Here is a 144,179-nt window from a genome sequence, read left to right on the forward strand (position 1 = left end):
AACACATCTGTAATCATTGATCTGACTCTTTCATATAGGTCTTAATCTGGTTGATACTGTCGATTTGTATTGACTGCTATGACTGTATGTTTGTCCTTGCTGTCCATAATGACTATAATGCAATGTCTTTGTCAGGATTATATGATTGTATGTAGTGCAACTGCCTATTTGTTTTGTATTTAAATTATTGTTTAATGTGCTGCAGAACAGGAACCTGATGAAAAACTGTTTGTAACTGAGTCAGGACAGTTTAAATGTACATTGTGAAATGTTTTATTTTTTTTACCATTTCCTGTATAAATAAAGTAAAATAAAAAAATAAATGGAAAAATATTAAATTGTATGTGAATTTACCTCAAAACTATTTAAATACCTTTAATTGTCCACATAGGTAAATTGTCTTGCACTCAGTCCTGCAGTAAACATACTCTTATTCTAAATTTGGAATGTAAGAGATGGTCTTGTCACTATAGTCTTACATGTGAAGTGTTGATTAAAAATATATAATATATAAACTGTATGTTAGCAATGTACAATAACACTGTACACACCGTATACACTGTTTTTGGACTATATTACACGTATGTTAACAATACCGACCAGGTATTAGTGCCTCGCAAAGTGCAGATATGAAGTTTTCCCCTTTTTTGTATGCATTTAGGAGGTTTTGTTCTTCATCAACGATAAAGTTCTCTCCACGTTTGATATATTAGCCATTCAGACTGTAATTGTGATGGGGAATATATGCTTATATTTTTGGTATCATAACCGATTAGGCCAACAATGACTTGTGTTAATTATGCAATATCACAGCTATGGGGAGTATTTCGGCCCTGCGTCATGTGATATAATAACAGCATGTCACGAAGTGAGCTATTGCTTTTATAAAACAGTTACCAAGTAGCCTAATATGAAAGTAAGATTTACACTTACATTTAATTTGTTTTTATTAATACATAATAATGTTCAAAATAGAATTTACTTTGATTTACATTCATCTGTATGTTGCCATTTATTGTGCACCAACTGGCACAGGCAGAGATGGTATAAACAGCAGACTTATTTCTTGAAGAGGTGGCAAGATGGTACAAGGCAGAGCAGATTGCTTTGAGCTACCCCGTTTTATAATTATTGGCCATGGCCATGGTGAATATGTTATTTCTTAGCCAGCAGGTGTGCGTCAAAACTGTAATACACACGTAGTTTGGCTCAAGATGAATCACCATTCTAAATTATTCTGCTATCCAACACAACCCATATAGCTGGCTTGTTCGACAGACATCTCATGGACAACTGCATGAGACTTGGATTGCAAGTTGTAAAATTGTTTGTAAACAGATGTTTTGCTCCAAATCTCCATTAACTTCAATTCATCAAGTATTTTGACCATTTATGGGGATTATCACAGTGGAGATATGCGAGAAGAAACCAAAGTATTCATGAATTCAAGGCATCACAGTATGAGTTGATATGAAAAAGTTATACTTTTTGGGTTAAGTTCTCATTTAGCCAGTAGAGGGCAGAAGAGTTTCAGCCATGAGTTTGTTCTGCTTTACTCTCTTCTCGACACAGGGCTTTCATCGAATTACATTCCAAAACTCTGTTGTACTCCAAGATGTTAAACTATTTTATATTTTAGAATTCGAGGGATGATGATTATCAACCGATTTAGTCTAGTTCTACTGTACATGTGCCATTTAGGAGTTATATACTCACAACTATTAGTGAGGGCATGCATGTACCTTGTACACCAACTCATTGTATTACACTGATACAGGCATTTAGATCGCCATATATTTGTCCCTTTGAAATAAATCAAATAAACTAAAACCGCGTAAACATTGTATAATAACTAAACGATGAGTTTTGTAAAAAATAAAAATAAAATAATGCATAATATATATATAATTGAATAAGGAATATACTTTCATAGTTATTGAGGTGGCTCTTAAAAGAGCCTTTTTTGGTAGTGAATATACGAGGAGTCTTATTTAGGCACGCTCTCCACGGATGCGGCGGGCCAGCTGGATGTCTTTGGGCATGATGGTCACCCTCTTGGCGTGGATCGCGCACAGGTTGGTGTCCTCAAACAGGCCGACCAGATAAGCCTCTTTGAGTGCCACGCCGGGTTTTCCTTTTCACCCCCTGAATGCCACCATCGGCGCCAATGTTAACGTTAATATCGCCTAATCTATGTTTTAAATTATGGCTATGTGTCTAATCTGCCCATCGCATTATCAAAGACTATTCTCCAGTCAGTGCTGTCAAGGCAGATTGTTTTTTTATCACGTAATTTCCGTTTCAGAGCATTTAGAAAAGCACCCGTTTTGAGATAAAAAAAACAGCCCATTCTGGACCATTCTATGAAAATCGTCTTTTACTGGAATATTCCACAACGTTGATATTCGTCTGCCTTTTTATGAATCGTTTTCAAATAAACGCTAGATGATCAATATTATACGTGCACGCAAGCACATTCGGGCCGCGCACGGATAATCGCCGCGTTGATTTCCTCTTGGACTTTACAGTGAAACCGAAAGAGCCCATTTCACAAAACAGCTTATAATAACTTCATCAAAATTAGTCTGATTGTCCTAACACTGATAACATAGAGTCCTTACCTGACATCAGATGGTATCCAACTGGTATATTCCAATTCCTGATCACCATTCGAAAAAATCGATAAGTGTATAGATCCAACGCGATACAGTAGAACTCCATGATCAGCGGGGCTCAGAGGCTCCAGAATGAACTGTGGTAACCCCGGCTGGATCAGTGGACTGGAAAATGTGGAGTACCGGATTTTTTTCCCCATCCATTTTCATTGAGTCCATTCCAAAATCCCTTATGTCATCTGAAAGACGATAGGGGCGCTTTTTTTCTCCACATATGATCTCCGGCGGAGCTCGTGTATACTCGGGTAGGCTCGCGTGATGCAATATGATTTCAGATCGCTAAAAAAATAATAATAATAATAATTCCGAGAAATCTCGCGAGTGGCTTTCAACCACATAAAAATAAACCGAAGATATCTCGTGTGTGGCAGTTAAAGTGTTAAAACCTTTTTTTAAATCTGAGAGTGCTGGTCCGGCCTCCTGCTTTCTTCCTTAGATTTTTTTGTACACATGATCTCAAGAAGGTCCTGAATGTTTTTCATGTCATTATTAGCATGGTGTTATTCAATATCAAAGATGCAAAGAAAAATCATAATTCATATTCTCCTTTGTTTCATCACAATTTAAGAATATTGAATTGAATGAATATGGTATTTAGACACTAAAACACATTGATACGAACTCCTATTACTATAATACAATGCTAGAGACTGAAAAATTACATTTATAGTACATCCCAGATAGCAAAAAATGAGTGAATCAACGTTGAAATAGGGTTCAGCAGAAATATTGAATCTATGTTGAAGCCTGACATCTAAATTATATAGATCGTTGTCTATGACCCTAACGTTGAATCAACGTTAGGTGTCAACCATAGCTGATACTATATCAATGTTGATTCAACCATCATCTAAATGGTAATCTACATGCACATTTTAGTTGATTTTATATTGAATCAATGTTAGACATCAATGTTTATTCAACCATAATCTAAATGGTAATCTACATGCACATTTTAGTTTGATTTGATTTGATTTGAAGTCTTTATTTCGAACATGCAATGAATACAACAAACAATAACAAAAAAAGAAAGAAACAACTCAATCTGCATGTTCGAAAAGGAGTAGGAAGAAGTATACACTTATTTAATCCTACCCCTTTTCCACTACTCAAATGAGTGTACTATTTTAAACATAAAAAAGAAAAGAAAAGAAAAGAAAAAAAAATATATATATATATATATATATATATATATATGCAAAACAAAAAACAAAAACTATATATGTATAAAATAAAATAAAATAGAAAACAAAATAAAAATGTAAACACCCGTGAATATCAAGTCCCTTCTTCATCCCTGTACCTTGTGAACATAATTTCCTTATACATCAGTTTGAATTGTCTCATGTTTGGACATTGCTTTAGCACCACATTTAGACTGTTCCACAGTTTCACTCCACATATTGAGATGCAGTGTTTTCTCATGGTAGTGCGTACGTTTAGCACCTTTAAATTGTGTTCTCCCCTCAGATTATAACCCCCCTCCCTATCAAAGAACAATTCTTGAATGTTTCTTGGAAGTGCATGACTTTTTGCTTTATACATTAATTGTGCCGTTTTAAATTCCACAAGATCATTTAACTTCAATGTCTTTGACTCCAGAAACAATATGTTAGTGTGATCACGATAACCTGCTATGTGAACTATCCTTATGGCCCTTTTTTGGAGTATAAAAAGTGGTTGTAGTGTAGACTTATAATTGTTTCCCCAGACTTCAGCACAGTAATTTAAATATGGTAAAACTAGTGAACAGTAGAGAATGTAGAGTGATTTTCTATCCAGGATGTGCTTTACTTTACTCATGACTGAAATGCTTCATGAGAGTTTAGATTGGACATGTTTTATGTGAGGTTTCCAACAGATTTTATGGTCTATTATTACACCTAGGAATTTATTTTCATAAACTCTTTCAATAATCACATCATTTATTTTAACTTGTACCTGAGTATCCAATCTACAGTTTCCAAACAACATAATTTTAGTTTTGCTCAAGTTCAATGATAATTTGTTTCTATCAAACCATTCCTTCAATTTCTTCATTTCAGATGTGATGACCTCTAAAAGCTGCTGGACATTCTCACCAGAAAAAAAAAGATTAGTGTCATCCGCAAATAAAATACATTTAAATATATTGGATACTTTACATATCTCGTTAATGTACAAGATGAACAGTTTTGGACCCAACACTGACCCCTGGGGGACACCACAAGCAATGTCCAAACATTCAGATTTATAATCTCTCATTGTCACAAATTGTTGTCTTTTATTTAGATAGCTTCTTACCCAGTCCAATACTACCCCCCTGATCCCATATCTCTCCAATTTCCTGATTAATATATCATGATTAATAGTATCAAATGCTTTTTTTAGGTCAATGAATACTCCAGCTACATGTTTTTTTTTATCTATGGAATTTGTGATTTTTTCAATGAGTTCTATTAACGCTAGTGATGTTGACCGGTGTGTTCTGAATCCATACTGGCTATCGGTGAGTAAATTATGTTTATCAATGAATTTATCTAATCTGTTGTTGAAGAGTTTTTCTAATATTTTTGAAAACTGAGGAAGTAGAGAAACAGGCCTATAATTTGTGAAGTGGTGTTTATCTCCAGTCTTGAACAGAGGTATGACTTTTGCTATTTTCATTTTATTCGGAAATCAACCAGTTTTGAATGATAAATTGCAGATGTGCGTGAGTGGTTTTGAAATCCCAATAATGACATTTTTTACTATTTTCATATCTATTTCATTACTGTCTGTAGATGTCTTGTTTTTACATTTATTAGTAGTTTCTATAATTTCATTTTCATCTACCGCTTCCAGAAACATTGAACTAGGATTTCTTTCAATGTAATTGTCTTTTATGTCTTCAGGAGTCACTGGATCTGGGATTTTTCCTGCTAATTCTGGTCCAATATTTACAAAAAATTTATTAAAGTTGTTAACCACATCATCCATATTGCTAATAGTTTGATCCTTTTCCATAAAATACTGAGGATAGTTTATTTGTCTTGATCCATTCCTGATAATACCATTTAATATCTTCCAAACACCTTTAATATTATATTTGTTGTTATCTAATATTCTACTATAATGATCCTTCTTACATCTTCTCATAATATTAGTCAACTTGTTTTTATATTTCTTATATTTATTTTCTGCCTCTTTAGTTCTATGTTTTATAAATTCTCTATATAGTGTATTTTTCTTTTTACATGCATTCTGTAATCCCCTTGTGATCCATGGGCTGTCTGAGTGTTTATGTTTACTGCTATATTCTTTTATTGGACAATGTTTGTGATATAGTAAGTTAAATATAGATAAGAATGTTTCATATGCTTTATCAGTGTCATCCTCTTTATATACTATCTCCCAATTTTGTAGTAGCAAATCATTTTTGAAAGCGTTCATTGATTCTTCAGTCCTTACTCGTTTAAATTGTAGTTTATTGTCCTGCTTGTTTTCTGTGTAGTTGTTGTCATAAACTGTAAAAACTGGTAAATGGTCGCTGATGTCATTTATTAGTAATCCACTCACTGTATTGTTTTCTATAATGTTCGTAAATATATTGTCTATCAGAGTGGCACAATGGGATGTGATTCGGCTGGGTCTTGTGATTTTTGGATAAAGGCTCAAACTATACAATGTGTTGATGAATTCCTCAGTCATTTTATGTTTGTTTGGATTTAAAAGATCAATGTTAAAATCCCCACAGATGAAAATAGCCTTTTGATTATTGTTTATATACATTTCTTCCATCCAGTCCTTGAAAACTTCAATATTCGAACCTGGTGCTCTATATATACAGCTCACAATTATATTTTTCTTTTTTTCTACACATATTTCTATTGTTATACATTCTAATAAATTATCAATCACATTTGTCATTTTTTCTACAATCTTATAATTCAAGTTATTATCCACATACACAGCCACTCCTCCTCCACTCTTATTTTTTCTGTTCATATAGTTGAGTTCATATCCGACCATTTCAAAATCCATTCCCTTTTCCTCGTTCATCCAAGTTTCTGAAATGGCAATTATGTTAAATGGTTGTGTAAACTGGTTTAAGTATTCCTCCCCTGACCTCTGCAACTCGTTTCTCCTCTTCTTCAATAATAAAGTATCTTTAATCAACAGCTCACTGACTGCCCGCATCGCCAATTCCCCCACCCTCGCCCCCCCCACCAACATTTTCCCCCCACCTGACTCCATCCCTCCCACCCCTTTTACTGCCTTCGCCCCAGTTGACTCCTCCTTCATCATGGACCTCATGACTACCTCCAAGACCACTACCTGCTCCCTTGACCCCCTACCCACTACTCTCACCAAAGCCTGCCTCCCTGCTCTCATCCCCCACCTCACGCCCTTTTCAACCAGTCACTATCCCTAGGCCACGTCCCCTCCCCCTACAAACTCGCCGCTGTCACCCCTGTCCTCAAAAAACCCACTCTTGACCCATCCAGCCTCTCCAACTACCGCCCCATATCCAATCTTCCTTTTTTCTCAAAAACACTGGAACGTATTGCTGCCTCCCAACTCCACTCCCATCTCCAGTCCAACACCCTATATGAACCCCTTCAGTCTGGCTTCCGTCCCGCTCACAGCACTGAAACTGCACTGGTAAAGGTCATCAACGACCTCCTCATCTCCGCTGACTCCGGTGCCCTCAACATCCTGATCCTACTTGATCTCAGTGCAGCCTTTGACACAGTGTGTCACTCCATCCTCCTCCAAAGGCTGCACCAACTGGGTGTTGAGGGCACAGCACTTGACTGGTTCTCCTCCTACCTCACTGACAGACACCAATTCATCTCCCTCTCCGGCCACACCTCCTCCCCCTCCCCAGTCACACAGGGGGTCCCCCAAGGCTCAGTCCTCGGCCCCCTGCTCTTCATCTGCTACATTCTCCCCCTTGGTCACATCATCCGCAAATACCACCTCAACTTCCACTGTTACGCTGACGACACCCAAATATACATCAGTACACAATCCCCCCACAGCCCACCCCTCAGTCACATCGAATCATGCATCACCGAACTCCAAACTTGGATGACCCACAACTTCCTCAAACTGAACAGTGACAAGACTGAACTCCTCATCATTGGCACCAAAACCACCCTCACCAGATCCGGACCCATCACACTCACCATCAACGACTCCACCATCACCCCCTCCCCCCTAGTCCGCAACCTTGGTGTCCTCCTTGACCCCACCCTCTCATTTGACCCCCACGTCCGCTCCATCGTGAAAACATCCTACTTTCACCTCCGCAACATCGCAAAAATCCGTCACTGCCTCTCCCCCCCCGCTGCTGAATCCCTCATTCACGCCTTCATCTCCTCCCGCCTGGACTACTGCAACTCCCTCCTCACTGGTATCACCTCCCGCTCCCTCCATAAACTGCAAATGGTCCAAAATTCAGCCGCCCGCCTCCTCACTAACACCCGGTCCCGCGAACACATCACTCCTGTCCTCCACTCCCTCCACTGGCTCCCGATCAAACACCGCATTAACTTTAAAACACTACTCCTCACCTTCAAAGCCCTCCACAGCCTGGCCCCCCCCTACCTGACTGATCTCCTTCTCCCCTACCGCCCAACCCGTTCCCTCCGGTCCTCCTCCACTGCCTCCCTCACTGTCCCGACATCCAAGCTTAAAAACTTCGGAGATCGGGCCTTCTCTCGCACTGCACCCCGACTCTGGAACTCCCTCCCCCAGTCCATCAGAGACTCCCCTACACTCTCCACCTTCAAAGCTCGCCTCAAAACCCACCTGTTCTCCCTTGCCTTCAACCCCCCCCACCCCTAAACCCCCCCCTCCCCTCCAACCTGATCGATATGTCTCTAGTCTTTTTTTTTGTGCCATCAGGCTGTCTCCCCCGTTCCCCCCATGGTCTCATGTTCCTTTGTTTTTGTTTCCTTGTTGTTTTGTTTTGTTTCTTTGCTTTCGTCTCTTTGTTTGTACCCCTGCTCCCGACTACTGTCAGCGACTTCGGGTTATTGAGAAGCGCTATATAAATTAAATGAATTATTATTATTATTATTATTCCTTAATGCTGTTAAAGTTTGCGTACAGACTTCTTGAATTGAAGTGAATTATTGATAGTTTGTTAACTGTCTTAATTGTCCTGTTGTACTGATCTTCAGTATAGTAGCAGCAGTTGTCGTTGATGTTGAAGAATAGATTATTGTCTGGGTCAATATCATTTTCTATATCCTGTAGATTGTGCTCAGTGTATTCAAATGTTTTGAGTTTCATTTTTTCGTGTTCAAGAATCCACTGTGTCAAATCCACATCATCTCCAGATGTAGGTGAATTGGTTATTTCCGTAGGCCTATGCGTCATGGTTGTAAGTTGTGTAATTGTGTCCAGTGTGTCTCTATTACCTTACAGTCCCGTCATGATGTTTATTGGTATTTGTCCAGCTCCTCCATGTTTCTGATGAGTAGCACTTTGGCCTCCTCCGGTGGTCCATTCAGCTTGATGAATACTTTGCAGCTAGAGGTCCATGTAGATTGAATTAATTTCTGCTTCCTCATGTATCGTGCCTGTTTGGCGATGTCGCCGTTGCGCTTTGTAAGATGCTCATTCATAAAGACGTTTGATCCCCTCAATTTTTTTCCTTGTTTCAGTAGTGCAATTTTGTTCTTTCTGTTTACAAACCGCATTATGATGGCCTGTTTGTCATTGCCGTCTCTTCGGGGCAGTGGGTGGCAAGCCTCGATGTTATTGCAGTCCAGCTCAATCCCCTTGGACTGAAGGAAGGCAGCCACTTGTTGCTCCACAGAGTTTGAATCCAGCGCACTCGGCCCATCCCCATTGACAGCTGTCACCGCCCGAGCGTATGACCGGGGTTTGATTTGGAGCCCAGTGACAATAATGTCATAGTTGATTTTATATTGAATCAATGTTAGACATCAATGTTTATTCAACCATAATCTAAATGGTACTCTACTTGTACATTTGTAACTTGTACATCTACTTGTAACTTGTAAAGTTAAGGAATCAATACTGATTAATGTACATTTTACATTAAAATATTGCTGCTGATATGTATACATCATAACATTACATGTTTTTTTCCTGCTGTTAAACACACTATTGTTAAATAAATAATAATAAAATTCTTGTATGACCATATTTCCAAAAATGTGTGAACAAAAATGACAACATGGCTTTTAAAATGAAATTTTTTTTTTCTAGGGTATCAGAACTTCCAGTGACTAAAACTTTACAAAAAACAAATAACAGACCTTATAACAGGCTTTCATTAACAATATAGCCACTGCCAGAATAGTGACACACATATTGTGTGTGTGAGGTTTCTGTCCTTGCTCTCTCACTCGTTCTGTTCCTTTAACCACCCTCGCTCTGTTTTCATTTGTTTTTCTGTTCATTATTTCAATTCCCTCATTCACACGCTTCTCCCCAGTGACGTCATCAGAGACGTCGCTGATTGGTTCTCTCAGGACCGCACGCTTTTCAATCACATTCCCCAGCTGTCACTGCTTTTCAATCAATCGATCCCTTATTATTTATACCCCGTTTCTCCACTCTAAGTTTGTTGGATCGTCTTGATTTTTCTCTGGTTGCATTTCCCCGTGTTGCTGCTGCTGCTGCTTTTTGCTCCTTGTGCTATCTCCAGGAATTTCCAAGAAGCCTTCCCTTGGACACCTGTTCCCGTGGCGCGCCCTCACTCCGCTGTTTGTTCCAGCACCATTACGCATAACGTCTGGGTGAGTTTTTATTGACTGTCTTGATCTATTCCGTTTTTCGTGTGTAACTATTACACTGAAGACTACCACCTTTTGTCAGACAGTCACTCACCCAGCTTTTCTATTTTTGCTTGTTCCCTTATGGGATAATATTTTTGGGACCTTCCATCTCCCTCTGTGTGTTGCTCACACCGAAGATATTATTTCACTATTGGATTGTTTTGGACTTCACTAACTGTGTGTATATTACACGAAGATATTCACTGGGACTGTGTTTGGATTTTTGCTAACGGTGTGTACATTACACGAAGATATTCACTGGGACTGTGTTTGGAGTTTTGCTCACTGTGTGTATTACACGAAGAGATTCACTTGGGCTGTTTTGGAATTGTGCTCACTGTGTTTAAATTACACGAAGAATTGTTCACCCTGTTCTCCTGCTCGTTCAAACTGCACTGTGTTGACTCGTTCCCTCTCTCCCTCTCTCGGTCTCGCAACACATCTGAGATTCTGCCGAGAGAATTCTGCAGAGCGGTTCAGACGTCAACACCTGCTATCCCCAAGACTACCATCACGGGAGAAGCTGCAGAGCAGCAGAACTTTGCCCCTTGTCCTATGTACCTGTCTTGTTGACTTGCCTTTCCTGTACTCCTTATATTTAGTATCAAATAAACAAGCCCTCGTATTTGGCAACTCTGAATTCCTACTCTCTTGTGTCGTGCGTTTGGGGTCGGTATCAAACCATAACATTACGATCCAATCAATATGACGACCCCAGCCGACACAGAGAGGGTCAGAACCGCACTTGCAATTCAAGTCGAGTTGACCAGGGATCACGGTCTCCAATTAGAGCGGGCTGCGGCTGCGGTGCAGAACCTCAGGGATCAGGTCCTGCCTATGCAGGGTTCAATGGCCGCTATGGAGGGACAACAGTCCGAGATTCTCGCTCAGCTTCACTCGCTGGGCGACACCGTTAATACCTTTAATCTCTCACACCCTTCAGGAACATTCCCCGCAGCCCCAGCAGATCTCGCATCTCGGGAACCCCGTCTCTCCGTCCCACGGCTGTTCGACGGTAATCCCAAGGAGTGTGCCACATTGTTTATTGTTTATTGTTTAAAAAGGATCCCCATTAGCTGTCACCTAAGTGGCGAGCTAGTCTTCCTGGGGTCCACATAGAAAGACAACACAAAACACAAAACATAACAACATAAGATACATATGACAATCACAATTAACAATGATAATCTAAAAACAGTAGACATCATTATCTAAAAACATTGTAACATTGTCTAAAAACAGTAAAACATTGTAGACATCATTATCAACATTCATCATGCAATGTGAGTTGGTTTTCCGTCATCAACCAAGCCGTTTTTCTGCTCATGGGTCCCAAGTGGCTTATATAACAAACCTACTTTCAGGCCATGCTGCCCAGTGGGTCACTTCCTCCTGGGCAATGGAAGCAGATTTTTTGTTTTCCTACCCAGACTTCGTGGCGGAGCTCCGCAGAGTGTTCCACCATCCAGCCCGAGGTCTGGACCCTGGAGCCCGGTTGGGGACCTTCCGACAGGGGAGCGGCAGGGTGACGGACTATGTCATGGAGTTTCGACTGGCGGCGGTGGAGAGTGGATGGAACGAACCTGCTCTTCGCCTAACCTTCTTGAGGGGGCTCAGTGACGCAGTCCGGGACCAGCTCGCTACCCGGGAGTTGCCCGACTCCCTCGAGGAGCTGTTTAGCCTTGTCATCCGTATTGACGGACGCCTCCTGGAGAGAAGGCGCGAGAGGACCCGACTGTTACCTCCTGAAGCACCCCGGACTCCTGGACGCCCTGTCCCCAACACTACTGGTGGTAACAGGCTTCCCCGTCCGGTTCGCGAGGAGGAACCCATGCAGCTGGGACGCTCTCATCTGAGCCAGGCGGAGCGTGAGGCAAGGCTCAGGTCCGGTCTCTGCCTCTACTGCGGAGGTGCGGGACACCGTATCGCCGACTGCCCTACCCGGCCAAAAGATCAGGCTCACCGAGACCCCGGGAGATCCTGGTGAGCCGTTTTTCCCATTCCCAGCGCCGCGCACCACCTGACCATCTGATGAGCGTCACCCTGGCCTGGGGGGACCAACGTGCCACGGTGGAGGCCCTCATCGACTCTGGGGCAGACGAGAACTTCCTCGACTTCGAGTTTGCCACCCGAGCCAACATACCTCTTGAGGACCTTGTGAGGCCCTTGGAGATCTTTTCGTTGGACCAACACCGCCTGGCCGACATCTCTCAACGCACCGGCCCAGTCGTGCTGACCATCGCTGGGAACCACGTCGAGAGAATCCAGTTCCTCATTACCCAATCCCCCCTTGTCCCGGTGGTCCTGGGTAGGCCCTGGCTCGCGCTGCACGAGCCCCACATCGCCTGGTCCTCCGGTACCATCAGGGGCTGGAGCTCCTCCTGTCACGCCCGCTGTCTGCAGGCGGCGTCCTGTCCCCCGCCCCGGAGGCCGGCTGGTGAGTTGCCCCCGGACCCCTCGTCCATTCCTCCCGAGTACCACGACCTCATGGAGGTATTCAGTAAGACCAGGGCTCAGGCCCTTCCACCTCACCGCCCCTATGACTGCGCCATCGACCTCCGCCAAGGGGCTCCCCTTCCCGGCAGCCGCCTCTACAGTCTGACTGTCCCGGAGAAGAAGGCGATGGATCTCTACATCTCTGAGTCATTGGAAGCAGGACTCATTCGGCCTTCCTCCTCCCCGGTGGCGGCCGGGTTCTTCTTTGTTGGTAAGAAGGATGGGGACCTGCGACCCTGCATCGACTATCGTCAGCTCAACGAGATCACCATCAAGAACAAATACCCCCTACCTCTCATGAGCTCCACCTTCGAGCCACTGACCCAGGCCTCGTTCTTCACCAAGCTGGACCTCCGAAGTGCCTACCATCTTGTCCGTATCCGTGAGGGCGATGAATGGAAGACCGCCTTCAAGACCCCCAGGGGCCACTACGAGTACCTTGTAATGCCGTTCGGCCTCACCAACGCCCCGGCGGTATTCCAGGCACTCATGAACGACGTCCTCCGTGACATGCTGGAGGTGTTCGTGGTGGTGTACCTGGACGACATTCTCATCTTTTCCAGGACCCTCGAGGAACACATCCTGCATGTCCGCCGTGTGCTGGAGCGCCTCCTCCACAATCGGCTCTTCGTCAAGGCGGAGAAGTGCCGTTTTCACTCCAACTCCGTCGACTACCTGGGCTTCATCGTTGAGAAGGGCTTGACCCGAGCGGATCCTCGCAAGATCCAGGCTGTGGAGGATTGGCCAGAACCCACCACTCGGAAGGAGTTACAGAGTTTCCTCGGGTTCGCCAACTTCTACCGAAGGTTCATCCGGAACTACAGTCAAGTGGCGGAGCCACTTACCAAGCTGACCTCCCCCGCTCTGCCGTTCGACTGGTCCCCAGCGGCATGCGCTGCGTTCCGCTCCCTCAAGAGAAGGTTCACTTCCGCCCCTATCCTGCTCCACCCTGACCCCAAGAGACAGTTCATCGTGGAGGTGGACGCCTCGGATTCTGGCCTGGGCGCTGTCCTATCCCAACGTTCTCTTTCAGACCAGAAGGTGCATCCTTGCGCCTTCTACTCGCGTCGCTTCCTCCCCGCCGAGAGGAACTACGACACCGGCAATCGGGAGCTGCTGGCGGTCGTGGCTGCGCTGGAAGAGTGGCGTCATTGGCTAGAGGGTGCCGAGGAGCCTTTTACCATCTCGACGGACCACAAGAACCTGACGTTCATCCGCGCTTCCAGGCGCCTCAACGGTCGGCAGGCGAGATGGGCCAGTTTCCTCAGTCGGTTCGACTTCTCGCTGACCTTCCGCCCCGGTTCCCGCAACACGAAGGCCGACTCCCTGTCCCGGATGCACTCCAAGGGGGCTCCACCCTCTGAGGACCCTTCTCCCATCCTCCCGGAGGCCCGAGTGGTTGGAGCCATCACCTTGGGCATCGAGGGTGTGGTGAGGCGTGCCCTGCGCTTCCATCGTGCTCCAAGCAACGTCCCTAGGAATCGTCTCTTCGTCCCCGACTCTGTCCGGTCCCAGGTACTGCTGTGGGGCCATACCAGCCGGTTCGCCTGCCACCCAGGCGTCCATCGCACGTTCTCCTTCCTGGCTCGTCGTTTCTGGTGGCCCACCATGCGGAACGACGTCAAGGAGTTCGTATTGGCCTGCGCGGTCTGTGCCCGCAGCAAGGCCTCTCACCAGGCACCCTCCGGGCTCTTGCAGCCACTTCCCATTCCGAGCCGTCCATGGTCACATGTGGCGCTCGACTTCGTCACTGGTCTACCCTCCTCCCAGGGGAACACCTGCCTTCTGACCGTGGTGGATCGATTCAGCAAGGGGGTCCACCTCGTGGCCCTCTCCAAGCTTCCCTCAGCGGCCGAGACGGCGGACCTCCTGACGCACCACGTGTTCCGCCTTCATGGCTTTCCCCAGGACATCGTCTCTGACCGGGGGCCCCAGTTCACCTCCCAGGTATGGCGGGCTTTTTGCAAGGGGTTGGGGGCAACGGTCAGTCTCTCCTCTGGCTATCATCCCCAGACAAACGGGCAGACGGAGAGGATGAACCAGAGCGTAGAGTCAGCTCTTCGGTGTGTGGCAGCCGAGAGACCGACATCCTGGAGCCGTTTCCTTCCCTGGGTTGAATACTCCATCAATTCAATGGTCAGTTCCGCCACCGGCCTCTCCCTTTTTGAGGTCTCCCTGGGCTACCAGCCCCCTCTTTTCCCCGCACAGGAGACGGAAGTGGCAGTTCCCTCCGTGCAGGTCCACCTCGACCGCTGCCGACGAGTTTGGGAGATCACCAGGACCGCGCTGCTCCGAACATCTGAGCGCGCCTGTCGTGGTGCCGACCGGCGCCGGGTTCCTGCGCCGACTTACCGCCCTGGGCAGAGGGTGTGGCTCTCCGCGAAGGACCTCCCGTTACGGTCCTCGGCCAAGAAGCTCAACCCCCGCTTCGTCGGGCCTTTCGAGGTCCTAAAGGTACTCAGTCCGGCGGCCCTGCGCCTGAAGCTTCCTGCATCCATGCACATCCACCCCGTGTTCCATGTCTCCCGGGTTAAGCCCGTCTCCCTCAGTCCCCTTATGCCTCCAGCTCCTGATCCGCCGCCTCCCGTGTTGGTGGATGGTCACCCCCAGTGGCAGGTCCGCCGGTTGATGGGCGTTCGTCGGCTGGGCCGGGGGTTCCAATACCTGGTGGACTGGGAGGGTTACGGCCCTGAGGAGCGTAGCTGGGTCTCCCGGCAGCTCATCGTGGATCCCGGCTTGATCACCGACTTCCATCGAGCCCATCCTGACGAACCGGGTTGGCCTGGTCGCCGGGTGGCTCCCGTGGGGGGGGGTACTGTGAGGTTTCTGTCCTTGCTCTCTCACTCGTTCTGTTCCTTTAACCACCCTCGCTCTGTTTTCATTTGTTTTTCTGTTAATTATTTCAATTCCCTCATTCACACGCTTCTCCCCAGTGACGTCATCAGAGACGTCGCTGATTGGTTCTCTCAGGACCGCACGCTTTTCAATCACATTCCCCAGCTGTCACTGCTTTTCAATCAATCGATCCCTTATTATTTATACCCCGTTTCTCCACTCTAAGTTTGTTGGATCGTCTTGATTTTTCTCTGGTTGCATTTCCCCGTGTTGCTGCTGCTGCTGCTTTTTGCTCCTTGTGCTATCTCCAGGAATTTCCAAGAAGCCTTCCCTTGGACACCTGTTCCCGTGGCGCGCCCTCGCTCCGCTGTTTGTTCCAGCACCATTACGCATAACGTCTGGGTGAGTTTTTATTGACTGTCTTGATCTATTCCGTTTTTCGTGTGTAACTATTACACTGAAGACTACCACCTTTTGTCAGACAGTCACTCACCCAGCTTTTCTATTTTTGCTTGTTCCCTTATGGGATAATATTTTTGGGACCTTCCATCTCCCTCTGTGTGTTGCTCACACCGAAGATATTATTTCACTATTGGATTGTTTTGGACTTCACTAACTGTGTGTATATTACACGAAGATATTCACTGGGACTGTGTTTGGATTTTTGCTAACGGTGTGTACATTACACGAAGATATTCACTGGGACTGTGTTTGGAGTTTTGCTCACTGTGTGTATTACACGAAGAGATTCACTTGGGCTGTTTTGGAATTGTGCTCACTGTGTTTAAATTACACGAAGAATTGTTCACCCTGTTCTCCTGCTCGTTCAAACTGCACTGTGTTGACTCGTTCCCTCTCTCCCTCTCTCGGTCTCGCAACACATCTGAGATTCTGCCGAGAGAATTCTGCAGAGCGGTTCAGACGTCAACACCTGCTATCCCCAAGACTACCATCACGGGAGAAGCTGCAGAGCAGCAGAACTTTGCCCCTTGTCCGGCTATGTACCTGTCTTGTTTGACTTGCCTTTCCTGTACTCCTTATATTTAGTATCAAATAAACAAGCCCTCGTATTTGGCAACTCTGAATTCCTACTCTCTTGTGTCGTGCGTTTGGGGTCGGTATCAAACCATAACAGTGTGTGGTGAGCACACGCATTCATGCACAACGAAGACAAGATTGCAATCATTTTAACTATAAATTTATGAGCTCAAAGTATGAGCTCACTACTGACTGAAATGTCCAACAAAAAGCATCAATTGTCAAATAATATTGATCACATTAACTAGACTAGATGTTTGAGGAAATTAGAAAGGGAACAACAACTTAACCCTTGTGTCTGATCAGATTCGTATTTGTTTGATAACTTTGCAGTGATGAGCCAACATAATATGTGGCATAATCTTTTAATTATCTTGTATTTTTTTTTTACTCTTCATAAATTGTTTATTCCACTTCAGCCCGATCATAACCACCACATATTATTTTTTTTTTCATATTTAACAACTCTTTTCAGAAAAGTGGGAGTATTTCATTACAAAAATAATATAAAAAATGGTTATGATCAGGGCTGAAGTTGAATAAAATATTTATGGAAAAGAAAGTGGGAAATTATTTCAACATAATCTTTTTATGGAGTTTTTCAATTTAGTCCCCTAAAAAGAGTATAATACTTTAGTTTTCAGACACAAGGGTTAAATATAAACAATGGCATAGGATTTGAATTTAAACACAGTGGAGCTTAGATGATCTACAGTTGTCCACGACTTATCCTCCAAGGCATCTGCTATATAATAATCTTCAGATTTACTTAAGTGTTATTAGTAGGTTACAGCAGTAAGCATTAGTTTGCTCAGTCAATTATGGCCAATTCGTTTTATATTGTTTAATACAGTTAAATAAATAGATAAATGAAAATATACCGAACCGTGTCTTCAAAACCGAGGTACGTACCGAACCGTGGATTTTGTGTACCGTTACACCCCTAATGTTTCTATAACTCTCTCCCATATAACTCTCTCCCATACCCTTAACACCAACCGCTGAAGTGCCCTTGAGCAAGGCACTAAACCCCCAACTGCTCCAGTGGAGTTGCTCAGTGGCCAACAGTGTCAGACTGTGGTTGTACTGGGGCCTAACAAAATTAATAGTTGGTTTCAGGTTGGTTGTCAGTTTGGCCATGGGTAGGTAGGGAATTTATTTTATTTTATTTTTTTATTTTATTCTTTCCCACGGCGACTATGGATAGGGAATTTCTTTATTTAATTAAAATGTTCACAACAACATGGATGCATGTACTCTGCCAGCATGTTTAATATCCATAATACTAAATGTTTGACTAAGATTTCTATGAAACTTTATTAAAAAAAAAAAAAAAAAAAAACGTTTTTTTTTTTTTTTTATATAATTTTTTCTAAAAACTCATAAAATATATTGGGTCGCACCTAAATCGGCAGGGTCGGTCGGCAACCTGAAACCAACTATTAATTTTGTTAGGCCTGGGCAGCTCCCAGGTGTGAATGCAACTCTGTGAATGTGAAGCAGGGCGTAGCTGAAAAAGAGCATCTGTGCTCAGCGAACCTACCCTGGGTAAATAAAGGTTAAAATTAAAAATAAAAAAAATAAACACTGCAAGAACAGGCTGAAGCATAAGTCATTCAAGTAGATGCCGTCCATGGAAGAACAGTGTCCAGGGTAATTCCTTGTACTGTATGAACCAGGGAAACAGTGTGCTGGGGTACCCCAAGTTTGACTCTGGTTCGCTTGACAATTAAGTTTGGGTCACTTCGGTTCCAAGAACAGGCTGAAGCAGCATATTCAAGTAGATGCCGTCCATGGAAGAACAGTGTCCATCAGGGTAATTCCTTGTACTGTATGAACCAAGGAAACAGTGTGTGCTGTGCTGTGCTGGGGTAGCTGTGCTGTGCTGGGGTACCCTAAGTTTGACTCTGGTTCGCTTGACAATTAAGTTTGGGTCACTTCGGTTCCAAGAACAGGCTGAAGCAGCATAAGTCATTCAAGTAGATGCCAGGGTAATTCCTTGTACTGTATGAACCAGGGAAACAGTGTGTGGTGTGCTGTGCTGGGGTACCCTAAGTTTGACTCTGGTTCGCTTGACTTAAGTTTGGGTCACTTCGGTTCCTTGAGATGCCTCCCTCCCGGTCTGGCGCATAACGAAGCCACTTCTTGACAGTTTCGCTGTAGTCCTGGTCGGTCAGCTTGGGGTCAAACTGTCGAGCAGCAGCTGATAGACACAAAAATAAAAAAGGGAGGAAGAGAGGTGGGTGAGATGATGTACGATGATAAGAGCACCCGGCCCTCACTTCACACGAGTGCGATTTTTTTTAATCACTCAATTACTCACTCTGTAGGTCTACAGTAACAAGCTACAGTCAGCATCCAGTTAGACTGGACAGGAAAGAGAATTAAGCAATTGCCTAGCCTGACACCATCTAGGCAATACAATGTGTATCCATGCACTTCTAGATCTATCACAGTGTTTAGAGGGTCTATCACACCCTCTAAACACTGCTAGACCCTCTAAACACTGTGACAGACCCTCTAAACACTGATAGACCCTCTAAAGACTGTGATAGACCCGACAAACACTGTGATAGACCTGACAAACACTGCTAGACCCTCTAAACACTGTGATAGACCCTCTAAACACTGCTAGACCCTCTAAACACTGTGACAGACCCTCTAAACACTGATAGACCCTCTAAAGACTGTGTCTTATCACAGTGTTTGTCGGGTCTATCATAGTGTTTTGAGGGTCTATCACAGTGTTTAGAGGGTCTATCACAGTGTTTAGAGGGTCTATCACAGTGTTTAGAGGGTCTATCACAGTGTTTAGAGGGTCTGTCCCAGTGTTTAGAGGGTCTATCACAGTGTTTAGAGGGTCTATCACAGTGTTTGTAGGGTCTATTACAGTGTTTAGAGTACACTGATAGACCCTCTAAACACTGGGACAGACCCTCTAAACACTGTGATAGACCCTCTAAACACTGTGATAGACCCTCTAAACACTGTGATAGACCCGACAAACACTGTGATAGACCCTCTAAACACTGTGATAGACCCTCAAAACACTATGATAGACCCGACAAACACTGTGATAGATCTATCACAGTGTTTAGAGGGTCTATCACAGTGTTTGTCGGGTCTATCACAGTGTTTGTCGGGTCTATCACAGTGTTTAGAGGGTCTGTCAGTGTTTAGAGGGTCTGTCAGTGTTTAGAGGGTCTGTCCCAGTGTTTAGAGGGTCTATCAGTGTTTAGAGGGTGTGATAGACCCTCTAAACACTGTAATAGACCCTACAAACACTGTGATAGACCCTCTAAACACTGATAGACCCTCTAAACACTGTGATAGACCCTCTAAACACTGATAGATCTATCAGTGTTTACAGTGTTTGTCGGGTCTATCACAGTGTTTAGAGGGTCTGTCAGTGTTTAGAGGGTCTATCAGTGTTTAGAGGGTCTATCACAGTCTTTAGAGGGTCTATCAGTGTTTAGAGGGTCTATCACAGTGTTTAGAGGGTCTGTCACAGTGTTTAGACGGTCTGATACAGTGTTTAGAGGGTCTGTCACAGTGTTTAGAGGGTCTATCAGTGTTTAGAGGGTGTGATAGACCCGACAAACACTGTGATAGACCCGACAAACACTGTGATAGACCCTCTAAACACTGTGATAGACCCTCTAAACACTGTGATAGACCCTCAAAACACTGTGATAGACCCGACAAACACTGTGATAGATCTATCACAGTGTTTAGAGGGTCTATCACAGTGTTTGTCGGGTCTATCACAGTGTTTGTCGGGTCTATCACAGTGTTTAGAGGGTCTGTCAGTGTTTAGAGGGTCTGTCCCAGTGTTTAGAGGGTCTATCAGTGTTTAGAGGGTGTGATAGACCCTCTAAACACTGTAATAGACCCTACAAACACTGTGATAGACCCTCTAAACACTGATAGACCCTCTAAACACTGTGATAGACCCTCTAAACACTGATAGATCTATCAGTGTTTACAGTGTTTGTCGGGTCTATCACAGTGTTTAGAGGGTCTGTCAGTGTTTAGAGGGTCTATCAGTGTTTAGAGGGTCTATCACAGTCTTTAGAGGGTCTATCAGTGTTTAGAGGGTCTATCACAGTGTTTAGAGGGTCTGTCACAGTGTTTAGACGGTCTGATACAGTGTTTAGAGGGTCTGTCACAGTGTTTAGAGGGTCTATCATAGTGTTTAGAGGGTCTATCAGTGTTTAGAGGGTCTGTCACAGTGTTTAGAGGGTCTGTCCCAGTGTTTAGAGGGTCTGTCCCAGTGTTTAGAGGGTCTATCAGTGTTTAGAGGGTGTGATAGACCCTATAAACACTGTAATAGACCCTACAAACACTGTGATAGACCCTACAAACACTGTGATAGACCCTCTAAACACTGATAGACCCTCTAAACACTGTGATAGACCGTCTAAACACTGTGATAGATCTATCACAGTGTTTACAGTGTTTGTCGGGTCTATCACAGTGTTTAGAGGGTCTATCACAGTGTTTGTAGGGTTTGTAATCACTCGTTTAGCATTTCAAATATTTTAATATTTAAATAAATAAAACTTACATCAACTCCGAGCAGCAGTTTCTCCGTAGGCTCCTTGAAGTACACCATAAGGAGTGTTCTTCGAAGCCTCTGGATCATATCTGGCCAGAACTTCCCTGATCTCCGGGTTGTCCAGTTTCTGGCAGAACTGCAGGATGGTCCGTCCTCTCTGACCCAGGGCATCTTGGATCTTTTGAAGGGCATCGGTGTCTGTCAGGAGGCCAAAGTGGGAGAAACTATTAGATCTGAAATTAGTTTCAAAACGGTTGCACTGTGGGGAAAATTTTAAAGTACAGTAGATTACAGTAGATTATTATCTGTTCTTATGCATGCCTGGTGATACTAAATCCAAATTGAACTCAGGCATTTGAAAGATAATATATATATAAATGTGCGAATTGGCTATAATAAGGTCATTTATAAGCATCATATTCTATAATAATATTTCAAATTGCATTGGTCCGGATGGGAGAATTCAGTACTGCATCTACAGAACCTTCGGTTTAATCATCTTCCCTTTATTAATTTCCTTCGATTTTTTTTTACACATGTCCTCAAGAGGGGACTGAACGAGATCAGTGGCAGTTTTTAATGTTTGGTCATTATTAGCATGGTGTTATTCACTGTCAAAGATGCAAAGAAACATCATAATTCATATTCTCATTTGTTTCATCACAATTTAAGCAAGCCTAGTAATAGACACAATATTTCTGACAATGTGAATACATTCCCTGAGGTCCATAGATATCCCTAGATACCAATAATATGCAAATGGACCTTTCGATTTTGATTACTATTATTGTGAAATAATAATTAAATGTGAAATATTGCTATGTTATTGTGAGATTACAAAATCTGATGTGATATTACAGAGGATTTTGATTACAGTATTTTATTGTGAAATAATAATTAAATTATGTGAAATCAAAGGATACTGTATGAATGTCACTGTAATATGACACTCATAGCAGAATTAGTTATCAATAACCTACCTGTATAAATGTTAAAAGTTGTTGCAAATATTTTTTTCCCCTCATAAATATACCACTATATACATTAATTTCTTATATTAGTTTTAAAATGACCATTTAACAGTTTAACAGTGCTCTGAAAATGCTCTGAGAACATGCGGTCATCATTCACTGTTTTAAGCACAAACACATTAGGGAGGGAGGGAGAGAGACAGGCCCGGTTTACCATGACTTTTTAGCAAGCAAGGTAGCAGCAATGCTAAGCTAACTGATTGTGCCAGTGTATCCTGTTAAAGAATACATCATAAGCCACATTTTGAAACGTTACTGACGTTAGCCTACATAAAATGTATAACAGTATATACAACAGGTGGATATCACTAAACACCAAAATCAAGAAACATTCATCATAGCTAACTGCTAACGCTACTAGCTAAATTAGCTTCAGCTAGCAGGCATGAATAACGGTTAATATAATATTCTCTACCATGTAAAAACGAACACGGCACTACTCCGCTGGCGTTTGCAATCGAAAGCATACATACAACATACAACATACAACATACTCCCATAATCTAATCATCATACATTTCACATCTCTTCCCCTTGTTACACAAACATACAATATCAATATACAAATACAAACATTTGAACACAATGCCAAATATTTCCTCACCCGTTATCCATCCCCAGAGCGAATGAAAAGAAAAAACAGCGATCCGCGTTGTAACGTGCATGCGCAGAAGCGCAAACGCACAGCAAGCGATGTACACCGCGACAACGTACAACTATTATCACAAAACACTCAGTTTCGTCCTAATACAATGCCACGACATCCACCGCGTCCTCTAATACTTCCTAACCATCATTTTCAAAACTCTAATCATAACACATGTCGCCCGCAAACTCACAAAACAGTCGCACGCAAGCTAACAGCCTAGCCAGCCTCATGCTCCCCTTCTTAGGTCCCACAATATGACGTCATCAACCCGCGACTGCTTCTCCATAACAACATCGTCTTACACTTATTACCGCATTAAATATAACCATTAATACGGCCACAATCACACCAACGAACCACTCGACTCGCTTCTTAACAACAATATCTTCCACAGTGTTTCGTCAAATCTCTCACCTCGCCGCCTTAACGTCCCTAGATTTACCGCGGCTCTTCCACAGAGCTAAGCTAGTTAGCCCCAACTCCCAATATGACTCCTGTGCTTGCACATTGTATCTACCGCTTGTTACATTACTTCTTTCAATAGTTTCGCCGCACTCATTTTCACCGCGCTTAAGAGCGTTAGCCTACATAAAATGTATAACAGTATATACAACAGGTGGATATCACTAAACACCAAAATCAAGAAACATTCATCATAGCTAACTGCTAACGCTACTAGCTAAATTAGCTTCAGCTAGCAGGCATGAATAACGGTTAATATAATATTCTCTACCATGTAAAAACGAACACGGCACTACTCCGCTGGCGTTTGCAATCGAAAGCATACATACAACATACAACATACAACATACAACATAATCGACATTATTGCCATGCAGTACTCACCGATGCAGAGAGACATGAGGTAGCAGCCAGGAAGCTGCCGCACAGGTGCATTCTGGGAGGCGGGGCAGCACAAGTGCAGTGCAGTCTGGGTGATGAGACAATGACGACAGCATGTTGAGCAGCATCCGTTGATTCAACATTTATTAGATATTGGCATTTCAATCATTAAAATGCAACCACAAAACAATATTGATTCAATGATATGTTTTCAACATTAGTCAATTGCTTTAGCGGTTAATGGGTGATTCAACATCAATCGTCGACCTTAACCAAAAATCAAGCATTGTGACCGTAAATCAACATTGAATTAACACCTTTTGCTATCTGGGATGTCACCTTTAATAACATAGGGTCTCATTCTCCAATATTTTCCAAATACTTCTCTTATGGCAACCATCTTGGAACCGACTGAGACAGAATCGACAACAAGTTCACTGATTCCCCAACACGTGGGGAAGATGTCGTCTCAAACGATCACAGCTGGGATGCCGGCGTTGAGGAATGTCACCATTCTGAAACGTGAACGCGCGTCCCCGTCCAGGTCATTTGCATACAAACCACGCCTCCGAAGCTCCTTATAAGGCAGCCAATAGGGCAGTGTGCAAATAAAATCGCAAAAAGTCAATAGTTAGACACACCTGTCCAGCTCATAAGAATGCAACTGATGATGCAGCCGTGTGAAAATAGTGGCCGATAAGCGGAAGCGCTTTGCGACCGATCAAAATGAGATTAGATTAATGTATTGTCATCATATATAATACAGCTCGTGGTGCACCTGCGGCAGCGCGCGCACACACACACTAACCTAATACTGTATAGCCTATGTGCGTAATGAATGAATGCAGTATAGGCTTATATTATTCTAATGACTTGTTTTATTAGGAGAGCAGCACAGATACTGCGCTGCCCGTAGTACAGTCCACCATGCAGTCCGCTCATGGTACGCCCGACTCTGGCGGCCTAAATATGTGTACTGTACTTACTGTACGTATAGGGCAGAGCATATATATAGTATCTACTAAATCCTAATGAAACAAGTAATTAGAATAATATAAGCCTACTGTTCATTCATTAGACACCTAGGCTATACTGTGTGCATGTGTGTGGCACACACAACAAGACTATTTCCACGCGATTAGCTTTAGTTCTTATTTATTTATTTATCCACTGTAATTTGCAGTGTTGGTGTAGTAGGCTACATAGTGTATTTCAATATCTGTTTTATTGATAATGATATATTTGAAGGAATGCAGGTTATAGCTATATCAAACAAATGTCTGTCCCATTGTGTCCGTAGCCGCCATTTTGTCCGTGGCCGCCGTCTCGTCCATGACCGCCGTCTCGTCTATGGCCGTCATCTTGTCCATGCGCGTATCGCACGCTCTGGTCGTGTTTCTTCATGCACGCTCTGTCTGTGTGCCCCGTGGATTTGCAGAATCTACACCAGACAGTCTTTGTGCAGTCGCTTCTCCGATGGCCTTTCTCTCCGCATCGCCAACACGCCAGTTCCGCCGTGGTCCTGGTCCTCTCCCTTGGCGTCGCTCGGGCCTTTAGCACCCTCTCTCCCGCCTCTGCGGCTGGGTGGGTATCTTCTGAGGCCTCGAAGTTTCTTAACTTGGCCTTGAACTGTCCCACCGTCATGTCCGTTGAACCGTGTGTTACCAGGAGTGTGAACGGTTTGTACAGCTCCGGTAGTCCTCTCATCATCATCGCCATCATTAGCCCATCGCTTGGTGCTTCTCCCGCACTCCTCAATGGCGTCGTGATCTGCTCCGCTCTGTTGACGTATTCGGTCACAGTCTCTGTGTGCCCTTTCCTCAAAGCCATTAGTGCTATGTAGAGGGCCACGACTCGGGGTTTTCCTCGCCCGATGTAATGCTCTCTCAACACCTCCAGGCTTTCTCGGCCTTTGTCTTTAGTGTCGCGGAATATCAGCCCCAAGCTGGTGTAGTCACAGTACGTGTCTGCGTTACGCTGGTCGTCCAGGGCTTGCTCTTCCGCCGTCAGGTCTCCCGTGGGGGCTGCCAGGATCGTCTCCTTCAGTCCCGCACCGTGCATGCAGCATAGCATGCGCTCTTCCCAGAGCTTGTAGTCCTCTGCTTTTCCATTGAATGAGGGCCATTTGCCCCTTCCCTTGTTTTCCATCCTCTTCGTTGATGGTAGGTGTAGCTTTAGCTCTTGTTGGCCTAGCGTCTAGCCACACGGTGCTCCCGGCGATAACCTAGCCTATACTTTAGCTAAGCTTGCTACCCTTATTATTTCGCCCCGGCGTTATCTGGCAATAACCTGTTGACAGAATCCGGCTATAGGGTGACAATAATGTGGTCAAGAGGCATGGTTTCTATCTTTAGCCTTTAACTGGCGTGGTTTATTTATTCACATGGCATGAGCAGCAGTTCTCGAGTTCTCCTCTCACTGAGAGGCTGGGGGGAAAGAGGTAGAGTAGGAGGAGACATATCTATTTATACTCGCCACCTGGTGGTGTTCCTGAGTGGCTCCGCCTAGAGCGCCCTCTAGTGGAAACAGTTATATATGCAGTTAGACAGTTACTAACAATCCTACATAGAACCTCTGACTTCAACAACATATATGACATACATGACAGATAGACAGTGTAGAAGCCAAAACTGACATTATTAGAGGTTGTATTGCCATATGTTGTATTTTATGTATTTGTTTGGATTTATGTATTTATGTTGAGTTCTGCCTGTATACATTGTGCCTGCCAGCCTGCCAAATTGGGTTTGTGGCATCAGTTCGCGTTGCTCACCAGTAGGTGACATACTTTTAAGCATTACATCACGCGCAGGAGTGGTTTGTGACCAATAAACCATGCCTAGGGGTGGTCGTTAGGCCCGAGGCGCAGCCGAGGGTCGTTAGACCCCCCTAGGCATGGTTTATTGGTCACAAATCACGACTACAAGTGGTGTAAAGCTTTTATACAACTGCCAGATTCATCCAACCTTATTTCTATACAATAAACACACATTAATCGAAGATTTATTGAAAAAACCATCCGCCAGAAAAAGTAGTTCCCACAACTACAAAAAAGACAAGTTGCCTCCATGTGGAAGCAGCTTGAAGTGCATCCAACCAAACTAACACATCCAACTGTGTATTATTGGAATGATTGAGAGAAGTTGCCTCATGTGGAAGCAGCTTGAAGTGCATCCAACCAACTAACACATCCAACTGTGTATTATTGGAATGATTGATTGAAAATTTTATTACCAGATGCAGAATGGGTACAATACAGTACGGCTCAATACACACAATTGTTAAGGGAATGCAGACCTACTTTCCATAGAACTTCATTCTTAGATGCTTCTATATAAAGTAGGTAAAACAAATTAAAACGTTTTCTTTGCCCTATAGGAAAAAAACGTTTTCTTCGCCCTATTTTTTTATTTATTTCTTTTAGCCTAAACTTAACCAGTTGGAAACCAGGGGTACAGTAATAAAATTAGCAATCAACCAATCAATCAATTCAATAGACCATGCTCACTTAAAACAGCGCTGCTTCTCTCTCAGTCTGACTCCCCCGCTGTTGCAGACAGGAGTGTGTGTGTGTGTGTGTGTGTGTGTGTGTGCGTGTGTGTGTGTGTGTGTCACAGTGTGTGCGTGTGTGCGTGCGTGTGTGTGTGTGTATGTGTGTGTGTGTGTGTGTGTGTATGTGTGTGTGTGTGTTTGTGGGTACGCCAGCGTCGGACAGTGTGAGAGAGAACGCTGCAGTCAGTAGAAAGTAGGAAGGAAGAAATTTAAATCAATCAATTAATCAATCAATCAATCCGCGATTTTTCTTTTGTTCTAGATTGACTCAAGACCCATCAATTACATCATCCAACATTGTTTAAAGGACTAACACATTCCCCTTGACAGAATCGCTTCATATTTAGTCGTTATGGTGCTTTCAACATAACCATTTGTTGTCCGCGATCTTGTTTTCTCCCGGAGTGAGCCGGGGAGTGATATGTGATTCGGTTGTGGGCGGGTCCTGAGCCCAGGACCGTGGATTGTTGCCAATAAAGACGTGTAAATGGCCAATCAGAATCGAGAAATTTGCATGCCGTTGTATAAAGCTACATAATGGGTAACAGGACTGATGACAGCAGGTGTGTTTGGTTACCGGCAGAGCCTAACAGTTTTAGACCGTCACGGCACGTTGTTTGGTTATCGTTCTGTTTGTAGTGTATAGTGTTTGTTTGTTCATTTGAAGGTATTAGCATTTACTCATATCACATGCAAATTGTGCATTCGGTAATCATGTGGTAAATAAACCCAGTTGGGGTGTTATTGGAACGGACCTTGTGGAAATTCATCCTTTCACCAGACGAGTACCCAGCACGAGCAACAGACGCATCAACTATATGTTTTAGCCGGTATCAGCCTCCTCAGGGCTTTATAGATTTATTGTTTTTGTTTAGTCAAGTTAGGCCCTTACACTTTATTTACCCAGGCAAGCAAGTAAGAACAAATTCTGATTTTATTTATTGTCAAAAGTATGCATAATGTTGTGTTAATTCCACGACAAGATATATGTAATGTTAATTACCTGAAATTATTCTGTTTTTTTTGGGGGGGGGGGGGGGGGGGCCCTGCATATATCGGTATCGGTTGATATCGGTATCGGAAATTAAGAGTTGGACAATATCGGTATAGGTAAAAAAGCCAATATCGAACATCCCTAATATAGACAGATGCACTGCTATAGTTCTGATCTAAGTTATGCACAAGGCCAAAAGTAAAGCATTACCAGCCAATCTACAAAACCGGTTTGTCCTCATATCACAAAATGGAGAGCATAGAAGGGAAGGTCATTTTAAACATCCGTGTGCACGGACAACCTTAAAACAGATGTGTATATCAGTGGTGGGAGTCAAACTCTGGAATTCTCTCTATAATGAGTTGAAGTACTGTACAAATATTTTCCAACTAAAAAAGACTTTTAAAGACAGAACAATGAGAACATATGAACAGCAGGTATACATTTCTCTGTATATGATTTTTTTTTTTTTTTTTTTATTCATGCATCTGAGGCTCGTGACACAGCTTTTTTTGTTTGTTTGTTTGTTTATTGGTATCTAGCAATATTATTGTTATTACCATTATTATTGTTATTATTCATGGCCATATTATCATTATTATTATTATTGTTGTCATAATTATGGTAATGATTATTATTATATTATTATTATATGGTATGAAGCTGTAAGGTGCACTTGAGCTGACCATTATGTTAAAATAAATATGAAATTTGGAAGGGGGCAGGAAAAAGTTTTCTTCATCCCGCTCCTTTTCGGCCATGGGTGTATCATGTTAAAAAAAAAAAAAAAAATATGTTGGTGATATTGTGCAAAGATGAACTGTACCCCCATGTACGAAACAAAATAAAATGAATGAAAAAATTAATGAATGAATGAATCTATGAACATACGCCTATGATATTGCATTTCATTTGATCCAAAACATCCAATTGGTTATTGGTGCAGGCAGCTGTTGTTTTTGGCCGATCAGATGTTTTTGTCTTCCAAGTGGTGTGTAGGGTCGCATTAGACAAACTAAGACCACGTCCTCATCAGAAAGTACACTAAATTAAATGAAAATACAACTAAATGCAATATCGTGGACATCTACAGAAGATTGAAAAACAATTGTTTGGTAAACTGCAAATAATACAACTTTACCATGGACTCCTAAGCCAAGCTAAACTAGGATAATGTACGTCAGACAGATGAGAAACACTGCTAAGCTAACGTTAGTTCTGGATTTTGCTAATGAAGGGCTAATATCTGAGGCTGTCGTGGCTAATAATAATAAAAATAATAATAATAAAATAAAAGAACAGCCATGGATGGTCACCACAGATAATTCAACAATTGGATAACAGATTTCTACCACTACTGAACAAGCCCGGATGAATGAATGAATGAATGAATGAATGAATGAAAACTTTATTTAACAGATTGCAGAATGGGTACAATACAGTACGGCTCAATACATACAATTGTTAAGGGGATGCAGACCTGAGAAAGACATTTGTCTTGTTTCCATCAGGGTCCCCCATTTTCAATTCATATAGACATTTATGACATACACAACATACATGACATTTATGGCATAGGGACATATAGGTATTTAGTACTGATACATTTGTGACATAAGCGGTATTCAAATATACAGTACTGTTACCCCTAGATCCTAGACAGAGTATATACATATGATGGGGAGGGGACTGTACATTAGGAGGGGGTGGGTGGGTGGGAGGGAAATATACATACGGCGGGGAGGGAATATATACATGCGGTGGGGAGGAGACTGTCTATTAGGAGGTGGTGGGGGTTTTGGGCATTTACGGTGGCCAGTTTCTAACGGTGGCCGTTAGATCCTCCACACGGCTCAGTAAGGATTGGAGCGCTTTCAAAACACCAGGCCAAAGCAACAGCAAGCAAGCTGGCACTAACGTTACTAGGTCAACAACATGTGTGTCTGTGTGCCCGTCTGCCAGTTCTTCAAGCCAGTGGCCATCAGGCTCCACAACCGGGGGCACGGACTGCTGCCAGCAGCTGGATAACTAACGGCTGCAGAACTTGAGAACTATTAGGAATGTCTGACTCTTAACCACTAAACCCTGCATGGACTTATAACGCATATTATGAGCGATAGGTACAGACCATCATCTGCACCTTTGTGTATACCGTTTATTTTATATTTAGATTACATTTGTTTATTGCCTATATATATTGCTCTCCTATTACCCTGAGCATTATCTGTACCCGCCCTGCTACTATGACGACTGAATCTCCCCAAGGGGATCACTAAAGGAATATCCTGTCCAGTCCAGACTAGAATGTTTTCCCCTCTGCGTGGGCGAAATCTGTTTGCTGCAATCTCCTCCATCCCAACCTCATCCTAGAAGCATTAGCATAGCATAGTAGCATAGCCTCTCAAGTATAGCCTATATAGCGCCACGGATAGAGACTGAGAACTGTCTGTTCTGTACTATTTGAATTCCTGAAAGAATTCTGTGATGTGATTATATGTGCCCTGGGTTTTGTATTGAGTTTTCCAAAATAAACAAATATGTTTCTGAAAACCAATAAGAAATATATCATTGTATAGGTCTAACTGAGCTGAAAACATTGATAGGTCACATGGCATGAAGTTCTGTGGCCCATAATGAATGTTGAATATGCATTGCATATTAGGGGTGGGGGGGGGGAATCGATACATAGTAGTATCGCGATACTTTGCGTGGCGATACTGTATCGATACAGGGATGCCAAGTATCGATATTTAATTAATTGTTCATAAAAAAAAATGTATTAAAGGTTTTAGCCAATTTTTGTAATTTCTTTTGTATAAGGAAGTTGCATTGTTCATTTCAATACCTGTAATAGTACAGTAGTCCACACACACATGTGCATTCAGTTAAATTGGAATATGACTGTAATACAAACAGTTCAGTTTGTCAGGTATATGCAACACAGATTACAGTGTTTACATCTGTCTGCTTGAGAAAATACCATGTTCTGCAATAAAAATGATTGAAGTGAGATGAACAGACTGAACTTTATTTCATTAGATAAAACATGTTGAAAAAAGGTAATAAATCGCAATATTAATATCGCAATACTCAGGATATCGCAATATTTTTTGTATCGCAATACTATCGTATCGTGAGGCCTCTGGTGATTCCCATCCCTATTGCATATTGATCAATATTCATTGTTTTTTATTACGATTTCAATGTTTTGGGGAGATTTATGTTTTTGTAACATGGCTGTATTGAAAGAAAGTGTTTGAGTAAAATTACCAGTAAACAGTCAACATAAACGGTAACCATGGCCAAAACATTTACTTCATCTGAGTATACCTTTTTAAAAACGGTATCATAAACGGTATCATTAAACGGTATCATCACATTTACAGTTACATTTGTAGTCAAGGAGTAGGAGAACACATTCAGTTGCATTATTATCCATGGGATATTGGTTATAATGGTCATATTGCCTTTTAAATTAAGATTATGTACCAGGCGAGGGTAAAAATATGATGTTTTCCTTCATTGTATCTCCATTTACTCTGGATGGTAATAGATGTGGGTTTACTTACACTGGATTCATATGTCCTACCTTGTTACCTATCAAAGGAGACCAGAAACATGCATATAGGCCTTATGGTTCAGGAGCTATCATGATTAATTTGGGGCATGGAATTTCAGACAGGAGACCTGAAAAATATGCTTGGTAGTGTTATAAAAGATGTGATGGCACACATTTGGAGGCAACTGCTGCATTGCTATCACATATTTTCCAGCAGTAGGGGTGTATACCTTCCCAAAAATCACTATGAAAGTTAGTCCCCCAAGATGGTACCCGTGGTCCAAATGTGGGGCCCTGGCTGATTGATTGAAAAGTTTGCAGAATGGGTACAGTACAGTACAGCTCAATACATACAATTGTTAAGGGGATGCAGACCAGAGAAAGACTTTCGTATTGTTTACATCAAGGTCCCCCATTTTCAATTCATCATAACATATATGACACACACGACATACAGATAGACAGTACTGCTACATCTATACATTTATGACATACCAGATTTTCAAATACAGTACTGTTTGTGATACAAAAAGTGTCCAGAAAAGAGTGTATATACATTTGACGTAGAAACTGTACATTGGAGGAGGTTGGGTAGGTGGGGTAGGTGGGGGGACTGTACATTGGAGGTGTGTATGTGTGGGGGGGGGGGGGTTGGGTAGGGGGTGGGTGGGGGACACTGTACATTGGAATACTGACAAAGCCATACTTGGTCATTTACTGTACAACTGGGTTAGGACATTTGTAGGGGCCAATTTCGAATTGCAGTCTCCCGTAGGTGTTCTTTGAGAGTGCTTTTGAAAGTGGGTAGTGATTCACATTCCTTTACAGCTTTGGGTAGGGCGTTCCACATTGATGTGGCATAATTGCGAAACGTGTTTAGTCCCTTGTTTGAGCCGAATCTGGGTTTAACATGATTTGTGGAGCTCCCTCTGGTGTTGTGATCGTGGTATTCACTGACCTTTGGGAAGTATTTTGACATGTACATGGGTACCTTGGTCGTGTAGTGTATCTTGTAGACCAGGCCCATTGCAAGTTGCTGTACTCTGTCGTCTACTCTAAGCCATCCTAGGTTGTCAAAGTGGGCAGGGGTGAGGTGGGTTCTAGGAGTCAGGTCAAGTAGTAGTCTGACCAGTTTGTTTTAAGATGTTTGTAATTTGGTTTTTAGTGCCTTTGAGGTGCTTTGGTACCATGAGGTGCAAGCATAGTCGTAGAACCCTTGAATGAGTGCTCCTGCCAGAGTCTTCAGGGTATTCTTGTTTACCAGAGAGGAGATCTCTCATGGCCTAAGAAGCATTTTAGCAGCATAGCTTCTCAAGTAAAGCCGAAACAGTGGCTGAATCGCTCAACAGTTGAGATGTTCGGTCATTATTAGTAAGGAGCTGAATAAACACATGTCTCTCTATACATAGAGTTGCACCAGTTTCTGACCTAACGTCACATGTTCAGTTTAGCAGCTTAGCTTGTTAGCTGCTCCAGCTACCTCTGGCTCATCAACAGCTGTGCTGGCGACTTAAAGATGTCGACTTGGGTGTTACGGTATTCAAGGAGACTTAGGTAAGGGTCTCTTAGACAGACAAGCAGGCAGGCAGGCAGGCAGGCAGGCAGGCAGGCAGGCAGAGCAGACAGACAGACAGACAGACAGACAGACAGACAGACAGACAGACAGACAGACAGACAGACAGACAGACAGACAGACAGACAGACAGACAGACAGACAGACAGACAGACAGACAGACAGACAGACAGACAGACAGACAGACAGACAGACAGACAGACAGACAGACAGACAGACAGACTAGGCTAGGGTCTGATTTACACTGTAATGCCTCCTCGAGTGTCAATTTGAGGAGTTGTGTCAATAAAATGCATCACTCTTAACTAGGGCTGCAACGATTAGTCGACATAATTTTTTTTTTTTTTTTTTTTTTTTTTTTTGTGCACTACCTATCTTTGTGAGAGTGGCTTCTCAGGGTTCCAGACAACATCATAACATGATGATCCCATAGCAAATTTTGGACATTGAAAACATTGTTCCCCTGCAGGAGATGATGATCAGACTAGACACACAATACATTACACACACACTCCTCTCACTCACACACAGCGATCAGAGTAAGACACACAAATACACACTCCTCTCACTCACACACAGTGATCAGAGTAAGACACACACACATACACACTCCTCTCACTCACACACAGCGATCAGAGTAAGACACACACACATTCACACTCCTCTCTCTCACACACAGCGATCAGAGTAAGACACACACACATTCACACTCCTCTCACTCACACACAGCGATCAGAGTAAGACACACACACATACACAAATTACACAGTACACACCTCTCACTCACACAGCGATCAGAGTAAGACACACACACAAATTACACAGTACACACACTCCTCTCACTCACACAGCGATCAGAGTAAGACACACACACATACACACACACACGGACTCCTCTCACACACAGCAAACAAAAGACCTAGAAGTCTGTCTGATCTGACTCATCACCCTCTCCCCTTACAGCTGTTCCACGTCACCCTCCTGGTCCTGGACCAAGTTACAGCCCCATCAGCCGCGGTGCTGGGGGCAGATGCTGCTAGTTATTTATTTTTTATTATTATTTCTTTAGTTATTTAAAGTACACTTCCACTTTAATTTGTATTATTTAATGTATTTATCTTGTTATGAGTGATTGCTGTATTGTTCTTCAAATACATTTTCATTTAAAGTGGCTTAAGATCCAAATTCAAATGTTTCATGAGTCATTATTTTAATTTGCTATGGGATCATCATGTTATGATGTTGTTGTTTGGTCCTGACAAGAGTCTCAAAGTCTGGGGTGATGGTAGACAAGCAACTCTGAGGTCATGCTCAATGTCCAATCTGTTCCTCTGCTCTGTCTTCAGCTGGACCAGAGCTGAGAAGCCACTTTCACAAAGATAAGTAGTTTAAAAAAATATATATATATATATATATATATATATATATATATATATATATATATATATATATATATATATCCCCTTTTTTTTTTTTTTTTTTTGTACATAATTGGTTTTCGATTAGTCGACTAATCGAAAAAATAATCGACAGATTAGTCGACTACCAAATTAGTCATTAGTTGCAGCCCTACTCTTAACCCATTCTCTGCCACGCTTATATCCATCGCTGTTTGATCTCTGCCAGCACTGTAAGTCTATGGAGATGTTCACCTTCTTTGCAGGGCTATAACTTTTTAAATTGTATTGCTAAATTGACATTACTATGGCCCATTCAACATCAATTATCTATCGTTCAGGATGTAGGAACGTTTTACTTTTTCATTCATACGAAAATACTGTCTAGAGTATAAATGTTTTTATCGTTTTCTGCAGTATTTCCCAGAACGTGAGATATAGGCACAAATGCATATAAGATAAGATAAGATATTCCTTTATTGATCCCCTTGGGGAAATTCAGGCATCATAGCAGCATGGGGGAAGGGGGGGGGGTGGTACAGGTAGTAAAAACAACACAGGCAGTGTAAACAATTAGATCATCAAATGCAGTTTGATACCGATCGACGCTATATTAAAAATTTCAACTGTACATGGTCCTAAACGTTATGACTGATCATGTGCGGGTGAACGGAGGGGGGGGGGGGGGGTCGTTTATAATTCCGTGATAGTCGTTAGATGCTTCATGTAGTATGGGTGATATATTGATCAGAGCAGTTTGTATCGAAAATGATAAACAAAAACGCTGAAACTCACGTCAGCTTCCTCGTAGCGTTGGGCGATGAGAGTGGAGCAAACAGATCCCAGTTATGTGATGTGGATCGAGGCGATCCAGTTCCGGTTTGTATAATACTAATATATGCCCAAATCATGTGGATTATTGAGTTATGGCAACGGATCCATATCAACGGTGTGTATTGAGTCCCGCGACGATAAACGAGTGGCCGGACGGAATTAGGGGACGGACCGAGCTGCAACGGGCATTTCCGGTTTGGCAACTCGCGATCAGCCACCAGGTGGCAGTATTGAAGCGTTGCAGAGTTGTGCTGAGTCCTACAGCATCAGCCAAGACGCCGTGGGTGAAATATGAATACCATGGCGAAAATATGAGATATGAACTTGAAACACCTCGTACGCCGTTATTGGCAGAATTCGCATGAACTTGAAACCCGTCGTATGACGTTATTGGCGAAAAAAGGGTTAAATGAGCAGGCAACACCCTAATGTTACAACCCCCCCCCCCCTCCCCCCCTCTGGATGGCAATTAATTAAACATAATAACATTCCAGCACCCTTATGACTATACACAATATATCCCAAACAGATTACATAGACTTTTTTCTTTTCTTTTTGAACACCCCTTGAGTCTCTGGATTATTTTGAGCGCGGGCCTTGACATAGGGGCCTTCCTCAAAATGGTCGGACCAACTCTAATTTTGCCAACAGATGGCACTTGAAGTGGAGTAAGTGTAAAATGAAGTGCAGTAAATGGGAGGTTTGCACAAAACACTGACTAACTGAAGTAATTTTTGGAGCATAATGCTTTATTTTCTCTAAACAGACACACTGACTCAAACAACAAACGTCCTAGATCAGATTAGATTATGTCATCATACCGCACAAGTTCAGTAGAATGAAATTAAGTTCTAACCAGAGTGCAAATGTAACAGATAAAGTATATACAGTGTGTACAGAATTGTACTATACAGGTATATATGCAGATATATCCATACTGATATAGATAAATATATATACGTATACAGTGTTGCAGTCTCTGGGCAGAGGTCCCACCTCTTCTCTGCCAGCGGGATCGACTGTAGAGAGAAACATGCAGGAGCTCCACAGCAGTCTGGAGCTGATGGACAAACTTCAACATCCATCCAGCCAGTCTCCTACAAGCTGGAGAAAGAGGGATAGAGCTTTGCCCTGGACACTAAAGACTTCTCCCCAGAGGAGCTGTCTGTCAAGCAGGTGGGCAGGAAGCTGATAGTCAGTGGGAAGACAGAGAAGAAGCAGGGGGAGGGGAAAGCTCCTACTCTTAGAGACGGCAGGAGTTCAGACAGGAGTTTGATCTGCCTGAAGGGGTGGATCCTGAGGCCGTCACCTGCTCCCTGGCTCAGGACGGGAGGCTCCACATCCAGGCAGCAAAGCATCCATCTGCTGAGGAGGCTGAGAGAGGTTGCCATCAGATGTTGCCTGGAGAAGAAGACACCAACACCACAGTTCCTCAGCACACAGACAGAGGGAAGCACCACACAGACTGACTCTGGTCACCTTTTGTTATTAACCGGGTCCGTGGGACAACCAGGAGATTTTGGTGGGAGGACCTAAGTGCACGACTGGGGGAGTAGGGGCGCAGTAAATAAAACATGTACACAGGGTATTTACCTTGGAGGGCTTTAAAAGTTCAAACAAGAATTTTAAAATGGACACGATAATTAATGGAGAGCCAATGTAGAGTGGATAAAATGGGGGTGATGTGGGCACACCTACTTGTCCCAGTTAAAAGCCTTGCCGCTGCATTTTGAATGATTTGCAAGCGGTTTAGCACAGATTTATCCAGACAGGTAAACATTTTATTACAATATTCCAGGCGTGATGAAATAAAAGCATGGATGATCATTTGCATTTCAGCTCTAGAAACAACAAATCTTAATTTGGCAATGTTTCTGAGCTCATAAAAACATGACCGTGTGAGCTGGTTGACATGGCTGTTAAAAGACAGAGTCATCAAAAATTACACATGAGGTTTGACACACTGACCTAAAGGTGTCAAAGGCTGCGCTGAGGTCCAATAAAACCAATCGTGTGTGTTTACCATCATCTGCAGCCATTACAATGTCATTGGTAACCTTAACACTAGAACAGCCATGGAGAAAATGTCACTGATTCCCGCCGGAAGGGGTCAGATGACCCCACAGCTTATATGAGAAATATAAGAAAAATAAACAGTGTAAACTATATAATTACCTCTTAATATAAAAATATGAGGTTTACCACAGGTTTGAGTGACAAAAAAATAAAAATAAATAATAATAATAATAAATAAAAATATTATAATTATAAATTTTTTTTTTTTGTATGGAAGAGCCACACATTGACGGGCAAAGAGCCACATGTGGCTCGCGAGCCATGGGTTGGCCACCCCTGCGCTAGACGCTCGCAAAGTGCTGAAGTCATTTAGAAATTTCAGAAACTGTGCCAGATAAAACGGGTACTTTTAGGAAAAGTCATTGAGTGACAGAGCTGGAGCTCGACCGAGTTACGAGGATACATTTATTGAAAATGCCTAGGGGTCATTTGACCCCTTGTCGGCTGTGCTAGTGTTAAGAAGGGCTGTTTCGGTGGAATGAAATTTTCAAAAGCCAGATTGAAATGGGTCATGCAGATTATGGGTTTCTAGAACCATGAGAAGCTGCTCATCCACAATTTTCTCCAGCACCTTGGACAGGAGAGGCAGTTTGGAGATTGGTCTATAATTCTCAGGAAGAGAGGGGTCTAGGTTAGCCTTTTTTAAAAGAGGTTGAACTATGGCATGTTTAAAATGGCTAGGGACAGTACCTGATGCCAGAGAGCGGTTCATTATTGACAGAATTGTGGGACCAATTGAGTCAAGGACCTCTAAAATCAGGGATGAGGGAACAGCATCAAGGGGATTAAAAGAGGGTTTCGTTTTGTGCAGCACTATAGAAACCTGCTCTAAGGTGACTGGAGAGAACGAGTCTAGCAGCGTGAGAGGAGGAGAGACAGTGGTAGGAAGGCTGGCAGAAAGGGATGAGGGGCAGATGCCTGCTCTAACACCACTGACCTTATCCACAAAATAATTCAAAAAGTTATTACAGTCAGTATAAGAATATACAGGTACACATGGAGGCACAGGAACAACAATATTATTGATTATTTCAAACAAAACCCTTGAGTTTCCCTTGTTGGATGATATTAGATTAGCAAAATATGCAGTTCTTGCATCCCTTATCATGTCATTAAACTGGATCAAAAGCTCTTTGAGATGTAACCTGTGGACTTCAAGCTTGGAGGCTTTCCATAAACGCTCTGTCTTTCTACACTGACATCGAAAACTGCGGATAGACTCTGACTCATTGAACCAGGGAGTAGAATTGGTACGGGAGGCAGGTCAGGATTTAAAAGGAGCAACTATGTCCAAAATAGTGGAACATTGGTCATGAAAAGACTGCACAAGGGACTCTAACTCATTGCAATTGGACAGAACATCAGAGTCAAATAATGTTGAAAATGTATCTGCAGAGTTCTGCTTAATTATACGTCTGTGCGTCATCTGGTTATGAGGGAGCACATCAGAGTTAAAACAAACATGAAAAATTATACACTTATGGTCACTCAGATGGAAATCCTGGAGGTTGACATTCTTAATGTTTAACACATGTGAGAAAACGAAATCTAAAGTATGCCCAGCTACATGAGTAGGACCCGAAATATGCTGAACAAAATTAAAAGAGTCAGTAGTCGTGAGAAAATCTGATGCAGCCTTTGATGTGACGTCATCAACATGACAATTTAAATCACTGGTGACCAGCACGTTGTCCAGCTTAATCACTGATGTGAGTAACTCAGTAAACTCGGTTAAAAAAAGACTAGTGGAGCCAGGAGGGCGATAAATTAAAATACAATAAAATGGATGCGCTCTGCCAACTATGGTGATTTGTAGTTCAAAGGATTGAAAGGACTCAGAGTTCACTGTCCGACATGCAACACAAGTTTTATGGACGAACGCAAGGCCACCACCACGACCAGATAGCCGTGGAGTGTTAATGGAGCTACAGTTCGGCGGACAGAGTTCATTGAGATGGGTCTGTTCCAGATCTCTTTGCCAAGTCTCTACAAGAAATAGACAGCTTAACTCTTCCCGGACAAAAAGGTAATTTATAATAAAAGACTTGTTGGTTATGGATAGAGGATTGAGGAGGGCCATTTTAATAGTGGAGCTATTCTCTGAGTTAGCTGGAGTACCTATGGATAGTGTGCGCAGGTGACCCCCTCTACATCACCTGCCCACCGGCAGTTTACTTGGCCTGTAGCCCACAATTGTTGGAATGGGAGCGGGAGGCGGGGAGGAGAGGGCACAATGATCATTAATGTACATCAAATTGTCTCTTTGAAATGTATGTAGGCCTACAGGTAGCCATGTGATAGGCTCTTCGTAAGTTACAGCTTGGAGGGGCTGCACTTGTGGCATGTCATGGTGGAGGGAGGGGTGCTGGGAAGACCTATAGTCCTGACATCACTTTTAGGCAGACCTGACATAGCAGTGGATATTGCTAGCTAGGACTTTTCTTCCCTTGGTGTTGGGATGTAATCTGTCATGGTACAGGCTAGGTTTTTCCAAAATGCATCAAAGTTGCTGACGTAACCAAAACCACGAGCATAGAAAATCAGCACTGTATGTCCGGCTAACATTTTCTGAGCCTCGGTCAAGAGTGGGGAGTAAACCAGAGAATATACAGTTTCTTCCCAGGCATTCTATAATCATTCCCAGTGACTTGTAATCATTGCCTAGCTTGATTGACCCCCCCCTTACCCCGGATGTCATTTGTGCCAACATGGACAATCACTGTGTGTGCTGACTTGTTGCGTTCAACAATACGTGGGAGGAATTGAATTAAATCCAGAATTTTAGCCCCGGAGTAAGAGTATGAGATGGCATTTGGGATGTTAACATATCTGACAATAGAGTCACCCAGAACGATATACTCTGGAGGGGGGATGTGAAAGCTAGTGGGCTTGGGGCCAGCTGTGCTAGCCTTAGCTAAGTTGCTAGCACCAGGGGAAAGACTAGCTATGGTAGCAGCATTAACCACGGAGGGGGTAGCGATAGCTAAGCTTGTAGCATCAGCACCAGAGAGGAGGGAAAGGCTAACGTTGGCTATGCTATCCAACGCTAGCAGTCCTGTGCTAGCAGGTGTGTCCATAGACTCTGCAACCGATCCATTCAGAGTAGGAGACTCCGGCACAGGATCCTGCAGGCGACCACGCTTGGCCACTGGAGAGCAAGAGCCAGGAGGATGCTGTAGCGAGTGGGGAGAGAGAGCAGGACTCCGGGAGGGAGCCCGCTTCCTGCTGCGGGGCACCTGGCAGCCGTTCCCATCAGGCTGCCACGAGGCAGAGCAGGCACTGTCAATGGATGAATGTAGTACTGGGAAATCACCCAGTGGAGCAAGCAACATAGCCAGCCTGGCGACGTCTCCCAGGCACTGCCACGGCCCGGGGGAACACAGGCATAGAGGATAAGGGCGAAGCAGTCCCACCAGAACGCTCAGCCAGTGGGGAGAAACAGCCAGATGAAAGCTGAGGAGAGGCAGGGTCGAAGAGTGGAAGAGATCATCTCCTCACAGGGCGCGTATTGCCCCCCGTAGCCACCTTCACCCATGATGGACAGCCAACGGGAGAATCCTCAGCCTCCGGCAGCTCCAGGCAGGCTAGCCGAGAGGAAAGTTCAGTCTGTCATGCTAGGAGATCAACAATGAGTTGTTCAATAGATTTCAACTCTAATATAATTGAAGTAACATCAGCAGACGGAGCCATACTCCCTAGATGGATAATAAGCTTCCTGAAACTTTCTGAACCTGTTTAAAATTGGAATACACAGTAGAATATACAGTAGGTCTGATTCACTCCAGTGTTTGCAAATCTTAACAATGTAAGCACACCTTGTACAGCCACAGAACAGAACACAGCAAATACAATTAAAATGTCTATCTATTGTCTAGTATTAGTCCTTGTATCGGGGTCATCCCTATGTTCCCCGGGTCCTATGTTCCCCGGGTCATATGTTCCCTGATTGATTGATTGAACATTTTATACATTTTTATTATTTTATTAATTATTAATGTCCGCCTTGTTTCAAACTGGTTAAGCTTAGGCCATCTTTCGAAGTTGGTTAAGGTTAGAGTTTGGAATCACGGCTGGTGGTCTGACTATCTATCGCAGGGGTCTCAAACTCAATTTACCTGGGGGCCGCTGGGGGTAGAGTCTGGTGAGGCTGGGCCGCATCTAATATTATATGATTTTTTTTATTTATAAATTTTGTTTTGCTAAATCTACTCTGCCTCTCTTTGTTAACTACAACAAGCAATGCTGTTTGTTATTTAGGATGAGGTCGGACTCGGCACTTACAGATTTGTGTTCATTGTGCTGCTTTTATAAAGCCTCAAATGACGGCTTACAATATTTCATGAAAGCAAAGTGTTTTGTTTGTTTAAGATTTAAAAAGGTTTAAACTGTACAGCACTGACAAAGTTGAACAAAGTGCTGTACAAGTCCCACAACATTAAAAAAATATATATATATATATATATATATATATATATATATATATATATATATATATATATATATATATATATATATATAGGTAGCCTGGGGCTGGCCTGGTGGTGGCTGGTAGCAGGTAGCCTGGGGCTGGCCTGGCCTGGTGGTATATATATATATATATATTAGTGCTGTCAAACGATTAAAATATTTAACTCGATTAATCGCATGATTGTCCATAGTTAACTCGCGATTAATCGCAAATTAATCGCATTTTTATTTTTTTTATTTTTTTTACCTAAAAACAGATATTTTTCAAGTTCCAAGTTTTAATACTCTTATCAACATGCGAGTCAACAAATGCTTGCTTTGTGCAGCCATTTAACACAAAAGGATGACCCTCATGCATTGCAAATTTGCATCAAATTCAAAACAGAGTGATGCACAAAATAACTTAAAAGAAAATAATAATTTAAAACAATGAATAAAGTGTGCATGAAATAATAGGGGAAAGAAAACGTTAGGAACTTGTTACATTCACACACACAAGGGCTGATTAATCACACACACCCCTCTCTCCCTCACACACACACTCTCCCAGCTCTTTTTCTCTTTTGCCCCTTCCTCATCTCTCTCACCCCCCTCTCTCTCTATATCTCACACACACACACACACACACACACACACACACACACACACACACACACACACACACACACACACACACACACACACACACACACACACACACACACACACACACACACACACACACACACACACACACACACACACACACACACACACACACACACACACACACACTTCAGAAACAAACATAGTATCAATGAGAGCATCAATAATACACCTGAGTGAAGTCTAGTAAAAAAAAATATATATATATATATAGGTAGCCTGGGGCTGGCCTGGTGGTGGCCTGGTGGTGGCTATATATTATATATTATATAATATATATATATATATATATATATATATATATATATATATATATATATATATATATATATATATATATATATATATATATATATATATATATATATATATATATATATATATATATATATATATATATATATATATATATATATATATGTGTAGCCTGGGGCTGGCCTGGTGGTGGCTGGTAGCAGGTAGCCTGGGGCTGGCCTGGCCTGGTGGTATATATATATATATATATATATATATATATATATATATATATATATATATATATATATATATATATATATATATATATATATATATATATATATATATATATATATATATATATATATATATATATATATATATATATATATATATATATATATATATATATATATATATATATATATATATATATATATATATATACATATAATATGACACCCATATATATATCAACTCAGTTATTAAAATATCGCAACCCTTTTTGTTTATTTTATTTGTAAATTTGATTTGATTATTTTCATTGTTTGCAGGTCTGGTCAATTTTAGCATGGTGTTATTCACAGTAAAAAAAATCTTTTTTATTGTTATTCTCATTTGGTTCATTACAATTTACTCAAGCCTAGTCACAGACACAGTATTTCTGACACTGGGAATACATTCCCTGAGATCCATAGATGTCCCTAGAATCAGATACCAAGAACATGCAAATGGACCATTTAAAAAAAAAGTCTGTAAATGTTTATTCTACGTTATTATGGAATGAATGAGATTTAAAAAAAAATATTATAAAATGTATTATTATTATATATATTTTTTTAATTCATTTTGAGTTCATTTTCAATTTTCATAACGCGATAATTTTCTGTGTAATTAATTAATTGAATTAACGTGATAAACTGACAGCCCTAGTTATATTACGATACAGTAGGAGGCAAATGTCCTCTTGAAGTAAACAGAGATATTGTTGACATCAATCTCATCCACAGCTGGCTCTGTTGCCTCCTCTCCTCGCTATAATGAATATTGAATATTGTAGCAGCCAATGGGATCTTGGACTCTGATGATACTGACAGGCATGCAGTGGCAGGTAACATACTGTACCAAGAATATACTGTTCTAGGGCTGTCCCCGACTAAGGATTTGGATGGTCGACTATGATTGGCCAAAATTTGCCGTTAGTCGACTATTGGTCGACTAAAAAAAAACTGTTCACTATGTGTGTGAGGTACATTTGGCAATAAGGTCCTGGATCGTGCTACATTCTATTCTGTAGGGGTGGGGGAAACATTTGATACAGTGATATTTTGCATGCCGATATTATATCGATATCCCATTGTGCTGCAATAAGAATGATTGGAGTGAGGTGAACAGACTAACAACCTTACTGTATCATATTAGATAAAACAGATGTATATTTTCATTGCAGTTGTTGAATTTGCAGTTGAAAAAAGGTAAAACATCGTGATATTACAGTATCATGAGTCTAGTATTGTGATCGTGGGGACTGGTGATTCCCACCCCTACTATTCTGCATTATTGTTCTTCTATATGCAGTGCATGCATACACAATGAAGTTGAATGTTATTGTTGCACAATGTCTATTTAGTTTGGAAGGCTAAGGAAGTGAGAGACAAGAGTAGGCAGAAACACAGACACAACGTTCTGACAGGACTCCATGCCAGCCCAGCAGGGCTGTACTTATGGTTCCAGAGATAGGGGGTCTTAACCACTACACCCTAATTAGTATACATTATATTATTAGTGTTCTTGAAGCTACTAGGGACAAACTATAATAATAATGCAGGACCTGTTGCAGAGGTCTTTATTCGGCATGCAACGACACTCAATGTTTTTTTAGTGGTACACACAGCGGTTAGTTTAGCACACACACCGGAACACACACGCATGCATTGTCTCTTAGGATCGCAGATGCGATTTGTCTCTGCGATTAACCCATCCCGTCGTCCTTCCCCCCCAAGGGCAGCCGGGAGCAGACAGGCGTCAACGTGAGCCGCGCCAGGGGACCAATCCAAGTGCTCCTGTCCGTCTTCGTCAAGGACGCCACAGCGTTAGCGATCTGTTGTTGTGCATGTTTTTCCATTGGGTTTATCTTATCGGGGGGGAAACCCTTGCGAGCACGGGGAGAACATGCAAACTCCACACAGAAAGGCCTGGGAGATATCCCACCTGGGTACCTGGCATCATGGAAACCTGGTCCCCAAGCGGGAATCGAACCCTGGACCTTCTTGCTGTGAGGCGACAGTGTTAACCACTACACCACCGTGCCGCACAGCAATGCATTTTACATTAGACATGGTCTGTGTGTACTTGTGGCTACACTGGTCACACTTACAGCATTTGTAGAGTTTGTTGAGCTTGAGAATGTCGAGGTCAAACAAGCTCCTCCTCTGTCCAATGAGAACGGTGGTGGGATGGACGTTATGGTTTCCTCTCTGTGCTTGTTGGTGAAGGCGGTCCTGCAGAGATGGAGACCAAGATGATTGGAGAAGAACAGGCATTCCTTTCTTATGTGAATTGAGATTGAGAAACATGTAGATTGTTCTTTAGCCTAGCGGTAGGCTTTTCTCTACCTTTCTCCTCATCTTACCATCCATAGTGCATGATGGAGGAGTAGTCATACGGAAAGTCCAGGTTATTAGTGTCCTGCTTCTGGAAGTTATTATCTGTTGAATGAAAATAACACGTGAGTATGTACTATAAAGCGATAGACAGCAACAGATGTTGCCTGATTGGCTTTCCCTTATGATATAGATATTATAGACCATTTCTAGGCAGCAGCTGTATGACTGCATCTAATTTCCTCGGGTTTGCTGTTAATATCAAAACATGGTGACAGTGGCTCAAGAGGTAGAGCGGTTGTCTGGTAATCAGAAGGTTCCTGGTTTTACTCAATTAAAGTAAGTCATTTTACACAATTGATGTGGAGACACACATACAGAAATAAACATGGGGTTACATTATCTGCTTAAATCTTTTCGACAAATATCAAGAAAGGTTGCCAAATTGCATAAAATCTCAAAACAGACCCTTCTGTATCTTCTGTAGCTTGATATATTGCATAATCTCTTTAATCCAGTGTATTGCTCTATTTCATTAGACTTTGATCTGAGAAGATCTTTGTTGTTGGATGTGATTTAGTCCAGAGATTAGCTTCTATAGCTGAGATAACAGTAGACAGTGAAACCTATGATCAGGATAATCAGAATATACTGTATTCTCTCATTGGACTATTGGCCCCATTTTTCTGGGGACCCTCTGGAACTACCGGAAGGACTCCTGGTTTAAGAACCACTGGCTTAATACATGACAGCTGCTTCAAATCCTCTGAGTCTGGCTCTGGTGATAGTTACCTCATAATCGTCCTGTGCCCAGCAGTGGCGTGGAGCGACTTAAAACAAAGTACATGGGGATCCTATTGAGTATATGATTTAGTATGAGTACATGGGGATCCTATTGAGTATACTGTTTAGTATGAGTACATGGGGATCCTATTGAGTATACGGTTTAGTATAAGTACATGGGGATCCTATTGAGTATACTGTTTAGTATGAGTACATGGGGATCCTATTGAGTATACGGTTTAGTATAAGTACATGGGGATCCTATTGAGTAACGGAACATAAGCCAATCAGCAATCAGTCACTCTCTTTGTCTGGGAACACCCATAGCCGAATTTGGCCACTCCCCATTTTGCATGACATCCGGGGGTTTTGACTCTAAACCGTTGGGATTTTGACGTCGAAAGGTACGTGATGTGAAATTATTATTTTAGAATATATCAAATTTCATGAGTATTCATCTATATATTTAGTCATCTAAAGACTATTAGATATGAACGTATGTACCAGTAAGAAGTGGGAATCTTTAGAATGTGTTTTGGGCGACAGTGTTTCCAAGTACGGGTAGCCTCTCTAATCATTCTGTTAACTCCCTACTTGCCCCAAGATAACGTCAAATAGTTTGGCTATGTTGCTAGCCATATAGCCAGTGTTATGTCAGACAAAAAGGGGTAAAATACATTGTAATCTTAAGCAGAGATCTAACTTGTCTGACGTGATGAACGAGGGGGCGCAGAAATATAAGAAAAAAAGATGCCCTGTGAAAAATAGTGAACTGTGATTTTGAGTGGTTTTTAACTTGACACACAGAGATCTAACGTTATCCTTTTATATGTGATTGTATCGTTTCAATTTCCCTTGTTATAAAACCAAGCATTATTCAGCGTTATGAAACTTCGTGTTTCCTTTCGATTATCATTTAATAAGGTGTATCTCCTCTGTCCCTCTTTCTTTCTTTGTGAGGGGAGGGGGTAACATTTGTTGTTTGTGGCTACTGATTCAGATTATGAGTAGTTAGGGGCATCCATAGAGATAGATAATATGCAGAAGTTTTACAAATGTTCTCTCTCTCTAAAAATCTGAAACATAGACAGACAGACAGACAGACAGACAGTCAGAGCTCAGTCAGGGACAGCAGACAGTGTGTGTGTGTGTGTGTGTGTGTGTGTGTGTGTGTGTGTGTGTGTGTGTGTGTGTGTGTGTGTGTGTGTGTGTGTGTGTGTGTGTGTGTGTGTGTGTGTGTGTGTGTGTGTGTGTGTGTGTGTGTGTGTGTGTGTGTGTGTGTGTGTGTGTGTGTGAGGCTGCCATGCTGAACTGGGTGAAGGTAAGGTTGTGCGTGTGTCGCTGGCTGTCTCCACATGTATCGGAGGAAGCATGTGATAGACCTCAGGGCTCCCTAGAACGACCAGTAGGCGGCACATGCGCGCAACAACCAGGTAGGGGAGAGGGGAATTGGGATCGGAGGAAAATACAGAAAAATCAGGAGGAGAAAAAGAGGATTAAAAAAATATATTAAAAAAATGTGTGTGTTTGCAGATCATGCCTAATATCCGCCAAATGCGGAAAAGGGAGAGAAGGTGCGTCTGTGGCCCCCGGAGGCCATGGATCAGGCTGTCGCAGAGGTCAGAGCAGGCAGGTGTGGTGTGAGGCGGGCAGCCACGGTGTTCGGGGTCAGAGGTCAGAGCAAGCAGGTGTAGTGTGAGGCGGGCAGCCACGGTGTTCGGGGGCCCTGAGTCCAGCCTGACCGACCGACTCAGCGGAAGGGTGGCTCTGGCTTGTAACATCGGCCGGAGCACCTATCTGACCCCTGCAGATGAGAGTTCCCTGGTGGAGTACTGCTTGTACTCTGCCAGTTATGGGTTTCCGCTGACGAGGTCGCAGGTCCTGGTCCACGCTCTGGCCATCTACAACCTCCGCCACCCAGGGAACCAAAAAATATCCCTTGGCCAGGCGTGGTGGATCAATTTCCATAGAAGATACTTCAAGAGGGGGCCATAGAAGATACTTCAAGAGGGGGGCCATAGAAGATACTTCAAGAGGGGGGCCATAGAAGATACTTCAAGAGGGGGGCCATAGAAGATACTTCAAGAGGGGGGCCATAGAAGATACTTCAAGAGGGGGGCCATAGAAGATACTTCAACAGGGGGGCCATAGAAGATACTTCAAGAGGGGGGCCATAGAAGATACTTCAAGAGGGGGGCCATAGAAGATACTTCAAGAGGGGGGCCATAGAAGATACTTCAAGAGGGGGGCCATAGAAGATACTTCAAGAGGGGGGCCATAGAAGATACTTCAACAGGGGGGCCATAGAAGATACTTCAAGAGGGGGGCCATAGAAGATACTTCAAGAGGGGGGCCATAGAAGATACTTCAAGAGGGGGGCCATAGAAGATACTTCAACAGGGGGGCCATAGAAGATACTTCAAGAGGGGGGCCATAGAAGATACTTCAAGAGGGGGGCCATAGAAGATACTTCAAGAGGGGGGCCATAGAAGATACTTCAAGCTCCTCACCAGCACCAGGGAGCATAACTGAGATATAACTGAGACGAGACAGGGTTTCAGCTGGACTCCAACACATTTATAACTGAGACGAGACAGGGTTTCAGCTGGACTCCAACACATTTATAACTGAGACGAGACAGGGTTTCAGCTGGACTCCAACCTTTATAACTGAGACAAGACAGGGTTTCAGCTGGACTCCAACACATTTATAACTGAGACGAGACAGGGTTTCAGCTGGACTCCAACACATTTATAACTGAGACGAGACAGGGTTTCAGCTGGACTCCAACACATTTATAACTGAGACGAGACAGGGTTTCAGCTGGACTCCAACACATTTATAACTGAGACGAGACAGGGTTTCAGCTGGACTCCAACAAATTTTTTTTTTTGTCTTTTTCCCCCTCCATTTTCCTCCGATTTTCTCCCATCCCAATGTTAGTCGTATGCCAATTCCCAGTCCCTTCCTGGTCGCTGCGCACTTACCCCCCACAGTCAGATCATCTGGGAGAGTGGAGGCTACCACGTGCTTCCTCCGACACACGTCCAGCCAATCACCGCTTCTTTTCACCTGGCAGCGCGGATTCTTATCGAGGGGGCGTAGCGTGTGGGAGGACCACACTATCCCCCTCGAGTCCTATCCGCGCTTAGCAGGCGCCCCGACCGAACTGTAGGAGTCGCTGTTTACAACGACCCGGACCCACCCCGCCAGCTTCTCCCACCCTCCAATACAGCCAATTGTATTAGTGCAGACGGCCAGCCAAGCTGGTGACAACCCCGGAGCTGTGAGCTGGATTCGAACAGGCGAATCCAGCTCACAGCTCCGGGGTTGGTGACGAACGCAATCTCCGCTCGGCCACCTAACCGCCCGACTCCAACACATTTATAACTGAGACGAGACAGGGTTTTAGCTAGACTCCAACCTTTATAACTGAGACAGGGTTTCAGCTGGACTCCAACACATTTATAACTGAGACAAGACAGGGTTTCAGCTGGACTCCAACACATTTATAACTGAGACGAGACAGGGTTTCAGCTGGACTCCAACACATTTATAACTGAGACGAGACAGGGTTTCAGCTGGACTCCAACACATTTATAACTGAGACGAGACAGGGTTTCAGCTGGACTCCAACACATTTATAACTGAGACGAGACAGGGTTTCAGCTGGACTCCAACACATTTATAACTGAGACGAGACAGGGTTTCAGCTGGACTCCAACACATTTATAACTGAGATGAGACAGGGTTTCAGCTGGACTCCAGCCTGAGGAAGTTCGTCGTGCCCCACGGGACAAAGCGCGCATATAGGCAGGCCCAGGGAGTACATCGCGGTCCTGGCCTGCCTCAACGCGGCTGGGGAGTACGTCCCCCCTTTTATTATTTATAAGGGGGGCTACCCGGGAGGGCCCTACAATAGGGAGGGAGTCCCCAATGCCCTCTACGGGAAGTCGCTTCCTGAAAAAGCATAAAAAAAGGAGCCTTAAAGGGGTATCTTAAGTACACACAGATCGTGATAGCCTGACTATAATCAGATCTTGACATAGGCCTATTCCCATCAATAACGATACTGTATAGTGTGGGATTAAATGTATAATTCACTTTAAATGTTAATTTAGTTTATAATGTTGTTCTGTTTAATAGGTTGTTTATAAAACTCTAAGTGGTTCCTTATCTCATTGTGGTGTCCTTTATGTCCTGTATATGTATGATAAAGACAGACCACTCTGTGACATTATCCTAGTGGCTGTGCTGTACATAGTTTAATAGGAGCCTAGTACTGCTCTTCTAATTTAAGGCTCACAATCACCCGTGACAAGAAATAGTATTGGCATATTATGCATTTCCTGAATCCTTATGGTCCTGAGTGTTGTAGATTTTGTATTCTGTGTCCCTGTTGCTCCTAGATGACAGTAGGCTAAAATATAGTATATAATTTAGGCGGAAATCGTGTAAAGATGTGTTGTTGACTGTTCAAAGAGCTCCAGTCTAATAGATCTAATAGCATCCCCCAGCCATTAAGTGCCGCAGCCAAAGTAGTAAGGGATGGTATGTCTGAAATGGGTTTGGTCGATGTTTGGAGAATACTTAACCCACTGGAGAGGGAATACTCATTTCATTCTGCGGTACATGACACTTATTCCAGATTAGACTTGTTTTTAACAACTAAATCACTACTTCACAATGTAATTGAATGTAAATATCTAGCCTCTACAATATCGGATCACTGTCCTTTGAAATTGAAGGTGAAACAATATTTGGACAAACCTAAAACTAAGCGTTGGAGATTCAAGCCATATCTCCTTAACAACCCAGATTTTGTTAACTTCCTAGAAAATCAAATCGATTACTTTTTGTTTTTAATAATTAATGTAAACTCTGCCTCCCCAAGCATAATCTGGGAGACACTGAAAGCTTACCTAAGAGGTCAGATAACGTCTTTTGGAGCTTCTAAACAAAGAAAAAGTAGACAGTATCTAAACACACTAGACAAAGAAATTCATGAACTAGAGAAAAAACACGCAGAATCCAATAGAACAGAAACTCTGCACATACTAGTAAAAAAGCGGCTTGAATATAGCAACTTAACTACTAGCCAAGTAGAAGCAGACATGGCCAGAACTAAATACCACTACTATGAAAAGGGGGACAAAACCGGCAAGCTACTCAGCTGGCAAATAAGAAAAGAAGAGATGGCAAAAACAATAGACTCAATCAAATCTAAGGATGGTGATGTATTACATAAACCTGAAGAGATAAACCAGCGTTTTGAAATGTTCTACCACAATCTATATAAGTCTGAAAACCAAGACTCAACTGCTACAAAATGCGAGGAATTCTTGGGAAACTTACCGATTACTAAGCTTCCTGTAGAAGTGAGAACTACTCTTGAAACAGAAATATCAAAGGAAGAAATCACCAAGGCTATTAACTCATTGCAAACGGGCAAAGCACCCGGTCCCGACGGCCTACCTGCTGAATTTTACAAACTGTTCATAAATAAATTAATCCGCCCTTATATGGACATGCTCAAAGACAGTCTCAATAATGGTAAATTACCACCAAGTCTAGAATTAGCAACAATCAATGTACTTCCTAAGCCCTCTAAGGATAAACAACTTTGTGACTCCTATAGGCCCCTGTCAATGTTAAATGTGGATTATAAAATATTTTCTAAAGCACTCGCACTAAGAATGGACCCTGTGATGTCTCTCTTAATCCACGAGGATCAGACAGGTTTTATTCAGCAGCGACAGGGATCTGACAATATCAGAAAACTTTTTCATATCATTGAGCTCTCTAAACAAACGAATGACTCAAGACTTGTAATCTCGATGGATGCTCGAAAAGCTTTTGATACAATAGAATTTGAATATCTTTTTTATACTCTGAAACAGATGAATTTTGGTGATGTTTTCATTAATTATATTAAGATGCTTTATTGCTCTCCGAAGGCACAAGTGTTGACAAATGGTATACTTTCCAAACCCTTCCAATTGGGACGTGGAGTACGACAGGGCTGCCCACTCTCCGTATATCTGTTCGCCGCAGCCATTGAACCGTTGGCGGTGGCAATACGGAACAACAACAATGTATGTGGCATAAAGACTGGAGCAAACGAATCCAAACTCTCACTATATTGTGATGATTTACTAATTTATATTACCCAACCAGATAAATCCTTGCCGCAATTACTCAGCATACTAGAGGCATACAGTGCCATATCTGGTTACACGATAAATTATGACAAGAGTGAAATAATGCCACTAAATAGTGTTACCACCCACAATACCCACCCAATGATTTCCCATTTTAAATGGGCACCAAAAAGCTTCAAATACCTGGGAATCCAAATATCTAACGACCTGAACCAAACATACCAAAATAACTATCTACCTATTATGGAAAAAATCAAAACAGACCTATACAAATGGAAAGATCTACCAATTTCTTTAATTGGACGTGTTAATGTGGTCAAGATGAATGTTCTGCCTAAATTAATTAATTTGTTCCAGTCAATCCCACTCAGCTGTCCACCAAGCTTGTTTACATCACTGAATAAAATCATTTCAATGTTTTTGTGGTCCCAGAAACGGGCTAGGATCAGATTAAAAGCACTACAGGCTCCCCTGAATAAAGGGGGCTTAAACCTCCCCAACTTCAGACTGTACTACCTAGCCTGTCAATCATGTGTTATTTGGTGTTGGCTCAACAGTGAGAGGCTGCCCACACCAGCATGGGTTAAACTGGAAGAGAACATAATCCATCCTACTCCACTACAGGTAATCCCCTATATAGACACGCAAAAAAAAACTTAACTCTATCACTAAAAACCAGATTATACATCATACCTTTGCATGTTGGAAAGAAACTATTAAACTAATGGGAAATCAAAATACCTTGTTAATGAGCATGCCCCTGTGGAACAACCCTTGTGTCCCCAAAATTATTAGTGATGGAATATCTGAAAATTGGAGAACCAAGGGAATCAGCGAAATAAGAGACTTGTATAACCAAAGCATCTTTTCTGATTTTAATTCCCTGAGAGCGAAATATAATTTACCTTCATCCATCTTTTTTAAATACCTACAGATACGGAACTGGGTAAAAAATAACAGTTATAGCTATCCCCATATGTCTGAAACACCAATAGAGAAACTGTTTAACACTACAAAAACATCAAAGGGCCTGATATCTAAAATCTACACACTGATGAACACTGAACAGAAAGATGATAGGATGCTACAACAAAAAGATAAATGGGAAAGATATTAAACACAAATATACCATGAAAGAATGGCAGTCATTGCTCCAGAACTCCCAAACAACTTTAACAAATACCAACCATAGGTTAACACAATTTAATATACTACACAGAATTTATTATACACCTCACAGATTATATCAATTTAGCCACGAGACATCACCCAATTGTCTTCGATGTCAACATCCTAAAGGGGACCTAATCCACACGTTCTGGAATTGCCGGAAATTAAATTATTACTGGAAATTTATATTTGAACAACTTTCAAAAATTATTGGAAAGACGATGACTCCTGACGCACGAATAGCTATTTTGGGTGATATCTCTATGCTGAGTAACTTTGACAACTTTGAAAAGAAATGTATCCTGTTAGCAATGTCTGCTGCAAAAAAATGTATTCTTTGTCATTGGAAATCTGAACCCCCTCCCCCGACTAAACAATGGTGGGCAGAACTCCTATCCTATTGCACACCTGAAAAAATCATGTATAATGTGAAAGGAAAAATAATACACTTTCAGAAGATCTGGGGTCGGGCAAATATGGGTATAGAACTGGAGAGAGCCAATTGAAGCATAGAGATTGTGGATGTTGTCTTTTTATATTCTATATTTGTCTGCCTGTTTTTCTTTTTGTTGTCATGTTTATTATTTTATTCAGGTAGTAGCACAGACAATCATGGTCTTAAAGTAAATCATGCATTCGATAGTTTTTTTTTTTTGTACTAGGAAGGGTTAGTAATTGTTTAGTTAGGAAATGTAATTTATATATTTATAACTTGCATTTTACAACTGTATGTAAATGAAATGTTAAAAGCAAATAAAAGATAATAATTGAAGAAAAAAAAAGAGCTCCAGTGACCTCTATATTGGTAAAAAAGAGTCACACATTAGCTTGAATGAAACATGAATTATACCAAAGACAATATTGTGAAACATTGACAGATGTCCTCTACATGAGTCTAAAGCAGGGGTGGGCAATACATTTTTAGAAGGGGCCACATAAGAAACCTGAACTGTGTTGGAGGGCCGAACCAATGATAACTTGAACTTAATTATGCTCAATATTCATTATCTCCCATTGTAAAAAGTAGTAAATTATATATTTTGATTAGCTGCTACTGGTAATCGAAGAATAAACATAGAAATATAGAAGTAATAAACAGTAAAAACTAAAACAATCATTACATCAGTGTTCCATTTTATTTTCAACTTGTTAATCTTCACAAACACTGAAGAGATGTTTTGCAGCATGTTAAAAGACATGCAATTGATCAACTTTATACAAAAAGCAATACATGCGTATTAGATTTGTTTGTTATTTTTACTTGTATGAGTAACTACAGTAGGAGGGATATGAGGACGGTGTATGTGTAACTATAGGAGGGATTGTATATTTTGACGAGCTGCTACTGGCAGTGGTAATCAGAATAATAAACATATAGAAATAATAAACAGTAAAAACAAAAAAAAAATCAGTACATCAGTGTTCCATATTATTTTCAACTTGTTGATCTTCACAAACACTGAAGAGATGTTTTGCAGTATGTTAAAAGACATGCAATTGAACAACTTTATACAAAAAGCAATACAGTAGTTGTGTGTTGTCTTGGGCTTTATCACTTTAGCCTAGCTTAGCACAATGAATGGAAGCGGATAGTGCCGGTTAGCTAGGCTAATAACGTGCAACCAGATAGCACTGAATGCAGACACACACACACACACAGCCAGCATGTAGGCGTTATTTATTTCTATCGTGATTCATTCATTGACTCGTTCTGTAGAAAGCCATCTCCAAAGTCCAGTTATTATTATTAGCCTAGCTTAGCATAATGTGCTGTGCGGGTTAGCTAGGCAAAGTCATCATTGGATTCACTCTCACTCGCCGGCTCAGTCTTCATTGAGACAGAGACAAAATAATAATAATAATAATAATGGCCTAATATCCGTCCTCTTCGCCGTGAACACAGAATTCTCCAATACGATTGATAGCTGCTGCCAATGCTGTGTTGTGTTGTGTGCTGTGTTGTCTGTTCAGAGCTACGATAGAGAGAGAAACACTGAGCTGACAGACGCTCGCGCACGCAGACCACACCCCTCAGAGGCTCCAACGCTTGTTGTTATGCAAAGTAGCCAGGTGTCGAGCGGAACGCATTCCGGTGATTTCCGGAGTGCGGACTTGCGGTGTGCTCCTGCTCAAAGAAGTTTGGTACGCCGTTCTGATTGACCGTGGGCCGGACATGGATGCCCAAAGGGCCGGACGTGGCCTGCGGGCCGTAAATAGCCCAGGTCTGGTCAATAGCACCAAGACTTTTGGTGCTATTGGTGTTTGGATGAATGAGAATGAATGAATAAATGTATGTATGGTGTATTGTGTTGTAAATTGTTTATATTGTTTTCAATTGTTTATATGTTTGTTTATAAAATGTGCTGACTGTTGTGTCAAGTGTCATATTTTTCAAAACAAGTGACAAGTGATTGTGATTAGTATTTGTTTGTTAGAAAATATAAATGACAGTACTGTTGTTGTTGTAGTTCATTCAGTGTTAGCAGTGATGAATATAAAACATTTACCATTACATTTTTTTTATTGAAACCAAAATAAGTAATTAAAAAACATATACATTTGGGTTTTGAACTGAAAATGGCCTGCGGGTGCCTTTATTTACAAATCAACTTACATACAGTACTTTTCTGTAGTCCAGTAGATGGCAGCATTGGTTTAAAAGGTGAAACGTTATGTCAGAAAAGGTCATGTATGTCAGAACTACAAATCCTACAAATCCCAAGTCCAGGGGTCAGCACCGGATTAAAGGTGAGGAGACGCCACCTGAATACAGTGGCCGAGATTGGCTAACAAATTAGCATAACAAAGGTGCAACACTAGCGTTAGGTCTGTTGTCTAAAGGGGGACATATGGTACAATTTAAAGGAGACATGCATTGTTATTCCTAGCACTATTTGGGCAACTTTACACAATTCCTGTGAGTCTATTGAACACATCTGTACGTTTTTTTTTTTAATCATTGTTTGATATTTCTAATCAAGTACTCAAAAGCCAAATTGTTCTCCCTTTGGAGTTCAGGCTGTGTTGGCCTGGCTCCGCCCATAAGCACTTTGAGTGACAGTCATCCACACAGTCTGCGACTGGCACAGAGAGAGAGATAGAGCGAGGGAGGGAGGAAGAGAGGGACACGGAGCATAAAGTTATCTCTCCACTGCTTCCCCGCGAGGTCCAGGTTGTGTGTAAATGAGTGTGTGCTACTGCTGCTTCCCTGCGAGGTCCAGGTTGTGTGTAAATGGGTATGTGCTACTGCTGCATCCCCGCGAGGTCCAGGTTGTGTGTAAATGAGTGTGTGCTACTGCTGCTTCCCCGCGAGGTCCAGGTTGTGTGTAAATGGGTATGTGCTACTGCTGCTTCCCCGCGAGGTCCAGGTTGTGTGTAAATGAGTATGTGCTACTGCTGCTTCCCTGCGAGGTCCAGGTTGTGTGTAAATGAGTGTGTGCTACTGCTGCTTCCCCGCGAGGTCCAGGTTGTGTGTAAATGGGTATGTGCTACTGCTGCTTCCCCGCGAGGTCCAGGTTGTGTGTAAATGGGTATGTGCTACTGCTGCTTCCCCGCGCACGGTTTTGTTTCCCCAACAGAAGCTCCCCGCTCCCTCCCCATCTTTCTCCCCCTCGCTCGTTGTCTGCCTCGCTCTGTTTGAGGAGGCAAACTCGCTCTGCTGTCGCTGTCAACCATAGAGTTAGTTATGCAAATCAGTGCTATATTCTTCACGTCAGCAAAACCGTCAAATCATAAACAGCTTAGTTGAATGAGGGAAGATCTCGTGAACTCGAGACTAGACTGATGAGTCAATATGGTAATTAGAGACAGACCCATTGATACTAACCCCTATTACTATAAAACCATGCTAAACACAAAGCCATTTATAATGCATGTCCCTTTTAAGATTTTAATGATAGTATGAGACAGTACATGGGGATCCTATTGAGTATACTGCTTAAAATAAGTACATGGGGATCCTATTGAGTATACTGCTTAAAATAAGTACATGGGGATCATATTAAGTATACTGCTTAGAATAGGTACATGGGGATCCTATTGAGTATACTGCTTAGAATAGGTTACCATTATGTAAACTGCAGACTGTGTTTTTGGACCTGTTCTCTCTTCTTTTCAAGTCTAATCCCAGCTTAAATTTAACAGAATGTTTCTTTTTTCAGTATTTATTTCTTCAGTTATCATGTGTGTCTTCAGATCTCCCTTCATATTGAACCCTTTCCCACAAACTGAACAACTAAATAGTTTCTCTCCTGTATGAGTCATCATGTGTCTCTTCAGATATCCCTTCATATTGAACCCTTTCCCACAAACTGAACAACTAAATGGTTTCTCTACAGTATGAGTTATTGCATGTATCTTCAGAGAGTCTTTCCTATTGAACGCTTTTCCACAAACTGAACAACTAAATGGTTTCTCTCCTGTATGAATTCTCATGTGTGTCTTAAGATTTGCTTTCATAATGAACCCTTTCCCACAAACTGAACAACTAAATGGGTTCTCTCCAGTATGAGTCATTGCGTGCATCTTCAGATATTGTTTTGAAGTGCACCATTTCCCACAAACTGAACAACTAAATGGTTTCTCTCCTGTATGAGTTATCATGTGTGTCTTAAGATTTCCTTTCATACTGAACCCTTTCCCACAAACCGAACAACTAAATGGTTTCTCTCCAATATGCTTATTTATGTGTATCTTCAGATGTCCCTTCTTTCTGAACCAAGGACTGATGTTAGACAAACTTTGTATTTTCTGTGTCTTCTTTGGTTTCAGAGTCATGAAATCTGGCCCTGCAGTCTCCTTCCATTCATCACCGCCATTGGTCTCAGTTTCAGGACTGTCATCGCCGTCATTGGTCTCATTTCCTGAACAGTCTGAAGAGAGGAGCTGGCCATCTCTAGTTGGTTCTAAATCACCAGCTGGATCTAGGTTACTGGCTGGTTCTGATACTCCACAGTCCTCAGCATCAGGTTCTGTTTTTATCTGTTCAGTTGAAGTGCTGGGTAAAGAGTATGCTTCTCCGTTTCTCTCCCTTTGGGTTTGAAGAGGCTGATCATTCTTGTCACCATCTTCACATTTCACTGGGTCTACTGTGATCTTGGAGCGATCAGCTTCTTCCAGCCCTTGATGTATTTCAACTTTAATCTGTAGGAGCTCTGGGTCCTGGGTTTGGCTGAGTTGTGAGGACAGAGTATTCTCATTATATTCTTCATATTTCACAGGGTGTAAGATCATCTTGCACCTATCAGCCTCCTCTAGATCTTGACATAGTTCCTCCTGTTCCTCTTTAATCTGTAGGGGATCTGGGTCCTGGATTTGATTAAACCACAAGGACTGAGGTTTCTCTTCATCATGTTCACTCTTCACAGAGACAGGATTGAATGTGACCTTCATGATATCAGCCTCCTGCAGACCTTGGAGTTGCTCTCCCTCCTGACTGGTCCAGAGTTCCTCCTGTTCCTCTTTCATCTGTAGGGGCACTGGCTCCTCCTGGTCCAGACTGGGGCTCCTCTCCTGCTGCTCAGGGGGAACCTCCTCTTCACAGATAAACAGTTGTAAGGCAACGGAGTCTAGAAAGAAGAATGCATGTTAAAGGTAATTTGTTGTAACCATTACTTTTGAAAGTAACAAACACTACACTCTTGCCAGGAAAGTAACATGTTGAACGAATAGGCCTATACAGGGATGCAAAGATAATATACCCAATATCGCTATCAGGGTGATAGATTTGATTGATCTGTATCGACTACAGTTGGTCAGATCTATTACCAAGTTGTCATAAAGCTTCCTCCTCCAGTAACATCAGAGGAGAAGGAAAAGGTTCCCAGGTTTCCTCCAGAATGGATCTGATTCCACTTGATGAGATATTGGCCAAAGGTTTGACATTTCTATTACATAAGGCTATAAAGTAAGACATGTACATGAGTATCTCATCTTTTACAGTCTATGCTTGTTATGTTTACAGTCTTTGCTAGCTCGCCAGCAGTCTGAGCTGACCAGAGATTCTTCTTCTTAACTTTTTAAGTTAATGTGGAAAGTCTGTTTTTATCTCTGGTCCCATTCCCACACTGGCCTGTTGGGGCACCGGTTGAGAGAGTGAACAGTTTTAAGTACCTCGGAGTAGGGGTGGACGGTATGGTCTAAAATTTATATCACGGTATAATTTGAAGCATAGACGGTAACGGTATATATCACGGTATCAGTGTTTCTGTTAGAATAATTTTTTTTGCCCGATAGGCAGGCTATATAAAGAATGACATCCTCAAGGCATGTAGATTTATAATATTTTAACTTAAAACTAGGCTACTTTTGCGTATAAAGTCATTATATTCCAAATAAAATAAGTCCCGAGTCGAGACTCCTGCTCCCATTGCAAACAGCGGGGCTGGATTTTGCTAGAAGCATAGGTAGCTGCAGAGCCGCAGAGCCAGGGGCTCTTTCAGGTCATTCATTTCAGCCATTGGCAATTCAGCCGTTGGGTGGGGGGGCGCTGTTTGACAGGCCTGTGACCAGACCTGAAAGAGCCCCTGGCTCTGCGGCTCTGCAGCTGCATGCTATTCGCAAATCCACTGCTGCAGCCTTCCTCCCGGCTACCGCTGCTGCCGTCGTTATCATAACACTACACACATATCGTAATGTTTACAGCAAACTGTAGTTGATCACCAGGTATGTTTTATTAACGTAGAATAATTCATATAAGAAAAACGATAGGGAAATATCTTACCTTTCTCCACTGGTTAAAAATGCCAGGAACTGAAATTGAAACTTGCTGTGCGCCGCTGTGATATGCGTTTATTATGAAATGACAATTGCGTGTTGACATGCCCACTGCGCGAAGCCTCCTAAATAACTTTTTCCAGTTTGCACATATCTATTATCTATGACTAATTCTATCTATTTTTAGGGGCAAATGCGATTGAAATAGTTGCGCTGTGGTTACATGACGTCATTGCTATTTTAGAGCTGCCCTACCGGTTACACGGTATAGTCAAAATCCATACCGTAGAGCAAATTAATACCGTTTATACCGTATACCGTTTATACCGTCCACCCCTACCTCGGAGCCCACATATCCGAGGACTTGACATGGACCACACACATTGACAGTGTTGTGAAGAAGGCACGACAACGCCTCTACTTCCTCAGGCACCTAAGGAAGTTCCAAGTCAGTCAGAAGATCCTTAAGAACTTCTACTCATGTACAATAGAGAGCATCCTGACTGGCAACATCACCTCCTGGTTTGGGAATAGCCACCTCCTGGTTTGGGAATAGCACTGCACAAGACCGAAGCAGACTACAGAGAGTGACATGTTCAGCCGAACGCACAATTGGAGGGGGGCTTCCCACCCTCCAGAACATTTACAACAAGCGGTGCAGGGGTAAGGCTAAGAGAATCATCAAGGACTCCAGCCACCCAAACAACTGCCTCTTTGAACTGCTGCGGTCAGGCAAGCGATACCGGAGTCTCATGGCGAGTACAGAAAGACTCAGAAGAAGCTTCTATCCCCAGGCCATCAGGCTGCTCAACGAACAATAAACACTATGCAACAACCATCAAATGCACACACATCCACACGCACACACTCACTTTAAACAAACAACACACTGCAGCACCCACTCTCCACACTTTAGATCACCTAAACACACTTTATATTTATTGGTAAAGGATTTGCACTACAACTCGTACACCTTACTGTAAATTATACCTAAATTGTACCTCATCCCATTTCTGCTCTGCACTATATAGTATTGTATATTAGTACATTGCATAGTATATTGTATATTGTATGGTAACTCAGTTACTTCTATTCTGCATCGAACATTGTACATATGTCTATACTGAACACTGTGCCTTCTATTTTTACTTCTATTTTACATGCTATACTATTTTATTTCATACTTATCTTGTCTAGCACAGTCTCTGGAGCGTAACAGTAAGAATTTTGTATAAAAGTATTCTGTACTTCTGTATGACAACTATTAAAGAAACTTGAACTTGAGTAGAATCCTCAGTCTTCACACCTGGCTCCAGTGCTCAGAACATGGCTGGGTAGTGTGAGACTTTGGCAATTCTATTTGTGCTCACATAGGGAATGTCATCAAATTCATATGGACTCACAACAGCCACCTGTTGTGGCAGGAGATGAGTCTGTGTTCTAAAACGAAGAACTGTTGAAATTCTAGAGCCTCTTTTAAGTCTGCTATAAAAAAAAAGAAAAAAAAAGAAAAACTGTCCTTGTTTGGTCTGATACTATTTTCTGAAAATCCATTTAATTGGCTTAGTGACGATAAGACGCTTGTTTTCTCTGTTCTGGGCAGAACGTCTTGGCGTCTCCACGCTACTGTATATTCTGCTCGTTGCAATGTATAATTTTCCCATTTCAACGTATTATTTTCCTGTTTGTTGTTCACTTTTGAATAAACCTCTGAAAGATTAATTCTACCTTTTATTATTGAAGATGATCAGATAAACGCAACAGCAGCCATATGCTAGCGGCTAACTTACAGCACGATGTCAAGTCACGTGATGGACTGTTTACATCCCACACCCTACTCGCGGACCGCTCCCCCTCCTTCATGCCACTGTGTTATCACCTGAATCAGCGTTATTAGTCCACTCTTTTAAACATAGGAAAGGCCTGGGACTAATTAATTTAAATGTAAGGAGTCTGGTAAAACAACTAAATATGGATCATCTGAAGATTCTGGTCCCTCAGATTGATTCTGATATTTTAGTGTTAACTGAATCACGTGACATCAGCTCCATTGATAAACTAGCAGAGTTACCATTATTCAGACCTTGAGATGATTGTCTTTGGTGATTTTAATGTTAATTGGTTAAGTAATGCCTCCAACTACTTTAAGGAGGTTAGTGGTAATTTATATCTTCCCCAGCTGGTTACTGAACCCACCAGGCCAAACCTGAAAAACATGGCTAAATCCACCTCAATTGATTTGATTTTCTAAACTAGATGTAATAATAATTCAGCTTGCAGAGTATTTGAGTTGGGAATCAGAGATCACTGCCCCACAGCATGTATCAAAAACTACAGAAAACAAAATCTCACACTATTTCCAAAAGACACCCCTGATGTTGTTCTCGCTCCCTGTCATCAATAAACATGCTCCCTTTAAATGAATTAGGATAAAAGATAGATTAACCCTGTGGTTCTCACCTGATGTGATTTATTTAGAGAAAGGAACACAGACACTCTGGAGACCCTTCCCATCTGTTATTATTTAGGCAATTTAGAAATAAATGTGCATCTGAGGTGGTGAATGCCAAATCAAACTACTATTTGAATTTCATCACCAGCTCATATTTTGAAGTGGTGAATTCAATTGAATCGTCTTTATATCTGAGCAGAAAGAGATGTGTCTGGCCTTTAACACTTTGAATGCCCAGCAGGGGGCGCACATTTAGTGCTTGAACACCCACTTCAATGTTAGCATTAATATCGCCTAAATCTATGTTTTAAATTATGGCTATGTGTCTAATCTGCCCGTCGCATTATCAATGACCTATTTCCAGTCAACATTGTCGAAGCAGATTGTTTTTTTATCGGTTCATTTCCGTTTCATAGCATTTAGAAAACCCCTAGTTTTCACGAAAAAAAGAGGATTCCATGATAATCGCCCCGTACTGTAATATTCTAGAACGATGTCATTTGTCGGCCTATTTATGAATCGTTTTCAAATAAATGCTAGATTATCGATAGTATATGTGTACGTGTGCACGCTAGTGCCGCGCGCTGAAAATCGATTCTGTCAGTTCTTGATCGCTCTTAGAGTCAAACAGTCATATCACAAAAAAAGAAAAAGCTTATATCTCCGTGAAAACGGGTCTGATTAACCTAATACTGGTCAAATAGATTCCTTACCAGAGATCAGATGGTATCCAAATGGATTATTCCAATTCCTGATCGCCATTCCGAAAATCGATCCTTTTATTGATCCACCGCGTATACTGTACAACACATAATCCCCGCTGCTCTGAGGGTCCAGAATGAAGCTGATCGACTCCGGTCACATGCGTGAGAAGTAAAATGTGGAATCCGTTTTTTTTTTCTCATGCCTTTTCATTGAGTCCAATCCAAAAGGGTGAATTACCATCTGGGAGATGATAGGGGGCGCTTTTTTCACATCCGAGCGCCTGGAGTGGCTGATTTACCAACGGTAGACTCGGTTGATGAAATATAGAAAAAACGAATATTCTCGTTATGGGCATTCAACCCGTGGGGGGTAAACCCGAGAAAACTCGGGTTGGGCATCCAAAGTGTTAATAGGCTTTTTTTGTATCCACTTTTTCTCCTTATTTTCTATTTTTTCTCCCATCCCAATTTCGTATCGCCAATTCTCCTTCAATTCTCCCCTCCCCTGTCTTGAACGTTGCTAGACTATGCCTCCCACTGGTCGGCTGTAGTGAGGATAGAAGCCTTGCATCACGTGTCCCCTCCGGTACACGAGGAGGCAGCCTGTCGCATCGTTTCATCAAACAGCACGGTCTCTCAGTGGCGAGGAGTAACGCGTGGGAGGCTCACGCTGCCCCCGATACTTCCTGACTCTTCCAACGTCCAATCCCCACCCATCGACTTTCCACCCGCTACCTCTGCCAATTGAGATAGTATGACGACTGGCCTAAGCCGCAGGCAATGCTGACTCTGGGAGTCGAGACCGCAGCCTCTTGCAATCTCCGCTACACCACCCAGCCGCCAATAGGCACATTTTCTGAAGCCATTCATTTGTTTGATAATAATTTTATGGAGCCACCTCTTGGTGATCATGAGCTGGTGCATGCTATGAGGCATGTCTCACAGTACCTTGCAGCCCTACTACTGTGTTGTTTTTAAGTATTAGACCATTGATACCAGGAAATCAACTGGAGAGGTTTAGCTAGACTCTTTATTTCTCCTCAGGTTAGCTGCTCCAGTAATTACAGAACTAACATATATAAACATTTTCATTGCCATCATGTATAGTTCCTAGTATCTGGAAAATAGCTCATGTTGTTCCATTACATAAAGGTGGAGATAGAAGTAATCTGAATAGCTATTGACCAATATCCAAGCTATCCTGTCTTGCAAAGATATGTTTCTCTCAGAACACTCTATATCAGACCTGGGCATTGTCTGACCGGCCTGCGAAAGATTACATGATAATTTTATTTATTTTTTTATTAAAAAAATCTTTAATTTTTTTTTTACTTTTTTCTTTTCATGTCAATGTTCACACGCACAATATACGCTTAGGAGACATGCTCAGACGATGTTGGTTCTCTTTGGATCCACCTACATATGTGAACAGACACTCAGTCATGACGTTTACCAAGTCCAGGTACAGATCCTCTCTCACTGATGAACATCTGGCAGCTGTGCTTCGCATCTCCACCTCAGACATGCAACCTGACTTTGATGGACTTGATAAAGCTCAACAGAGACTGGATTTCTCACACTGAATGAAAAAAAAAGAACTGAAGAACACTAAAATGTGGAAATATAACAGTGAAATGGGACACTTGATATATTTTTTCTTTTTTTTGCACAGTTCTGAAAACATTAAATGTTTAATATAGGCATGTAAAGTAAAAAAGGCTACAAAACTGGGACACTTTTCTTCACACAGTTCAGTGACATGTCTTGTTTATTTTTGCTATAAGATGATGTGATGTCTTTAGAAAGCTAAGAAAATCCTTGTTCAATAGTATATGAAACTCAAAATGCCCTTTGTTATTAATGTTTCACATTTTGTTTATCATTTTGGAAATAAATTCTATTTGAATAAATTATATTTTTGAAAGCTAACCTCACCTTTTAATTGCCAAATAATAACATACACTCTTACCAGGGGTCAAAACAATGCCATTTACTGCTTTTTATATAGAAATAAAAATGTATATTATGCATAATTGAGTTTGGAATTTTGGCCCGGCCCCCCAACATATTTTCAGTTGCTCATTCGGCCCCCTGGGAAAAATAATTGCCCACCCCTGACGCTTTCAATTCTTGTAATATATTGGAATGTGCAGCGTCAATTTCATCCACCAAACGTTCCATTTTCCTTGTTGTTCCTTTAATGTTTGATTTGGTTCCGACAAATAACTGAAATGGTGGACTTATTGCACATGCTTTTCAATTTAATTCAAACATTGTCGTCGACTGATACTTCGACTTGATTCCATACAATTTGTTTCTTGATTATTATCGGATGACGGATAACACTTTATCAATGAAATGACGTCAGTGCTTCACAGACGCGCATCAAATGAGCGGCGCGTATTCCATTCAGGAACTCCGTCCATAGTAGTATTATTAGTATTAGTATTATTTCCAGCAATCAATTCCAGTGATGTTCCTTAAACAAAGGCGCAAGTATTGCATGCCTGGTTTTTGACAATGTGGATTCCACAGCCTTGGTTGACGCACGCTGCGCTTTTCCGTAAGAAAACAGCAGAGATGAATTGTTTGGTTTATAGAAAAGAGTATTTATTGCCATTTACTTGAAGCTTTGTTTAGCGTGGATGGGTTCTTACCAGACGACGTGGAGGTGTGCTGGCTTATTCCCGTTGCATGGTGTCCTGTAGGCTGTTTCCAATTTCTAAAGTTCCAAATCCATAGCGCTTGCGACAGTCAAAAACCGTCTGGGCTGCGTGCCTTGCATTCCAGTGTTGTGTTTTTTACTAGCGCACCAGTCCATTGATAAAGTGAGTTCACACACTCAGGTGTTGTAATCACCGGTTCAAAATGGGCTGGACCAGACACGCCTCCACGTTGTCGAAGCAACACGCATCCAAGTCATAGCAAATAAAAGATGTTATCAATCAAGTTAATTTCAAATAGTTTTCCAAACAATATTGCTTCATATATTTAACTAAATAAATAAATAAATATTAAGGACTGAATCTGGCTCCAACAGTTACAGTGTTTACAGCCTTAAATAATGTTTGGCACACAAAGACCGAACTGACTGAAAAATATAGGCTACATTTGTCACATTATTAACTTAGTGCAAACAAACAATATGCTCAGCCAGCACTAGACTTTCCTTTCTTTAATATAAACACAAAAAAACAATGTCAACCATGTTTAAATTCCCCGATTGTCAGTTCTTAATGGAAAGATTAGTTTTCTGCTTGAAATTAAAGTGTAGTATTTGAAATACAATGAAAGGAATATGGCTGGATTTCTTATCAAAGGGAAAAGTGTCACTGTTATTTAAAATAAATAAATAAACAAATTTGAAGGCCATCAATATAAATTGCAGCATACATCAAACTAACACACACACTGTACTGTTTCAAAACAACACTGCTCTGTTCATTCAATTTTTAAAATACGTACATTATCTGTCTACATTTATTTAGACTAACATTATTTAAATATTGAGTGCAACTGTGGTTGATTACGTAATTCAGTGAGTTGGAACTATCTATGGGTTGGCGGGTCCCCACGGACATTTTAGTGTCACGGACCTTCAGCTCCAGTAACGTTAGGAGGTGATAGCATGCAGTGGAAAAGCGGCAATAATCCCGGTTGGAGTTAGTAAAACAGTTGTATGTTAGCCTTCTTGGATGTTGAATAAATGCCTATCATTAGGGATGCCCCGATCACGTTTTTTTGCCACCGATACCGATCCATATCGGCCGATACAGATAGTTTTTTGTTTTATAAAAACAAAAATTAAATATATAATTTTTTTTATTATAAAATATATATATTATATAATCATACTTGTAGTTGTATTATCTGCGAGACATCGCCACCACGCAACAAGTCAAAATGCTCGCTATCTGCAAACAGCTCCACTGTCTGTGTGTATACTCGAGTAACCTCCAGCTGCAGCCAGGATTCTCCGGCACTGCAGCTGGACCCCATTGGTATACTCTGCTTTGGTCAAATCACATTCAGCATGCCCTCAGCTAGCCCCTTTCGTGACTGCGATGCAAGCCAGGGGCTCGAATACGCATCGAATCAATGTTATACTTATAAGACATTGATATCAGGAGCTATCTGTAGCTACTGCTAGCCGGCTAGATAACGTTAAGACAACGCCTCAGTGAACTATTTAGTTTACTGGGACATTTCATATAGAGCTAATGTGAGCTAACGTTGGCTACCGAGCTAACGGAGGTATCATGCACTCGACTATTTGTGAGGGTTCGCCTGTCCCTGGACCCTTTTTCCCTGTCTCCTCTCCTCAACAGCCCCCACCCTTGCAAGGATTTTTCTCCTCTACTCTTCACCAGCCCCCACCTTTGGACATTCTTGTACTCTTGGCGTTTGTATTGTCTCCCGTGTGTTTTAGCGTTGTTTTGTCTTTAGTCTTGTTCCCTTTGTAATTGTTTTATTTGTCCCTTGTATGGTGTTCTCTCTGTAATTGTAATTTTGATTCTAGTCTAGTTTATTCCCCAGTGTGTGTTTGGCCTTTTGTTTTCCTTACCCCTGTGTGTTAGTTCAGCTTTCCCCATCAGGTGTGTCTCGTTCCCAATTACCCTCTTGTGTCAGTGTGTGTATATCTGCCTCGTTTGCCATTCTCTCTTTGTCGGTTCATTGTTTGGATTCCCTACTAGTGTTTGCTGTCTAGTTCCTCTGTTCCTGTGATCCTGTTACTCCTTCCAGTATTTTTGTAGTAAGTGTTCCTAGTGTTTATTTAGTTTGTTCCTCCCTTCGTTGTTTTTTGTGGAATGTTCATTGTTTGTTAGGGTTTTGATTTGTAGTCAGTTGTTCATGTTTTTCCTAGCCTGCCTTGCAGTGTTTTGTTTGTGCCTTTTGGACTTGCTCTCTTTATGAGATTATTATTTGTTTTTTCGTATTTAGCCCTCTGCCAGTTCTTCAGCTGTGCTATTCTTTGTTTTTGTATTTTTGCTGCTGCCTTTGGACATATTTTTGTAAATATCTTTGTTGCTGCCCTCTGTTTAAATTAGATTATTTTGTCACACTTCACCCCTGGCTTGAAGTGTTCAAGATTAAAAGGAGCAGTGCTCACTTTTTGACAATCCATATCTACCTCTCCCTCGTATCTGTTTGCGCCTGGGCCCTCTGCTAACACATCCGTAACACTATTGCTGGAGCATTTGTTGATATCAGGAGCTATCAGTAGCTAGCCGGCTAGATAACGTTAGACAATGCCTCATGTATTAAACTAAAAGTGAATAGTTGACTGGGTCATTTTGTTTAAACAGTAACGTTAGCTAGGTAGCTAACGTTAGCTCACAGAGGTCCCATGCACTAGAGTAGAGCAGACTGTTGCCGGAGACAATAGGAGCCTCTGTTGACACAGGTCTGGGAGGGGCAGGGGGAGGAGGAGGGGCCGTGCGCTGCAGCTCTGTGTGCTTGAGAGAGAAGTCAGCGAGTGAGAACTCCGCTAAGAATTGGATCATGTTTTTCGATCGTTTTCACGATCGGCGAAAATAAAGCATTATCGGAATTCACCGATCTCATATTTATACTGAATATCGGCCGATACCGATCGCTGGCCGATCGATCGGGGCATCCCTACCTATCATTGTCTTTAAACACCCCGCCTCTCAGACTCCCATTTTCTCCTCTGCTAGCTAGTAGCTACGATAACATTGCATTGACTATTAGCTGGCGGGCTACCATAGTTAAACATGCGTTGTACAAACTGCTAACGCTATGGCAAGATGTGTGTAGGCCTATGTAATGTTAATGGCTGTTTTTAAAGTCGTAATGAAGATTGATTTATATTGTGCTTGCCATTTTTACACAAACTGACTAGCACCTGGCTGCAGTGCTGCTGCTGAAAGCGCTCACCTCTCCCGGCTCCGCCAAATGAATTTTTTTTTATTTGCGCCTCATCTGAACCGTACGATACACAGACGCCCCGAACCGTGGGGGTCGTACAGTACGGTACACGGTTCAAATGCGTATCGTTCCACCCCTAGTAACTGGTTATAATTGAATTTCATATACATAATAAATAAGTTAATACGTTAAAAGGTTAAACATTGTGAATTGAATAAATAAGTTAAAAATTAAACTATGCATTTGTATTTTTTCTTATCTCCATCATGTAGGGACGACTATGCCTATGGAGCAATGGAGAGGACCCCATGCGTTGTGCACACCGTTCAGCTTGTAGTAAACATGCTGCTGAACAAGGAAGCCTCAATCCGAAGACTGCTGGACAAAACAAGGCACCTGGTCAACCAGTTCCGCAAATCATCTGTCGCCACAGAGCGCTTGCTGCAGAGGTCTGGTCTCATCCTCCTCAAAGTCTGTCCCACCAGATAGTCCAGTTGTCACGCCATGATGGCGCGTTGTCTTCAACTCAAGGACCACGTCACAGCAGTAGCGGAATCCATAAGCTGGGACAGCCTGCAGCCCAGTGAGTGGCAGAAGATTGGCATGCTGCGAGACCTTCTACTGCCATTTGCTGAGCACACAAAGATGCTGCAAAGTGACACCCAATCCCTTTCCCTCGTTGTGCCTGCTCTTTTGGATCTCAGAAGTCATCTGTCTAAATTCAATGTAGCTCATGCTAGAACCTACAGAGAGGCAGCTTCACTGGCACAGAAGATGCTTTTTAACATGCACAATCATTTCAGCGTTTTCCTTGACGTCACAGCCGTCAAGTTCTCTCCTCTTGCTGCAGCAGCATGTTTTGTTGACCCCCATGTATCAACTGAGACCCTTATTGAGAATGAAGACGAGGGAATGCAGGATCTTCTACGAAAGGCAGAAGACTACATTGCTCACAGCATGCTACGAAGAGTGGAAGTGCGAGTGGAGCAGGTGACCGATGATGAGGAACTGGAAAACGTGGCTTAAGCAGAGACACCCTCGGCAAAGCGGCCTAGGTTCAAGTTTTTCAGTGCCAGTCATCCAGCAAGGGCAAAGACGCCCAAGACCACTAACATTAGACAGGAGATTCTGAAATACAAAGAAGGGCTGTCCAACCACCAGGCTGCTAGTGCTAACACCGTTGAGGAATCTGCTATAGAGTTCTGGATTCCTCAGAGTCCTATGGTGTTTCCACATCTGAAACCTCTGGCCTTGGATCTCCTGGCGATGCCAGCATCCCAAGCCTTTGCCGAACGTGTCTTCAGTGTAACTGGTTACCTCTCAAATGGCCGCCGCAACAGAGCAAGAGACATATTGGAAAAAAATGCTTTTCTCAAGATGAACAAGTCTAAATAGTAGGGCTGTCCCAGACTAAGGATTTGGATGGTCGACTAGGATTGGCCAACATGTGCCGTTAGTCGACTATTGGTCGACTTAAAAAAAATAATATTATTATTTTTTTAGCATTCCATTTGGGCTGTGGGGGTGCTTAATGTCTGAAGGAGTCGACTGAAGGCTTCTTGTCCTCTGCAAAAGCATGCAATTGGTCCACTGATGGATACATCTTGATATTTGTTTAGTCTAGTGTGTTCATGGGTGAAATCCTCTTTCAGTGCCTCTGTGCCTGTTTTCGTAGGCAGTTAGCCTCTGGTATGCGTGCCATTAGCGTTAGCCACGCTTCTAGGCCTCTTTTCTTTTGGAAAGAATGATAAAATAAAAAAAATAAAAAAATTATTATTATTTTTTTTATTATTATATTCGACTAAGAGGTTGGCCAGTAGACTACGGCTCCTTTCAACCGATTAGTCGACTAATCGATTAATAGGGGTTAGTGTTGTCAAAAATATCGAAGTATCGATACATATCGATACTGAATATTTAAAACGGTTTCGATACTCATTTCCCGAAATGCCGATACTTTCTGCAGTATCGGTACCAGCTGGCGAGTGTTCTACCGCAAGTTGTTGACACGCTGTTCAGAGCACGCTTGCCCCTCCGCCTCCTCCAGCCCTCCCCCTCACAGAGCCGTCTTCAGTTTGTAAACAAACATTTTAGCTGAAGATGGCAAATGCAGAGCCTCCACAACTTGCGCTTGCGGATAAAGAAAAGAGCAGAAGTGCTGTTTGGAGGTACTTCGGGTTTGAAGTAAACAACGAAGGACAAGCTAAAGATGCCACGATGCCCATTTGCAAGCGGTGTTACAGAGCAGTGCCAACGCGGATCTCCATAAAGAAATGAAAGAGGTTCGTGACAGCTGCTCTTTCAACGTCACTGTGACTGAAGCATTAAACTATTAACTCTAGTTTAATACATGATACGTTGTCTACTGATGGCGCATAATATCAACAGTTGATTCGTTGTTAGTAACGTTACAGCTATTAGCTAACGTTAGCTACTGCTAGTCGTTCCTCCGTTAGCTCCGTTAGCTTAGCTTAGCTGGCCACCTTTATAATTACTGCATGGAAACGGAGTAACGTTAACGTTTAAATGTTATGTCGAGGTCATACAATACTACAGTCGACATAAGGTTAACATTACCCCGTTTCCATGAAGTGTTTAAATAGCAGCAATCTTGTTGAAAATGTAACATTACTAAATGCTCCGAGCATAGCTTCTCTCTCTCTCTCTCTCTCTCGTTATCTTTAAATAAAAATCGAAACTGTTACTAACTGTAATACAAACAGTTCAGTTTGTCAGGTACATGCAACACAGATTACAGTGTTTACATCTGTCTGCTTGAGAAAATACCATGTTCTGCAATAAAAATTATTGAAGTGAGATGAACAGTTATTTTTAAATGTGTGATCTAAAGATAAACAAAGGGTTTTAAAAGTGTTATATTTATCTTATCTTATAGTACTACTTATAGTATCTTCTCTTATAGAGAATCAACCAGCAACAAAAGCTAAATTTGTTTATAAAAAAAAATATATATATATATATATATATATAATTCTTATTTTTTTTGGTATCGAAATGGTATCGAAGAATCGATACTTTTCAAGGTATCGTATAGAAGTCGAAATTCCAGTATCGTGACAACACTAATAGGGGTCAGCCCTACTAAATAGTAAATTGTGAATGCGGTAATGGTTACCACTTTCCAGTTACTGGTAATTCTGACATTTTCTTTTCCAGATATCAAAGACGGTGTTTCGTGTTTGAGACATTTGGGAGGAGGAGGACACACAGGACAGTAAGGTTCAGATTGCTTTCATCCATTGACTGGTCAAAATATGTTCATTATATTTTGGAGGAGTAAGGTTCAGATTGCTTTTATTCATTGACTGGTCAAAATATGTTCATTACGTTTTCAGTTCAGTTTCACAGACAGACTGACACAAACTTAACATTTTAATTTAGGTTGTTATTGTAGCATTCATTATAATTTATTATTATTTAGATAGATGGATGTAAAGGGCTAGACCAACTCTTAACCCCTATCCGGACATAGACCACCTCTAAGTCACAACCCTAACTTAGGGGTTAGAGTCAGAGGTGGTGTAGGTCTGGTTAATAGGGGCCATAACCAGACCTAGATCACCTCTAACTCTAACCCCTAACCAGACCTAGACCACCTCTAACTCTAACCACTATCCAGACTCTTCCATGTGGCACTTTAACACTGACCTCAGAATGTGATTTTATATAATGTTTTTATGCAAGCAGATTGCAATCAGTGTGTACTACTACTAGTACTACTGTGGGTTCTGTTTACTTAGTTTACAGTATCCTGTTATAGAATAAACCGATGTCAGCAGGCAGCAGCCCAGCACTGACCATCACCAACCCTAACTTAGGGGTTAGAGTTAGAGGTGGTCTAGGTCTGGTTAGGGGTTAGAGTCAGAGGTGGTCTAGGTCTGGTTAATAGAGGCCATAACCAGACCTAAACCACCTCTAACTCCTAACCAGACCTAGACCACCTCTAACTCTAACCCCTAAGTTACCCTAACCAGACCTAGACCACCTCTAACTCTAACCACTAACCACTAACCAGACCTCTTCCATGTGGCACTTTAACACTGACCTCAGAATGTGATTTTATATAATGTTTTTATGCAAGCAGATTGCAATCAGTGTGTACTAGTACTACTGTGTGTTCTGTTTACTTAGTTTACAGTATCCTGTCGTTATAGAATAAACCACTGCCAGCAGGCAGCAGCCCAGCACTGACCATCACCAACCCCTAACTTAGAGTTAGAGGTGGTCTAGGTCTGGTTAGGGGTTAGAGTCAGGTGGTCTAGGTCTGGTTAATAGAGGCCATAACCAGACCTAGACCACCTCTAACCAGACCTAGACCACCTCTAACTAACCCCTAAGTTACCCTAACCAGACCACCTCTAACTAACCACTAACCAGACCTCTTCCATGTGGCACTTTAACACTGACAGAATGTGATTTTATATAATGTTTTTATGCAAGCAGATTGCAATCAGTGTGTACTACTAGTACTACTGTGTTTAGTTTACAGTATCCTGTTGTTATAGAATAAACCGCTGCCAGCAACAGCCCAGCACTGACCAATGACCATCACCAAACCTAACGTAGGGGTTAGAGTCAGAGCCTAGGTGGTCTAGGTCTGGTTAGGGGTTAGAGTCAGAGGTGGTCTAGGTCTGGTTAATAGGGGCCATAACCAGACCTAGACCACCTCTAATTCTAACCCCTAACCAGACCTAGACCACCTCTAAAGGTTCAGCACTCCCTGCACGTACAGTGGAAGATGAGGATTTCATAATGATGTTGCGAACATTTGATAAAAGGTTCAGAGTGCCAAAAAAGACTAAAGTATCCAACCTGGTGGACAAAGTGTATGTGGATTGTGGAACAACAAGAGAAATGCAGGCACAGCTTGTCCATGGCACGCAAAGTAACCTTAGGTTTAGACATATGGTCCAAAAAGGGTCTCTTCATTGCAATCAGTGCTTGTTATTTCCAGAAGATAATAAGGCTGATTATACTCCTGGGGTCTGGTTAGGGGTTAGAGTTAGAGAGGTGGACGGTCTAGGTCTGGTTAGGGGTTAGTCAGAGGTGGTCTAGGTCTGGTTAATAGAGGCCATAACCAGACCTCTAGACCATCTCTAACTCCTAACCAAACCTAGACCACCTCTAAATCTAACCCCTAACCAGACCTCTTCCATCACCATGTGGCACTTTACACACCAACCTCAAAATGTGATTTATCATTTTATATGTTTATGCAAGCAGATTGCAATCAGATTGCTACTGTGTGTACTATACACACTACTATTATCTACTCAAGTTCAACTACTACTGTACTGTGTGTTTGTTTACAACACAGACAGTATCCTGTTAGTTAGTGTTGTTGACACTGTTACTGGCTGCTGTTAGTTATTTAATATTTATCATTCAAATAAATCGCTGCCAGGTGAGCAAGGCAAGAGATAATGTGACTGTCTTAAGTTATTTCTCCATTCACAGATCGACTGAGTGCACCCGTCCTGTGTATTACTTGTGCCGCCGACTCAGATTCCCCTAGGTTAAAAAATAAATATGCAATTTAAATCAGAATATGTTCCATGTTGACTATTTGACTATATGTTCCATAGACTAAAAATAGACAAAAAAAACTGACTAAGACTAAAATGCTCAGACATTTAGTTGACTAAAACTGACTAAACGAAAAATAAATGAAAATGACTAAATATGATAAATGAAAAAGGAGCACTTGAGACATGACTAAGACTAAAACTAAAATGAAAATAGCTGCCAAAATTAACACTGCTCAAGAGGAGGTTTCAAGGGGCAACGTCTAATCCACTGTCCGTGGTGCTGAACTGGACAGTGGAGAGGTGCTAAACTGAAAAGTCTCATTTCTCTCTCTCCAACATTCAATTATACAAAAACAAAGACTGAAACTGATATTTATCTAACAGAGAACGTTTAATTCTCGTATCATAGAATTGTTATGCACGGATACTAACTAGAACTAGAAAATTTGATCACATCACACCAGTTTTGTCCGCCCTACACTGGCTTCCTATTCAAGCCCGATCTGACTTTAAAGTGCTACTCCTCACCTACAAAATTTTAAATGGGCTTGCACCGCTCTATCTATCCGATCTCATCTCCCGATACTCGCCCGCTCGTGCTCTGCACTCACAAAATGCGGGGCTTCTATCGTTTCCTAGGGTTAAAAAGAAATCCGCCGGCCACAGAGCCTTTGTCTAACTAGTTTAGTTAGGATGTCTATTTTCTCCCATGTCTGCTTTTCTGCAGCGCTACAAACATGGGAATTCTCGAACCCCCCCCCCATCTCTCTGAGTGCTTGTCTCGTAGTGCTGACCGAGGTGATGGATGTCTCGGGGTCTTGGCCAAGATTGCAGTGACTGCTCTACGTGCACCACCGAGGCCATGGATCAGCTCCTTACAGTCTTCTGTCCGTGGTCTGTCAACATGGTTTGTGGTCTGTCAACGTGGTTTCATTGCTGGGTTAAGTACTTCTATTCTATTCACATAATATGCTTACCACTTGTATCTATTGCTATGTCCGCCCACTACAATCACGCGAGCTGTCTAACGCCTGTCCTGTCTGCGTGTATGCTTTTACCAACGCGTGTTTCCGGGTTCCCGTTTTGTGCTCTGATTGGCCGCTGACCTACGCTAGTACACGCCCCTCGCTATGAGCGTGTGTCTGTGCGCTATTGTTTATTATTATCCGGCCACAGTGTGGGTTCCCTGGTCGGTGATAATGAGCTTAAATAAGATTACAAAACAGCTCCGCTGTTATAGTCCCACATTACACAAGGCGCATAAACGTCCAATCACAGTAGCGCTGGAAAAAAAAGTCGCGGTACCGGCATAGGCAAGTTATACATTCAGAATCAGACAACGCAATGAAGCCCATTCATTTACATTTTCAGCAAAAGAGAGACGAGGAGAAAGAGGAATCCGGCTGACATGGCTTTTGAAGTGATATTCGCACGTGTTTTTGCGGGTCCAGTCCCCACGGTATGTTGACAGAATTTGCAAAACACCTTATCGACTGAAGCATAAAAGTCATTAGGATACTGCTCTGCTCTGAATTTAGGGCTTAGTGGGGAATTTCTTCCGACGTTAAAAGTTAACGACGCACCGAAGCAGCTAGACGCTTGGACATTTCTCTGTGTTGTGTGTAACATGCAGCGGTCCCCGCCTCCCTCCCTCCTTGCAACAAACGTTCCACCCAAAAACGGAATTTCAATTTCATAATGAATTAAAGAATTGTATAAAGAATTTTCCAAGTTCTGTCATCTAATAATATATTCCATTACCTTTCCTGTATCTGTATCAAAGTCAAAATGTTGGTATCATAACAACACTACAACATACAAAAGCAGCTTGACAACCGATATCATTTGCGTCTAGTAGGCATGGGCCAATTTGTGATTTTGGTGGTATGTGCTATTTGCACAATGTTTGGCCCTTGAATGAATGAATTAATGAAAACTTTATTAACAGATTGCAGAATGGGTACAGTACAGTACGGCTCAATACACACAATTGTTAAGGGGATGCAGACCAGAGAAAGACTTTCGTCTTGTTTACATCAGGGTCCATAGTGTGCACACGCACAGTATAATATGCATGTGATAAATAGTTAATAAACTCTGTGTTACTTGAACAATTTTCACTGTGCTCCTAAATTTCTTTGTGTGCTCCTAAATTTTTATTTAGATTTTATTTAGGAGCACATGTGCTCCTTGGGAAAAAGGTTAGCGTAGAGCCCTATATATAGAAATTAACATTACGTTATCAAACATAGGGACGAAGACTGTAAAAAGAAGTGTCAACAATGTTTTATAATCTTTGTTAATTCATCATAAAAATGCTGTGCCCCCGAAATACAAAAAAAGCCCCCGAAAATCAATTAAGGGGGGCAAAAAAAGCCCTGGATTTTTTTTTTTTAATTTCGAACCCTGGTACTTGTTGTCAGCGATGAGATTGTCTTCTTTATAGATAAATAAGCCATTGTTGTTGTAGAGCCGCCCGTGTTGTTGTGATGATGCATCTCTAGAGCAAGACTCGCTATAAATGTTTCAAAGTGTAACTCAACTGAAGAAGACCGTATAGCCTGCTGTCTAACTAACAACAAGGCTATATTGCTCCATTCAGTGTTTATTATAATAACCTATTTGAGCTCATCATCACCGACCAGGGAACCCACACTGTGGCCGGATAATAATAAACAATAGCGCACAGACACACGCTCATAGCGAGGGGCGTGTACTAGCGTAGGTCAGTGGCCAATCAGAGCGCAAAACGGGAACCCGGAAACACGAACGAGTTGGTAAAAGCATACACGCATCCCGTCTCCCTGTGAGTTGCTGTCCCGGAGTGTTGACCGGAGTGTCGGACGTCCCGTGATGAAGACCGGGAGGATGCGACCCTCTCTGCATGCCCTCCTGTCTCCCTGTCTCCGGCTGTCTCGTAGTGATGACCGGAGTGCTGGACGTCCCGCGATTTCAAAATGTTCAGTTGCTATTGCATGCACTAATCTGTGTTTCACTACACACATGAGTGCATGCTTACCAACTGTCAGTCTGCAACACTACTATCACCGACATCTAAGAAGGGAGATCCCCCCTTGAATGGCCCTTCTAAGGTTTCTCTCCTACACACTGCCTGTGGTGCATCTTTTTCCTACTGTTAGGTTTTAGTGAGTTTTTCCATACCTTCGCGTGGGGTATGTCTGAGAGTGTTTGCATTCATTCATTTATTTTGCAATTTTAAATTTGTTGGACCTTATGGTGTTCTTGTTTTGTTCTTAAATTATTGTTATGTTTCTTCTTGACTTGTTTAAAGAAGACGTGTCCGGCCCATGGGGACATTAACGTGTGTTGTCGGACCTTACAAATAAATTTGATTTGATTTTACTAAATTTACTTGCCAATTGGCAATATATTAATATTGTGTGGGCCAGATGGTAAGCTTTGCCGCAGGCTGCCAGTTGACATTGCATGACCTAATAGATCCACAGTCACTCACTCACTCAGTTTCCCCTCATGAAAATCTGTCCTCATGCTCTGTCCCCTCTATAACACTATGGGTCCTTGATGAAAGAGTAACACAACCGTCCATGTGGAGGGTCTAACAAACTTTGAAGCGGACAGGTATGGAAGCAAATGAGTGACAGAAGTATTTGAATTTGATCAGACACCGAATTTATAGCATTGAAAATAATTACTTTGAAAATCATGTATCTGAATTTTTTTGCTCCGAATTTACCTATGTGAAATACAAATTCAGTGTTTAAAATTCAATGTAAAAAATTCGAATGCATAATAAAATTCAATGTAAAAAATTCGATGCATAATTGCGGTGTATAAAATTCAATGTAAAAAATTCGATGCATAATTGCGGTGTATAAAATTCGATGAAAAAAACCATCATCCGGGCTACCCAGACAGGATAAGCAATCGAGCCTGGATGCAATCGAACTGACTTCTGGCCTATCACTGCACGGCTTTGTCAGTCATGTGATCACACCAACCCGGGAGAAAGATGGCGGTATATATACATACGGTGGGGAGAGAATATATACATACGGTGGGGAGGAGACTGTACATTAGGAGGGGGTAGGTGGGTAGGAGAGAAATATACATATGGTGGGGAGAGAATATATACATACGGTGGGGAGGAGACTGTACATTAGAAGGGGGTGGGTGGGTGGGAGAGAAATATACATACAGTGGGGAATATATACATACGGTGGGGAGGAGACTGTACATTAGGAGGGGGTGGGTGGGTGGGAGAGAAATGTATACACCGCAATTATGCATCGAATTTTATTATGCATTCGAATTTTTTACATTGAATTTTACATAGGTAAATTCGGAGCAAAAAAATTCAGATACATGATTTTCAAAGTAATTATTTTCAATGCTATAAATTCGGTGTCTGAAAAAATTCAGATACATGTTTTCAAAGTAATTATTTTCAATGCTATAAATTCCGTGTCTGATCAAATTCAAATACTTCTGTCACTCATTTGTTTCCACAGGAGTTCAATGGCGTGTGTCAAGCTAGCAACAACAACAAAAAGAGTTCCGGTCAGAATCTTTCAAAATAAAAGCTGCAACAAATATGTATTTTCCGCTTTTTCTGGATGATAATATAATTCATTGTTGTTTTTCTTAAAGCAATGTCGTCAGTAGAGTAATTTAAATCAATAAACCTACATTTTCTCACAGCGGGTACAGCGGAAATTCTTTTTAAGAAAGTAAGCATGCTAAGTTGTTGCATGAGAACACAGTTTGATACAAAAAAGATTATAGGAGAGAGTTTTTTTTTTAGTTTTTTTATCCACTTTTTCTCCCATTTTTCTATATTTTCTCTCCCACCCCAATTTTCATATCGTCCAATTCAACCCTCCCGTCTTCGAACGTTGTTTCTTGCCTCCCACAAGCCGGCTGCAATGTGGACTAAGTCATACATAGCACGAGTCCCCTCCGATACTCAAGGTAACAGCCGTCGCATCTTTTCACCTGCGCGGCTCGATCTTTCAGCGTCGGGGGTCTGGGCTTGGAGGGGCCCCGCCCCCGTCGCTTCTTGATTCTACTGCGCAGGCGCACCAACCGACCTGTAGGAGTCGCTGTCCACAACGCCCGATCCCCACCCTTCAGTTTCCCTCCCCGTAATACGGCCAATGTGTATTACTGTGGACGACCAGCTAAACTGAAAGCAATGTGGAGAGCGGGGCTCGAACAGGAGGCATCCTGTTCGAGCCCAGTCTCCAGCATTCGTTGCGAGCGCCTTGCCCACTGCGCCACGTAGCCCTATAGGAGAGAAAGTTATATACAAATATACTGGAGCAAAGGAAGGAGAACGAGAGAAAAGAAAGATATGAAAAAGAAAGTAACATACTGATATCCTGATGGTCTGTGGGCTCCTCCTTCAGCACAGTGGACATATCCTGATGGTCTGTGGGCTCCTCCTTCAGCACAGTGGAAATATCCTGATGGTCTGTGGGCTCCTCCTTCAGCACAGTGGAAATATCCTGATGGTCTGTGGGCTCCTCCTTCAGCACAGTGGAAATATCCTGATGGTCTGTGGGCTCCTCCTTGAGTGGGTCTAGCGGGTCCTGAGCCTCTTCCTTTTTAATCATCAGTAGGTCGCTGGGTGGATCTGGGACAGAGGAAGACAGACACTAAGTATTTATATTGTGCCAGGATTATTAACTACGTATATTCAGTGGTCCAGGTTTTTTCCTGCATAGATAAATTCCCAGGCAGCCTCCATACAAATAAAATAAAATAAAGTGTAATCCTTACTATCAGAAAAGCCCAGTCCTCAGTACCTGAGAGCAACGGTCTAATGTACATTCATGAAAGACAATGTAGTTGCTTTGATGAAAAATATACAAAAGAAAATTATAAGAAATAAATAAAACTTCAAATGGAGGCAAGTTTATATATATATCATGTTAAAACTTGCATTTTGTGGAGATTTACACAATACTTTCTCTCTCTCTCTTTCTAACACACATGCACGAACACACCATTTGTCCCTCTCCTTCACTCTTGCTATCACACACACACATGCATAATTGCATACACATAGCCTTCACTATGTACACACACTACCCCCCCTCGCTCTCTCTACACACATGCACACACAAAGCTGTCTCATAAGTACATCATTATCAGTGATGCCACAGATTACTTGTAAAAAATAATCTGATTACTGATTACCGATTACTCCTTTAAAAAGTAATCTAGTTACTTTACTGATTACTTGATTATCAAAGTTACTTTGAAAGTAACTAGGTTACGAAGTCATCGTCCCCCCTGCTGCTGCCACAACATAAGAATGACAACAGTTTTTTTGCTGGTCAATTGCCCTTATGCGTGTCGTAGTACAGTGGTTCCCAAAGTCGGGGTCGCAACCCAAAAGGTGGGCCACGAGCAGCCACGGGAGGGCCGCGAGATGATTTCAAAAAAAAAGAAAAAAAAATCCATTTTCTTTTTTTTTGTCAGGCCACTGAACTTAGAAGCAGGCCAGACAGTGTTTCTAGTTGTATTCTAAAATTATATTCCATTGTATTCTAAAATGTGACTATATGGTTTTATATTAACTTAATAAATAAACAAAAACGAAAAATCTACTTATTTCAACGAACATTTCAAACAAAATAACAGATTATGCACATAAAACGCTGAAAACAACCGAAGCAACAATAGTATTTTAATGAGGCTATTATTATTATCATTATTATTTTGCAACAAGTTAGCCCTCTCATAAATAGCACATATAAATGAATAACTAAATTGAACTAACTTAATAGGATTGAAGTGATATTTGGCTTAAAAAAATCGGTCGCCTGGCAAAAAAAACAAAAAAAAAAAGCCTGACGATGTGCATTGGGCCGCGGCTCTCTGACGCCTTATTTTCTGGGTCCCGGCCTGAAAAGTTTGGGAACCCCTGTCGTAGTAGACCATCTGCCCCAAATGGCCTAATAATAATAATAATAAACTTTATTTGTGCTTCACAACAGAAAAAAGACAGGCATAAAATGAGCACATAAAGTGCAGACATATTAAGTCACAGTTTTTCACATTAGGATCTAACATCCAAACAGGCCACCTTGTTCAGTTTTAAATAGACAATAAAAAGAGTAAGATAGAATAGACCGAGTAAAATAGTGCACATAAAGTGCAGACATATAAAGTCAGTTTTTTACAGTCAAGTGCAATAAAATAGTTCTGGATTACTGTTTAAAGTCGTCTTTACCTTCTCTGTTTGGTATCCACAGTTTAAAACGTCCCTCCTGTTTGATACCCACTTTGACCCTTCGAATCTCCCACTCAGGGCAAAGCTCCCTCTCAGGGCGCAGTTCCCTCTCTCAGGATGCAGTTCTAGGTCTGGGGGTCCTACACAGTTCTAAAACCTGACAGTCTTTCTTGTTTGATACCCACACAGTTTAATACCAGACAGTTTTGAACCTGTAATAAAAAGAGTAAAATAGTACAATGCAATAAAATCGTAGAATAGAGTAGATAGTAAAATTATGCAACAGTGCAGTGCAATAAAAAGTTAAGTAAAATGATGCAAAGTAAAGTGCAATAAAAATAGAATGGACAGAGTAAAATAGTGCTACAGTACAATCAACAGCAGAGTGTATTAAAAAGCTATGGTGAAGAGGTACGTTTTTAACTTATTTTTGAAAATATTAAGAGATCTAGCTTCCCTAATGTCCATAGGTAGTGTGTTCCATAACTTTGGTGTATAGTTTGCAAAGGCTGCATCCCCGATTCTCTTTAGGCTGTGGTTTGGAACCTTCAATAGACCAGTCGTAGATGATCGCAATGTTCTAGGAGGCACATAGTCGACTAGAGAATTAGCAATGTAGCTTGGTCCTGTTCCATTTAGTGCTTTGTACATAAGGAGGAGGACCTTGAAATTGATTCTAAATGTTACCGGAAGCCAGTCTAGGTTCGCTAATACTGGACTGATGTGGTCTCTCCTCTTGGTTCTAGTTAGTAGCCTAGCTGCCGAGTTTTGAATGAGTTGGAGTCGTTCTGTGGTTTTCTTTGGGAGGCCGGTGAGGAGTGCATTACAGTAGTCAAGACGGCTTGAGATAAAGGCATGGATCTGTTTTTCCAGCGTATTTTTTATTAATAAACTGCCCTACCGTAGCTGTGTTTCTAAGGTGGAAAGTATATTTTTGTCACCTTGTTGATGTGTGATTTAAAGCTTAGGTCTGAGTCGATTATAACACCAACTCACCAAGACTTGTAACTTCGGGTTTGATCCAATTCTGTAATATTTCGCTATTATTTAGGAATACTGTATGCCCAGCCTCAGGCAGTGCTATTTTTAAAGAATACGTTGACTGTATGCAAAAAAAAAATTATGAATTAAAAAAATATATATATATATTACATTTTTTATTTTATTATTTTAACCTTTAGGGGGGGGCCTCACGTTTAAATCCCACACAGGGCCTAGGATTTCTCCCAGACGGCACTGATCATACCATCGATTCTGTAAAAGATTGTGTTGAGGTTCTATCGGTTCTCATGTTGCCTGCAACTTCCTGGATGGAAATTTATTCCAACAGTATAACAATAAAAAAAATAACGAAATCTCAAAATTGCCCAAGCCAAGAAAAATGTATAAATGATTATCATTATTTGTATTTATTTATAATATGTTTTTGGTAACATTCTTTGTTTGCCTCATTGGATTGAATTGCAGGGTGGAGAGCTGTAATCATCCTGAGCACCCAGAAAAACCAAACTCACCAACTTGTGGTTCAGCTGACTAGATTTTATTCAGAATTGATTGGTAAAATACAGAGATGGGGACTTGAGTTTAAGTTTCATTCAAATCAACTTGACATGACTTGAAACTCATACCCTGGTGACTTCAGACAAGACTCGAGATTAAGGACTTGTTCATTAGTGAACAATGTAAGAGACTGGCACAGCCTAAATAAAACATTTGATTTTAATTTCATTTTCAAGGTAATATTCTGTGAATTTTGCCTGCATTGACCAAAAAGAGCAGTCATCCAAACATATGTGTGCCTGTCAACCGGAGCCTTGATGCACACAGAGACATGTGTCTGCTACAGATATGAATGCACACAGAGAGACATGCGTCCGTTAGATATTAATGCACAGAGACATGCGTCCTGTTACAGATATGAATGCACACAGAGAGACGCGTCTGTTACACATATTAATGCACAGAGAGACATGCGTCTGTTACAGATATGAATGCACACAGAGACATGCGTCTGTTACAGATATTAATGCACACAGTTCAAGTTCAAGTTTCTTTAATAGTTGTCATACAGAAGTACAGAATACTTTTATACAAAATGCTTCTTACTGTTACGCTCCAGAGACTGTGCAAGACAAGATAAGTATGAAATAAAATAACATAGTATAGCATGTAAATTAGAAGTAAAAAAAAATTAGGTCAGTGTTCAGTATAGACATATGTACAATGTTCGATGCAGAATAGACGTAACTGAGTTACCATATAATATACAATACTATGCAGTGTACTAATATACAATACTATATAGTGCAAGGCAGAAATGGGATGAGGTGCAATTTAGGTACAATTTACAGTAGGTGTACGAGTTGTAGTGCAAATCCTTTATCAATAAATATAAAGTGTGTTTGTGTGATCTAAAGTGTGGAGAGTGGGTGCTGCAGTGTGTTGTTTGTTTAAGTGAGTGTGTGCGTGTGGGTGTGTGTGCTGTGTGCATTTGATGGTTGTTGCATAGTGTTTATTGTTCGTTTAGCAGCCCGATGGCCTGGGGATAGAAGCTTCTTCTGAGTCTTTCTGTGCTCGCCTTAAGACTCCGGTATCGCTTGCCTGACCGCAGCAGTTCAAAGAGGCAGTTGAGAGAGACATGCGTCTGTTACAGATAGTAATGCACAGAGAGACATGCGTCTGTTACAGATATTAATGAGCTGGATGAATGTAAAAATCTAGAGAATTAGGCAAATATCTTTTTAATTTAAGGTTTTGTTATTCTTCTAATATAACTCAAGTCCAGTAACCACACAATATACCCCTGGTGGTCGTGTTGGAAAGGAGCCACGCTTTCTCAGCCCGCAGGAATACTTTCACTTTCACTTAACAGTGTATTGAAGTTATTTAGTCTATGAAGAATGAATGTAGGTCACAAACTGCGTAAACATCTGCGTCATGATCCGACACTGGATTGACTTATATATTGTTAGAATCAGCTTGTTGATGTAACAGCTGTCCGTTTCTCTAATGCACACTGGTTGCCATTTGTTTTATTCTATCAAGGTTTATCATTTTTCTTCACATCTTACAGATAAAGCCTTGTATACAATGATGAACAAAACAATTATACAAGATAGCAGAAAGAGATGTTATCGAAAAAGAAGGAATGTGAACTTACATATATCCTGATCATCTGTGGGCTCCTCCTTCAATCTAGTATAAATGTCCATAGGTGGGTCTGCAGAGTCTAAAGTCTCTTCTTTCTTGATGTTCAGTAGGACGTCTTGGTCCCTGGGTTCTAAAGAAGTCATCTTCTACTGGAGCTGGAGTCCAGAGTGTCTTCCTGTAGGACGTCCTGCCCCCGGTCAGAGTGAGTTACACCAGGTGAGTTCAGGTAGAGAACTATGGAGAGAGAATACTAAGGTCAACTTTTGTACCTTTTTTATTATATTGTATTTGTATGATTATCTATGCTTTAAGTGTATAGTGTATATAGGACTGTGAAGCTATGCATCCCCCACCCTGTATCACCCAAGGGGATCAATAAAGGATAATCTTATCTTAAACCAACAGGCTATCCAGTCTAGTTGTCAGACTGAAAACAAAATGTGGAGATTCTGACAGCTTGGAAATGATTATCAGGAGAACAGACGTTATGAATATATAACTGTATGTATGTAACTAACTATGAGACCATGAATGACATGCTCTTGCTGTTTGGATTACCTCATGTCCCCAATGTCTCAAGATTGTAGTTAAAATATGTAGGGCTGCCTGCAACCATTATTCAAATTAATTGATTACTTTGATTGTAATGGAGCTTAAAATCCTGCTGAAGAGAACGCTGTAGCCAGGCAAGCATTAGAAAACATATAGCATTATATATTTATGTTAAAGTAAAAGAAAATACAAATAAAGTTACTAAACTAAAATAAATTGAATGTGAAAGAATGTCGTGGAAGCTGGATGGTGGTAGCGCCACATTCACCCTGACGCCTTGGAAATAATCAAGAGAAAGCCTTTGTTAGGACACTGGGAGGCCCGGTTTCTTGGTAACAAAGCACAGTCACAAGCCTCTGATCTTTGCTTACCAACTCAACGGCAACACTCGAGAAGGGCCACGTGGTGTAGAATCTCAAAACAATATCAGTAACATAACTATTCTCCGTGATATCTGGTACTAGGCCAGTGTGTTTTTCTGCAGCAATCCCGCAAGTAAAAGTAGCTGGGAAACAAAAACATCGATCGGTGAAAATCAAAATGCCTCGAATATAGTGGACTTCCTGGTTACTTGATCGGCATTTGTTTTCCACCAATGAGCAACAAGGAATATAGAGAGGAGGTGGGTTCACGGAAGTATTTTGCACCAATCAATAACTGCGTTATTTGGTCGTGACCAGAGCCGTATAAAGCATAGGCTCTGGTCGTGACAAGGCAGCAACACTTGGCCTCGGGATCACTTCCGGTTTAACGATTTAGCCTTAAAAACAAAGGCACGATAAACGTTTTGAATAACAACTGATTTTTAGTGGTTATGTAACTTTGCAGTCAGCAAAAATGCACACCAGAGCACTAAGAGAAACTTGGACTTAAATACTTGCATGGAAAATGCAACAACAGAATCTATATGTCCCCTCCACAACAAGTTACAATCTAAATAACACCAAGAAGCTTTGTTTCTCCTTTTTGCTCAACAGCTTTATTGTTTAGCATCAGGTTCAGCTGAGATTTAAAGCTCAAGACAAGAGATCATTTGAACCAAATACAATGCTTTTAGTTGTTGGTATGTTTAAGACTAGTTTATTGCTGGTAACCCATTCTACTGTTTGCAATTCTTTGCAATTCAAATCATCAATCAAGGTTCATTAATGGTGTGTGCTTTCAGAATACATAGACACATGTGCTTTTTTAAGAGCAAATGGAAAATAATTAGTAAAATAGAGATAAGTGTAAAGGGCCAAGCAAAACTTCCGTGTGGAATTTCACTCTCAACATGTCTAGCATCTGAAAAGCTGCCAATAAAGAAAACTCTTTGAGTCCTATTGGATGGACAGCATTCTGTCCATGATAAAGCAGTCGGTGCAAAGCCATAACATGAGTTTATTCAATAGTAGTTTGTGGTCAAACCACATCGAATGAAGCACTAAAATCTAACAATACCGCTACTGCAATGTCCTTTTTATCAATTTCTTTCAGTCATTTGTGTAGGTGAGGTAGCTGATTGATTGATTGATTGATTGAAAACTTTATTAACAGATTGCAGAATGGGTACAATACAGTACAGCTCAATACACACAATTGTTAAGGGGATGCAGACCAGAGAAAGACTTTCGTCTTGTTTACATCAGGGTCCCCCATGACATACAGATATTCAGTACTGCTACATCTATACATTTATGACATACCAGATGTGCAAATACAGTACTGTTTGTGATTCAGAAGGAGTTAAGAAAAGGGAGTATATACATTTGACGTAGAAACTGTACATTGGAGGAGGTTGTGTGGGGGGGGTTGGGTACATTGGGATATTGTCAACCATACTGGGTAATTTACATTGGAGGTGGTTGGGGGGGGGGGGGGGGGGGGGGGGAGAAACACTGTATAAACAAGCAAAACTGTACATTGAGGGGGGGGGGGAGACACTGTACAAACAAGCAAAATTGTACATTGGACTGTTGACAACCATACTAGGTAAGTGACTGTACATTGGAGGGGGTTGGGTTAGGACATTTACAGGGGCCAGTTTTGAATTGCAGTCTCCCGTAGGTGTCCCTTGAGAGTGGTTTTGAAAGTGGGTAGTGATCCACATTCCTTTACAGCTTTGGGTAGGGCGTTCCACATTGATGTGGCATAATTGCGAAACGTGTTTAGTCCCTTATTTGAGCCGAATCTGGGTTTAACATGATTTGTGGCGCTCCCTCTGGTGTTGTGATCGTGGTATTCACTGACCTTTGGGAAGTATTTTGACATGTACATGGGTACCTTGGTCGTGTAGTGTATCTTGTAGACCAGGCCCATTGCAAGTTGCTGTACTCTGTCGTCTACTCTAAGCCATCCTAGGTTGTCAAAGTGGGCAGGGGTGAGGTGGGTTCTAGGAGTAAGGTCAAGCAGTAGTCTGACCAGTTTGTTTTGAGATGTTTGTAATTTTGTTTTTAGCGCCTTTGAGGTGCTTTGGTACCATGAGGTGCAAGCATAGTCGTAGTACCCTTGAATGAGTACTCCAGCCAGAGTCTTCAGGGTATTCTTGTTTACCAGAGAGGAGATCCGGTACAAGAATCGAGTTCGTTGGTTGACTTTTTTTATTACATTGGATGCCATTTTGTCACAGGAGAGATTAGCCTCTAGGATGGAACCCAGGTAGGTAATTTCATCTTTCCTTGTGACAATATTGTCACCCACTGTAACTGAGAAGTCGTTGGTCTTGCTGAGTTTGTTATTTGAACCGAAGAGAATGGACTCTGTTTTGCCCATGTGTAATGATAGTTTGTTATCAGCGAGCCATATGCAGATTTTGCCTAGTTCCGAGCTGAGGGTTTTTTCAACCTGTAACTTGTTCTTGTCAGAGACCAGCAGGGCTGAGTCGTCCGCAAACAGGAACAAGTTGCAGTCACAAGCTGACGACATGTCATTTGCATAAATTAGGAACAGTAGCGGTCCTAGTATGCTTCCTTGTGGAACACCACAGCTCACTGTGAGGGGGGGGATAGGGTACCGTTTACCTCCACCATCTGTTCCCTCCCCTCAAGGTAGGATTGCATCCAGCTCACTGATAGCCTATCAAAACCAATTGCTTTTAGCTTGTCAATCAGAATGGAGTGATTGACAGTGTCGAAGGCCTTTTGTAGGTCCAGCATGACCATGCCGCAGTATTTGCCTGCGTCCACCTCTTGTTTGATGTGGTCATTCAAATAGAAAAGGCATGTGTCAGTGGAGTGGGATGTTCTGAAGCCAGATTGGAATTCGTAGATTAGATTTTTTTCCGCTAGGTACTTTTCGACCTGTTCGTAGACAATTTTTTCCATGACTTTCGAGATGGAGGTGAGAATAGAAACAGGGCGGTAGTTGCCTGGGTCTAATTTGCTGCCCTTTTTGTGCAGAGGGGTTACCCTCGCAATTTTGAAGTACTTGGGGACGTGTCCCTGTTTTATGGAGAGGTTTATTATGTGTGTGATGACTGGGGTGATGGCGGCTGCTGAGTCTCTGAGGAATTTGAAGGGGATGTTGTCATGGCCAGTGGCCTTGTTAGGTTGGAGGGCGCTCAGTTTATTGAGTACCTCATCTGTTGTTACCATTTCCAGCTTGAAGTCGTCCTTGCGGACCCCTAGGTTTTTGTAGTAAGCTACTATGTGTTCTACCCCATAAAGCCCTGAGTGGGAGGGTAGTTTGTTTACCAGTGTTGTGGCTATGTTTGTGAAGAAAATGTTTAAGTAATTGGCTACATCCAGCTTGTCTGTGATGAGCGTGTTGTCCGTTTTTATGTTTATGTTTGAGAATCTGGTTTTAAGTTTTTTACTGCATCCTAGTTGATTATTGAGTAATTTCTGTTATGGTTTGTAACCGACCCCAATCGCACAACACAAGACAGGTATGAGAGTAAGCCAAGAACTGGGCATTTATTGAAACACACAGAAAACGGCACTGTCCCTTTAAGGGAGAACACAAATTACTGGAAAACAAGAAATGGGAAAAAGGCACAGTGCCTTTAAGAGGCGAGCTGGCTAAGGGGAAGGCTAAGGGAAACAGGACAGGGCAAGGGACAAGGGCAGGAAACGGGAGGACTAGGAGGACTGGACAGGGATGACTAGGAGGACTAGGAGGACTGGACAGGGAGGACTAGGATGACTAGGAAGACTGGGATACAAGCATTAGAAGAATGTTGCTGCTCTGCAGCTTCTCCCGGGAAGGTTCGTCTGAGGAATCTGACACTGACGTCAGAGCCGCTCTGCAGAATCCTCTCGGCAGCTCTCCGAGGTGGAAACGGGACAGAGAGGGAGATAGAGAGCGGGTTAGCTCAGAGTACAGTTGGGAACAGAGCAGGTGACAGGAGAAGTGACTTGTCCCAAAACAGAGTAATCCAAGTGACTGAATCTTCGGTGTAAATACACACTGTGAGCGAAGTCCCAATTATAATCCAAGTGAAAATATCTTCGGTGTGAATACACACAGTAAGCGATGTCCCAATAATAATCCAGGTGAAAATATCTTCGGTGTGAAATCACACAGTGAGCAAAGTTCAAGCAAATATTATCCCAAATGAACAATCCAAAAAGCAGGCACAAGGTGAGTGACAGTCTGAACAAAGCAGGATCTCTTCAGTGTTTAACACACACGAAAAATGATAGGGTCAAAAGACAGTCTTGCAAAACTCACCCAGGCGCTGTGCGTAAAGAGAGCAGGATCAAACAGGGCGAGCGCGTCACTACGGGGAACGGGTTGTCCAAGCGGAATACTGAGTGGTGCGCGGCTGTTTGGAGTACGCGCCGGTACGGAGAGCGCGTCTGGCTCGGAGGTCTGGATGCGCGTCAGGATGCGCGTCTGGAGTGAAGAGGGCGTCTGCTGCGCGGAGGTCTGGATGCACGTCTGGATGCGCGTCTGGAGTGAAGAGCGCGTCTGCTGCGCGGAGGTCTGGATGCGCGTCTGGATGCGCGTCTGGAGTGAAGAGCGCGTCTGCTGCGCGGAGGTCTGGATGCGCATCTGGATGCGCGTCTGGAGTGAAGAGCGCGTCTGCTGCGCGGAGGTCTGGATGCGCGTCTGGGCGTCTGCTGTGCGGAGGTCTGGATGCGCGTCTGGACGTCTGCTGCGCGGAGGTCTGAAGTGGAACACTGGAATACCTCCCGTGGAAGTTTAGAGAGCGCAGTCCAGTGTCTCCTTCCAGGCAAACGGCGACAGGAGGCGAAGGCTTGAGCGCATTTCACGCCGGAGATGAAAACAGCATAACAGACAGAAACCGAAACTCCCGTAGGAGCCTTTAGACAGAGAACCTCCCGAAGGAGTCTTGGTGATAGAGATATGATACGGAACGACCCGACAGGAACTGAGGGGAGAGCGAGGTACTTAAAGCCCACAGGGGCACTAATTAGAATACACATCAGGTGCGTGATGGTAATTGATACTCGAACTAAAAGTGTGTGTTCGGCACCAGACCAATCAAACACATAATGACAGGTAGTCCAAGGGTGTGGCTGCTGAAGAGCAAACGAGAGTAAACGAGCGCGAGGGTGGGGGCTGGAGAAGTGAGGAGACAGGGGATTAAGGTCCAGGGAAGAGGCAAACCTCACAGTACCCCCCCCCTCCACGGGAGCCACCGGGCGACCCAAAAATACAGACAGAGTGGCAGGGGAAAAAACAAGGCAACAAACAAAAAGTACTGGGCCATGCTAGCAGGGGAAGCTACAACAAAAGTGGGGCTAGCAAAGGAACAGGGTAGCCAAGGGGTAACTAGGGTAGCTGAGGGGTAACCATGGTAGCTGAGGGGCAACTGGAGGAGCTGAGGGGTAACCAGAGGAGCTGAGGGGTAACCAGAGGAGCTGAGGGGTAACTAGAGGATCAGAGGGGTAACCATGGTAGCTGAGGGGTAACCAGAGGAGCAGAGGGGTAACCAGAGGAGCTGAGGGGTAACTAGAGGAGCTGAGGGGTAACAGCCAAGGGCACTGATAGCTACAGGGCCTATGCTAGCCGTACCGCTACATTAACAAAGAGGCTGCGCTAGCTGCCGGAGCTAGGCTAGCAGACAGGGCTGGAACAGGGGCACTGGAGAGGGGAACAGGGAAGGGGCTAGCAGAGGGAAAGGGTAGCTGCCAGGGCACTGATAGCTACAGGGTCTATGCTAGCTGTACTGCTACATTAACATAGAGGCTGCGCTAGCTGCCGGAGCTAGGCTGGCAGACAGGGCTGGACCAGAATGAGAGAACAAGCTAGCTGGAAGGACAGTCCTAGCTGTGGGGAACTGACCTTGCTAGCTGAAGGGGCAGTCCTAGCAGTGGGAGAAAACTGACCTTGCTAGCTGAAGGGGCAGTCCTAGCAGTGGGGCAAACTGACCTTGCTAGCTGAAGCGGCAGTCCTAGCAGTGGGAGAAAACTGACCTTGCTAGCTGAAAGGGCAGTCCTAGCAGTGGGAAAACTGACCTTGCTAGCTGAAAGGGCAGTCCTAGCAGTGGGAAAAACTGACCTTGCTAGCTGAAAGGGCAGTCCTAGCAGTGGGAAAACTGACCTTGCTAGCTGAAAGGGCAGTCCTAGCAGTGGGAGAAAACTGACCTTGCTAGCTGAAAGGGCAGTCCTAGCAGTGGGAAAAACTGACCTTGCTAGCTGAAAGGGCAGTCCTAGCAGTGGGAGAAAACTGACCTTGCTAGCTGAAAGGGCAGTCCTAGCAGTGGGAAAAAACTGACCTTGCTAGCTGAAAGGGCAGTCCTAGCAGTGGGAAAACTGACCTTGCTAGCTGAAAGGGCAGTCCTAGCAGTGGGAGAAAACTACACAAAAAGTGGAGGCCATGCAGCGGAACTGGGTAAGCTGCCTGGGCATGGCTAGCTACAGGGCCTATGCCAGCAGCAAGGGCTGCATTAACATAGAGGCTGTGCTAGCAGCCGGGGCAAAGCTAGCAGACTGGGGCCATGCTGGTAGTAGAGGCCTAACAAGCTGCAGGGGAGCTAACGAGGCTAACAGGGAAGCAAACAGGGGAGTCAACAGGCTAACAGGGGAGACAACAAGCTAACAGGGGAGCTAACAGGGCTACTAGAGGGAACAAACAAAAAAAGGCAAACTCAACATACACAGTCTGTGCTGGCTGGGGTCGTCGATTGGTCGGGTCGTACTGTTATGGTTTGTAACCGACCCCAATCGCACAACACAAGACAGGTATGAGAGTAAGCCAAGAACTGGGCATTTATTGAAACACACAGAAAACGGCACTGTCCCTTTAAGGGAGAACACAAATTACTGGAAAACAAGAAATGGGAAAAAGGCACAGTGCCTTTAAGAGGCGAGCTGGCTAAGGGGAAGGCTAAGGGAAACAGGACAGGGCAAGGGACAAGGGCAGGAAACGGGAGGACTAGGAGGACTGGACAGGGATGACTAGGAGGACTAGGAGGACTGGACAGGGAGGACTAGGATGACTAGGAAGACTGGGATACAAGCATTAGAAGAATGTTGCTGCTCTGCAGCTTCTCCCGGGAAGGTTCGTCTGAGGAATCTGACAGTGACGTCAGAGCCGCTCTGCAGAATCCTCTCGGCAGCTCTCTGAGGTGGAAACGGGACAGAGAGGGAGAGAGAGAGCGGGTTAGCTCAGAGTACAGTTGGGAACAGAGCAGGTGACAGGAGAAGTGACTTGTCCCAAAACAGAGTAATCCAAGTGACTGAATCTTCGGTGTAAATACACACTGTGAGCGAAGTCCCAATTATAATCCAAGTGAAAATATCTTCGGTGTGAATACACACAGTAAGCGATGTCCCAATAATAATCCAGGTGAAAATATCTTCGGTGTGAAATCACACAGTGAGCAAAGTTCAAGCAAATATTATCCCAAATGAACAATCCAAAAAGCAGGCACAGGGTGAGTGACAGTCTGAACAAAGCAGGATCTCTTCAGTGTTTAACACACACGAAAAATGATAGGGTCAAAAGACAGTCTTGCAAAACTCACCCAGGCGCTGTGCGTAAAGAGAGCAGGATCAAACAGGGCGAGCGCGTCGCTACGGGGAACGGGTTGTCCAAGCGGAATACTGAGTGGTGCGCGGCTGTTTGGAGTACGCGCCGGTACGGAGAGCGCGTCTGGCTCGGAGGTCTGGATGCGCGTCAGGATGCGCGTCTGGAGTGAAGAGCGCGTCTGCTGCGCGGAGGTCTGGATGCGCGTCTGGATGCGCGTCTGGAGTGAGGAGCGCGTCTGCTGCGCGGAGGTCTGGATGCGCGTCTGGATGCGCGTCTGGAGTGAAGAGCGCGTCTGCTGCGCGGAGGTCTGGATGCGCGTCTGGATGCGCGTCTGGAGTGAAGAGCGCGTCTGCTGCGTGGAGGTCTGGATGCGCGTCTGGGCGTCTGCTGCGCGGAGGTCTGGATGCGCGTCTGGACGTCAGCTGCGCGGAGGTCTGAAGTGGAACACTGGAATACCTCCCGTGGAAGTTTAGAGAGAGCAGTCCAGTGTCTCCTTCCAGGCAAACGGCGACAGGAGGCGAAGGCTTGAGCGCATTTCACGCCGGAGATGAAAACAGCATAACAGACAGAAACCGAAACTCCCGTAGGAGCCTTTAGACAGAGAACCTCCCGAAGGAGTCTTGGTGATAGAGATATGATACGGAACGACCCGACAGGAACTGAGGGGAGAGCGAGGTACTTAAAGCCCACAGGGGCACTAATTAGAATACACATCAGGTGCGTGATGGTAATTGATACTCGAACTAAAAGTGTGTGTTCGGCACCAGACCAATCAAACACATGACAGGTAGTCCAAGGGTGTGGCTGCTGAAGAGCAAACGAGAGTAAACGAGCGCGGGGGTGGGGGCTGGAGAAGTGAGGAGACAGGGGATTAAGGTCCAAGGAAGAGGCAAACCTCACAATTTCCAAAGTTCACGTGGTTTGTTTTTGTTTTCCTCAGTTTTGTTATTGATGAAATTCTTTTTTGCAGTTTTGATCATGGAGTTTACGTCGTTTCTTAGTCTGTTTCTTTCTAGTTTGAGTTCGGTCATGTGGGCTTGGAGTTCACTGCTCGTGCTTTTGGTAAGCTTTGACTGACTTTTTCGAAACTCAGAGCATTTTTTGTCTCTGGTTTTCATAGCGGCCAGTATTTCGGAGTGCATCCACGGCTCAGCGCGATTTTTTACCCTGGTGGTTCTTAGGGGGGCCATGTCGTTTAGTATTGTTGAAAATTTGGTTTTGAAACCAAGCCATGTTTCTTCAACCAGTGTACCATTGAGTTCATCTGACCAGTCCAGACTCTCCAGTTCAAGGTTAAAGGCCTCGCTAGAGTAGGTTTTGAGGTCTCTAGATGTGACTGTTTTGTGGCAGCCTGCCTTTTGTTTTAGCTTTTTGCGAGTACAGAATATCATATAATGATCACTTAACCCGCATGCTATAACCCCTTTATTGGAGATCTTGGACTTGTCGGAGGTCAGAATGAGGTCAATGGTAGTCTGAGTTGATTCACATACACGTGTGGGTTGGGTGATTAGCTGGCTGAGGCCGTGCAGATCACAAAGCCTACTGAATGACTTGAAGACGGGTGCATCTTTTCGTTGCATATCCGTGTTCCAGTCTCCAATAAGAATTTTGTCTACATCCTCAACTCCAGCTAAACACCCGTCAAGTGTATCATAAAAGCCACTATGATCTGGCGGCCTGTAGATTGAGCCAACCAGTAGGGATTTCGCCCTTTCGAATAGGATTTCCACCCATACAGTTTCAATTGATTTATGATTCAGGTCATTTCTGTTGATGAATTTGGTGTCTTTGTGTATGTACATACAGACGCCACCTCCATGTTTGTTCCTATCATTCCTGATTATTGAGTAGTTCTCAATCTCTATCTCTGGATCTTTTACAGAATCGTCAAGCTTAGTTTCTGAGAAGCACAGTATGTTTGCCTTACCATTTATGAATAATTGTTTGATTTCATCCAATTTGTTGAGTGGCCCTCTCTATATGCGTGTTGGAGTGGTCAGTACTGGTCACTTGTCAGATTGTTAACAGATAAATAGCATTGTGTTTGTTAAGAACAGGTGACAAGCTTATTGCTCGGCTGTTAGAGCCAGTAAAGGCATTAGCATCCTCAGGTAGTGGGATGACTTTAGCTTCTTTCCAGGGTTGAGGGCAGGGGTGTAAAGTACTTGAGTAATTGTACTTTGTTACAATACATAAGTACTATTTTGGGGGATTTGTTTGTACTTTACTCAAGTATTAATAGGTTTGTATACTTGTACTTTTAATCAATTACATTTCAGAGAAAAAAAAACATACTTTTTACTCCTTAGATTTAAAATGCAGACCTACAAAGTACAAAGTACAAATCTCGCAGGTCCAACTATTTTAATTAGTATATTTGTTTCTCTGGCCAAACTAACATTAAACAGTCGGATTCCCCTGGTCTACACCAGTTCTAAGACAGCTGCTAGGCGCCGGCCGAGGCGACGCGCCGGGACCCCCGTGAGGAGGCCCCGACGAGCACCGTAGCTGGGGTCATCCGCGAGAAGGGCCCGGTGCACGTCCAGAGTCACGGCCGACGACCACCGTACCCCAACCGCTCCACCGACCCGCCTTCGACCCGGCTGCCGGACACCGCCCCTCAAAGCCCCCGCGAGGACCACGCCAAAGCACGGAACCCACGAAGACCCACAGAACGGACCAACCTCCGAGCTTCCGGCGGCGGAGAGAGGAGGGCGATGGGTCGACTGCTCCTCCAGCCGCGGCACGAGCCCAGCCCCGCTTCACACCTCAGCCCGACCGACCCAGTCCTTAGAGCCAATCCTTATCCGCAACGCTTTCCAGGGCACGGGCTCCTCTCTCGGGGCGAACCCATTCCAGAGCGCGTGTATACTTTCCGCAACGGAGTTCGGTTTCCGGGTTCCTCTGATTGGCCGCGACCCCCACGTGACCCGCCCCCCTATCCACCGCTGCCGAGCGCGGCAGAGCGAGCACTCGCTCGCGTCCCTGCCTTCCTCAATTTATACGCATGGAAGTATTGACTGAATGAATGAATGAATGAATGAATGAATGAATGAATGAATGAATGAATGAAAACTTTATTTAACAGATTGCAGAATGGGTACAATACAGTACGGCTCAATACACACAATTGTTAAGGGGATGCAGACCTGAGAAAGACGTTTGTCTTGTTTACATCAGGGTCCCCCATTTTCAATTCATATAGAACGACTACGCCGTAACAAATCATTAAAAAAATATACCGTTAACTGGAATATGTTGTGCCTTTACACATTATGTTGGATTATGTAATTGGTTTGTCATGACAAACAAATAAAAAAATCACAATTTACCCGCTGGCTACAACAACACACAGTGCCTGCATGTAGTCACTGTGTGTTGATGTTGTAGCCACCTCCTCAGAGGCAGGAATACTAAGCTCCCCCTTAAGCTCCAGGAGAGAGGAGAGAGGCTGAAAACCCGCAGTTCTTGCCCGACTGATGGGAGCCGAATCCCCGCATCCGATTTGTCTGATGAATACCCCCAAAACATGGAGGTCCCGAATGCATGGAAGTATTGATTGCACCGTAACGAATCATTAAAAAAAGATACCGTTAACTGGAATATGTTGTGCCTTTACACATATGTTGGATTATGTAATTGGTTTGTCATGACAAACAAATAAAATATTGCATCGCCGGCTGTCTCTGGCTTGCTCCAGCGGACACCAGAGCTCAGCCAGCGGCGAGAATATGCTGCCGCGAGCGGCATCGCTGAGCTCCTGTTAACGGTATCTTTTTTTAATGATTCGTTACGGTGCAATCAATACTTCCATGCATTCGGGACCTCCATGTTTTGGGGGTATTCATCAGACAAATCGGATGCGGGGATTCGGCTCCCATCAGTCGGGCAAGAACTGCGGGTTTTCAGCCTCTCTCCTCTCTCCTGGAGCTTAAGGGGGAGCTTAGTATTCCTGCCTCTGAGGAGGTGGCTACAACATCAACACACAGTGACTACATGCAGGCACTGTGTGTTGTTGTAGCCAGCGGGTAAATCGCGATTTTTTTATTTGTTTGTCATGACAAACCAATTACATAATCCAACATATGTGTAAAGGCACAACATATTCCAGTTAACGGTATATTTTTTTAATGATTTGTTATGGCGTAGTCGTTCTATATGAATTGAAAATGGGGGACCCTGATGTAAACAAGACAAACGTCTTTCTCAGGTCTGCATCCCCTTAACAATTGTGTGTATTGAGCCGTACTGTATTGTACCCATTCTGCAATCTGTTAAATAAAGTTTTCATTCATTCATTCATTCATTCAGTCAATACTTCCATGCGTATAAATTGAGGAAGGCAGGGACGCGAGCGAGTCCGCGGCCGCTCGCTCTGCCGCGCGGCAGTGGCAGCGGTGGATAGGGGGGGCGGGTCACGTGGGGGTCGCGGCCAATCAGAGGAACCCGGAAACCGAACTCCGTTGCGGAAAGTATACACGCTTCCAGGTCGCCCTGCCCTTCACAAAGAAAAGAGAACTCTCTCTGGGGCTCCCGCCAGCTTCTATGGGATCGTTTGTGTTACCGCACTGGATGCCTCGCGGCGTCCGTCTCCGCCACTCCAGATTTGGGGATCTGAACCCGACTCCCTTTCGATCGGCCGGGGGCGACAGAGGCCATCGCCCCTCCCTTCCGAATGGCGTTCGCCCATCTCTTAGGACCGACTGACCCATGTTCAACTGCTGTTCACATGGAACCCTTCTCCACTTTGGCCTTCAAAGTTCTCGTTTGAATATTTGCTACTACCACCAAGATCTGCACCCGCGGCGGCTTCCGTGCTTACCGCGGCGGCCCTCCTACACGTCGTGACGTAGCCCTCGAACACCTTTTCTGGGGTCTGATGAGCGTCGACATCGGGCGCCTTAGCCGCGCATTCGGTTCATCCCGCAGAGCCAGTTCTGCTTACCAAAAGTGGCCAACTAGGCCTCTCGCATTCCACGCCCGGCTCCAAGCCAGCGAGCTGGGCTTCTTACCCATTTAAAGCTTGAGAATAGGTTGAGATCGTTTTGGCCACAAGACCTCTAATCATTCGCTTTACCAGATAAAACGTTAGGTTATGGCTATAACCAAGTTCTGTTAGTTAGGGGCGACGCTTGGCATCACCTTACTGCACTATCTCGCGTACGTGCACGCGTACTGAATAAATTCCACAAATGTACCTCTAATACCAGTATTAGTCTGACCACACCCCTCATCAGCTTACCTTCATAAGCAGGTGTGTGGTCACCTGCTCTCCTCCTTCCCAAGCTTTCACCACAAGGTGAGGTCAAGGGCTGCAGCGGCCGTCTGATGCCAAGCGTCGCCCCTAACTAACAGAACTTGGTTATAGCCATAACCTAACGTTCTGTTTCGTTAAGGGGCTCAGCTTGGCATCACCTTACTGCACAAGGGAGGCCAAGCGGAGCCGCTGGCTGACAAATACACCCCGCTGACAGCCCCCCACAACCATCAGAACAGGGAGGGCCGAGCCCCCCCGACCCCCCCTAATGGAGGGTAGCCCCCCTATTAGGGGCTTCACGGGAAGGCGACGGACCCGACCGTGCGAAGAGGCACTCAAGCAACTCAACGCACAGGGTGAGCAGACCGTGGCTTGACCCCACGACTACACACACGCACAACCCGCATGCCACCCGGGAACGAACGGAGGAACAACCTCGTTACTGCCCCCAGAATCACGGGGTCAAGGGCAAACCCAACCCCGTGGCAAGGCCGTAGCAGCGGAGCGCGAAGGAAGACCTAGATCCACCAAAGGACTGGGCTCCCTGGAATGGGGGCCCGGAGAAGTCCACGATGCCAGCATCAAGACCCCACCAGGGGGGCACCTAGTGACCCCGCCCCCCACATCGCCAGCGTATCCGGACAAAAAGGGCCCCTCAGCCGAGCGGGCCCTGTCCTCCCCAACAGCACACCGCCTGGAACACAAGCCCTGCAACAGGCAGACAGCATGGTTAAACACACAAGAGGTAACCAACGGAAGCAGGCAGTGCACCGGGGAAAGACCAGGCAACAGGCTGTCAACCCAAGCCTGGAAAAACTGCGGACGAGGCAGGCGCCAGAAAGGACAGCTGAACAGCCGCACCGGCGGAAGGGGCGTATGCTGGCGTTGTCGCATAACCAAGCTTTCAAACAGCACGTCAGAAGTGGGATCCGTAGACCACTCGACCCCTGACAGCTGCCCACAGAAAAGCCCATACGATCGGCAGACGTCATGAACGTGCAGGGGCACCCTCAACCGGAGAACCGGGAGTTGACACTGCAGCAACACACCAGAGAACCAACCACCCAGGCATCACCCCATGCAATGGTTGGTCCCATAACCCCTCAGGAAAGAACCCCGAAACACACCTGCGGCACCGCCGCAGCCCGCGTTCCGGTTCCCAACAGGGCTATCCCGGGCCTACGGGTCAACGAGCATCACCCCGGACCGGGCCCGGTGATACGGGGAGCACAGGATCCCAGAGGAGGTTAACCCCACCCAACAGGCTCCTCAGCGCCAAAACGCAAGAGAAGAGCGTAATATGGAAGACCAGCCCCAGCACCCCGCACTCGGTATTCCCAGGAGGTCACCCAACCAAGTACCAACCAAGACCAACCCGTACAGCGGCCGAGATCCGACGAGATCGGACGCGTACAGGTCGGCACGGCCGTAAGCCATTACGACAGTGCAGAATACAACGCACCCAACAAGGGTCCCATAACGCTCAACCCTGTGACACCCGGATCGACCTAGCATTTTCCCCCCTGAAAAAACCCCAAGTCCCTCAGGGTACCAGAAGAGCAGATCTGCATCCCCAGCGGACAACGGGTGCACTGATCTGGACCAGCGCGACCAGAACCAGTCCCGTGCCCTAATCACGCCGACCTGCCAACCCCAGGAGAAGGGGCAGATATGCGCGTTTGATCCCAACATAAAAAAGAAGGCGCCACCCAGACGTGTCTGTATGAACCGCGTCCGGTGGCCCACCCCTAGGGCGTGAGACCCTTCCCCATATGTCCAGACCCATTCCGTCATCATCCCCTGACATGAACGGGAACCCATCGACAACACACAGGATGTCGGAAGAGGAAAAACCCCCATCCCAATTGCTCCATAAAAACGCTGTTTTACCCAAGCAAACGAGGCGCGCCAGTCAGCAAACGGCCCAAAGCACATCCTGAGCCAGCACTATGTGTGCGTTCTGACATACCCACATCAACAATAGGCCGTTTAGACCACCATATTGAATCCCCAAGACGCCCAGGGAACGACAAGAGGGGCGAGATGCAATCAACTCCATGAATGAATTAATGAAAATATTTACCCAACAGACTGCAGTACAGGAATACATACAAAAAGATAAGGGGAGGCAGACCTGAGAAAGACGTTAGTCTTGTTTCCATCAGGGACCCTCATTTCATATCCATCAAGACACATTCAACTCTCTTTTATAAAATAAAGAAAAGGCATCACCCTTATGACCCAACTGCACAGCTGGGAGTAAAAACCCTGTTTTTCACATGATTTTAATCCAGTCACTCCTTTTAATCAGAGTGTAAGACCAGACTCCCCCAGAAAACACCTTCCCACATGAGACTACGGTCAAGAAAAAGATATGTAAACTGTGAGACACGTGACCAACAGACTCAAGTTTGACACATAAAACGGGCGCAGCAGGCCTGTAAGTCCTGCGCCCAACCTCGACATCTTTAAGACACCAGCTCATGGAAGGCGTCGCCATAGCAACAACGCTACAACGGGCGGGGAAACCCACCGGATCCTGTCATAACAGGAGTCGGTAGAATACCCCTCCCCCCCCCCCCCCCCCCCCTGTCAAGCACTGGCTTGGCCCTGACTGGCTCAGCAGAAAAGATCAACAAATCCTCTAAACCAATCAAGTGGGAAAAAGGAGGGGTTTATTCGACACCCCCTCCCGAAAACACACCCTTTATCCCTACACACAGAAAACAACTGTAGCCATCTTGAAAACCTCCGGTAGAACAAAGCATAGCATAAGCTAATACAATGCCTGCTACCCACAAACGTGTAAAAGGGTTTACAACAAAACACAAGTCGCCTGTGCGTGAATCCCATACCCGTTGCCTATGTCATACATAGGAAGAACGCTGAACGAGAGTAATGGCTAGGCCATGAAAAATGTGCGTACGAGCATTACTGCAACTAACAACACAGCGTTGTGAAACACATATACTTAGTTAAAGCAATGGAATAACACCAGTTCTAATTGCATGTGGAGCATCAAGCTAAATAGAACCTATTACCGAGTTTAAGTTGCAGACCTTGCTTAAAACTCGTAACACAACACAACTCACCCCCCAACGTAACAGGGTAGATTCATATATACACAACCCCACCATATGATTTGTATGAAGAAACACACAGTTTGTTCGGCCAAACACAGTCCCCCTTATGTCGGGGAACTTTTTTATTAATTAAAAAGTGTAAGGCACAATATCACAGAGGGGCCGGGAAGGGTGTAGGGGAGGGGACACAAAGGGGAAAAAGTCACTCCTAACGGCGTCTGCCACCTCGCGCCGCTCGAGTCTTGCCACCCCGGGAGCCCCGGAGGGACGGTAGGTTACAGTCTGCTGGACACGACGTTCCCTACCGTCTCCTCCGGTCTGGGATGGGCCGGCGGTGGCCGAAGCGCCGTTTCGTCCCCTGGCCCTCTTGGCAGGGCCAGCAGCGGCGGCGGAGGCAGTGGTAGCAGCGACGGAGACAGCTCGACGTCGCGGAAGCCTTCTGCCCCCACCGGCAAGGACGGGAGGCGGAAAATGGGGTTGAAGGACGGATCTCTCCTCTGCCATTTCTCTGCATGTTGAGGTCATCAATTGCAGGGCCTTCCCGAACAGGCCAGCGTCGGAGAGGGCGGCCGTCAGAAGAGGGGCTCTCTTCTTCTCTGGCACACGGGCCTGCTCCAGCCAAAGGTGACGCTGGCCCAGGGTGGCCAGGGCGCGCACTTTCCCCATGGCTATGGCCAGCACCTGGGAAAGGTGCAGAACAGCTCCCGCAGCCTGGGTGATCTGATCACATTTTACCTCGTTCAGATCCGTGCCGCCCGTCATTATCCCCGATACAAATCTAGCCAGGTGGGCGATGTTAGACGCTGCAGCCAGCGACTGTGTACCAGCGATGAATGACTGGTCACCCCAATAAGCCAATCGCCTAGCCGACTTCCCCTGGAGGACCGGCTTGCATAGGGGTTCCCACACCATATCCGGACAGAGGAGCGCGGCCATCGGATTGTCAAGCCGAGGTACGCCCTCCCCCATACCTTTGACTAACCCCGACACCCGCGTAACTGGTACGTAGGCGGGAGTTAGTCCCATGATGTTGGACACCGCCTGACCCCGACGAACATAGGCCCCCATCGATGGGAAAAATGGGTAGACAACGTCCACCCCTCTCACTGGGGGACGCTGCCAGGGATGGCCTATGAGGTCATCAGGGACAGGTGCAGGCAATGGCAGCGGCAGCGGCACACCGTTTGCGGTGGCGGCTACCGCCATGAGCTCGGGAAACAAGGCCCGCAGTTCCCCCTGCGAACCCTCCTCCACCGACCCCGCATCCCTCGCATACAGCAGGCTGCGACTGGTCAAGGAGCCACAATCCGATGCGGCCGACAGTAGGGCATCCTGCTGATGAGGCCAAGGTGGTTCCTCGACATCCTCGAACAAGGCGCCCCATGGAGCCATTTCTCCCCCCTCCGGGGTCTCCGGAGGAGGGATACTCTCCTCCACGGGACCGTCATACAAGAACCCGTCCGCCTCCTCCATGAAGTCTTCAGTTTCCATCAGAAATCCAGAGTCGGACGCGTCCTCGCTGGTCTCCAGCAATTCCCCAAACCCAGGCCGTTCGCGTCTGCACCCCACCATCTTGCGACGCGAGCGAGCAGACGCAAAAAGTTTTCTTCGCAAATCCTCCGGCTCCAAAACAATCCCCCGTTCATCAACGGGCGATTCCCCAGAACCAGAGGAACCAGAGTCGAGATCAGGCCATCGCCGGAGCGACGGCACCGAACCCTCGGCTCGTCGGTGAGGAAAACTATCCACCGGCAGTCTCCCGGGCTGGGTCGGCAACCACGAGAGTGGCAACAGCCCAGCACCGAGGCGCACGACGGAGGCGGGAATGGAGAACCGGTGGTGAAGAGTAGGTCTAGCGGGTCTACTCTCCGCGGAATACATTATGACCCAAACCTTTTCTTATACAACAAGTGAGAGAAGAAAAGGTTAAGCACAATGTAAACCAGTCACAACTCTTTTCAACTAACAAACACGTCAAGTGGGGTACTACCGAGGCACTTTCCTTGTGGTGAAAGCGAGAAGGAGGAGAGCAGGTGACCACACACCTGCTTATGAAGGTAAGCTGATGAGGGGTGTGGTCAGACTAATACTGGTATTAGAGGTACATTTGTGGAATTTATTCAGTACGCGTGCACGTACGCGAGATAGTGCAGTAAGGTGATGCCAAGCTGAGCCCCTTAACGAAACAGAACTGCAAATCGAGCGCCAGCTATCCTGAGGGAAACTTCGGAGGGAACCAGCTACAGATGCAGCCTTGAATTGTCGTTGGACCAACGTTTGGGCACCGTGTTAACGGTAACGATGACCAGCAGGGGCGCTCGAATACAGCTGGTGACAACGTGCCCGACATGCCTGCTCTCTGTTCATTCATTAGGAGGAGCTCCGCGCTCGACAAAGGGAAAGAGAGACAGAGAGAGAATGGACTAAATGCACTGCAATGTTGTGTTCTGACCACATGTTTTGGCTAAAATACATAGTATTGTATTGTATGCCTCGTTTTATAAAATGTCCTTTGGGCGCAAGCGATTGATAACTGTCAACGTTGAAACGGCATGAGCTCTCGTTTTTTTTTAAGCGGACGCTTTTATTATGAAATTCGTATTATGAAACAGGAAACACCTCCACCAATGTTTTCATCTCGGCTCACTACCTCAGGAAAAGCTCTAATAGTGTTATTCACCGGCACAGATTCAAAAAAATATCATAATTTATATTCTCCTTTTTTTCATTACAATTTACTCAAGCCTAGTAACAGACACAATATTTCTGACACTGGGAATACATACCCCCAGGTCCCTAGATGTTCCTAGATACCAAGAACATGCAAATGCACCTTGTAGAAGTGGAGCAATCTTCCATTTACTTAGGCATGTACCTTTAGGCGAAATTTCTGAAAATAGGGCTACAGCTTAACAGGTAAAGATAGATTGATTGATTGATTGAACACTTTATTAACAGATTGCAGAATGGGTACAGTACAGTACAGCTCAATACATACAATTGTTAAGGGGATGCTGACCAGAGAAAGACTTTCGTCTTGTTTACATCAGGGTCCCCCATTTTCAATTAATTTCAATTGCACAAGGACCAATCAGCATGGGTATGGGCGGGTTAATTTTCCATTGATGGGGATTTGATTGGCTGTTATTAAATAAAGACGGCCGCAGGATTAATAACATTAATGTTAGTTTGGCCAGAGAAACAAATATAGGCCTACTAATTAAAATGGTTGGACCTGCGAGATTTGTACTTTGTACTTTGTAGGTCTAAGGAGTAAAACGTTTTTTTTTTCTCTGAAATGTAATTGACTAAAAGTACAAGTATACAAACCTATTAATACTTGAGTAAAGTACAAATCCCCAGAAACAGTACTTATGTATTGTAACGAAGTTGTGAGAACTGGAGTCTGGAGCACAGCCCAATTGCTGAATACACGAGAAGAGAAAGGGAGCGGTTTCAAGGGTGTTTAATTGAATTGAGCAACACAGGAATTGGGGAGGAAAATAGAACGGGGTTAATGTTCTGTCCTGTGGCTGCCACGGCGGCAGTGAGCGAGCAATCGGTCCTGGTGCTTGTCGGGGGAGCTGCTGGGGGGGCAGCGGGTGAATAGGAGTTCCTCTCGGGAACAGGTGACGTCCAGACAGGGACGCTGGAGCTGCTGGGTGGCAGCGGGAGATAGGTGTTCCTCTCGGGAACAGGTGACGTCCAGACAGGGACGCTGGAGCTGCTGGGTGGCAGCGGGAGATAGGTGTTCCTCTCGGGAACAGGTGACGTCCAGACAGGGACGCTGGAGCTGCTGGGTGGCAGCGGGAGATAGGTGTTCCTCTTGGGAACAGGTGACGTCCAGACAGGGACGACGGTCCTTTGGGGCACAGGAGAGAAACGGGTTAGAGTAAGCCAATACACAGAGGGTGTCTAGCAGTAGAGCTTGTGGCAGAGACGTCGTACCTGGGCAGTGGTAATTAATACCACAACAGCTTCTGGTCAGCGTCGAGGTGTAGATATAGTCCCTCATCAGGGGAGGATAGGGTGCAGCTGGGGAGAGTGGTGTGCTTGCCCGTGTGTGAATTAGGGGGATGGAATACAGCTGGGCGAATGCGGGTGAAGGAAGGGGTGACTGAAGAAAGAGAGGATGATGAGGAGTGCGCAGTGGATAGAGAGGGGGATGAAGAGTAGCGTGTGGAGGACGTGAGGGGAAAAGGAGGGGGAGTGAATAGGCCCGTGCTGTGATTATGACAGGACCCCCCCCTCGAAGGGGCGCCTCCCGGCGGCCCAGGCTTGTCAGGGTGAGCCCGATGAAAGTCCTGGACGAGAATTGGGTCCAGGATCATTGGCCGGGAGATCCAGCTCCGCTCCTCCGGGCCGTAGCCCTCCCAGTCGACCAGGTACTGGAAGCCGCGGCCGCATCGCCGCACGGCCAGCAACTCCCGGACCACGTAGGCCGGGTGGTCGTCTATCACCAGCGGAGGAGGGGGCTCTGGAGCAGGGGGAGACAGGGGACTGGAGACCACCGGTTTGAGCTGGGAGACATGGAAGGAAGGGTGAATGCGCATATGGGGGGGGAGCTGGAGCTTGACAACAGAGGGATTAATGAGGGACAGGATCTTGTAGGGCCCCACGAAACGGGGGGTTAGCTTTCGTGAGATGGATTTGAGTGGCAGGTCCCGAGACGAGAGCCATACCATCTGACCTGGTACATAGGCGGGAGCCGGGGTCCGGTGGCGGTCGGCGAGACGCCGGTTCTGGTCCGCAGTCCGGAGCAGCGCAGCCCTCGTCTCCTCCCAGATCTTCCTGCAGCGACGGAGATGGTCCTGCACCGACGGCACGGCGATCTCCTCTTCCTGGGCAGGGAACAGCGGGGGTTGGTAGCCCAAAGATGACTCAAAGGGGGACTGACCTGTGGCCGCCGAAGAGAGGGAATTGTGGGCGTATTCCACCCACGGCAGGAAGGCGCTCCAGCCGGAGGGGTCCCGGGCTGTCACGCAGCGGAGTGCGGATCCCAGGTCCTGGTTGGCCCGCTCCGACTGGCCGTTGGTCTGAGGGTGGAACCCGGAGGAGAGGCTGACCGTGGCCCCCAGAGCCCGACAGAAAGCCCTCCAGACCTGGGATATGAACTGAGGGCCTCTGTCGGAGACGATGTAAGCTGGGATCCCATGGAGCCGGAAGACGTGGAGTACCATCAGGTCAGCAGTCTCTGAGTTTGGGGAGAGCAACGAAGTGCACAGCCTTTGAGAAACGGTCAACAATGGTGAGGATGGCAGTGTTACCGTGTGAGAGGGGAAGGCCGGTGACGAAGTCCAGGGCGACGTGCGACCAGGGCCGACCGGGGACTGGGAGTGGACGAAGGAGTCCGGCGGGCGGTCGGTGGGAGGCCTTCGCACGAGCACACACGGTGCACGCCAGGACGAAAGCGCGGGTGTCCTCTCTCATGGTGACCCACCAGAAGTGCCTCTTCAGCAGAGATAGCGTCCGGTCGATCCCCGGGTGGCACGCGAACCGGGAAGCGTGAACCCACTCGAGCACCTGGGAGCGGACGAGGTCAGGGACAAAAAGCCGGTTAGGTGGACTGTTACCTGGGTCCGGCTGGGCACGCTGTGCCTCCCTGACGACGGACTGGATCTCCCAGGTGGCGGTGGCCACCAGACAGGAGGTAGAGAGGATGGTGTCGGGGTGTGTGGACCCCTCCTCAGGGACGAACTGCCGGGAGAGGGCGTCTGGCTTGGTGTTCTTGGAACCAGGCCGGTAGGTCAGGGTGAAGTTAAACCTAGCAAAGAACAGCGCCCAGCGAGCCTGGCGGGAGTTCAGGCGCTTGGCCGTTGAGACGTAGGCGAGGTTCTTGTGGTCCGTCCAAACCAGGAAGGGAACCTCCGATCCCTCCAGCCAGTGCCTCCATTCCTCCAGGGCTAGCTTGACCGCCAGGAGCTCCAGGTTCCCGATGTCGTAGTTGACCTCGGCTGGGGTTAGGCGGCGTGAGAAAAAGGCGCAGGGGTGCAGCTTCTGGTCGGTGGCAGAGTGCTGGGAAAGAACCGCCCCTACTCCGGTGCAGGAGGCGTCCACCTCCACCACAAACTGGCGGGACGTGTCCGGCTGGACGAGGATGGGAGCGGTGGTGAAGCGCCGGCGCAGCTCGGCGAAGGCGGAGTCCACTGCGACGGACCAGACGAAGGGCACTGAAGGCGAGGTGAGTTGGGTGAGAGGCGCCGCGACCAGGCTGTAGTCCCTGATGAAGCGCCGATAAAAGTTGGCGAATCCCAGGAAGCATTGGAGCTGTTTAACGTTGGTGGGACGGGGCCAGTCGGACACCGCTCTGATCTTCTCGAGGTCCGCCCGGATCATGCCGCCCTCTATGATGTAGCCAAGGAAGCCGATGGAGGAGACGTGGAACTCACACTTCTCCGCCTTGACAAACAGCTTGTTCTCTAGAAGACGCTGGAGGACCCGGCGGACGTGCTGGACATGCTCCTCCATGGAGCGGGAGAAGATCAGGATGTCATCTAGGTAGACGAATACGGAGCGGTGGAGTACGTCACGGAGAACGTCATTGACGAGGGCCTGGAAGACAGCAGGGGCGTTGGTCAGACCGAAAGGCATTACCTTGTACTCGAAGTGGCCGAGTCGTGTCTTGAAGGCCGTCTTCCACTCGTCTCCTTCCCGCATGCGGACAAGGTGGTAGGCGTTCCTGAGGTCCAGTTTTGTGAAGATGGTGGCACCTTGCAGGGGCTCAAAAGCAGAGTCGATTAAAGGTAGGGGGTATTTGTTCTTTACCGTGATGTTGTTGAGACCCCGGTAATCTATACAGGGGCGAAGGGAACGATCCTTCTTGGAAACGAAGAAGAATCCTGCGCCGACAGGAGAGGAAGAGGGGGTGATTATGCCCGAGGCCAGGGATTCGTGAACGTACTTCTCCATTGATTCTCTCTCTGGGCGCGAGAGGTTGAACAGGCGACTAGCGGGGAGTGGCGCCCCGGGGAGTAAATCAATGGTGCAGTCGTATTGGCGATGGGGAGGCAGGGAGAGAGCCTGTTGTTTGCTGAAAACTGCCTTCAAATCGTGGTAGGCCGGCGGAATAGCAGACAGATCTATGTTCTCTTTGGGGGGGTACGAACCGGCGCCCTCTAGTGGCGGCCGAGCCGACTGTAGACAAGCAACGTGACAGTGGGCGCTCCAGCTGGTCACCAGGCCGGTAGGCCAATTGATAACGGGATTGTGTAACTTGAGCCAAGGCATGCCAAGAACAATGGGATTGTGGGGAGAGTTGGTAACGTGAAACCGAATACTCTCGCTGTGATTCCCGGATAGCAGAAGGCGAAGGGGTACGGTGTGGCGAGTAATCCGCGTGAGTAGTTTCCCGTTTAACCCCCGGGCGTCGCGGGGTATCGGCAGGGCGTCAGTAGCGATGTTGTAACGGGAGACTACTCCGGCGTCGATGAGGTTCTCGTCGGCCCCTGAGTCAACCAGGGCAGATAACGGGAGTGTTTGGTTATTCAGACACAGCGTGGCGCGGAATAACATGTTTGGGCCAGAGCTGGGAGCGACATCTAGACTCGAACAGACGCCCAGCGCTACTGTCGAGCCCCGTCGTTTGGGGCGAAGCGGGCATGAGACAATAGAGTGTCCTGTTTGGCCGCAGTACAGGCATGCTCCTGTGGCGAGCCTGTGTCAGCGCTCGCTGGGGGGAAGACGTGAGCGGTCGAGATCCATGGGCTCGGAGGAACTATTTTCTTCAGCGCGGGCGGCGCGACGAGGCGGATCGGGTATAGGCGAACGAGCGGTGCTAGCCTTCTCTCGACAACGTTCCCGAAGACGCAGGTCCAGTTCCCTGGCCAAATGGATTAGCTCGCGCAGGGAGGTGGGTCTTTCTTTGGACGCAAGCTCGTTTTTAATAGCGTCGTTCAAGCCCTGGCGGAATGCGCCTCGCAACGGTGTGTCCCCCCAGTCGGAGCCGGCGGCGAGGATGTGGAAATCGATAGCGTATTCGCTTACGCTGCGGCTTCCCTGGCGGATCGAAAACAAGCCGGAGGCCCCCTCTGAGCCATCTGGAGGGTGGTCAAACACTTTACGCATGTCGTCGACGTACTCGGAGTACGAAGTACAGAGGAAGGAATTATTAAAGTGGAGAGCGGTGGCCCATCTCAACGCCGCGCCTGTGAGCAGCGCCGACAGGTAAGCTACTTTAGACCTATCGCTGTGAAACGTGTGGGGTTGTTGTTCGAACACTAACGAGCACTGGAATAAAAACGCACGGCATTTGGAGACGCTTCCATCGTAACGCTCTGGTGCGGGAACAGGGGGTTCTCTATGCGGGGGGCTTGGTGCAGCGGGGGAAGCGGCTGGTAGGGCCTGCTGTGCCAGGTTTGCCTCGATACGGCGATATTGTGTTTCTCGCTCCGCAGAGCCGTGTGCGAGAGCGGTAAGCTGAGCAATGATGTCATCCAACGAGTGAGCGAGTTGGTCTACCCGAGCATTCTGGTCGTCGGTAATACTCACAGGCTCCCCTTGAAACGTCCTCTGACGTGATGGATGTGTATCCTCCTCCTCGGTCTCGAGTACAGCTGGTGCTGACATCTTGGTCGTGGTATTCTGTGAGAACTGGAGTCTGGAGCACAGCCCAATTGCTGAATACACGAGAAGAGAAAGGGAGCGGTTTCAAGGGTGTTTAATTGAATTGAGCAACACAGGAATTGGGGGGGAAAATAGAACAGGGTTAATGTTCTGTCCTGTGGCTGCCACGGCGGCAGTGAGCGAGCAAGCAGTCCTGGTGCTTGTCGGGGGAGCTGCTGGGGGGGCAGCGGGTGAATAGGGGTTCCTCTCGGGAACAGGTGACGTCCAGACAGGGACGCTGGAGCTGCTGGGTGGCAGCGGGAGATAGGTGTTCCTCTCGGGAACAGGTGATGTCCAGACAGGGACGACGGTCCTTTGGGGCACAGGAGAGAAACGGGTTAGAGTAAGCCAATACACGGAGGGTGTCTAGCAGTAGAGCTTGTGGCAGAGACGTCGTACCTGGGCAGTGGTAATTAATACCACGACAGCTTCTGGTCAGCGTCGAGGTGTAGATATAGTCCCCTCATCAGGGGAGGATAGGGTGCAGCTGGGGAGAGTGGTGTGCTTGCCAGTGTGTGAATTAGGGGGATGGAATACAGCTGGGCGAATGAGGGTGAAGGAAGGGGTGACTGAAGAAAGAGAGGATGATGAGGAGTGCGCAGTGGATAGAGAGGGGGATGAAGAGGAGCGTGTGGAGGACATGAGGGGAAAAGGAGGGGGAGTGAAGTAGGCCCGTGTTGTGATTATGACAGAAGTACAATTACTCAAGTACTTTACACCCCTGCCCTCAACTCTGGAAAGAAGCTAAAATCATCCCACTACCTAAGGATGCTGGTGTAGACACGTGAATGTGTCTGACTGTCATTCTAACTGTTGTGTAATTATGTTGTGTAATTTTGCTTTGTGACCCGTTTTGCTCTGGGACTCAGTCGTTTTGCTCTGGACTCAGTGAGACCTGGCAGAGGACTATCGCCAGGGGGAGCTGGTGGGAGTTGGTCTGGCAACAGGTAGAGGTGACGAAGAAGCTGGGATCAAGGAGGAGTCTCACGGGCGGAGCCTTCTCTTCGCCGAAATTCTTAGAGGAGAAAGGACGTGTCGGCGGAGAGCCATCTACCTGCAGAACACGCGGAACGCCATGTGCATCGGAGCGAGTGGAAGTAGCGTCGTGCGCCGCGAGTTTAGCTTCCAAGTATAGTGAGTAGGGGCGAAAGACGAAGAGGACGTTCAACAGACGGGCGGGGACTTCGACCATCGAAGCGTTGCGTATTATATGTATAGTCGGAGAGTTAGCCTAGCCGCCCCGGCTGGTAGTTAGCTGACGTATAGGACAGTAGCCTTTAGCTCAGCCCGTCGCCTCGCCTCTGCTGCAGCTCCCCGGACGTCCAAGGCATCACCACCTCTACCTACTCCACGCCAGACCACCCTGCCTTCGTGTCCCACAGGTGATGGTAGCTCAGGACCTTCACGGCCGAACTCTCACCTGTTTTATTTTGATAGCATGCTCGCTAAGAGTGAAGGGGCTGCCACGTTTTGAGCCACCACGTTCCCAAGCCGCGAACGAGCGCTCCATCTTTTATTATTTTGGGTAATTCCGGCTTAGCTTTTATTTTATTTAATTTAAAAGTGTGGGCCCCACTTATTTTAGTTGTGTGTGTACGTTGTGTTGCAGCACCTATGCTACAGGTGTTTTTCATGCAGGTAGCTCGTTCAAGCTTTGTGCTAACCTCCTCCAGATTGGGTACTGCATAGTGTATAATTATGGGAAGTGTGCGGAGCGAGTATTAACCCTTAAAGGGATTTTGTGCTGAACGTTAACCCATAGGGGTATGGTAATGAGCGTTAACCCATAGGTCAATGGTGTTATCTTTTGTTTTTTGATTGTTGCAGTATCTTACAGTAAAAGGAGAGGTGAGTAACTGGATTCACTGTGTGTGTGTGTGGATTAATGTGCATTATCGTCTAACCTCTTTCATTATTCATTATTATTATCATTATCGTCTAACCTCTTTTGATCCACGGTTTATGTGTAATTGGGGAAGGTGCTCCTTACAGGTCTCCAACAGTCAGCAAGGTACGGTACTGCTTTGGGGAAGAATTATACCATCCACCACTACTGCCACCGGGTGTGAGGGGGTGTGGGACATACTAGGGGAAGTGTAGGTGTTTAGGGGTTGCTGCGCATCGCCCTGGAGGGTGAGAAGGACCAGTACACACCACCTAGGTTAGTAAATCCTAGGCCCCATCCGCCCCATTTGTTAACCTCGAATCTAGTACCCTTACACTGCAGTCGGGGGCCCAGCCGGACTCATCTCTGCCGGGTTCCCACTACTCGGTGACTGTATAAATTCACCCTCACTAAGTATGGATAATCCACCCTACTACACTAGGAATGCCTTTACTGGCTCTAACAGCCGACCAATAAGCGTGTCACCTGTTATTACCAAACACAATGCTATTTATTTGTTAACAATCTGACAAGTGACCAGTACTGACCACTCCAACACGCATATAGAGAGGGCCACTCAACAGCTACATCACTTACACAAATGACTGAAAGAAATTGATAAAAAGGACATTGCAGGAGCGGTATTGTTAGATTTGAGTGCTTCATTCGATGTGGTTTTACCACAAACTACTATTGAATAAACTCATGTTATGGCTTTGCACCGACTGCTTTATCATGGATAGAATGCTGTCCATCCAATAGGACTCAAAGCGTTTTCTTTATTGGCAGCTTTTCAGATGCTAGACATGTTGAGAGTGAAATTCCACAATGAAGTTTGCTTGGCCCTTTACACTTCTCTATTTTACTAATGATTTTCCATTTGCTCTTAAAAAAGCACATGTGTCTATGTTGTGAAGGATCAGATTAAACCGAATATATATATTTATTTATGGATATATATTTAATAGTATTTGTATATCGTTTGATATCCCTTGTATATTCTTTGTACATATACACTGAATATCCCTTTAGTCTACTACAGCCCATAATAGTTAATTCTCTCATTGGACAAGAACCTGGCGCCAGCAGACAAGCCCCTGGAGTCAAGTTCAATAGTGCCGACGAACATGTCCCAACTAGCCCCGGTTCCGCGTAGGAATACGGCTACCGAAATACGAATGGTACTATTTGTTCACCGTGCATATAAATAGGGCGCAAGTAAAGTAGAACTTTTCTTTTAGTACATTAGTCCTTTACCCTCCAACCTAGTAACATACGTGAAGCCTCACCCACGACCCACGTGTGGTGCAGTATGGCCTATTTGGCCCAGAATAGGCATTGAGACCTCGTGTAAATTCATAGCTGAATTGTCATAGTTTGGCACTGTACCGTCGAGTGGGACGTATTTCTATTAAGTTAATAATAGTCTATTATGTATGGTGCATCGTTCGGTTAGAGTTCTAAAGTGAGCAGCACCCCCATCGTTTCCTCGCGTTATCTAGAGTCTTAACCAGGCTGGGCAGACCACGCGTGGTGCTTTCATCCGAGGAGTTCTGGGCGAGGACGAGTGGACCTGCACATTGGATTACCTACCCGGACGACTGCTGAGCCTATACGGCATGGAATATCTATTTGCTTTGGGTGCTTTGATTTGTGGAGCGGATAACAGCCAACGCCGGTGAGTGTTGGAATTACCCCCGAAAGGAGCCCAGGTGAGACGGCGCTCAACCCAGACCGAGGCCGCCTCGCTTCTCCTTCGTTGTGGACCTACAGCCTACAGCTACCGTCTACAAGAGGGCCCAAGTGTATTCATCTGTGGATCAAGATCCTGCGGGCACTGTGTTCTGTACCTGAATTCTCCCCAGGAATCGTTGGCCAGATGGGATGCAGCTGACGGCTCTCCAAACCCCCCCCCCCTACTGACTTACAACCAGCAGGACCCCTTTAGTATCCCGCTATAATCTTTAAGTACCATCGCTATAGTTCCCTAAAGAACCAGGTTGTATACTTGCTTCCTGCGTAACCAGAGATTGGACATTCAGTGTTGATTTGCCTACGAATACTCATTTGCCTTACAAGTGCATTCAAATCATAAATGTAATTAAGTGAATGTTGTATATACCTTTTGCTATATTAAACCTTCGACTGTTATATTTGTGTGGACCTGATTTCATATGTGGGAAAGTGTTCATCATACTTAGATATCGTGTACTGTATGGCCAGAAGTTAAAGTACATCAAGCGGTAGTGGTTTAATGATACCATACTTATCAATACAGTCAGGGAATTGTACCCCTCAGTTACAATTGGTCCTTCGAGCCGGAGGGTAACTAGTGTAATATTAATATAGTGTTATTAATATTGAAATGGCCTATGATGAACACTCCACGAAACGGTCCTCCTAACGTAGAACGCCCGCGGCGCAGACGACAGACACCTCAGTACTTAGAGGATTACGCTGTCAGTCAACTACCTAGCCTTCTACAGACGGTAAACGCGGTAAAAGTAGAAAGTAAAATTATGTCTGACCTTAACGACCAGGTTACCCCGACCACAGAGGCCCTAGTGGGTTCTAATGTAACTGACCAAGCTCACGGTGGGGACCAGGAGGGAACAGACATGCCTTTACCCCCCGCCAATACCGAAGAAGTAGTCCCCGACCAGCTCCGGGAAGAAGACAACCCTCCAGAGGTGGAACCCTGCACGGAACAAGATGAGGAGAGCGCCGAGGAGATAGAGCTCCAGGACTCCCCAACGAGTACAGCCAGGAGCGGCTCACCTCTACAAGCGTCTTCCCCCAGCGAGGCGGAGAGGATGCTGTCACAGGCGTTCCTCGTCAGCCTGACAGCCTCTACCGAACGCGATCGACTCCAGGGTGAACGCGATCGACTTCAGGGTGAACGCGATCGACTCCAAACACAGCAACGGAGCGAAGAAGAGCACATACGCCTGGAGATGAGACGCCTTCAGACGGAAGAGAATATGGCAAGAGACCGGTCCGACACCCAGCGCGCCGCTGACGGTGCCCAAAGAGAAGCAGAGCGCGACATCGCTCTCATCCAGCGCGAAGCCGAGCGCGACAGACTACAGGGCGAGCGCGACAGACTACAAGCGCAGCTAATGGAGCAGCTGATCACCAAGGCAACACCCTCTCCCTCCGCCAGGGGTTCAAGGGCCTCGTCGAGACAACAGTCAAGGGCAGCATCCCCTAACCGACCAAGCGACCCTGAACTTGACCACCACAGAGAGCCTATACCCCCGCAGACCCCCTTCCCCGACCGGTCCAAGCGAGACCCAGCTACAAGGAAGGAGCAGCATACACTGCGGAGAGGCTAAATAAACGACTACAGGATCTAGAGGACCTGACAGAAGAAGAAGAGGGAGAGGAGGAGAACCAAGCCTGATGACGGCACAGTACTCCACCGGACCAGGAGGTCCAGTACAGCCCAGGCTATACCCCCGCGGCGCTGCGCTACAGACCCCCGACTATTCACGGGTGAGCATGACGCACGACCAGCCCCGAGGAACAGCACCTGGACCAGCGGGCCATGGTACCCTGCCGGTACCAGCCCACAGAGAGGCGCAAGAGGAGACTCGCCTAGGAGGCCTCTCTCCCAACGCTCACCGATGTGCCAGCCATCCACGGCGTCATACATTGGCACACCGACGTTTCCAGACTTCACCCATGAGAATCGAGCACAGTACACGGAGCTCCGGATGTGCTTAGAGACAATGATGGTGGATGTCGTTGACGAACGCCACAAGTATGCAATATTACTGAAGCACCTGAAAATACCCCGAGCGCACAATATAGCGCTAGCCTATGCCACCTCTACGACCCCATACACCGCGGCTCTAGCAGCGCTGGACCAGAGATATGGACGTATATGGGATTACGTAATCCAAGAGATAAGGCATATTGACCGCCTACCCCCAGCAACAGACAATCGCTCACTAGACGACCTGTCTATAAAAGTGCAGTCCCTGGTAGGGATGCTGGGAGCGCAACGAGAAAAGGGTATGCACGAGCTATACGCCAACTCTAACGTCGAGAGGATTTTAGAGAAGCTGCCGCCCGCCAGACAAGAGCGCTTTAGGCGGCAAAGAGACCACCGTGATCCTAACGGTCCCGAACCATCCCTCCTCGATTTAGCCGACTTCCTGACGAGAGAAGTCAGCAGCCTACGCTTGGATACATTCGTGCGGAGCACACCAAGCTCCAGAGAGGGACCTAGGAGAGTAAACGATGGAAGAAGATCAGTGACTGTCATGCACCAATCAGAATCAGTACCGAGCAGTAAGAACCACAGTACCCCCTCGAGAAAAGAGAAGTGGAAGATGGTGTGCCCGTACTGCGAGAAGGAACACTGGCTGTCACAATGTGACCTGTTCAAGAAGATGAATGCAGAAGAAGTGAGTCAATGGATAAAGTCCAACAGGCGCTGTTACCGATGTGCGCGCAGTCACATGGCAGCCGAGTGCCGCCTAAAGAAGAGGTGCAGTCGGTGTGACGGAGCCCACCTAGATGTCCTACACGACAGTAACAGAAGAAAGCCTGCACCTGCACCATCGAGCAGCACAAAGGCAAGTGTCATGTACATTGACCCCGCCAGCAGCAGCGGCGCCCAGGTGCTCTTAAAGGTAGTCCGTGTAACATTGAGCCACCAAGATAAAGTCATGGACACTTACGCCGTCCTTGATGACGGGTCAGAGAAGACCCTTCTCCTCGCATCCGCTGCGGCCCAGCTGGGACTGCGGGGGAGCGAGAACCAGATGACGATTCGGACAATAAGAAGAGATTTAAAGACGATAAAAGGCGAGAATGTCTCCTTCACTATCGCAGCAAGCGGGCAGCCAGAGAGACGGTATAGGATTACAAATGCTTTCACCAGCCAAGAAATAGGACTATCACAGTACACCTACCCCATCGCCAAACTGATGGATAAATATGTGCACTTGCGTCAACTACCTATCCCGCTCATAGACGGCGCCACCCCGACCCTGCTGATAGGATCCGACCATGCAGACCTCATAGTCCCGATAGACCGGGTCCATACAGGACCCAGAGGCTGTCCTGCAGCAGTCGAGACCCGCCTAGGATGGACATTACAAGGCCCCCTCGCTAAATCTCTCAACCGAACAGCAGCCACTAGCTGCCTCCACTCCAGAGTGACAGAAGAAGACACCACTCTCCTGCAGCATGTCGAGAGGCTATGGACACTAGAGACAATGCCCTTTAAGAACGAAAAGAAAGACATTCGTTCTAAAGAAGACATTTACGCCATAAACCTCCTCGAGCAAGGGACAAAGAGAGTCACAGTCGGCGGAGTGATGAGATACGCAACTCCACTCCTGAGGCGAGAGGGAATGCCCACCTTTCACGCCACGAAAGAAGCTACGGAGCGGTATCTATTGAACACAGAGCGGCGCCTAGCCAAAGACCCCGCTCAAGAGAGTGTGTACCGCGCTGAGATTGAGAAGCTAATCACAGCGAGACACGTAATGAAGATTGACATTAAAGAGGCCGATCAGACGACCGAATCATGGTACGTGCCGCACCACAAGGTCCACCACAACGGCAAGGATCGCATTGTGTTTAACTGCAGCTACCAGATTGGATCCCAGAATCTGAATAAAGAGCTCTTGCCCGGCCCCACACTCGGCCCCTCTCTACTAGGCGTGCTACTACGCTTCCGCCAGGACAAGGTGGCTATCAGCGGGGATATCAAAGGGATGTTCCTGCAGGTGAGACTAGTGGAGGAGGATAAGCCCCTACTGCGGTTCCTATGGAGAGAGAGGATCGGAGATGAGCACCCAGCCATCTACCAATGGGAAGTCCTCCCCTTCGGAACCACATGCAGCCCGTGCTGTGCTACATTTGCACTGCAGAAACACGTCGCAGAGGACCCAGCAGCAGATGAAGAGGTCCGACACAGTGTGAAGAACAGTTTCTACGTGGACAACTGTTTACAAAGCGTTTCGACCCAAGAAGAAGCCGAGGCTCTCCTACTCAAGCTACGCGCCTCCCTGATCAAAGGCGGCTTTGATCTCAGGCAGTGGGCCAGCAGCGACCCGCAAGTATTGCGCAGCCTCTCCCCCGCGGACAAGGCAGCCAGTAGCGAGACCTGGATGGCGACCATCCCAGGAGAAGCCCAAGAAATGACACTAGGACTAGTCTGGCGCTTCAAAACAGACTCGCTCCACTATAGACACAAACCCCTGACCACGGAGCAGGGAAGGTCGACGGCGATACCGACCACCAGACGGAGTGTGTACAGAACACTCGCCAGACAATATGACCCGTTGGGATGTATTCTACCTTACACCACCAGGGCAAAGATGATTGTACGAGCACTATGGGACAAGGACCAGGGCTGGGACGACCCAATACCCGCACACCTTGCCTCCACATGGAGAGAGTGGGAGACGGAACTCCGCTCACTCCCAGGCGTCAACATACGCCGCAGCTACTTCCCACCCACAGTGAGGCCAGAGACATGCAAGATGGATCTACACGTCTTCAGCGACGCCTCCGAAGTAGCCTATGGATCTGTGGCCTACTTGCGTGCCCAAGAGAAGGGAGGAGAGATACACACCGCTTTCATCCTGGCTCGCTCAAGAATAGCCCCACGAAAGCAACAATCTATCCCGCGTCTAGAGCTCTGCGCAGCCCTAGCAGGAGCGCATCTAGCCACGTTAATCCAACGTGAACTCACCATCCCGGTGCAAAGAACAATCTTGTGGTCAGACTCTACGACAGTACTCACATGGATCAAGTCTGATTCATGCAGATACAAGGTCTTCGTGGGAGTCAGAGTCACAGAGATTCAAGAGTTAACAGAAGCAGCAAGCTGGCAGTATGTGGACACCAAACACAACCCAGCTGACGTCATCACCCGGGGAATGTCCCTGGATGACCTCACCCGTCACAACATCTACAGTGACGGACCAGAGTTCCTCAAGCTCCCGGAAGAAGAGTGGCCTACGCCCACCCCACGGGAAGCGAGTAAAGAAGAGGCTGAAAACAAGAAACCTATGTTCTGTGGATTGAGCACAGTCGCCTCCACAGACCCCAACATAGATGACTGCCTCACCCTACAGAGTGCGCAGCTAAAGACATTCCTGTGGCACCACCCAGAGATTCAGCCCACCACTGACATTTCAGCAGCTGACTACGAAGAAGCAGAACTTCCTCTACTACAACGAGCCCAGAGAGACTCGTTCCCCGATGAGCTAGACTGTCTACAGGGAGGAAAGCCCGTCCCATCAGACAGCAGACTGCTCCACCTGGCACCCGAGAGTGACGCCCATAATCTCATCAGAGTGGGTGGTCGTCTGCGGAGAGCCCCCGACCTACCGGATGACGTTAAGTACCCGATAGTCTTGAACAGCCGACACAAGGTCACAGAGCTGATCATAAAGAAATACGACGAGGATGTGCACCACGCAGGAGCAGAGAGAGTCTTCGCGGAGATCAGACGTCGCTATTGGATACTTCAAGGGAGAGAAGCAGTGCGACGCTTCCAGCAAACCTGTCTAGACTGCCGAAAGTGGCGCGCGCAGCCCAGCATGCCCCGGATGGCTGACCTACCTCCCTGTCGCCTCCGACTCGGCGACAAGCCCTTTCACTCCACAGGCATGGACTGTTTTGGCCCGTTGTATATAAAGAAAGGAAGAGGAACCGAGAAGCGGTGGGGTATTGTATTCAAATGCATGACCACCAGAGCGATACATATCGAACTCCTTCCAACCATGAGCACAGACTCATTCCTTATGGCCTTCCGAAGATTCACATCGCGGAAAGGAAAACCGTCTACATTGTTGTCTGATCACGGGACAAACTTCAAAGGCGGAGAAAGAGAGCTGAGAGAGAGCTTCCAAGCTATGGGCCCAGAACTTAAGACCCACCTCGCTCCATCCCAGATTGACTTCCAGTTTAATCCCCCGAACGCACCCCACTTCGGTGGAACCTGGGAACGAGAAGTACGTTCTATAAAGACAGCCCTGTACACCGTGCTTGGGGCCCAGACTGTGGCGGAAGAAGTCCTAATGACAGTCCTCACGGAGATCGAGGGAGTATTGAACTCCAAGCCCCTCGGTTACGTCTCAAGTGATGTAGCAGATGTCGACCCAGTCACCCCCAACACACTCTTGATGGGGCGGCTGGACCCCGCGCTACCCCAGACAATGTACAGGCCTGAAGAAGCGAACGGCCGAAGAATGTGGAGGTACAGTCAAGTACTGGCTGACAAGTTTTGGAATAGCTTCCTACTCCACTATCTACCGTCTCTACAGACCCGCCAGAAGTGGGTAAAAGAGAGAGACAATTTGACAGAAGGAACAGTCGTCATGATTATCGACCAGTCACTACCCAGAGCTATGTGGCCGGCTGGCCGCGTAAGCAAAGTGATCACCGGTGCCGATGGCAAGGTCCGAGCAGCTGAAGTGCTCGTCCAAGGGCGAACTTACACACGACCCATGGCGAGGCTAATAGAACTGCCAAGACTCCCAGACACTATCGATGACGACCATGACCCCACGACTTTGTGAGTTGACTGACCCTTACAGCGGACCTTGAGTGGTAGACAGTGCGGTTAATCTGTCTTTGCTTAGCTAATTAGGTGGGACTAATTAGGGTGCGGCTGTTGTGAAGGATCAGATTAAACCGAATATATATATTTATTTATGGATATATATTTAATAGTATTTGTATATCGTTTGATATCCCTTGTATATTCTTTGTACATATACACTGAATATCCCTTTAGTCTACTACAGCCCATAATAGTTCATTCTCTCATTGGACAAGAACCTGGCGCCAGCAGACAAGCCCCTGGAGTCAAGTTCAATAGTGCCGACGAACATGTCCCAACTAGCCCCGGTTCCGCGTAGGAATACGGCTACCGAAATACAAATGGTACTATTTGTTCACCGTGCATATAAATAGGGCGCAAGTAAAGTAGAACTTTTCTTTTAGTACATTAGTCCTTTACCCTCCAACCTAGTAACAGACGTGAAGCCTCACCCACGACCCACGTGTGGTGCAGTATGGCCTATTTGGCCCAGAATAGGCATTGAGACCTCGTGTAAATTCATAGCTGAATTGTCATAGTTTGGCACTGTACCGTCGAGTGGGACGTATTTCTATTAAGTTAATAATAGTCTATTATGTATGGTGCATCGTTCGGTTAGAGTTCTAAAGTGAGCAGCACCCCCATCGTTTCCTCGCGTTATCTAGAGTCTTAACCAGGCTGGGCAGACCACGCGTGGTGCTTTCATCCGAGGAGTTCTCGGCGAGGACGAGTGGACCTGCACATTGGATTACCTACCCGGACGACTGCTGAGCCTATACGGCATGGAATATCTATTTGCTTTGGGTGCTTTGATTTGTGGAGCGGATAACAGCCAACGCCGGTGAGTGTTGGAATTACCCCCGAAAGGAGCCCAGGTGAGACGGCGCTCAACCCAGACCGAGGCCGCCTCGCTTCTTCTTCGCTGTGGACCTACAGCCTACAGCTACCGTCTACAAGAGGGCCCAAGTGTATTCATCTGTGGATCAAGATCCTGCGGGCACTGTGTTCTGTACCTGAATTCTCCCCAGGAATCGTTGGCCAGATGGGATGCAGCTGACGGCTCTCCAAACCCCCCCCCCCCCCTACTGACTTACAACCAGCAGGACCCCTTTAGTATCCCGCTATAATCTTTAAGTACCATCGCTATAGTTCCCTAAAGAACCAGGTTGTATACTTGCTTCCTGCGTAACCAGAGATTGGACATTCAGTGTTGATTTGCCTACAAATACTCATTCGCCTTACAAGTGCATTCAAATCATAAATGTAATTAAGTGAATGTTGTATATACCTTTTGCTATATTAAACCTTCGACTGTTATATTTGTGTGGACCTGATTTCATATGTGGGAAAGTGTTCATCATACTTAGATATCGTGTACTGTATGGCCAGAAGTTAAAGTACATCAAGCGGTAGTGGTTTAATGATACCATACTTATCAATACAGTCAGGGAATTGTACCCCTCAGTTACAGTCTATGTATTCTGAAAGCACCCACCGTTAATGAACCTTGAACAAAATCAGATGATTTGAATTGCAAACAGTACTAGAATGGGTTACCAGCAATAAACTAGTCTTAAACATACCAACAACTAAAAGGATTGTATTTGGTTCAAATGATCTGTTGAGCTTTAAATCTCAGCTGAACCTGATGCTAAACAATTTAGCTGTTGAGCAAGAAGAAGAAACAAAGCTTCTTGGTGTTATTTAGATTGTAACTTGTTGTGGAGGGGACATATAGATTATGTTGTTGCATTTTCCATGCAAGTTTTAAGTCCAAGTTTCTCTTAGTGCTCTGGTGTGCATTTTTGCTGACTGCAAAGTTACATAACCACTAAAAATCAGTTGTTATTCAAAACGTTTATCGTGCCTTTATTTTTAAGGCTAAATCGTTAAACCGGAAGTGATCCTGCGGCCAAATGTTGCTGTCTTGTCACGACCAGAGCCCTCAGAGCCCTTTATACGGCTCTGGTCACGACCAAATAACGCAGTTATTGATTGGTGCAAAATACTTCCGAGAACCCACCTCCTCTCTATATTCCTTGTTGCTCATTGGTGGAAAACAAATGCCGATCAAGTAACCAGGAAGTCCACTATATTCGAGGCATTTTGATTTTCACCGATCGATGTTTTTGTTTTCCAGCTACTTTTACTTGCTGGCTTGCTGCAGAAAAACACACTGGCCTACCAGATATCACGGAGAATAGTTATGTTACTGATATTGTTTTGAGATTTTACACCACGTGGCCCTTCTCGAGTGTTGCCGTTGAGTTGGTAAGCAAAGATCAGAGGCTTGTGTGCTTTGTTACCAAGAAACCGGGCCTCCCAGTGTCCTAACAAAGGCTTTCTCTTGATTATTTCCAAGGCGCCAGGGTGAATGTGGCGCTACCACCATCCAGCTTCCACGACATTCTTTCACATTCAATTTATTTTAGTTTAGTAACTTTATTTGTATTTTCTTTTACTTTAACAGGCTGAAACACAGACATATCTACTAACCTCTTTGCTAATGATCACACCCTACACAGAGCAGCCTGTTCTAGCTGATATTCATAGATAGTCATAGATATAAAGCAGAAGATGTGACATTACATCATACATCCTGGATATTGTTTACCATTTCTGGGGCGGTCAGCGGGTTGTGTCTTAAGTGTCCAACCAGAACACTCCAGACCTGCAGGTAAAGACGAACGATAAAGCGCACATTTCAACAGTTTGTGTGCTTTGTTACCAAGAAACCGGGCCTCCCAGTGTCCTAACAAAGGCTTTCTCTTGATTATTTCCAAGGTGTCAGGGACAGGTGAATGTTGTTGCCCTACATATTTTAACTACGATCTTGAGAATTTGGGGACATGAGGTAATCCAAACAGCAAGAGCATGTCATTCATGGTCTCATAGTTACATACATACAGTTATATATTCATAACGTCTGTTCACCTGATAATCATTTCCAAGCTGTCGGAATCTCCACATTTTGTTTTCAGTCTGACAAATAGACTGGATGGTTTGGGGATACAGGGTGGGGGATGCATAGCTTCACAGTCCTATACACTATAGATACACTTAAAGTATAGATACAAATACAATATAATATAAAAAAAAAAAAAAAAGTACAAACCTTTACAAAAGTTTACCTTGGTATCCTCTCTCCATGGTTCTCTACCTGAACTCACCTGGTGTAACTCACTCTGACCGGGGGCAGGACGTCCTACAGGAAGACACTCTGGACTCCAGCTCCAGTAGAAGATGACTTCTTTAGAACCCAGGGACCAAGACGTCCTACTGAACATCAAGAAAGAAGAGACTTTAGACTCTCCAGACCCACCTATGGACATTTATACTAGATTGAAGGAGGAGCCCACAGATGATCAGGATATATGTAAGTTCACATTCCTTCTTTTTCAATAACATCTCTTTCTGCTATCTTGTATAATTGTTTTGTTCATCATTGTCATACAGGCTTTATCTTCCATTTTCAATACGTTTTTTTTTTTATACTTGACTCAAATATGCTCTATGTCGATATGTGTCCATGTCCAAAATCAGGGACCATGATGGAAATAAGTGCTTGCACTTTCTCATGTTTTTATCCCTTGGATGCTGTCTTTTACTCCACAATAAAAATCAATCAATAAACCAAGACAATCGACTCTCCTGGCCAGTAGTGTAAGATGTGAAGAAAAATATAAACCTTGATAGAATAAAACAAATGGCAACCAGTGTGCATTAGAGAAAGGGACAGCTGTTACATCAACAAGCTGATTCTAACAATATATCAGTCAATCCAGTGTCAGATCATGACACAGATGTTTATCCAGTTTGTAGCCTACATTCGTTCTTCATAGACTAAATAACAATACACAATTTCAATGTTAATAGAAAGTGAAAGTATTCCTGCGGGCTGAGAAAGCGTGATTTAGGCTCCTTTCCAACACGACCACCAGGGGTATATTGTGTGGTTACTGGACTTGAGTTATATTAGAAGAATAACAAAACCTTGAATTAAAAAGATATTTGCCTAATTCTCTATTTTTACATTCATCCAGCTCATTAATATCTGTAACAGATGCATGTCTCTGTGTGCATTAATATCTGTAACAGATGCATGTCTCTGTGTGCATTAATATCTGTAACAGATGCATGTCTTTGTGTGCATTAATATCTGTAACAGAACGCATGTCTCTATGCATTAATATCTAACAGACGCATGTCTCTCTGTGCATTAATATCTGTAGCAGACGCATGTCTCTGTGTGCATCAAGGCTCCTATACACATATGTTTGGATGACTGCTCTTTTTGGTCAATGCAGGCAAAATTCACAGAATATTACCTTGAAAATGAAATTAAAATAAAATGTTTTATTTATTTAGGCTTTGCCATTCTCTTACATTGTTCACTAATGAACAAGTCCCTAATCTCGAGTCTTGTCTCAAGTCTGAAGTCGCCAGGGTATGAGTTTCAAGTCATGTCAAGTTGATTTGCATGCAACTTAAACTCGAGTCCCCATCTCTGTATCTTACCATATCAATTCTGAATCAAATCTAGTCGGCTGAACCACAAGTTGGTGAGTTGGGTTTTTCTGGGTGCTCAAGATGATTACAGCTCTCCACCCTGCAATTCAATCCAATGAGGCAAACAAAGAATGTTACCAAAAACACATTATAAATAAATACAAATAATGATAATAATTTATTTATTTTTCTTGGCTTGGGCAATTTTGAGATTTCGTTTTTTTAAATTGTTATACTGTTGTAATTCATTTCCATCCAGGAACTTGCAGGCAACATGAGAACCGATAAAACCTCAACACAATATTTTACAGAATCGATGGTATGATACATAGAGATAGAGTTGTGTATACTCCCGTTCCGTAACACATGACGATCAACTTCCTCAAATTAAATGAGGACAACTGAAATCCTACTAGTCGGTAATATAACAAAAAGAGAAATATTACAGAGCAATATGGGGCAACTTACTCCTTGGATCAAACCCGAAGTTACAAGTCTTGGTGAGAAAAGGGTTAGAAATAAACTTTTTTTCCCCAGGGCTTTTTTTGCCCGCCTTAATTGATTTTCGGGGGCTTTTTATTTTATTTCGGGGGCACTGAATTTTTATGATGTAAAAGGTTATTAACACATTCCCTGCCACACTTCTATCCATCAATGTATGATCACTTCCACCAGTCTAAGCCTATGGAGATGTTTACCTTCTTTGCAGGGCTATAACTTTTTAAATTCTATTGCTAAATTGACATTACTATGGCCCATTCAACATCGATTATCTATCGTTCAGGATGTAGGAACGTTATACTTTTTCATTCATAGATTTATATGAAAATACCGTCTAGAATATAAATATATTTTTATCGTTTTCTGCAGTAATTCCTAGAACGTGAGTTATAGGCATAAACGCATATATAGATTATCAACTGCCGTTTGTTGGCGATACACGCTATATTAAAAATTTCAACTGTACATGATCCTAAACGTTATGACTTATCATGCGCGGATGAACGGGGGGGGGGGGGGTCGTTTATAATTCCGTGATCGTTAGTAAATGCTTTATGTAGTATGGGTGATATATTGATCAGAGCAGTTTACATTAATATTAATAAACAAACGTGCTGAAAATGACGTCGGCGTCCTCTTACCGTTCGCCGATGAGACTGGAGGAAAAACATCCCACTTATTTGACGGCGATCTCCTAAATCCATTTCCGGTTTGTATAATCATAATAAACGCCCAAATCATATAGATTATTGCGTTATGGCAGCGATCGCTACACACGGACGTGTGTCTAGAGTCCCGCAACAATATGTGAGTGCCGGACGCATTTCCCAGATGCACCGAGATCACGTGAGATCCATTTCCGGTTGTAACTCGCCGATCATCCACCAGGCGGCAGTATTGAAGCGTTGCAGAGTTGTGCAGGCTCCCACTGTATCAGACCAGGCTCCGTGAGGGAATTCTGAATACCATGGCGAAAAAATTAAATATGATCTTAATAACGTTGTACGCCGTCGAATGGCAGAATTAGCATGACCTTGAAACACGTTGTACGACGTTTTTGGCGCAGGATGTGTTAAACATGCTTCTCAGTGGCTGGGTGGCGCAGCGAACATTGCACTCGTCACCAACGCAAGAGACACCGGGTTCGACTCTGGCTGTTGGCGTTGCCTCCGGCTTGGGCCGGCCGTCATACTAACTCAATTGGCAGAGTTAAAGGGTGGAAGTCGATGGGTGGTAATCTGGACGTTGTGGGCAGCGACTCCTACAGGTCGGTTGGGGACGCCTGCACAGCAGAGACAGGAAATGGCGGGGGTAGTGTGAGCCTCCCACACGTTACACCTTGCCAATGAGAGTCCGCGCTGGCAGGTGAAAAGATGTGACAGGCTGCCTCCTCGTGTACCGGAGGGGACACGTGATGCAAGGCTTCTATCCTCCCTACAACCGGCCAGTGGGGGGCATATGCGAGCAACGTTCAAGACAGGGGAGGGAAGAATTGGCACAATAGAATTGGGATGGGAGAAAAATAGAAAGAAGAAAAAGTTAAAAAAAAAACATGCTTATAAAAAAATAAAAAAAAATAAAAAATAAAGCTTTACAGCGGTTTGCCTTAAATAATGTTTGGCACACAAAGACCGAACTGACTGAAAAATATAGGCTACATTTGTGAAAGTATTAACTTAGTGCAAACAAACTAAATAATTAAACCTTTCTATTTTTGTGGCCACATTATAGACAAAGGCCATCAACATAAACATATATGCTCAACCAGCACTAGACTTTCCTTTCTTTAAAGCTGCCATGTCTTATAAATGGCCTTTTCCAGTGTTTAGCATTGTTTCCTAGCAATGGGGATTTATATCAATGGGGTCTGTTTCTCTAATTCTCATTTTGGCTCATCAGTCTAGTCTCGAGTTCACGAGATCCTCCCTCACTCAACTAAGCCGTTCTGATTTGACTGTTTTGCTGATGTGAATAAGGCACTGGTTGTAGTCACCGCCCACAATCAACAATTCGCTCAACAACGGAGCAGTGGGAATAATGCGGAAGCGGTCTCCCTGTCCCTGACTCTCCCTCTCTCTCTCTCAACCTGCTTTTTACACACAAACTGCTGTTGAGCCGCTCACACAGCGCACACGCGCACGCACGGAGCGATGTATCCTCTCTCTCTCTCCATCTCTCTCTCAACCTGCATTTTACACACAAACTGCAGTTGAGCTGCTCACACAGCGCACACGCACGCACGGAGCGATGTATCCTCTCTCTCTCGCTCGCTCATTCTCTCTCTCGCTCTCTCTCGTATACATGTATCACGCTGTGTGGGTGACTGTCACTCAAAGCGCTTATGGGCGGAGCCCAGTCCAAAAACAGCTTGAAATCTTGAAGTGGAAAAATGCTGCTTTAGAGTAATTGATTAGAAATAGAAAACAATGAATTTATTTTTAAAATTTTTACAGATGTGTTCCATAGACTCTCAGGAATTGTGTAAAGTTGCCCAAATAGTGAAATGAATAGCAATACATGTCCCCTTTAAAATAAACACAAAAAAACAATGTCACATTTTTTTTATTCCCTGATTGTCAGTTCTTAACTCATTCAGCGCCAGGGATTAGACGGGTCCCGTTGTAGCTATGCCACGCTTTAAAGATAGGAGTGCGTCACCTTGTTTGTTGAGCTATATCTATATTCTATATTATAGCTATGGGGACAATACTATGGTCATTTGACAGTGACTTTCTTCCGTCCAAGATGCAAAAAAGAGAATTTTCCCATGCCCGTTATCCTGTGGTGGATATAAGTATAATTTCAGAGTGGTCCGGGGTAATTCCCGAAAAGCTGAGTTATAGCCTTATACGTGAACTCTACTATAAGCGTTGGCGTTTCTTGCCTGGACACGCTACTATTCCCAAATCAAATGTATATAATGGGTATTATGTTTCATCATGAATGCATGAATGGGGGGGGGGTCGTTTCTGATACTTTGATTGCCAGTAACGGCATTCGTATTGAACACTAAAAACGCTGATCAGCTGGATCGGTATAAAAACATTGCACGATCAAGCTAGAATTGACGTTTCAAAGGGTGTTCGATATTGCCATCTAGCAGGATGCGGCCGGTATTGCACTTTGGCGATCTCAGACTCATTCCCTATGGTAACACCGAGGTCCCTGGATGAATAATTAATAAAAATATAGAATAAAAGAATAAACAACCTATACCAGATATCTCGGGTCTGGCATCCAACGCATGGCGAGTTAACCCGAAGGAAAAGTGTCACTGTTATTTAAAAAAAAAATAAACAAACAAATTAGAAGGCCATCAATATAAAATGCAGCATAAATCAAACTAACACACACACTGTACTGTTCCAAAACAACACAGCTCTGTTCATTCTATTTTTAAAATACGTACATTGTCTGTCTACATTTATTTAGACTAATATTATTTAAATATTGAGTGCAACACAGTAATTGTGAAACTGTGGTGGATTAACGTAATTCACCCACGGAAATTGGAACTAGGGGTGCACCGATATATCGGTCGGGTATCGGTATCGGCCGATAAGTGCCTTGTTGACTGCTAGGCCGATAAGCTCAAATGTGCCGATAGCAGTCGCCGATAACTAACCATCCATTTGTGTAGCGTCAAGACAAAAAAAAAAAAATTCACTCGCGACCTACCTGCACAACGCCCGCCGTCCGCCCCACACACACACAAGCTACTGCATCAAAGTTACTATTTATGATTAACAAGGCATTCGTTTTGTGGCATTAACGTTATATAGTTAGTGTTACACGGACAATAACATCAGCATATTATTATTACCCATAGCAGCAAGGCATTACTCCGAGTCCGTTCATAGCCGGGAGGCAGACGACTAACGTTACTGGTGAAAATGTGATTTACGTTGGAATACTCCTTTGCCAACTTGCTGTACTTTGCTTGCAGGTCTGCAGCCATTATTACTGGATTAAGAATAGCCCCAACTTTAGCCAACGTAACGTTATGGCTAAACCTTTAACATTAGTTAACCCTAGCTTTCGGTTAGCTGTTCAATGCTAATGTAATAACACAACCAAGCGAATCCATCAGAGCTCCCCATCAACACCGCTCTGTCGGGAGGATGGCATTTAAGAAAGTATCTGCTGTTAAAATGACACAAACATTCGTTTTGTGGCATTAACGTTATTATAGTTAGTTACACGTTCAATTACATCAGCATAGTATTTACCCGAAGATAGCAAGCAAGCCGTGCATAGCTCGGTTACATTCCGTTGCTCATTCCGTACCCAACTACACATTCTGCAATCTGTTAATAAAGTTTTCAACCAGACAAATGTATAGAAAGGCTTTGTTTTATTATAACATTTGTTGCAGTAAAATCATTGTGTCTCGTTTGGCCATCCTGTGGAGCGCGCTGGTCGGCGGGCACTGCCGGGCAGCTAACTTATTAGCTTGTTGTGGTTCTGAGTTTGACTCGCATTCTCACAAGCAGATCAATGGCGGCATGCCCCGAAGTAGAAAAATGAATATTCGCTTGGTGGTAAGCAGGAGGTGGGTGCTAGCGGTGTGGCGTAATTGGCCGAATCGACTGTCAATCAAAATGGTTCCATTGCATTGGTTGAAAGCTCTGGTTGAGAGAATAGTATCCCGCTGCAGGCCGCCAGAATGGTTCCATTGCATTGGTTGAAAGCTCTGGTTGAGAAAATAGTATCCCTCTGCAGGCCGCCAGACGATACTGGGAGAGGGATCAGTGATACCATAAACATATTTCTTGATGTTTCCTTTTTTAAGTAAGTAAAGAGGCCTACAAATACAAACACACATACAAATATACAGTAGTTTCATTAAAAAAATTAAAAAAAAATTAAAAAAAAAATTAAAAAAAATTAAAAATACTTATTTTTTGCCACAATTATCGGTATCGGTATCGGTATCGGCCGATTGTGTTAGTTGAACAATCGGTATCGGTATCGGTGGCCAATTTTCATATCGGTGCACCCCTAATTGGAACGGTGTAGGGGTTGGGGGGTCCGCACGGACAATTTAGCGTGTGGTACATTCGGACCTTCTCGACTCTACCTGAGTCGAATCGAGTTGATAACATGCAGTGGAAAAGCGGCAATAGTCCCGGTTGGAGTTAGTAAACACAGTTGTATGTTAGCCATCTTGGATGTTGAATAAACGCCTAGCATTGTCTTTCAACACCCCGCCTCTCAGACTCCCATTTTCTCCTCTGCTAGCTACGGTAACATTTCATTGGCTGTATTAGAGCTGGCGGGCTACCATAGTTAAACGCGCGTTGTACTTGTAGCGTCACAAACCGTGCTAACATTATGGCAAGATGTGTGTAGGCCTATGTAATGTTAATGCCTATGTTTTTAAAGTCGTAATGAAGATTGCACTTGCCATTTCCACAAACTGACTAGCACCTGCTGCTGCCAGCAGGCGGCGCGTCACCTCTCGCGCCTCCGTGCCAAATGAAGATTTTTATTTTGCGCAACTGAACAATACACACATGCCCGAGCGATGTACGCTTCTAATGCGTACCGTTCCACCCCTAATATATATATATATATATATATATATATATAATTAGTAAACTGTCTGGGGATTTTTTTGCCCCCCTTAACTGATTATTGAGGGCATTTAGTACATTTTATGGCATTTTGCCCCAAGCCCCCGTTCATTTCGAACCCTGCTTGGTGTTATAATAGACTCAGACCTAAGCTTTAAATCACACATCAACAAGGTGACAAAAACATACATTTTCCACCTTAGAAACATAGCTAATGTAGCACCCTGAATATGTGGCTATTATTCAGAAGTGCCGACTTGCCTTTTATCTCCCCTTTGTGCACAAAGACATATTAACTAGTTTCCATTGATATTCCCTCGAACAATGACGCGGGTTTCTCCTTCTCTCACCGGCTGGAATATGGATTATAAACTGTAAAAAAACTGAATCATATTCTATCCACCCAGTGCTTCCTGTGGGGCTAGTTGGCGGTACCAGCAGGGGGCGGCGGTGGCAGGCGGAGCGTACGAGAGAGACAGAGAAGGAAGCAAGTCAACGGGAACGGAAGTGAGGAGGGCCAGCCTCTTCGGCGTTGAACGTGAACCGAGAAGGACGTGTGTCGTTGAGCCCCGTTGTGGACCACACGGGTGAACGTATTGAACTTGAGTATATTATGGGTTATATCAGAAATATAAGCGTAGTAGCGTGTTGCATGTCCCCACTGAACAACCCTAGTGATACTACGAGTTATTCTAGAAGACAAGCGGTATAGCCAAGTGTTGGCTTATGTTAAAGATATCCCCTCCAGTGAGGTGCCCAGCCAGCGTGACTTGAAGAGGACCGGTGTTTAGAGGCACCCTGCGTCATTGTATGTTGCGGCTAGCAGGAGGGCTGTCTGGGACCCACAGAGTAGCTTCAGTTAAGGTAGGGCCAGAATATTGTCGCGCGTCGACCCAGCACCGGCCGTCAACCGCCTGTCTTCGCCGTCGTTCGGCATCTGCTCTGCACCGGCTGTCTTCAGCCCAGCACGGGAGTTCGTCCCGTCCAGCACAGGTCACCATCACCCAGCACGCGCTCTCAGCCCGCTACTGCTCCCTCTGATCCAGCCCCGCTTGCTAGCGCCCGTGACGAGAGCGTTCAACGCCATCTTATCACCCGGACAGTGGTGGTGCGGCGAGGCCGCCATCTTGGTTGAGTACATTATAGCTTCGGTGCTCAGGATCTTATTGCACAGTACACAGTGTGATGCGGCCTACGGGTGAAGCTAACGTTGCTAACTACAGTTCATAGGGGTACCCCATAAACATTACATGTCGGCATTAGTATAGGACTTTTGTTTTGGTAAAGTGGGCCCACCTTTTTCATTTCCTTTGAGTGTGATAACGTGTTTGTTCTTTAATAATAATTTCCCATCTAATTAACCCTTCCCCTGCGGGAAGGTTACTGACCAGTGGTATCATAAGTAAAGCCTTAGAGAGGTATTATCATTACCATATAATTAAAGCCTGAGAGAGGTATTATCCCTGGTACTAACCCAGACGTGGGTGATGAGTCAAGCACATTGGTGTATAATATAAGTGTCTAGAAGGTATTGAGTTACAACTGGGGTAATGGTAAGATTCCATCCTATTTAAACCATTGCCATTAAATCTTTGTAACTGAACAGTACAATTAACTATAAAGAAATAGAAAGGAGTTCTGTGTGCGTGTCCCTTCCTGAGCCTATAAACAACTGTTTTGGTGTGGGTAACGTTAATACCATTAACCCCTTCCTATCCAACTTCCCCTTACAGTCATTAAGGTCTCTAGTGGTCATCAAGGGAGGGTACTGCTTGTGGGAGGAACGAGTCTATTTATTCATCTATCAGTCACTAGGTGTGGGAGGGTTACGGAGGTATTGGGGGAAGTGAGAGCAAGTTGGGGAGTACTGCTGACCGCCCCGGAAAGGCGAGGAAGACCAGAGTACCAGAGTACCAGACCAGGTTGGTAAATCCCGGGCCCCATCCACTCTCACTGCCGGCCTCCAGTTTGACGCTCCAGGCCCAAAGACGAGGGTGCAGTCAGACGGAGCTCTACTGTGTCCAGCTACCTTGTGACTGCCAGCAACCGTTCCCACAAAGCAGGGATAATCCACCCTGCTACACTAAGGTAGGGCCGTTTATTAATCAAAAAGACGCTGAAAAACTGATCCATGCCTTTATCTCAAGCCGACTTGACTACTGTAATGCACTCCTCACCGGCCTCCCAAAGAAAACCACAGAACGACTCCAACTCATTAAAAACTCGGCAGCTAGGCTACTAACTAGAACCAAGAGGAGAGACCACATCAGTCCAGTATTAGCTAACCTAGACTGGCTTCTGGTAACATTTAGAATCGGATTTCAAGGTCCTCCTCCTTATGTACAAAGCACTAAATGGAACAGGACCAAGCTACATTGCTAATTCTCTAGTCAACTATGTGCCTTCTAGAACAGTGCGATCATCTACTACTGGTCTATTGAAGGTTCCAAATCACAGCCTAAAGAGAATCGGGGATGCAGCCTTTGTGAACTATGCACCAAAGTTATGGAACACACTACCTATGGACATTAGGGAAGCTAGATCTCTTAATATTTTCAAAAATAAGCTAAAAACGTACCTCTTCACCATAGCCTTTTAACACTTTCAGCGCCAGAGGGCGCTGTTTACTGTTGAAAGGCCAGCGCTTTAAGGTATACGAATACGTGGCTGTGTTTGCAGGGCTAAAACTATATATATGAGTATAGTTTTAGAGTAATCCTGTCTAATCCCAGAAAATGAGGCTATGCAGCAATACGTGCATTTCACTCAAAACCGTGCCGTTTCTCGCCTGTATCAACAATCAATCTGAAATCAACGCTATATTATCGGTTTTATGTTTCATGAATGCATGAAAGGGTGGGAGGGGGGTGGGGGGGGTCGTTTTTCTATGCTTTGATTGTCACCAACGGAATACGTTACACACACACATTGCACACATACGTTCGGATCGCAGTGAATGGATTCTTGGATGAACGCAAGATTGATACCATATAGCCCTTACCTTGACTAGGATGTACTCCAAAAAGAATATTCCAATTATCTGATTGCCAAGTATTGATGTCGATCGTGTTGCCAACATAATCCACCAAAGAACATGAACCGGGAGTGCTTGATTCTCCTCAATCCATGCGTTATAAACGCTTGTCCTGCCTGACAAGGAAAACCCGGCCCGGACTTTTTAGATCGACGCACAGGCCAAGCCAGAGAGTTTCAAAGGATGTGCAATACCCGCCGCAAGGCGGCGGTATTGGACGTTTGCGATCTCAGACCCATTCCTAATGATAACATCAGGCTCCCTGGATGGATAATCAATGGAAATAGCAAATAAAAGAAATAACGACCAAAACCCGACTACACTCGGGTCTGGCGTGGAAAGTGTTGATACACTCTGTGGTTGATTGTACTGTAGCACTATTTTACTCTGTCCATTCTATTTTTATTGCACTGTACTTCACTTTGCATCATTTTACTTAACTTTTTATTGCACTGCACTGTTGCACAATTTTACTATCTACTCTATTCTACTATTTTATTGCACTGTACTATTTTACTCTTTTTATTACAGGTTCAAAACTGTCTGGTATTAAACTGTGTGGGTATCAAACAAGAAAGACTGTCAGGTTTTAAAACTGTGTAGGACCCAGACCTAGAACTGCGTCCTGAGAGAGGGAACTGTGCCCTGAGAGGGAGGTTCGAAGGGTCAAAGTGGGTATCAAACAGGAGGGAAGACTGTCAAGTTTTAAACTATGGATACCAAACAGAGAAGGTAAAGTCGACTTTAAACAGTAATCCAGAACTATTTGATTGCTCTGTAAAAAAATTTGACTTTATATGTCTGCACTTTATGTGCATTATTTTACTCTGTCTATTCTATCTTACTCTTTTTATTGTCTATTTAAAACTGAACAAGGTGGCCTGTTGGGATGTTAGATCCTAATGTGAAAAACTGTGATTTAATATGTCTGCACTTTATGTGATAATTTTATGCCTGTCTTTTTTCTGTTGTGAAGCACTTTGAGCTGCAGTTTCTGTATGAAAGGTGCTATACAAATTGACCGTTCTCTTATGTATACTGTCACCTAATGGCTCCCGATTTATTCTGTAATGGGGTTACTGATCCCCATCACTCTTTCCACTAGGTGGCAGTAATGTACGGTTCTGTGTTCCAACCACCACTGAATCACAAATGAAGAAAAAGCAGTGTTGTCTTCTGGGTAGAAAACTGGGCCCTCATTTATCAACGTTGCGTACGCACAGATATGTGTGTAACCCGTGCGTACGGTCATTTCTAAGCAAAGTGTGGGACTTATCAAATTGAACTTGTGCTTGACTTTGTGCGTATATATACGCACAGCTCGGAGCATGCATAGCTGGCGCCCGGTGGTAGAATTATTGCAGTCTGCAACGCGGAAATAAGCTTCCATGCATTACTTCCAACACTGGCGTGTTCAACTTCTGTATGACCCGTAATTCATTATAGTTCATTGTAAAATAGCGACAGTAGTGTAATTATAACGGGCTCATGTGCGAACAAGAGGTTGGCTTTCTTGTTTGGCACGGGGGGCAGACGCAGAACACCCACCTCCAAACGCGATTAAATATTGTTTCAAATAAAAAGCGACATACTATTATTTTGTGTCATGTTTCCAAATAAGATTGGCCACAACGAAATGCTTTCTACTTCAATTTGTTGGTTAGAATAGATTACCTCGCTCCGTTGAAACTTCACTGAGACTAACAGTAAAAGACAGTATTTTTTTTTTGCGCACAGACCTGATAATAATAATAACAATAATAATAATAGCTTCATTTTATATAGCGCCTTTCAAGAGACCCATGCAAGGTCGCTTTACATAGATAGGGGGGGGGGAATAACAAATTAATAAACATAGTGGACAGACTATGTAAATATGATGATGGGATTCAAGTTCGCGTTTTTATTGATCACATAGGCTTGTATGTATTGAGCTGTACTGTACCCATTCTGCAATCTGTTAATAAAGTTTTCAATCAATCAATCAATCAATCACACATGGCATATAGGCTACATCATACATGGCAGTGAGATTCATTGTTCTTGTATATGCCCTCGTATTATTGTTTATATAGGCTACCCAATACTGACATCAAAATAGATTGTATGCCTCTAGAAATCATATGCAGCAGGTAGAAAATTGACGGAAAATCCGTCACGATTTGGAATAAAATTGAGGAGAACTTTAATCCCTGGGTATTAATCGAACAAAACGGAAAAAGGCAGTCATATTCCAGCACGGTCTTTATTAGTTAATATGGTCTTTAAAGGGGAACTCCAACATTTTGGGAAATTAGCTTATTTAACATCTTCCCTGGAGTTAGACAAGAAGATACATACCTTTTTTGTCTCTGTGCGTGCATTTTAGCTTTGGGAATAGACGCTCCGTTAGCATAGCTTAGCTTCATCACTGGAAGTGAGGCAGGACAGTAGCCTTACAGTGCCTTACAGTGTATTGCAAGGTCTGACATTGACCAAACTTGATATGCATGACCTTGGTGGGCTCTAGGTCAACTCCTGAAAAGGGGGTCAATGTCAGACTTTGCAATCAAAAGTTAGGGGGCTAATAACCCTTGCCATAATTTCAGTGCGCCCCCTAACTTTTGATTGCAAGGTCTGACATTGACCCCATTTTCAGGAGTTGACCTAGAGCCCACCAAGGTCATGCATATCAAATTTGGTCAATGTCAGACCTTGCAATACACTGTAAGGCACTGTAAGGCTACTGTCCTGCCTCACTTCCAGTGATGAAGCTAAGCTATGCTAACGGAGCGTCTATTCCCAAAGCTAAAATGCACGCACAGAGACAAAAAAGGTATGTATCTTCTTGTCTAACTCCAGGGAAGATGTTAAATAAGCTAATTTCCCAAAATGTTGGAGTTCCCCTTTAAGAGATATCATATCCGACATCACCGTACGTGTACACTGTACATGTCTGTCAGCCTGTCTCGTATTTCTCCATAACATGCTTCCCTCAGGTCAGTCCATTATTTCACATCCCATGGGGGTGTTTCATTACCATATATGGATAATCGGGGCGGTTCAGGTATGCAAATACTTAAAACCGTGCACGAGCTCCAGCGTAGGATCAAAGTGATATTTATCAAGACAGGTGTGCGTACGACCTGTGTACGCACGTGTGATAAATCCCCTTTTTTTTTGTGCGTACACACATTCTAAATTCTGTGCTTACGAACGAAAGTAGAAGACTTTCTAAGAACTGTTGATAAATGAGGGCCCTGGACTTTTCAGAATTTGCCACTGAAGCTGCCGTCCTTGTGGAACACATTGGCAGCACTGGGTAGATAGGAACTGGCCCGTCTAGCTTTTCAATCTCTTTGCTATAATGTCAAATGAGGGGAAACACTGGAATTATCCTTTAGCAGGGGAGGAAACTAACTTTTTGGCTTACCAGCCAACTGGCGAGTATCTGATTTTTTTTACCAGCCAAACAGATTTTTTACCAGACAAAAAAAATCGCTAATTGTGATAATTACTTCTTTGTACGTCTTCGTCTAAATTGATTTTCAATCATAGTAAATTAATCACACTGTCTCTACTCTTCAAAATATTACATCATTAAATCACATATTAACATGAAAGAGGGAACTATTCTGGACTGGGTTGGGCTGAACTGGGCAGTGAAAGATGCTGGGTTGGGCTGGTCTAGGTTATACTGAATGATTAATTGAAAATGGGGGACCCTGATGTAAACAAGACGAAAGTCTTTCTCTGGTCTGCATCCCCTTAACAATTGCATGTATTGAGCCGTACTGTACTGTACCCATTCTGCAATCTGTTAAATAAAGTTTTCATTCATTCATTCATCACAGCTCAACTACTAGGAATGTGTGTCTGACTCTTAAGTGCAGGAAATATTCATCAGAAAGGGGGGACATGATGGAGGGAATGGAAAGAGCAGGTTTGACAGGAGCAGGGTTGAAGGGCATATTGGAGTGTGGAGGAAGTGGACAAGGCATTAAGCAAACAGGACTGAAATGGGGGACCCTGATGTAAACAAGACGAAAGTCCTTCTCTGGTCTGCATCCCCTTAACAATTGTGTGTATTGAGCTGTACTGTATTGTACCCATTCTGCAATCTGTTAATAAAGTTTTCAATCAATCAATCAATCAATACTGGGTTGGGCTGGTTTAGGTTGGACTGAGTTGGGCAGTGAAAGAACCAAGCATTTCACTGTAATGTAATAGCTAAATAAAACAACTTGAACTTGACTTGTTACATTTGCACTCTGGTTGTATGCCAAATGTATTCTGGTTGTACTGTACTTGTGCTGTAAGATGACAATACATTGGAACCGAATCGACAACGCTAGGGGTTCAGCAGGTGTATTCTGAATGCCAAGTATGACAACATCACCGTTGTGAAGGGCATATGGGCGAGTGGTGATATGGGGGGAACCCCGGTAATAATAAAATGTCACTCGGCTGCATTTAAGCAAAGACGCTCAGTATAGTCGTCCACTATGTTGAATGCGCGTTATGGTAGCTTGTTACATGCTAGGTAGCTAGCCGGCTAATGCTGGTTGACTTGTCATTCTCATCCGACTCGAAGGAGACGCGTCGCGTGCTGTTGTTCGCCCCCATGTCAGACCGCACTGATATCCGAAAGCGACGACTCTACATGCAATTATTTTCATCCACTGATGTGTTTTTGTGAGTTTGTCTACGTTGTCAAGCCGGCTGCCGGTGGCAGGAGTTTGTAGGTCTGCGCGCAGTGGTCTGTCCACTTCCCCTAGATGGGCGGCATCTTCTAGAAAATGAGTGTTCATTGGAGGAGCTTAGAGCGCATCTGTACAACGATGATGTTCATTGGTTATGGTCTGATTATTATGTGGCGCAAATGGGAGGAATCAAGGGGGGAGTCAGAGTTCGGTTTGTGCCAGTGAGCGAATCAGCAGATTGCAGAATGATTTTTTTGTTTTGTTTTGTAATTACTAATACTCGCCAGACTGGCGAGTGCTCTTCATGAATTACTCGCCAAACGTAAAAAATACTCGCAATTGGCGAGTAAAGTGGCCTAATTTCCTCCCCTGTCCTTTAGGTAAACATATGGAAGTATATTGATGTGGAATAGGCTAATTTGACCAGATATTATTCACGGAGGCAGACAACAGAGTCTTTGATGAAGGAATAGAGTTTACTGACGGAATGCAGCAATGGAGATACCTGGTTACAGCAACATGGAGATACCTGGGTTACAGGCCCTAGATCTCTAAAGAACGGTGAGCTAACAAAGTATGTATACAGGAGAGTAGACAAAACAAGTGGAGCATTCACATACATAATATGAATTGTAGATATGATATGAGACATCTGTATAATGATGTACTTATGAGACAGCTTTGTGTGTGCATATGGGTGTAGAGAGAGCGGGGGGGGGGGGTAGTGTGTGTACATAGTGAAGGCTATGTGTACACAATTGTGCATGTGTGTGTGATAGCAAGAGAGAAGGAGAGGGACAAATTGTGTTTGTGCATGTGTGTTAGAAAGAGCGAGAGAAAGTAAGTATTGTGTAAATCTCCACAAAATGCAAGTTTTAACATGTTATAGATCGTATAGCTTTACGCTCTGCTCTATTTGGAACTATCCCTGGCCACACCCACATCCGCTCCTATATAAGCGGGGTTGTGGCCACACAATCAGCTCCTTCCCTACTTTCACCACCGAAAGTGTCTGTAACACACCACTTTAAAGGGGAACTCCAACATTTTGGGAAATTAGCTTATTTAACATCTTCCCTGGAGTTAGACAAGAAGATACATATCTTTTTTGTCTCTGTGCGTGCATTTTAGCTTTGGGAATAGCTAAACTAGCTAGACTCCTGAAAAGGGGGTCAATGTCAGACTTTGCAATCAAAAGTTAGGGGGCGCACTGAAATTATGGCAAGGGTTATTAGCCCCCTAACTTTTGATTGCAAAGTCTGACATTGACCCCCTTTTCAGGAGTTTACCTAGAGCCCACCAAGGTCATGCATATCAAGTTTGGTCAATGTCAGACCTTGCAATACACTGTAAGGCACTGTAAGGCTACTGTCCTGCCTCACTTCCAGTGATGAAGCTAAGCTATGCTAACGGAGCGTCTATTCCCAAAGCTAAAATGCACGCACAGAGACAAAAAAGGTATGTATCTTCTTGTCTAACTCCAGGGAAGATGTTAAATAAGCTAATTTCCCAAAATGTTGGAGTTCCCCTTTAAGTTTAGTGCCAAAGTAGTTTGTTGGAGAGGAGCTACGTTGACATTGTATCTTTGTTTTTTCTCTCTCGCAATTTTTCGAAAAAGCAAAGAGATAATGTCTTCACCGTCTGAGAGTCTAGACCAGGGGTGGGCAATTATTTTCCCCAGGGGGCCGAATGAGCAACTGAAAATATGTTGGGGGGCCGGGCCAAAATTCCAAACTCAATTATGCATAATATACATTTTATTTCTATATAAAAAGCAGTAAATGACATTGACCCCTGGTAAGAGTGTATGTTATTATTTGGCAATTAAAAGGTGAGGTTAGCTTTCAAAAATATCATTTATTCAAATAGAATTTATTTCCAAAATGATAAACAAAATGTGAAACATTAATAATAACAAAGGGCATTTTGAGTTTCATATACTATTGAAACAAGGATTTTCTTAGCTTTCTAAAGACATCACATCATCTTATAGCAAAAATAAACAAGACATGTCACTGAACTGTGTAAAGAAAAGTGTCCCAGTTTTGTAGCCTTTTTTACTTTACATGCCTATATTAAACATTTAATGTTTTCAGAACTGTGCAAAAAGTGTCCCATCAAGTGTCCCATTTCACTTGTTATATTTCCACATTTTAGTGTTCTTCAGTTCTTTTTTTTTCATTCAGTGTGAGAAATCCAGTCTCTGTTGAGCTTTAACAAGTCCATCAAAGTCAGGTTGCATGTCTGAGGTGGAGATGCGAAGCACAGCTGCCAGATGTTCATCAGTGAGAGGATCTGTACCTGGACTTGGTAAACATCATGACTGAAAATGTCTGTTCACATATATAGGTGGATCCAAAGAGAACCAACATCTTCTGAGCATGTCTCCTAAGCGTATATTGTGCGTGTGAACGTTGACATGAAAAGAAAAAAGTAAAAAAAAAAAAAAAAAAAATTATCATGTCATCTTTCGCGGGCCCGCGGGCCGTACAATGCCCAGGTCTGGTCTAGACCATACGTGTCAAACTCACGGCCCGCGGGCCAAATGTGGCCCGCGAGAGCTTGCTGGTTTGGCCGTCCGCTGACATAAAAAAAAAAAAAAAGCAGCCATTTACCTAAATTCAGAATCTAGTGGCGGGAAGCTGCCATTCATTCAGTCCCGCCAGTCAGTCTGTTCACAAATGTGGGCGTGGTCACTCGTCCACAACGGCTTGTAACTCGAAACCCGAAGCACTAGCAAAGTTGAGTGAGGTGACCTGCGAACGCGCAGGCGGGACAGCCAGGTCGCAAAATGTCCAGGAAAAGAAAGGTTGATGCAGAAGGAAGGCTGTTTCAAGACAAATGGGAAAATCAATACATGTTTGTGCTTCAAGGAGAAAGACCGGTATGTCTGTTGTGTCATGAAGCAGTGTCCGTCGTCAAAGAATATAATTTACGTCGGCATTTTGACACAAAACGCCAAACACACCGAGAGCTCTGATCCAGTCGGGAGCCCACCACCGGCAGATGGTGCTCCGGCGTGAACCATGTTGTGTGTCTGCGTGTATCGCCACCAGACTGTCACAGAGTGGGAGGGAGACGAAAGCAGGCACTAGACAAGATGTTAAAAGCACCGCCAGCTCCCTCAGCGTTGAGAGGTAACACAGAGAAACCGATTCAAAAGAGGTTGTTTATTTCTTTTAGCAGTGAAAGTTTGGGGCCAGCTTATTTGGAACTTTTTTTTGTGCTATTTTATTGAAATTTGTCTTTAGTTGACAACGGAAAATTGGTCTGGTTTGGACAGATATCCATTTAACCAGGGTGTGAGAATAACATCTTAAAACTCTTTCATTTTGGTGGTGTTCCCCTTTAAACATGCTGGCTGCAACCTCCAACATTGCGCAGCTGGCGCGCTACATGTCGGGGCTGATGGCGGGCGGGACGGTACTAGATGACCCTGGCCATTCTCATCCAGCGCCACCTTTGGCTGGCGCGGGTGCCGGACCAGAGGAGGATTCCACTGCTCACGGCCCCCCTCTCCGATGCTGGACTCTTCGGGTCGGCCATGCAGCAGATGACGGCAGCCTGCAGGGAGATGGAGGAGGAGTGCTGCAGCCCCATTTTCCCCGACCCGATGCCACCGGTGATGTGAGGAGGAGGCAACGCCGGCAGAGGCCTGCGGCCGTTGCCACCGCCGCCGCTGCTGGGCCTTCCGCAAAGAAGGCCAGGAATGGAGGAAGTGCCACGACCGCTGCAGCCAGTCGTCCTACGCCCGGAGGGAACGGTAGGGATCGACGTGACCAGGAGGCTCCTCAGCACCGTCCCTGTGGGCCGGCTCCCCGTGGGGGCAAACGGCGCTCTGCACGCGGCAGGCGGCGCTAGTGACTCCCCTGTTTGCTCCCCCTCAAAAATATGATTTTGTTATTAAATAAAGGGTCCCTCCTGGTGAGGGACTGTTTTTTGTTACAAAACGTGTGTTTATTCACTATATATTTGGGGATACGATGTAAACCCTCAACTACTGCTGGGCAGGGATGGGAGGGGGCTGTCGAGGAGGTTTCTGTTAACCCCTCTAGGCATCCCTGTGTAGGTCCCGGTCCGCCAGGCCCGGGTCCGAACTCATTCTCGTCGACCTGTTGGCCTGGGTTAACCCTTTGAAAACTGAAACACTTGTACTGCTTGTATAGCCTGTGTATACGCACAGTTATGTTTCTAAGTTTTCTTGGTGGGTTAAGGGAACAACCGCGTCCTGTTAAACTAAACATAGGGGAGTGGTTGGTTCCCCGGTGTGTTGGTAGCAGAGTCGACTCGGGTTGAGGCCGGGCTTGACCCAGTCTGCCTGAGAGTGTGCCCCTGCACCTTTCATGATGTCTGCCAATTGTGTCTGCCTCCTC

General features: G+C 44.5%; 1 protein-coding gene and 1 pseudogene across 2 annotated transcripts; one reads left to right on the top strand and one right to left on the bottom strand.

Annotated features, from left to right (window-relative positions):
* Positions 1 to 2,010: 2,010 nt before the first annotated feature.
* LOC311238002 (heat shock protein 30-like) lies at positions 2,011 to 37,281 on the top strand (annotated as a pseudogene). Its single transcript has 2 exons — positions 2,011 to 2,075; positions 36,789 to 37,281. The product of its transcript is annotated as a heat shock protein 30-like (transcript).
* A 411-nt stretch (positions 37,282 to 37,692) lies between these two features.
* Positions 37,693 to 86,689, bottom strand: LOC311238003 (uncharacterized protein; the record flags this gene model as incomplete). The annotated part of the gene is made up of 6 exons (XM_084325971.1): positions 86,555 to 86,689; positions 85,642 to 85,865; positions 80,616 to 80,876; positions 45,870 to 45,945; positions 45,615 to 45,738; positions 37,693 to 37,728 (listed from the first exon to the last, which is right to left on the bottom strand). Exons 2-6 carry the CDS (start codon positions 85,772 to 85,774, stop codon positions 37,693 to 37,695), a joined length of 630 nt encoding a protein of 209 aa, XP_084182097.1. The 5' UTR covers positions 85,775 to 85,865; positions 86,555 to 86,689.
* Between the last annotated feature and the right edge of the window lie 57,490 nt (positions 86,690 to 144,179).

Source organism: Notolepis coatsorum (assembly GCF_963971535.1).
Source record: "Notolepis coatsorum genome assembly, chromosome: 12".
Lineage (NCBI taxonomy): Eukaryota > Metazoa > Chordata > Actinopteri > Aulopiformes > Paralepididae > Notolepis > Notolepis coatsorum.